Source organism: Schistocerca serialis, chromosome 10, assembly GCF_023864345.2.
Source record: "Schistocerca serialis cubense isolate TAMUIC-IGC-003099 chromosome 10, iqSchSeri2.2, whole genome shotgun sequence".
Taxonomy (NCBI): domain Eukaryota; kingdom Metazoa; phylum Arthropoda; class Insecta; order Orthoptera; family Acrididae; genus Schistocerca; species Schistocerca serialis.
Window position 1 is genome coordinate 177,917,715 of NC_064647.1, and position 130,028 is coordinate 178,047,742.

Here is a 130,028-nt window from a genome sequence, read left to right on the forward strand (position 1 = left end):
TTTTTCGATGTCATCCGTCAGTCCCGCCAGATGCGGATCCGACAACGGGCAGCAATACTCCAGAATAGGGCGGACAAGCGTGGTGTAAGCAGTCTCTTTAATAGACCCGTTGCGCCTTCTACGTGTTCTACCAATAAATCGCAGTCTCTGGTTTGCTCCACCCACAACATTATCTATGTGATCGTTCCAGTTTAGGTTATTTGTGATTGTAATTCCTAAGTATTTAGTTGAATTTACAGCCTTCACATTTGTGTTACTTATCGTATAATCGAAATTTAGCTGATTTCTTTTAGTACTCTCAGGGTCAATTGCCACATTTCGCACCATACAGATATGTTATGTAAATCATTTTACAATTCGTTTTAATTATCTGATGACTTAACAGGATGGTAAATGACAGTATCGTCTGCAAGCATTGTAAGACGGCTTGTCTCCTATGTCATTAATAACGATCAGGAACAATAGAGGGCCTAAAACACTACATTGGGGAACGCCGGAGACTACTTCTGTTTTACTCGATGACTATTCGCCTGTTACTACGAACTGTGACCTTTCTAACAGGAAATCACGAATCCAGTCGCACAACTGAGGCGATATTCCATAGGCACGCAATTTGGTTAGAAGACGCTTGTGAGGAATGGTCTCGAAAGCCTTCTGGAAATCTAAAAATATGGAATCAATTTCTCGTCCCCTGCCGATAGCACTCGTTACTTTATGAGAATAAAGAGCTACTGGTGTTTCGCAAGAACGATATTTTCTGAACCCGTGCTGACAATCTGTCAATAAATAGTTTTCTTCGAGGTCCTTCATAGTGTTCGAATACAGTGCATGTTGCAAAACCCTACTGCAAATCGACGTTAGTGATATGGGGCTGTGATTCAGCGGATTACTCCTACTTCCCTTTTTGGGTATTGTTATGACTTGAGCAATTTTCCAGTCCTTAGCTACGGATATTTCTGTGAGCGAGCGGTTGAATATAATTGTTAAATATGGAGCTATTTTATCAGCATACTCTGAGAGGAACGTGACTGGTATAAAATCAGGACCGGAGACCTTCGCTTTATTAAGTGATTTAAGCTACTTCTATGTTTCTCATCTTGGCAGTTGCTCTTGATTGGAATTCAGGAATATTTACTTCGTCTTCTTTGGTGAAGGAGTTTCGGAAAACCGTGTTTAATAACTCTGCTGGCACTATCATCAGTGACTTCACCATTGTTATCGCGCAGTTTAGGTCAGTCCCGAACGCGTGATCTTATAACCTAAGTGGACAAGATGACCGTTCGCGTAATGCGGTAAATTACTGTTCGAGTCCCGGTCGGGTACAAACTTTCCTATTACATCTCCAACAATTGCACAGTTGAAGTGTAAGCGCATCCGTAACTGGGGATAAATTTCTTCCATAAGGAAGAGCGATTGGTGTCGTTATCACGGTATAAGTGTATATGTATGTATGTGGCCACTTTATCACTGTATATATGGGTTTGTGTGTGGATGTGGGCACTTATCACCGGATCATTATATATTTTTATTTTTATAATTATATAGTTTATGATTTTGGTTGGGGTGGCTTGAAATATTGTGGGCTAGCATGAGGCTTTTAATTAACTTATACCGCGGTAACACTGGTACGGACATTGGCTGCCCCGAAGTACGTACGATATAATATTTTTTAAACACAACGTGCGACTCGCCGCCTTCTAATAAATAGTTTGCGTGAGCGTTTCTATTTAGAAAAGAAAATATGCGTATTTTTACGCAAACTGTAATTATTAATATGGGTCTCAGGGGCTACTGGTTATTTATGTAACAAACTACACAAAGGTTAAATGAGATATTGCGGAATGTAATGATTTTCAATATTTCTTGTTCATAATTTGCAAGGCAAAACTGGAGAGAATCTTATCTGCCGATAAGAGGCCAAAACGAAACATATTGAACTCATTCAGTAGTCTAAATATTAATAAACGAAATCTATTTTTACTCTGTTAACTCTGAGACTATTTTAAGATCAAGGTAGAGGAACCTCTCACATTTACATTTCATATTATGACATGAAATATTAATTAGATAATACAGTCAGCGTAATGGCCGACTAAATCCTGCTAGGGGAGATGAACTCCCAGCACTACGAATTTCTGTAAAAATGTTGTTAATTACAATTAATGGTTGTGAGTATGAGAGGTGGCAACTAAGTCAATAATACACACTTTCTAATACCAATTATAAGTACATTTTACTAAATTACAACCAAACCTACATTAAATATTATCCAGCGCTACAATGGCGGCCTACCTCTAGACGAAACAGAAAAGGGGAGCTCGTTCAATCAAAGCATTGTCTCCGATCTTCTTGGCCTATGTTGCACAGAGATTATACCAAAAGCCTGTGTTTTGTTAATTACATCCATATTTGTGTTTTGATAATAATAACTTACGCTCTTTACTATTTGTAATACATCGTGCAGACGTACTTAGTCTTTGGATAATTTATGATTCACAAGTCGCACAACAAAAACTTTTTTTCCTATCTCCAAACGTCCATTTATGTGACGTACCGTCACATCGTGGCCGGCACGGCAGCTGTAACGTGACTCGAGGCCGTGCCCTGCGTTTGCTTTGCAAGGCTCTGGCTATCAAGAGAGCCGTCCACCGCATCGGGCTATTGTCTCGCTAACTGCCCGCTGGTGGCTGCGAAAATGGACAGCGGCTAGCCGCACGAAGAGTTCTCCTATTGCGGAAAACTCCGTCCTCTCGCCATTACTTCTCGAAATGTTCTTTTCACGCAACGCTCGAGCAGCGGTCGCCACAGCCTCCAACACGATAAAAGTCGCATAAATGCGGCGTACCGAAATTATTGTCCTTTGTTAAAACCGGATAGAGTTTAAGACGCGCACCGGCTTATACCAGTTCTCTGTAAAAAACGCATTCTGGGAGGGCTGTCGTCTTTCATCAGCGCTGTTCAAAATACAGGTTGAAGTATGTACGACAAGCGATCCGTAATACACTACTGGCCGTTAAAATTGCTACAACACGAAGATGACGTGCTACAGACGCGAAATTTAACCGACAGGAAGAAGATGCTGTGATATGTAAATGATTAGCTTTTCAGAGCATTCAAACAAGGATGGCGCCGGTGGCGACACCTACAGCGTGCTGACATGAGGAAAGTTTCCAACATTTCTCTTACACAGCAGTTGGCCGGCGTTGCCTGGTGAAACGTTGTTGTGATGCCTCGTGTAAGGAGGAGAAATGCGTACCATCACGTTTCCGACTTTGATAAAGGTCGGATTGTAGCCTTTCGCGATTGCGGTTTATCGTATCGCGACATTGCTGCTCGCGTTGGTCGAGATCCAATGACTGTTAGCACAATATGGAATCGGTGGGTTCAGGAGGGTAATACGGAAAGCGGTGCTGGATCCCAATGGCCTCGTATCACTAGCAGTCGACATGAAAGGCATCTTATCCGCATGACTGTAACGGATCGTGCAGCCACGTCTCGATCCCTGAGTCAACAGATGGGGACGTTTGCAAGACAATCACCATCTGCACGAACAGTTCGACGACGTTTGGAGCAGCATGGACTATCTGCTCGGAGACCCTGCGGTTACCCTTGACGGTGCAACACAGACAGGAGCGCCTGCGATGGTGTACTCAACGACGAACCTGGGTGCACGAATGGCAAAACGTTATTTTTTTCGGATGAATTCAGGTTCTGTTTACAGCGTCATGATGATCGCATCCGTGTTTCGCGACTCGCGGTGAACGCACATTGGAAGCGTGTATTCGTCATCGCCATACTGGTGTATCACCCGGCTTGATGGTATGGGGTGCCATTGGTTACGTGTCTCGGTCACCTCTTGTTCGCATTGACGGCACTTTGAACAGTGGACGTTACATTTCAGATGTGTTATGACCCGTGGCTCTACCCTTCATTCGATCCCTGAGAAACCCTACATTTCAGCAGGATAATGCACGACCGCATGTTGCAGCCCCTGTACGTCCCTTTCTGGATACAGAAAATGTTCGACTGCTGCCCTGTCCAGCACATTCTCCAGACCTCTCACCAACTGAAAACGTCTGGTCAATGGTGGCCGAGCAACTGGCTCGTCACAATACGCCAGTCACTACTCTTCATGAAGTGTTGAAGTTGCATGGGCAGCTGTACATGTACATGCCATCCAAGCTATGTTTGACTCAATGCCCAGGCGTATCAAGGCCGTTATTACGGCCAGAGGTAGTTGTTCTGGGTACTGATTTCTCAGTATCTATGCACCCAAATTGCGTGAAAATGGAATATATTTGTCCAATGAATATTCGTTTATCATCTGCATTTCTTCTTGGTGTAGCAATTTTAATGGCCAGTAGTGTATATTGAGAACGGAATAAAGGTATCGGTATGCAATTTCCGTTAAGTAAAGGTGGACAAAGTGACGAAATTTTTTACGTGCGAAAGTTATTTTATAGATATATGCTGTAGCTCCAACATTACATAGCGACTTGGCTTTTTATCCCTGTGGAGCTGGAAAGAGCCTTCGAAGGGAGCTTCAGGGGCATCATATGTGTGGGATTCGATTAAATAATATCAAGGTAACATTGCAACAAAGCGGTTGTCAGCAGAAGGAGTCGCACAAGTGACTGCCCTATTATCCGAGATGTAAGGAAACGCGCAGCTCAGGCAAGGTTTGGGTGATTGTATTAATATGATTGTCGTATCACGTACTAAAAATGTTGATCTCAAGCATTTATTATTATTATTTTAGTAGTTGTTTACAGGATTTTAGGCCATTTTCTCACAGCCTCGTATCAGAGTCTCTCGATACTTGTATAAATCTTTCAGATTTCTTATTTTGGACATCCTTCTCCACTTGATTTTTCCATTCTGTGCAGAGTCTGCTGTTGTATGAAGGATCGCAAAAGAATGTTTTTTCGGCCATTGTTTATCTTCTAATCTCATGACATGTTCATATCTTTTTAAGCCTTGCAAGACAAAGTACAAGAAGTGGGGGGAGGGGGGGGGGGATACTTTATGCCTACTTTTTGAAAATAGCGAAGTCTAGTCAGGTACTTTATATTATAAAATTTTGAAAAAAATATTAACTGTTTCTAATGGAGTCTTTTATCAGATACCATAAACATTTTAAATTTTTCAGTTAAATGTAAAATTTGAGTCTTAGAACTAGACACGACTTTTAACAACGAACGTCTCATTCAATGTTTTTGGTTTCAGGGCCCTGCTCATAGATCAATGTCTCTTTAAAAAGTATGTTGTGAGAAAAAGTCAACAACTAACGAAAACGCACACAACTTTTTCTCAGATAATACATTCGGATAACTTAAAGTCTTCTTCTATGTTGTTTTGTCGTTTCCCAGAAGTCCGCTCCGTATAAACAAGTGCTTTATATTATTCGTGTAACATTCTTTATGTCTTTTTATTAAATTCAGCTGACGAAAGGACGAAATTGAGCTTATTGATTGCTTGGTTAGCTTGTGTTGTCCAAAAGGATACGGAACAGAGAAGAAGAACCTGTTTTTCATCTGAACTTATCACAGTGCAGGGCCGAGTTATTAAGCCTTCCACGTCTCTGGTGTTAATAACATTATATAACAGACACTTCGCAGTATTGTGCAAAATTATATTTATTTTGTCACGAATAGGCTTGCGGTTTTTTAGGTCACAGTCAGGTAAGAGCTGCATGTCGCAAACACAGATGAAATGAGGTGCGGATTACACACATGTTATTTATCCAGAAGCTACGCAGAGTCTTTGCATAGGAAAATGTTGCCTTTTTTAGCAACACGCCCAAATAGTTTCACTAACTTAAAAGGGAAATCCAAACAACTGACGAAAAATAAAATTGAAATTTCCATCTAGTATTTGCAACTGAAACTAATTTAACGTAGGAGAAAAAGGAAGCTGTGGTCGGTCATTTAATACTATATCGCATGTTTACTGCTTTTCAGTATTTCCAACAGGTCATCTTTTTGCTTTTCTTAACAGAATGTAAAACTTTGCATTCTACATTTTATAAACAGTTTCCTGTTAAAAAATGATCGTCAAATTTTGAATCTTTCTTTCTTAATCTGCAGCTCGTCGCTGTTGCCACAGCTCTGATTGACTGAGGAAAAGTAGATGTAGGTTAGTTAATCAATTAGGTTATATGAACATGACATGAGTTTCAGATTGAGAAACACAGATTCAAACTCTGGCTGTCATTTTTAACAGAAAACCACTCATATGATGCAGAATGCAAGGTTTTACTGTTAAGAAAAGCAGAAAGATGATCCTACTAGAAACACCGGAAATGAAGAAACCCAAGACAGACGATGCCAGTTTAGTATTCAATGACCAAACGCATTTTCCTATCTCCTCCTCTGTTAAATTAAGTTTTAATAACACAAATACTAGGTGTAAATATAAATTCACTTTCTTCAGCAGTTGTTAAAGTCATATCGACATAAGCTTTCATTCCCTTTTCGTTAATGTAACTGTTTCTGCGGTATATCTTTACTATGCTATCACTCTACATGTCATAATTTTTGGATCTTCTGTATAAATACACTACTGTGCAAAACTTAAAGACGAAAGTAACTGCCAAGGAACATAGTTCGACGAAATGTCTCGGGCCATACAAAGAAAGAACTTTTACAATATAGTATAGAAGGTGACTGAAAGAAATACCGAATCAGACGAACGGAAACGACACTTTTATTCAAAGACAGTAATTACACTGAACATAAATTTTGACAACGAAATCCACGGATGGCATCGACCTGATTCTATATTTAAAAATGAACAGTCGAGATCGCAATAATATTTCTTTATTAACCGGTTTCGGCTTATCTACAAGCCACCTTCAGAATTTTTGGCCCTACAAGGGTAGCAACAGCAAAGTTACGAACTGTACTATTACATATGGCCTTGAAGCACTACACAGAAAAGCTGTAGTAAAAATTACAGACAGTACTATTGCATATGGCGGTAAAAATAGAGAAAGGTTGTAGCGTTTACCCCTATGGCTGGTGCTGGTGGCTTCTCGGATTTTCCGTGATACCACGATAGTAAACCGACTGATGGCTGTGGAGCCACTGGTTAAATAGCGTGCAAGTCGCGCGCCGACACTGGCTTACGTCATCACCAGCCAATGGCAAACGCTTCACAAGAGCTATATCTAGTCTGCAAAGTAAGTTCACTTAGCCACTTACGAGTACGTAAGATGTTAAAACATTATCAAGTAGTCATTTATGTTAAAATAAAATAAACTACCTTACAAAACAACAGAAGAAGCAGTGTAATTTATTGACACCTGTGAAAGACAAACACATCGTTCTTATTAATGTTTTGTCGATAAACGAATGAAGAAGAGAGTGGTAATTATATGCGCATAGATATTACATAAATAGATAATGAGAGGTAGAGATATATTAAAAGATATAATCGTTGAAATATATACATGTCGTGTATATTTAGTAGCCAGTCCCCTCTGATAGAAATTTAAAATGACACCGTTACCTAGACAACGTGAAGGTTGAGATGGCCGCCGTGATATAAAAGTGTGTACTGAAAAAGGACGCCGTTTTCATGGTAATGTATCGGCCGAAGTGGTAGTCGAGAAACCAAAGAAGTACGCCGACTAAGATCAAGGTATCAATTCAGGTCGATATCGTCAAAAACGTTTGCGCCGACGACTCATAAATAAACGCTGTAGAATAGTTAGTATTTTCCAGCGTCGCTATTGAGACCGAGTATGGTGACACATCAAGTACGAGAGCAGCTGCTGTAGTGACAGAGTGGGAGCTCTGCGTGGGCGTTTTCGTGGCATGGGCTTCTAAAAACTTGAATACATATACAGGGTGTTACAAAAAGGTACGGCCAAACTTTGAGGAAACATTCCACACACACAAAGAAAGAAAATATGTTATGTGGACATGTGTCCGGAAACGCTTACTTTCCATGTTAGAGCTCATTTTATTCTCTTCAAATCTCATTAATCATGGAATGAAAACACACAGCAACAGAACGTACCAGCGTGACTTCAAACACTTTGTTACAGGAAATGTTCAAAATGTCCTCCGTTAGCGAGGATACATGCATCCACCCTCCGTCGCATGGAATCCCTGATGCGCTGATGCAGCCTTGGAGAGTGGCGTATTGTATCACAGCCCTCCACAATACGAGCACGAAGAGTCTCTACATTTGGTACCGGGGTTGCGTAGACAAGAGCTTTCAAATGCCCCCATAAATGAAAGTCAAGAGCGTTGAGGTCAGGAGAGCGTGGAGGCCATGCAATTGGTTCGCCTCTACCAATCCATCGTTCACCGTGTCTTTTGTTAGGAAGCGTACGAACACTTCGACTGAAATGCGCAGGAGCTCCATCGTGCAGGAACCACATGTAGTGTCGTACTTGTAAAGGCACATGTTCTAGCAGCACAGGTAGAGTATCCCGTATGAAATCATGATAACGTGCTCCATTGAGCGTAGGTGGAAGAACATGGGGCCCAATCAAGACATCACCAACAATGCCTGCCCAAACGTTCACAGAAAATCTGTGTTGATGACGTGTTTGCACAATTGGGTGCGGATTCTCGTCAGCCCATACATGTTTGTGAAAATTTACAATTTGATCACGATGGAATGAAGCCTCATCCGTAAAGAGAACACCTGCACTGAAATGAGGATTGACACATTGTTGGATGAACCATTCGCATAAGTGTACCCGTGGAGGCCAATCAGCTGCTGATAGTGCCTGCACACGCTGTACATGGTAGGGAAACAACTGGTTCTCCCGTATCACTCTCCATACAGTGACGTGGTCAACGTTACCTTGTACAGCAGCAACTTCTCTGACGCTGACATTAGGGTTATCGTCAACTGCACTAAGAGTTGCCTCGTCCATTGCAGGTGTCCTCGTCGTTCTAGGTCTTCCCCAGTCGCGAGTCATAGGCTGGAATGTTCCGTGCTCCCTAAGACGCCGATCAATTGCTTCGAACGTCTTCCTGTCGGGACACCTTCGTTCTGGAAATCTGTCTCGATACAAACGTACCGCGCCACGGCTATTGCCTCGTGCTAATCCATACATCAAATTGGCATCTGTCAACTCCGTATTTGTAAACACTGCACTGACTGCAAAACCACGTTCGTGATGTACACTAACCTGTTGATGCTACGTACTGATATGCTTGATGCTAGTACTGTAGAGCAATGAGTCGCATGTCAACACAAGCACCGAAGTCAACATTACCTTCCTTCAATTGGGCCAACTGGCGGTGAATCGAGGAAGTACAGTACATACTGACGAAAGTAAAATGAGCTCTAACATGGAAATTTGCGTTTCCGGACACATGTCCACATAACATCTTTTTTTATTTGTGTGTGAGGAATGTTTCCTGAAAGTTTGGCCGTACCTTTTTGTACCACCCTGTATGAGATCGCGTCGTTAGTGATATGATAAAAGGGCGTACAGGTCTTAATCGCTTTAGGATAAATTGATGTTATTCTATTAATTATTTCGATCTCGACTGTTAATTTTTTAATTACACTGAAGTCCACACGGTTCGTGATGCTCCTTTGGGCGTTATAAACGGCGGGGCATGGTTCTTATTGGGTATGTGATCACCGAGGATGGCAATGGATGATCTGGAGCATGCTCCTATGCTGGTCACAAGGTTAGTGATGGCCGTTGGTACACGTGGTAGCGTAGCGATATGTCTCCACACGTGCTCCATGGGAACGGAGAAGCCTGTCCATTCGCCGAATATCTTCTCGTTTCAGCAGCTCCTAGACCTGCGCTGTTCGATGCGATCGTATATTGTCATCCATGAAAGCGAAGTCAGGGCCGGATGAACTACTGAAACGACGCACCTGTGCAAGGACTACAGTATTACAATAACGTTCACCAGTGAGTATTCAACGTTCATTCTGGGAAACAGTCCGACATCTTAGCTGAGTGGACAGCGCGCCGGCTTGTCATGCCGGGGGACCCAGGTTCGATTCCCGGCTGGGTGTTTGTGTCATCTTCATCATCCTCATTTCCTCATCATCGACGCGCAAGTCGCCGAAGTGGCGTCACCTCAAAATACTTGCACCAGGCGATATTTCCTGTCATCATACCACATGGATCACCAAAATTATGGTGTTCGACAATGTTTCTGCAGCATTACGTGTTCCCACCTTGCGCCATACGAGCGTACGTCAAGTATTTTTTGATCAAGTTTCACACATGTTAGGTCGTGAAGGCTCTCTCCGATGGCACAGAAAAAAGTACATAGTTCCATTAAAAAAAACTTCACTATTATAATTCGATCGCTGTAAATCAGTTGCCTCCATCGCAAAAGTCGGAATAATTATTTGATATAACTTAGCGAAAACCGCAGAAAATATTTATACGTTCTGGACAGAAAAGAATGAAGCACATGGTCAGATGTGTTGTAAGTTCATACTTGTGTAAACCATTGGGTGGTATGTAAATGATTAGAGGACCATTTTGCAACGTTTTTTAAAAAGATGAAATAACAAACTTTACGATTACGTTGAATGAAGTATGAACTGTGGAATGGATACAGAACTCGAGTTGTCGTGCTGCGTGTTGTAAGTGTAAATTGTGTACTTACTCTGTGTTATTGTTAGCAAAACTTTACGAATCGATTGAGCAATGCAACTCCCAATTCCAATAAAGAAATACAGTCACTGCAAAATACACTCAGCCTCGTAGGCACTGAATCATCTGGCCCTGTTCACATAACAAAAAAATTGAATTGCTTTACCTGTAAAGGAGCAACGGAGTAACGCGATGTATTCTGGGCTCCCACAAAAAATATGAATGCTAGTTATAGGCCATGATACTTGAAATACACATGAAATTCATTTGGCTGATAAACGAGAACATTTAAGAAAATCCAACTTTTTTGAAAAATATATGACCTGGACTCAGAGGCGGTAATGATTTTGGTGAATTATTAACACTGAGTTTTCTTAGAAAAATTATATTGCAAGTTAATTTCGCCTTTTCAAAAACATCTGAAGCTACATTACTCACAACTGATCCATAAACAATGAGATTTAAACAGCAAGTACTATAACTTCATTAATCCAACATAAATGCCAATCATCAAATTACATACAGCTCTATTCACAAATCTTAAAAACTGTGGTGTCACCGCCAGACACCACATTTGCTAGGTGGTAGCTTTAAATCTGCCGCGGTCCATTAGTAGATGTCGGACCCGCGTGTCGCCACTGTCAGGGATCGCAGACCTAGCGCCACCACAAGGCAGATCTCGAGATACGGACTAGCACTCGCCCCAGTTGTACGGACGACGTAGCTAGCGACTACACTGACGAAGCCTCGCTCCTTTGCCAAGCAGATAGTTAGAATAGCCTTCAGCTAAGTCAATGGCTACGACCTAGCAAGGCGCCATTAGTAACATTGCATGTATCTAAAGAGTCTCACTTGTATCGCCACAATCTCCAGATGTACCAAAAGGATGGATTAAAGTTAAGTATTCCAGAAGCTACGTACTTTTCTTTATAGCATTCATAACGTATCCTGTTTCAGACCTCACGCACCCTGCTTTGGCTTAGCGCATGCCTTTCGGCTTCCTCTCATTGTGTCTAGGCTGTCTTGTCTAGACACAACAAAAACATTACAAAAATGAAATATTTAACTAGTCTTTTTCTCAAGACAGTTTACGTACATTCTGGGGTTACTTAACAGCTACAAATTATCAGCCAACTCATCTACTAACGCGCTGGCAAAAACAGAAATCATAATTATTTAATATTTTTACCTTATTTCCTTTAAGACTTTTGCTCCCATGTTCGACAATATTGACATACCTACATTAATCTAACTGTTGTTGGCTTCACATGTCACAGCACAGAAACTGCCTACTCCCCTCACAGACAGCTACCTACGACTGTTCGTCCAGCGCTCTCTTAGTCCAGCGAAGCAGCACGGTATCTTTGGCTCTGCGGTCGCGCACTGTCAGCGAACCGCATTATCGAGCTTATCAGAGACATCCATCGTTTATAGTATACTACTTTCATTTTAATTTATTAATATTCTTACGGTCGCAGGTTCGAATACTGCCTCGGGCATGGATGTGTGTGATGTCCTTAGGTTACTTAGGTTTAAGTAGTTCTAAGTTGTAGGGGACTGATGACCACAGATGTTAAGTCCCATAGTGCTCAGAGCCATTTATTAATATTCTTCTCTTATTCTGGTGCCACAAACAAGTGTGCCCCAGTACACTTCTTCCAATTTTTTTGTGGCAAGTGGAACGCCACCAGATTGCATTAGTGGTGTAGTGTCTACTGTTGTTACCAGGCACGGTAAGGTATACAAGGGGCATGAAGAGAGTCGGACGTTGAGTGATCACTGTGAATGACACGGAGGTGACATGTACACATGTGAGACAGCGTTATCAGCAGTTGACAGAATTTGAAAGTGGCATCATTGCAGGCCTGCACTTGGTCGAATCGTGCAATCTGCAGATTTGTTGGGCATTGAGTGTTGGACTGCATGGGAAGGTGAGGGCAGGCGATCTCATCGTCAGGATTCCAGTTGATCGCGACTGACCGCCAGAAGGGAGGATCACCGTATTGTGCAACAAAAACATTGTAACCCCTTAACATCTGCGCCTGACATTTGACAACAAGTAAAATATTCTGTGTCATCATCTGCCATTGGTTGGACATTAGCAGAAGCCAGACTGCAGAATTATTCCCATATCTACGCTGCTGTCGACACTACAATGTCTACTGCTGCGTATGGATTTGTACCATGACTGAGACACACGGGCTGCTGATGAATGGCATCACATTGCGTTCTGGGATGGACCGCCGTTTTGCACTGCTCTTGATGAAAACTGTCGGCAAGCATGGAGGCCCCTGGATAGAGGTCCCATTTTTCCACTGTGTAGGAGAGGCACAGCTGTGTTACTCCTGGCGTCTTGGTTTGGGAACCCATCGAGAACGTCTTGAGTTCATAACTGGTAGTGACTCAAAGAACTGTGACGGCAGAAAGGTACGTCACTGATGTCATGCAGGTTCATGTGTTACCACACATGTGACAATACCACAGTGCCAGCTTTGATGCTCGTCCCTACATGGCACGTCACTCCACGAACTTGCTGCATGGTGATGAGGTACCCCTGTGGCGAGCTACCCAGATCTGTCCCCAATACAACACATGTGAGACCAGCTGAGATGTCAACTTTATCCGGGCGCCAGTATCCAGGATATGAAGGACCAATTACAACAATTGTGGACCAGCTTACTCAGGAGACACTGCAATAGCTTAACAACGGCCTTCCCAATCCAATCAGTGCATGCATGTAAGCCAGAGGCAGTGCAGCATCCAACTGATCAGTGGACTCTGTGACGCCTCCTGTTAATATCTGCTGGCACTTCCACCATCAGCGAAAGTGTAGTGTCCTTTTTCTATGCCCAAACAGTATTCTTCATCACGTCGAGACACGTGAAAGCGAGGCGACACAACACTATCTGTTATTGCAGTCAATATTTGTTGATTAATAAGTTTAGATTCAAATTATTACCACCGGCTAGCTGCGTTGTTTAGCTGTTGCCGCCAAAGATGCTCATTAACTGTTACCAGGCGGCAGATTCGCGTTTCAAAATGAAGTAATACCTTTGATTTGCGTAGCACATGCACACCAGTTAATTTCTTCAAAGCCGGCCAGAGTGGCCGAGCGGTTCTAGGTGTTTCAGTCTGGAACCGCGTGGCCGCTACGGTCGCAGGTTCGAATCCTGCCTCGGGCATGGATGTGTGTGATGTCCTTAGGTTAGTTAGGTTTAAGTAGTTCTAAGGTCTAGGGGACTGATAACCGCAGATGTTAAGTCCCATAGTGCTCAGAGCCATTTGAACCAATTCCTTCAAAGATCACAGAGTTCACTTAACGCAGCACGACGTTTCGTCCGTTGAAAATTATTGCCTTTAATATTAATACGGAGTAAACTATTGTTATTATTATTATTGTTATTATTGTTACTGTCCAGAGATAATCCAATACACAGTTCACTTATCGTAATACTCTTTTCGAAAGCGTAGGACACTATAGTTTTTTCTTAACTCGATTTTTATTAACACAGATTCTTTGATGTGATTCACTACTATGAATGGTCACACAAAGCCCGATAGTAAATGTCCGGACTGGGTCTGTAATCTAAAGTCAACTTGCGACGCGATGTTTGTGTTGGGTTGTTTGCGGGAAGAGACCAAACTGCGAGGTCATCGGTCTCGTCGGATCAGGGAAGGACGGGGAAGGAAGTCGGCCGTGCCCTTTCAGAGGAACCATCCCGGCATTTGCCTGGAGCGATTTAGGGAAATCACGGAAAACCTAAATCAGGATGTCCGAATGAGAGTCCAGTGTGCTAACCACTGCGCCACCTCGCCCGGTCGCGATGTTTGAATTGGAACTTAGGCAACAACTGAAGTTCTGAAATTGGAATTAATGGTCGATTGAGATGTTCGCTTAATGTTAGTCCTTACCCCAATTCTCTCAGTCTTCGTATTTTTGACAATAAATTGGACTATCCGAAATTTACTTTTAATTAGCCCGGCTTCCAATGAAGTTATTTCACGAAGCTGTATGAACTTAAAGACGCAAATACTCAGGACTCAAACGCTAAAAGCTGGGACACTATAATCTCAAACACAAAGACTCCCAGATGCTAGAAAATCCCAAACTCCAAAGACTCACAGACGCTAAAGACTCACAGACGCCAAATACGTTAACAATACGTGCGTCGGGTTTATATAGTAGTTGTGAAACGAAAGGGACGTCCACTAGAATCTCTTTGAATAAAGCCCCTTGCTATTTTGTTTATAATACTCTATTCCATTCGCTCTTATCATTCTTTTATTTAATTTTTTCTGCTTTAAAACGGGAATTCGTGATTCTATATGAAATATGAGAATTGCTCATGGCCAGTTCGAAAAAAATTTACAGAAGACCAGATATGTAACGAGGGGTTGCAACTCATAGTGGCAAGTTCTTCGTAAATTTGACTACGTTTAATCACTGCAACAACGACACACATCCTCTCAACCTATCAGTTTAGATTTCATTTCCTATTCCCATTCTGGATGCTTTACTATTTTTGTCAGGCAGTGTATTTTGACACATCAGATGGATCAAGATACATACATTTTCTCTAACACATCTCATACCGTACCCACTTCCATAAAAGAAGGGTAGTCAGGACTTGCACAGAAGTTTTTGCAACAGGATTCTGGTCCAAATAAAATTGGAAGAACATCGAGCACCCTTCACCAGGGGCCAAGCAACAGTAGCCATGAGTTGTCACGGGTGCTCAAAGTTGCTGGTGAATGTGGGGTTCGTTCTATCTCACCATGGGACCACGGAGAAGAAATGGGCATTAGTAATAAAAATCTGGACAGACAAGGACCAATCGAAATATCATACACACAATGAAGACATGTTGTTCTTCTCACTGTAGCCAAGATGAGATGCAACCTCAAGCGTCTGGTGCTCTTTTTACAGCTGGGATGAAGTGGTATGGCACAAGATGTTAGTGTTGTTTTCGCAGGTGCGACAAAGTGTTGCAGTACACAGTGTTTGGTGTTGTTTCTGCAGCTGGTATGAAGTGCTACAGACCACTGTTTTTGATTTTGTTTTTGCAGCTGGCATGAATTGCTACAGTACACAGTGCTTGGCGCTGTTTTTGCAACTGGGGTGAAGTGCTGTAGTCCATGATGTTTGGTGTTGTTTTTGCACCTGGAATGAAGTGCTGCAGTACACAGTGTTTGGTGTTGTTTTCGCAGCTGGGGTGAAGTGCTGCAGTACATGGTGTTTGATATTGTTTTTGGAGCTGGGATTAAGTGCTGCAGTACATGGTGTTTGATGCTGTTTTTGCAGCTGGGGTGAAGTGTTGCAGAACACAGTGCTTGGTGTTGTTTTAGCAGCTGGTTCAAAAATGGTTCAAATGCCTCTGAGCACTATGGGACAACATCTATGGTCATCAGTCCCCTAAAACTTAGAACTACTTAAACCTAACTAACCTAAGGACATCACACAACACCCAGTCATCACGAGGCGGAGAATTTTGCAGCTGGGGTGAAGTGCTGAAGTTCATGGTGTTTGGTGTTGTTTTTGTACCTGGCATGAACTGCTGCAGTACACAGTGTTTGGCACTGTTTTTGCAGCTGGGGTGAAGTGCTGAAGTTCATGGTGTTTGGTGTTGTTTTTGTACCTGGCATGAACTGCTGCAGTACACAGTGTTTGGCACTGTTTTTGCAGCTGGGGTGAAGTGCTGCAGTTCATGGTGTTTGATATTGTTTTTGGAGCTGGGATTAAACGCTGCAGTACACAGTGTTTGGTGCTGTTTTTGTAGCTGGGGTGAATTGCTGCAGTCCATGATGTTTGGTGTTGTTTTTGCTCCTGGAATGAAGTGCTGCAGTACACAGTGTTTGGTGCTGTTTTCGCAGCTGGGGTGAAGTGCTCCAGTACATGGTGTTTGATATTGTTTTTGGAGCTGGGATTAAGTGCTGCAGTACACGGTGTTTGGTGTTGTTTTCGCAGCCACCGAGATGACGTGCTGCAACGGGCACGCGGGCGGCACGCAGCGCTGCTACCGCACCTGCTGCGGTGCCACTAAGCCAGCCGCCGCCTTCCCCCCCGCCTCCGCCGCCCCCGCCGCCGCCAACGTGGACGCAGAGTCCGCCACCAAACCGAGGCCCGCCGCCTACCGCTGGAGGCAGCACATCGCCGCCGTGCTCGGTAAGTCCGCCCACGAGCCTAGGACAATAAAGTATCTTCTGTGTTCTTTCCAATGCGTTTGATAGTGTAGATCATGTCACTCTTCGAAAACACTTACTGTTCATGGAACTGATGACTTGATACACAACTGCTTTCAATCACATTTAACAAACATAAGACGAAGCGTGGCGGAGACCAACTCGAAGGAGAGACAATCTTAGAGATTGGAAAGAAATCACGAAGGGAATCTCACAAGGTTTTATCTTGGATCCATACCTATTCCTCATATACACTCCTGGAAATTGAAATAAGAACACCGTGAATTCATTGTCCCAGGAAGGGGAAACTTTATTGACACATTCCTGGGGTCAGATACATCACATGATCACACTGACAGAACCACAGGCACATAGACACAGGCAACAGAGCATGCACAATGTCGGCACTAGTACAGTGTATATCCACCTTTCGCAGCAATGCAGGCTGCTATTGTCCCATGGAGACGATCGTAGAGATGCTGGATGTAGTCCTGTGGAACGGCTTGCCATGCCATTTCCACCTGGCGCCTCAGTTGGACCAGCGTTCGTGCTGGACGTGCAGACCGCGTGAGACGACGCTTCATCCAGTCCCAAACATGCTCAATGGGGGACAGATCCGGAGATCTTGCTGGCCAGGGTAGTTGACTTACACCTTCTAGAGCACGTTGGGTGGCACGGGATACATGCGGACGTGCATTGTCCTGTTGGAACAGCAAGTTCCCTTGCCGGTCTAGGAATGGTAGAACGATGGGTTCGATGACGGTTTGGATGTACCGTGCACTATTCAGTGTCCCCTCGACGATCACCAGTGGTGTACGGCCAGTGTAGGAGATCGCTCCCCACACCATGATGCCGGGTGTTGGCCCTGTGTGCCTCTGTCGTATGCAGTCCTGATTGTGGCGCTCACCTGCACGGCGCCAAACACGCATACGACCATCATTGGCACCAAGGCAGAAGCGACTCTCATCGCTGAAGACGACACGTCTCCATTCGTCCCTCCATTCACGCCTGTCGCGACACCACTGGAGGCGGGCTGCACGATGTTGGGGCGTGAGCGGAAGACGGCCTAACGGTGTGCGGGACCGTAGCCCAGCTTCATGGAGACGGTTGCGAATGGTCCTCGCCGATACCCCAGGAGCAACAGTGTCCCTAATTTGCTGGGAAGTGGCGGTGCGGTCGCCTACGGCACTGCGTAGGATCCTACGGTCTTGGCGTGCATCCGTGCGTCGCTGCGGTCCGGTCCCAGGTCGACGGGCACGTGCACCTTCCGCCGACCACTGGCGACAACATCGATGTACTGTGGAGACCTCACGCCCCACGTGTTGAGCAATTCGCGGTACGTCCACCCGGCCTCCCGCATGCCCACTATACGCCCTCGCTCAAAGTCCGTCAACTGCACATACGGTTCACGTCCACGCTGTTGCGGCATGCTACCAGTGTTAAAGACTGCGATGGAGCTCCGTATGCCACGGCAAACTTGCTGACACTGACGGCGGCGGTGCACAAATGCTGCGCAGCTAGCGCCATTCGACGGCCAACACCGCGGTTCCTGGTGTGTCCGCTGTGCCGTGCGTGTGATCATTGCTTGTACAGCCCTCTCGCAGTGCCCGGAGCAAGTATGGTGGGTCTGACACACCGGTGTCAATGTGTTCTTTTTTCTACTTCCAGGAGTGTATGTGGATGACGTTCCACTTAATGTTCATCAAGCAGAATTGATACTTTTTGAAAACAATACTAAAGTTACAATAAAGTGTTTATGTGCTCAGTATTGCATGGATATGTATTTTTTTAATTTCTGTTAGACAACCTTCTCCCAGTCCCTCTGCCCAGCGTCTCGTCCCTCTCTCTGTCCATCCCCTCTACCTTTACTAGGCCTATTTCATCCAACCCGTCTCTCTGTCGATCTCTTTTCTCCTGCACATCTGTGTCATGTCCTCCTTCCCTCTCTCTGTCTATCCATCTATTCCTACGTCTTCGCTCTCCGCGTTATCACGTCCACCCCAATATCAGGCTGGTGGTTCTTACCTTCATTGTGATACATTCGAGATAGTAGTATGTGTATCAAGTTTGACTGATAACGATTCAGGAGTTTAGGAGGAGCTTTTTACCCTTGGCTTTGGCCGTATGCGCACATTTCACATACACACATCAAAAAAAAAATAAAATTTGCGCCAACTCGGTTCCGAGAGTTCCGGAACATGTACAGAAAATTGGAACAGGGATCAACATAAACATCATTTCCGCCCTTTTTATTGCTCATGGAAACCACACACTACATGTTGTACCGCCATACAGCGAGACCTTCAGAGGTGGTGGTCCAGGTTGCTGTACACACCGCTACCTCTAGTACCCAGCAGCACTTCCTCTAGCATTCATGCATTTCATTATTCCTCGTGGCATACTATCCACAAGTTCATCAAGGCACTGTTGGTCCAGATCGTCCCATTCCTCAACGGTGATTCAGCGTAGATCCCTCAGAGTGGTTGGTGGGTCACGTCGTCCATAAACAGCCCTTTTCAATCTATCCCAGGTATGTTCGATAGGGCTCATGTCTGGAGGACATGCTGGCCACTCTAGTCGAGCGATGTCGTTATCCTGAAGTAAGTCATTCACAAGATGTGTACGATGGGGGCGCGAATTGTCGTCCATGAAGACGAATGCCTCGCGAATATGCTGGCGATATGGTTGCACTATCGGTCAGAGGATGGCATTCATGTATCGTAAAGCCGTTACGGCGCCTTCCATGACCACCAGCGGCGTACGTCAGCCCCACATAATGCCAGCAGGGAACCTCCACCTTGCTCAACTCGCTGGACAGTCTACGACGATTGTCTGGTTGAAGGCATATGCGACACTCATCAGTGAAGAGAACGTGATGCCAATCGTGAGCGGTCCATTCGGCATGTTGTTGGGCCCATCTGTACCATCTCTACTTCATGTCATTTTCAATTAAAGTTGATCTGATAATAACGTGACGTACAAATGTTACAAATGTGCTTGACAGTGACACGTAGTCAAAATAGCTTATCGCACAATTAAATAAAATTCGCATTACAGCCTACTACGGACCATGTTTACGTTTATTAACTTCATGAATGGCTGCAAATGGTCTCCGAGGAGCTGAACGTAAGCACTTTCTGTCAATGAGCGATTCAGTTGGACCAGAAGACCCTGTCTATTCCATGTAAACACAGCCCACATCACTATAGGGCCACCACCAGCTTCCACAGTGTTTTGTTGACTTTTCTCTATGGCTTCGTTGGGTCAGCGCCACACTCGAAGTCTTAACAACTGAAATCGGGACTCATCCGACCACCCCACGCTTTTCCAGTCGGGTAGGGTCCAACGGATATGGTCACGAGTCGAGGAGAGGCGCTGTAGGCGACGTCGTGCTGTTAACAAAGGCACTAGCTTCAGTCGTCTGCTGCCATAGCCCATTAACGACACATTTCGCCCCACTTCCCTAACGAATACGTTCGTCGTACGTCCCACATTGATTTCTGCACTTATTTCATGCAGTGTCGCTTGTCTGTTAGCGCTGACAACTCTACACAGACACAGCTGCTCTCGGTCGTTAAGTCAAGTACGTCGGCCACTGTGTTGTCCACAGTCAGGCAATGCCTGGAATATGGCATTCTCAGCACACTCCTGACACCTCGGAATATTGAATTCTCTAATGATGTTCTAAATGCAATGTCCCATGCGTCTAGCTCCAACTACCACTCCACGTTCAAAGTCTGTTAATTGACGTCTTGCGGCCATAATCTCGTTGGAAACCTCACATAAATCAGCTGAGTACAAATGACAGCTGTTCCAATGCACTGCCCTTTTGTCCCATCTGTATATGTGCATATCGCTGTCCCATGACTTTCGACCGAGCGAGGTGGTGCAGTTGTTAGCACACTGGACTCGCATTCTCTGGTATGACGGTTCAGACCCGTGTCCGGCCATCGTGATTTAGGTTTTCTTTCCCTAAATCGCTTAAGGCAAATGCTGGGATGGTTCCTTTGAAAGATCAGGGCTGACTTCCTTCCCCATCTTTCCCTAATCCGATGGGACTGATGTTGTTTGGCCCCCTCCCCCAAATCAACCAACCACGACTTACGCCATCTCAATGTCCACAGCTCGTGGTCTAGTGGCTAGGGTTGCTACATCTGGATCACAGGGTCCTGGATTTTCTCTGCCTGGGGAGTGGGTGTTTATGTTGTCCTCATCACTTCATCATCATCATCATCATTCGAGACAGTGGCTAGATTGCACAGCTCGACTGGTGCCAGTTGGCAGCTCGTGGTCTAGTGGCTAGCATTGCTGCTTCTTGATCGTGGGGTTCCGGGTTCAATTCCCAGCCGGGTTGGGGATTTTCTCTGCCCAGGGACTAGGTGTTTGTTTTGTTCTCATCATTTCATCGTCATCACCATCATCATCGTTCATGACTTCGGCTCGACTAGATCGCGTGAAAAATAGGACTGTGTGAAAATTAGGACTTCGTACGGGCGCTGATGACCATGCAGTTGAGCACCCCACAAACCAGACAACATCGTCATCTCAGTGTGTGACATTAAATATTTGTTTTGCTCGTTACAATATGGAACGTCAAGTTCAAGTAGATACTGCAGTTACACAGGCATCAGGAGTGCCAGTGAGCGGTCTTACATGAGGTGTGCTTTCGCAGCGACGACGAGCACGCTGTCGGTGGGCTATGTGGACGGCTGGTCGAGCAACGCGCTGCCCTACCTGCAGTCGGGCAACGCGACGGCGGCGGCCGCGGCCGTGGGGGACTCGCTGGCGGCGCCGGCGCCGCTGGACGCGTACGTGTCGCGCCCGCTGTCGGACGACGAGGCCTCCTGGCTGGGCTCCCTGGTGGCGCTGGGCGCCATGGCGGGCTCGCTGCCCGCCGGGCTTGTGGCCGACGCTCTGGGCCGCAAGCCGACGCTGCTGCTGCTCGTGCTGCCCTACCTCGCCTCCTGGGGCGCCGTGCTCGCCGCCGGCAGATCCGTAAGCACCACACACACTCACCGGCTACTCACTTTATTTGGCAATAAGGTACAGGTGCCGTCCAACAGGGAACTAGTTAGAAGTGGTGATTCACAACGATCGATCTTACTTTTTCTCGCGTATTCCTATGACGTACGAAAGAAGGAGAGTCAGTACGGAAGAGTATGGTAGCAAGCTATCAGGCACTATCCCACTGCAAATTAATTACATGTAGTGTTCCACAAGGATCCATCTTAGGGCCCTTCCTTTCCTCCTGTTCCAAAAGGATCCAACTCAGGGCCCTTCCTTCTTTCTGTTCCACAAGGATCCATCTTAGGGCCCTTTCTTTTCTCCTGATCCATAAGGATCCATCTTAGGGCCCTTTCTTTCCTCCTGTTCCACAAGGATCCATCTTAGGGCCCTTTCTTTTTTACTGTTCCACAAGGATCCATCTTAAGGCCTTTATTCTGTTCCACAAGGATCCATCTTAGGGCCCTTTCTCTTCTCCTGATCCATAAGGATCCATCTTAGGGCCCTTTCTTTCCTCCTGTTCCACAAGGATCCATTTTAGGGCCCTTTCTTTTTTACTGTTCCACAAAGATCCATCTTAGGGCCCTTTCTTTTCGTCTGTTCCACAAGGACCCATCATAGGGCCCTTCCTTTTTTTCTGCTCCACACGGATCCATCTCAGGGCTCTTACTTTTTCTCGTTTATGTGAATGGCGTTTCACCAGAAACATTAGCAAACGCCAAGTTTGTGTAACAGCAAATTTTCCATTAGTGTTGAGATCTTTCTGACAGGAAAGAAGAGGTGTCAATAGGAAAGAGTCCTATATTAAGCTATAGCCGTTATACTAATGCATACTAATTACATACTGTAACCGACAAGGTTTCACCTTATGGCTCTTTCCACAGGATAAGGTTGCATGGAGAGCTACATCCACTCTTTGAAGACCACAACACAACGTGAAAAAAACGCAAATTAGTTACAAACTACGGTTCGCACACACTTTATTTAACATATAAACGCCACTACAGATGTGTATTTTCAACTTTTCTCTCCAGAATGAGTAGTCGATTAAATTTCGGTCATGCAGCCGCGCAAATAAAATTTCTTCCACTAATATTTCAGCCGCGTACCGTCAAATGGCTCTGAGCACTATGGGACTTAACATCTGGGGTCATCAGTCCCCTAGAACTTAGAACTACTTAAACCTAACTAACCTAAGGACATCACACACATCCATGCCCGAGGCAGGATTCGAACCTGCGACCGTAGTGGTCCCGCGGTTCCAGACTGAAGCACCTAGAACCGCTGGGCCACACCGGGCAGCCGCGTACCGTCCGGCCATCCTCAGTCTAGCGACTTACTCTGATGATGGCCGGACGACACGCGGCCGAAATATCAGTGGAAGAAATTTTATTTGAGCAGCTGCATGCCCAAAATTTAATGGACTAGTTACTACAGATATTCGGATTTAGGTTGTGACATATTCGATATGCCTGCCAACATTAGCGTTGATGTGGCGCAGACGAATAACGAAATTCTGCATGAGCCGGTGAAGTGTCGGAACATCGATGCTGTCGATGGTCTACTGAATGGCTGTTTTCAGCTCAGCAATGGGTTTGGAATTATTGCTGTACACAATATCATTCATACACCCCACAAAAGGAGTCGCATGTGTTCACATCCGGAGAATATGACGGCCAATCGAGGTCCATGCCAGTATGCTCTGGGTACCCCAGAGCCAGAATGCGGTCCCCAAAGTGCTCCTCCGGGACATCACTCTCCTGCTTCGATAGAGTCTAGCTCCGTCTTGCATGAAGCGCATCTTGTCGACACCAGGGTCGCTTTTGATAAAGGGGATGGAATAATCTTCAAAAACCTTAACGTATCGTTCGGTAGTCATCGTGCCAACAAGGAATATCGCACCGGTTATTCCGTGACCGCACATTGCACTTCACACAGTCACCTGTCGACGGTGAAGAGACTCCTCCATCGCGAAATGCTGATTCTCCGTCCCCAGAATGCGCCAGTTCTGCTTATTGACGAACCCATCCAAATGAAATTCGGCTTCCTCGCTAAACCAAACCATACAGCTCGTATTAATTCCCATAATGCCCAGCGACCAACCGTGCAATTTGAACGTCCTAACACAAACCGTAGAGAAGTTATGACGATTTTATTTCATATAGTTCAATAATTGTCACCCTGTAATTTGTATTCGACATATCAGTAACGTTTCGTCAGTAACATTTCCAGGAGCCAATTTTACGTAACAGGAAATCCTGCCAAATGCTTCAGATCGTATCTCTCTGACAAGAAACAAACGGTGTCAATAGGAAAGAGTATGGTATTAAGCTGTCAGGCACCGTCCAAATGGGACCTACCACTCACGAACAATGGCCGTCCGCTCAGGTCAAAGAATGGACAGGGATTGGAGCAAAGCCAAAAACGACATTTTCGATATTAGATGGAAAGACTGTACGCTTGAAGAAAGCGTCTGTCATACAAGCTGTGTCTCTGGCTTGCTTATCTCGAATCTGTCGCTTACCACAATCATCAAAATTGGCAGCTAGTAACAAATGGAATTAAACTCCTACGATCAGGTTTAATGCTTGCAGTTCACAGCAGAGCGCTCAGAACGCTCACTGGCTGTCGGAAAAAAGTGTGACATCAGGTGCATAGAAACACCCTGAAGTCGACTACTGTTGTACGTGACTCCAAGTATACTTAACAGGTGGTGATACACGGGGTTTCATGTTATACCCTTCTGTACGCATGTACCTCGCCTATGCGGTCGTCATTAATCCGAATTTTCAGTTTATCTGGATTTTCTTTTCCTTTTCATTAACAAGAATACAGTTCGTATGGTACGGTGTACACCCCCGGAAAAAATCGCAGCACCAAAAATAATTAATCTACAGTAATGATATTTCAGGAATACGTTGGTCTATGTAACATATTTAACAAATTAAACTTGTAAGATCACAGATTAATTTAAACACGAAATAAGCACTCTGTCTTCAGGCCACAAGTGGCCCATCGGGACCATCCGACCGCCGTGTCATTCTCAGTTGAGGATGCGGATAGGAGAGGCGTGTGGCCAGCACACCGCTCTCCCGGTCGTTATGATGGTTTTCTTTGACCGGAGCCGCTACTATTCGGTCGAGTAGCTCCTCAGTTGGCATCACGAGGCTGAGTGCACCCCGAAAAATTGTAACAGCGCATGGAGGCCAGGATGGTCACCCATCCAAGTGCCGACCACACCCGACAGCGCTTAACTTCGGTGATCTCACGGGAACCGATGTATCCACTGCGGCAAGGCCGTTGCCTAAACACGAAATAAGCCATTGCAAAATTAATAACCAGTGTACTCACCAGAACGTTGAATGCAAGCATCCAAGCGAGCTAGCATTAGTACAGGTGCCGGATGTCAGTTTGTGGGATGAAATTCCATGCCTGTTGCACTTGGTCAATACAGGTACGTACAATAACATATACTTGAGAACTCTTCTCTCCACCCCCACCCTCCCCAGTAATTGCCTAAAATATGACGAGAAGCAGATGGAAGAGGCTGATACGGTTAAATTGTTGGGATGACCACCGGGAGGAATATACCAATATTTTAACTGCAGAAGTGGCTAAACAAATCTTTCTTTTTCAGTGCATCTATTGTCAGACATGCATGATGTAATTTGTACACTTTTTCTTTTGGTCATCAGCCTACTGACTGGTTTGATGCGGCCCGCCACGAATTCCTTTCCTGTGCTAACCTCTTCATCTCAGAGTAGCACTTGCAACCTACATCCTCAATTATTTGCTTGACGTATTCCAATCTCTGTCTTCCTCTACAGTTTATGCCCTCTACAGCTCCCTCTAGTACCATGGAAGTCATTCCCTCATGTCTTAGCCGATGTCCTATGTTCTTGTCCCTTCTTCTTATCAGTGTTTTCCACATATTCCTTTCCTCTCCGATTCTGCGTAGAACCTCCTCATTCCTTACCTTATCAGTCCACCTAATTTTCAACATTCGTCTTTAGCACCACAGCTCAAATGCTTCGATTCTCTTCTGTTCCGGTTTTCCCACCGTCCATGTTTCACTACCATACAATGCTGTACTCCAGACGAACATCCTCAGGAATTTCTTCCTCAAATTAAGGCCGGTATTTGATATTAGTAGACTTCTCTTGGCCAGAAATGCCTTTTTTGCCATAGCGAGTCTGCTTTTGATGTCCTCCTTGCTCCGTCCGTCATTGGTTATTTTACTGCCTAGGTAGCAGAATTCCTTAACTTCATTGACTTCGTGACCATCAATCCTGATGTTAAGTTTCTCGCTGTTCTCATTTCTACTACTTCTCATTACCTTCGTCTTTCTCCGATTTACTCTCAAACCATACTGTGTACTCATTAGACTGTTCATTCCGTTCAGCAGATCATTTAATTCTTCTTCACTTTCACTCAGGATAGCAATGTCATCAGCGAATCGTATCATTGATATCCTTTCACCTTGAATTTTAATTCCACCCCTGAACCTTTCTTTTATTTCCATCATTGATTCCTCGATGTACAGATTGAAGAGTAGGGGCGAAAGGCTACAGCCTTGTCTTACACCCTTCTTAATACGAGCACTTCGTTCTTGATCTTCCACTCTTATTATTCCCTCTTGGTTGTTGTACATATTGTATATGACCCGTCTCTCCCTCTAGCTTACTCCTACTTTTTTCAGAATCTCGAACAGCTTGCACCATTTTATATTGTCGAACGCTTTTTGCAGGTCGACAAATCCTATGAAAGTGTCTTGATTTTTCTTTAGCCTTGCTTCCATTATTAGCTGTAACGTCAGAATTGCCTCTCTCGTCCCTTTACTTTTCCTAAAGCCAAACTGATCATCACCTAGCGCGTTCTCATTTTTCTTTTCCATTCTTCTGTATATTATTCTTGTAAGCAGCTTCGATGCATGAGCTGTTAAGCTGATTGTGCGATAATTCTCGCACTTGTCTGCTCTTTCCGTCTTCGCAATTGTGTGGATGATGCTTTTCCGAAAGTCAGATGGTATATCGCCAGACCCATATATTCTACACACCAACGTGAGTAGTCGTTTTGTTACCACTTCCCCCAATGATTTTAGAAATTCTGATGGAATGTTATCTATCCCTTCTGCCTTATTTGACCGTAAGTCCTCCAAAGCTCTTTTAAATTCCGATTCTAATATTGGATCCCCTATCTCTTCTAAATCGACTCCTGTTTCTTCTTCTATCACATCAGACAAATCTTCACCCTCATAGAGGCTTTCAATGTATTCTTTCCACCTATTTGCTCTCTCCTCTGCATTTAACAGTGGAATTCCCGTTGCGCTCTTAATGTTACCACCGTTGCTTTTAATGTCACCAAAGGTTGTTTTGACTTTCCTGTATGCTGAGTCTGTCCTTCCGACAATCATATCTTTTTCGATGTCTTCACATTTTTCCTGCAGCCATTTCGTCTTAGCTTCCCTGCACTTCCTATTTATTTCATTCCTCAGCGACTTGTATTTCTGTATTCCTGATTTTCCCGGAACATGTTTGTACTTCCTCCTTTCATCAATCAACTGAAGTATTTCTTCTGTTACCCATGGTTTCTTCGCAGCTACCTTCTTTGTACCTGTGTTTTCCTTCCCAACTTCTGTGATGGCCCTTTTTAGAGATGTCCATTCCTCTTCAACTGTACTGCCTACTGCGCTATTCCTTATTGCTGTATCTATAGCGTTAGAGAACTTTAAACGTATCTCGTCATTCCTTAGTACACTAAGGTAACAAAAGTCACGGTGTACCTCCTAATATCGTGTCGGACTTCCTTTTCCCGGCAAAATGCAACAACTGGACGTTGCATGGACTCAACAAGTCGTTGGGAGTCCCCTGTAGAAATACTGAGCCATTCCTACTCAATAGCCGTTCATAATTGCGAGAGTGTTGCCAGTGCAGGATTTTGCACACGAACTGACCTCTAGATTACTGCCCATAAGTAATCGATGGGATTCATGTCGGGCCGTTTGGGTGGCCAAAATCTTTGCTCGAACTGTCTAAAATGTTTGTCAAACCAATGACGAACAGTTGTTACCTGGAAACACTGCGCATTGTTGCAGCCGAACGTAACCATTTCTACGATAACGTTGGAAGCTGAAGAAGTGATTTAAAGTTTGTGCTGCGGCCCGGACTCGAACCCGGGGCTTCTTGCTTACTAGGCAGACAGAAGGGAAAATGTGAATTAGAGTTTGTGTTGGGGATAGAGGGGTATGTTTGACTTGAGTAGCTATGTTGACCATACTGCTGTGGTGGTGTAATGGTCAGCATATATGCCTCCTAAGCGAGAATACCCGGGTTCGAGTACCGGCCGCAACACAAATTTTAGTTCACTTCTTTACTTCTTCAGCTTCCAATGTTACCGTAGGTAAATTAGAGACTTAAATGTCTCAGGGAAAATTTAATTGAACAATAACCATTTCAAGTCAGTGATCGGTTCATATGGACCAAAGCACAGCAGACTCCATTATGGAGGCTCCACCAGCTTGCACAATGCCTTGTTGACAACATGAGAACATGGCTTCATGGTCCCACGCCCGGGTTCCCGGGTTCGATTCCCGGCGGGGTCAGGGATTTTCTCTGCCTCGTGATGGCTGGGTGTTGTGTGCTGTCCTTAGGTTAGTTAGGTTTAAGTAGTTCTAAGTTCTAGAGGACTGATGACCATAGATGTTAAGTCCCATAGTGCTCAGAGCCATTTGAACCATTTGGCTTCATGGGGTCTGAGCCACACCTGAACCCTACAATCAGCTCTTACCAACTGAAATGTGACTCATCTGACCAAGCCACGGTTTTCCAGTCGTCTAGGGTCCAGTTCATATGACCACAACTCCAAGAGAGGCGCTGCATGCAATGTCGTGCTGTTAGCAAAGGCACTCGTTTTGGTCGTCTGCTCCCATAGCCCACTGTCGCCACATTTCGCCGCACTTTCCTAAAGGGCACGTTCGTTGTTCATCCCACATTGATGTTCGCGGGTTTTAAATACAGTATTGCTTGTCTGTTAGCACTGAAACTCTGTGAGGGGCAATATCTGAAATTTTGTTTTCTCGACACGCTCTTGACACTATGGATCGCAGAATACAGAATACCCTAACGTTTTCCGAAATGGAATATGCTATGCGTGTAGCTCCAAACTGCCATTCCGCGTTCGAAGTTTGTTAATTCCGGTCGTGCGGTCATAATCATTTTGGAAACGTTTTCACATGAATTCCTTGAGTACAAATGACATCACTGGCAATGCACTGCCATTTTATAGTTCGTGTACGCGATACTACCGCCATCTGTATATGTACACGTCGCTATCCCACGACTTTTGTCAACTCAGTGTATATTGTGTTGTATCAGATAAAGTGGAATTATTACACGTATCTACATTTCACAGCGTTACATAGTGCTTGTGTTTCAACAAACCCAGCAGTCTAAAAGGGTTATTACAAGGCGATCCTCCGCGAACGATACCGGTCTAGCGCAACAGCCATCTAGCGGTAGAACGGGTGGAACTACGAAAATAAGCAGACACATTATCCTGGCACTAGAATAACTGACGTCAATCCGCTCAAGCGCACAACGCACCGATAATTCATGTATGCGCGGAATGGGGTACCGCAGTGCTTTCGGCTTGTTATATGCTTATTGTTAAGTGGCTGGTGGCTAATTTCAGAGTTTGTTTTAGGGTTTCTGCATTTTTTTCAGTAAGTAGGTTTTCATAAATGGAATAGTTTTTTTCTTTGCCAGTAGGCTTTCTTTTACACTATGTGTTTCTGAAAGCACTCTTTCTACTGATTGCTTCGTATTCTAAAAATGGTGTGAAGTAAAGAGGCGTTAAGCGTCTTAATTCAAGCATACAGCGGGGAAAGGTGTATGTATGACCCGCAAGACCCTCTGTATCACAAAAAGTACGTCGGCAATCGTTTATTTCTGAGTAACATGCACATTACGTTACACGGTCATTTTCGATTTGTATCGTAATGCCTTAGATCACGAAAGTTGATGTTTGGTTTGATTCCAACTTTTGCTTTATTTCAACATGCCGGGAAAAAGAAACTGGCAGTGATAGGCGAGAAAGCCCGTGCAGTTATGCCCAATGCGACAGACGATGACTGCAAAACTCTGAGTACCTAAATGTTTAGTTTGACGTTGATACTACATCAGAATATTTTATGATCTGAAGATGGCAGTAGCCGAAACCAGTCATAGTGAAAAGTACACTACTGGCCATTAAAATTGCTACACCACGAAGGTGACGTCCTACAGTCGTGAAATTTAACCAACAGGAAGAAGATGCTGTCGTATGCAAATGATTTGCTTTTCAGAGCATTCACACAAGGTTGGTGCCGGTGGCGACACCTATAACGTGCTGACATGAGGAATGTTTCCAACCGATTTCTCATACACAAACACCAGTTCACCGGCGTTGCCTGGAGAAACGTTGTTGTCATGCCTCGTGTAAGGAGGAGAAATGCGTACCATCACGTTTCCGACATTGATAAAGGTCGGATTGTAGCCTATCGCGATTCCGGTTTATCGCATCGCGACATTGCTGCTCGCGTTAGTCGAGATCCAATGACTCTTAGCAGAATATGGAATCGGTGGGTTCAGGAGGGTAATACGGAACGCCGTGCTGGATCCCAACGGTCTCGTATCACTAGCAGTCGAGATGACAGGCATCTTATGCGCACGAGTGTAACGGATCGTGCAGACACGTCTCGATCCCTGAGTCAACAGATGGGGACGTTTGCAAGACAACAACCATCTGCACGACCAGTTCGACGACGTTTGCAGCAGCATGGACTATCAGCTCGGAGACCATGGTTGCGGTTAACCTTGACGCTGCATCACAAACAGGAGCGCCTGCGATGGTGTACACAACGACGAACCTGCGTGCACGAATGGCAAAACGTCATTTTTTCGGATGAATCCAGGTTCTGTTTACAGCATCATGATGGTCGCATCCGTGTTTGACGACATAGCGGTGAACGCACATTGGAAGCGTGTATTCGTCATCGTCGTACTGCCATATCACCCGGCTTGATGGTATGGGGTGCTATTGGTTACACGTCTCGGTCACCGCTTGTTCGCATTGTCGCACTTTGAACAGTGGACGTCAAATTTCAGATGTGTTACGACTCGTGGCTCTACCCTTCATTCGATCCCTGTGAAACCCTACATTTCAGCAGGATAATGCACGACCGCATGTTGCAGCTCCTGTACGTCCCTTTCTGGATACAGAAAATGTTCGACTGCTGCCATGGCCAGCACATTCTCTAGATCTCTCACCAACTGAAAACGTCTGGTCAATGGTGGCCGAGCAACTGGCTCGTCACAATACGCCAGTCACTACTCTTGATGAACTGTGGTATCGTGTTGAAGCTGCATGGGCAGCTGTACATGTACATGCCATCGAAGCTATGTTTGACTCAATGCCCAGGCGTATCAAGGCCGTTATTACGGCCAGAGGTGGTTGTTCTGGGTACTGATTTCTCAGGGTCTATGCACCCAAATTGCGTGAAAATGTAATCATATGTCAGATCTAGTATAATATATTTGTCCAATGAATACCCATTTATCATCTGCATTTCTTCTTGGTGTAGCAATTTTAATGGCCAGTAGTGTAAAAATTTATGTGATCAACACGGACCTGTAAAGTAAAGTGCCAAAAATATGATCACGGACTCATTTCCAGACTTCACATCTTCAATTGATAAAAAAACACTGAGTGGCACACACACACACACACACACACACACACACACACACACAAACAAACAAACTGGGAAAAATAACACAAGTGTATCTTTAGGTACAGGTTCTTTGAAGTGCATCAAATTGCCAAATTGCAGTGCATACATCCACAGCAACTTTTGAAATGGTGTGCTGTGCTGTTCTCAGGCTCAAACCCAGGAAAATTCCCCAGTTGCCAGAAAACGTAATGTTACAACAAGTCTGCAACATAACAGGACGTGTACCGGCATTTGATCAGTGGCTAGACTGGTATGATAACAAAACGTATAAACACATGATTTAATTCTTACTTTCGAGAAGGCGACGTAGTCTCTCTCATGACTGAGCCACACTTAATAATTCCATCTTCTATTAATGACAGCAGCGACTCCAAACAGGCAATGTCCATCCTCACGAAGCTCCGAAATTCTTGCGGATCTTCGGGCCTGAGTTCTTTCATAAGCAGTTAATATATCCTCCTGCCTTCGTCCCTTCTTTTCAAGTGGGGTCGAACTCAGCAACGTCTGCCTTTTCGTTTTTGTCGTCATTCTGCCCTAATTCGAAGGTGTACTGTCACTGTCAGTGCAATAGCTCCAAAAACAAGTGCGTCCTTCATATGCAAAATGCTGTATGAATGTAAATTTATATACACATTTACCTGTGTAACCAAGTGTCGTAATATAAAACTAATGGCTGAGTTTGTAATTGAGAACGGTAGTAACCTACATGAGAGAATAATAGTTAGGTAATAAATAATAATGAAAAACACAGAAATAATTTGTACGAATGACGTTCGAATATATCACACGTTAGGACGAACGACTTTACCAGAGATCAGACCTATTTCCGTTTAGAGCATTATTAGCGTTTACTGCGCACGTGCGCCAGGTAATCCCGCGCCTATGTCGTAATACACTACTGACCATTAAAATTGCTACACCAAGAATAAATGCAGATGATAAACGGGTATTCATTGGATAAATATATTTTACTACAACTGACATATGATTACATTTTCACGCAATTTGGGTGCATAGATCCTGAGAAATCAGTACCCAGAACAACCACCTCTGGCCGTAGTAACGGCCTTTATACGCCTGGGCATTGAGTCAAACAGAGCTTGGATGGCGTGTACACGTACAGCTGCCCATACAGTTTCAACACGATACCACAGTTCATCAAGAGTAGTGACTGGCGTATTGTGACGAGCCAGTTGCTCGGCCACCATAGACCAGACGTTTCCTGTTGGTGAGAGATCGGGAGAATGTGCTGGCCAGGGCAGCAGTCGAATATTTTGTGTATCCAGGAAGGCCCGTACAGGACCTGCAACATGCGGTCATGCATTATCCTGCTGAAATTTAGGGTTTCGCATGGATCAAATGAAGGGTAGAGCCACAGGTCGTAACACATCTGAAATCTAACGTCCACTGTTAATAGTTGCATGGGGGCTTAATTATTATTAAATTTGAAAATCATTTTTATTTTTCGTGGCTGTATGTCCGATTACGCTGTGTCTCGCAAACGGTTGGCCCTGACTAGTTTTAGTACGCAATCTGACTGTATAGAACAACAACAAAGAATGATAGAAAATTTCCGTTATCACAGTTAATTAATTAATTAAGTCCCCAGCAACTATAAAACCTACGAAGCCAACAAAGCACAAGTGTAGCTGTTCTGTGTGTGGAAGTGTGACTCAATGTACACATCTGGCACGGTTCTTCTTCAACAAGACAAGAAATTTCAAATACCATTTATACTGACGTCATAGAAAAAAATTAGAAATACTATAATTGCGCGAGAAACCCAGAATTACACTGTAATACAAGAACACACGCCAGATGCTTTGTTGACTGAACCTGTGATGACGCATTATTCAGGACACTGAAATAATGAGAGAGAAAAGAAAATTTTTTGTTTTTTTACCTTCGTTTATATTGATGAAAAGCACTCTAAACATTACAATCTCTCCACACCGACTCGCCACTACGACATCTCAGCAAGCACTTCGACTACCACGAGTTCTCAACAAGCACTTTTCACTAGCACATCTAAACAAGCACAGACTAGTACGAGTTCTCCCCAAGCACTGCTTGTGGAGGCGGCTGAATAATACTCTTTGGCGCAATCTCTGGCGCTGTGGCTCAGTGTAGCCACCTTTCATAGTGCCGTCAATGCGAACAAGAGATGATCGAGTCGTGTAACCAATGGCACCTCATTCCATCACGCCGGATGATATGGCAGTATGGCGATGACGAATGCACGCTTCCAATGTGCGTTCACCGCGATGTCGCCGAACACGGATGCGATCATCATGATGCTGTAAACGGAACCTGGATTCATCCGAAAAATGACGATTTGCTATTCGTGCAGCCAGGTCCGTCGCTGAGTACACCATCGCAGGCGCTCCTGTCTGTGATGCAGCGTCGAGGGTAACAGCAGCCACGGTCTCCGAGCTGATAGCCCATGCTGCTGCAAACGTCCCCGAACTATTCGTGCAGATTGTTGTTGTGTTGCAAACGTCCCCATCTGTTGACTCAGGGATCGATACGTGACTGCACGATCCGTTACAGCCATGCGGATAAGATGCCTGTCATCTCGACTGCTAGTGATGCGAGGCCGTTGGGATCCAGCACGTCGTTCCGTATTACCCTCCTGAACCCACCGATTCCATATTCTGCTAACAGTCATTGGATCTCGACCAACGCGAGCAGCAATGTCGCGACACGATAAACCGTAATCGCGATAGGCTACAATACGACCTTTATCAATGTCGGAAACGTAATGGTACGCATTTCTCCTCCTTACACGAGGCATCACAACAACGCATCACAAGGTAACGCCGGTCAACTGTTGTTTGTGTATGAGAAATCGGTTGGAAACTTTCCTCGTATCAGCACGTTGTAGGTGTCGCCACCGGCGCCAACCTGGTGTGAATGCTCTGAAAAGCTAATCATTTGCATATGAGAGCATCTTCTTCCTGTCGGTAAATTTCGCATCTGTAGTACGTCAACTTCGTGGTGTAGCAATTTTAATGGCCAGTATTGTAGGTCGACGTGAACAAGTCTGTAGTTACAGATGTGCACGCTTGGGGCGCTGATGTGCAGGTGTAGGGTTCAGGTGCTTCGTGTAATACGGGCTTAAGGCCCACACCGCAGGTGAGCCCAGTTTTTTTCTGCTGGGCCGGAACTCCCCTACGACAGGAGGCATTGTGTTGTTGTTGGAGCCACCCACACAGGCGGTGTGCGTCACGCAGGTGGCGCTGCTGTACACGGGCCGCCTGCTCGCCGGCTTCGCCATGGGCGCCGCCTGCGTCGTGTCGCCGCTCTACAACGAGGAGATCTCCGAGGTGGCGATCCGCGGCGCGCTCGGCGTCTACCAGAACCTCATGGTCACCGCCGGCGTCCTGCTGGCCTACGTCTCGGGCGCCCTGCTGCCCTACAACGGCACCATATTCATGGGGTGAGTCTCACAGCGAGCGGTCCGCACGCTCATTTCTTTTGTTTTTGTCTTCCCTGGGTTTTGGTGTCGTGAACACATTGTCTTATTTAACTCTAACAGGGGGAGGCCACGCCGTTTAGAACTCGGGTCTACTGCAAACTTCGCACACTCGTAGTACTCCATGAGGAGAACAAAATGTGTAAGCAGTAGCGCGTACTTCTCAAGCGTTATTGAGAAAGTCGCAAGTTAATTTCGGTCGTCAGATATATGCATGTGTGTGGCCACTTTTACCAAGAAGCGGCGGCAGCCGAGTGGTTAGCGTTCAAGTCCATTTCTTATCAGCGCATTATGCATTTGCGAAACAACTCTACACTTACACTTACTTTCACTTGTGAATATGTGTGCGAGCTCCTCTTATTTCCCTCAATTGTCCATTTAGTCTCGCAATTGAGTTTCGATGATTAGCACACTGATTTCATTCTTGCGTCTTACATGTTGTTCTACCAAAAATAAGTCTGATATATAGTTAGCGGCAGGTGGTGAAATAGAATGCAGCCAACATTACATAACTGCCGTGCGGTTTATATATATATATATATATATATATATATATATATATATATATATATATATATATATTAGGGGAAAAAAGGAGAGCCAGAGATAGAGTAACTGAGTAATAGGATGCGGTTCCATTCCACTTGGAGAGTATTAAAAAAAAGAAAAAGAAAAAAAAAATACACCGGTTCTCGTCCGATCACCGTAGTTAAGCAACATCGGGCCCAGTTAGTACTTGGATGGGTGACCGCCTGGGAACACCAGGTGCTGTTGGCTCTCATTTTCTCCTTTTTACGTCGCTACCCCTGCCAGCCCTCTTTTCATACTACTATTACTACTACTACTACTAGTACTACTATTAAAAAAAAAAGCCCCGTAATCTCTGGATCGATGGATCAGTCCCGCTCGTCAGTTTTTTTTAGTTTCTAACACAGTAACTTTCTTTACTATTTAAATTACAATTGATATAACGGGAAAAATTCGTTTAATCGGATGAACTTTCATTAAATTTACAATTTCATTTGGCAGTCTAAAATTTTTACTATCACAAACAATACAATATTCACAACTGTCGCTGGCCAGGGTGGCCGAGCGCTTCTAGGCACTACAGTCTGAAACCGCGCGACCGCTACGGTCGCAGGTTCGAATCCTGCCTCCGGCATGGATGTGTCTGAATACTTAGGTTAGTTAGGTTTAAGTAGTTCTCAGTTCTAGGGGACTGATGACCTCAGAAGTTAAGTCCCATAGTGCTTAGAGCCATTTGAACCATAACTGTCGACTAGCAAACGACCAAAGGCATAAAGTGATACTGAAAATGGGGGCTTGTCCTTGTCTTCAAAATTGTTCGTATTTAATCAAAAGACAACGAGAAATTGCTTCTCGTGAAGACGCAATTAAAATACAGTTGATACTGCATGACCATTATTTAAGGAAATGCTGCGTTATGCATGGTTTGCTTCCAAATCATCGTCTGAAAGAGAGATTTTTGTAAATGTTAACGTCGTTTGTTTTTCCATGGAAAACCTGAAAAGACATTGCGTATGCGGAAACATAGCATTTATTCAGCTGGTGCCGTTTATGTTTTCCATCTTTTTACGAAATACACCAGCCTGCAATTTGTACTCGCCATGTCGAAAGCGACGAATAATTGTCCATCTTCCGAAAGCAGTCTGTGCCAGTTAGAACTTGGCGGTAACAAGTGCCGAGTGGTTCTAGGCTCTACAGTCTGGAACCGCGCGACCGCTACGGTCGCAAGTTCGAATCCTGCCTCGGGCATGGATGTGTGTGATGTCCTTAGGTTAGTTAGGTTTAAGTAGTTCTAAGTTCTAGGGGAATGATGACCTCAGAAGTTAAGTCCCATGGTGCTCAGAGCCATTTAAACCGTTTTTTTGAGGTAACAAGTCGTTTAGGACTCCTTCCAGGTATAAGGGATTTCTCAAATCACAGACAAGCATACATTTTCAGTATCACTTTATGCGTTTGGTCGTTTACTAGTCGATACTTATGAATATTATATTATTTGTGATAATAAAAATTTTGTAGACTGCCAAAGATAATTGTAAATTTAATAAAAGTTCATCCGATTACACGTATTTTTCCCATTATATCAATTGTAATACAAATAGTAAAGAAAATTACTGTGTTAGAAATTTAAAAAACTGACGAGCGGGACTCGATCCATCGATCCAGTGATTACGGGGCTTGAACGCTAACCACTTTTTTTTTCGTTGTTGATCGTTCTGTTTGGTCGTTGCGGACGTCACCTGACATCCGTGCAAGTTCGTTTGTTGATCCTTCCACTCATTTTTTATTATTGCAGAGCCCAAGCAGCTCTCTGACTGAACACGCTGAGCTACCGTGCTGCTTCGTGGTAAAAGTGGCCACGCACACGTATATATCTGACGACCGAAATTATCTTGCGATTTTCTCAATAACGCTTGAGAAGTACGCACTGCTGCTTACACATTTTGTTGTCATCATGGAGTACTAAGTGTGTGCGAAGTTTGCAGTAAATCCGAGTTCCAAACTTCATGGCCTCCCCTTGTAAGGAAAGAAATGGCCATTCTAAGCACGAGGGCTATTCGGAAAGAAAGGAACGATCGGTCGCGAAACGGAAACCACAGTGAAAATCCGATGAAGTTTTGCACAGGTGTATTGGACAGTGTCTCTAGTGAATCCGTCGATCGCGTTACGTCGTTCTTTTTAGTTCTGGGCACACAGGGAGCACATGAAGATACCTAGAGCAGTAGTGTCTCCCGCCGAGTACGAGGGCCTGGTGAGAAATTTCGCCTGAAGCTATGCAGCCAACATTACATAACTGTCGTGCGGTATCTTCGCCAAGGCAATTCTCAGCCGCATTCTGCAGGGGCAATGGAGATGCTCCTGCATCGTTTTCAATTGGAAATGTTTGGTTACCCACAATACAGTCCGTAATTGTCTCCCTCTGAGTTTCATCTCTGCTCACATCAACCGCTGGCTATGAAGACGACATTTTTGGCACAGACAACGAGCTGCAGGCCAGCGTTGAGAATTGGCGGAAAGCACTGGCGGCTGCCTTCTATAACGAGGGTATCGGAAAGTTGGTACAACGCTACGACAAACGTCTAAGTCGGATCAGCGACTAAGGAGGTAAGTAGCTGGAGGTTGTAGCTAACTGTTGCAAATAAAATAGTTTTGATTTTCACTGTGGTTTCCATTTCGCGACCTATCGTTCCTTACTTTCCGAATAGCCCTCGTAGCTAACGAAGTTTCGATGTATGAGGAGCTCTCAATAAGTAATCCAACACATATTTTTCCCGGCGAATTTCGGTTAAAAAAAAAAAAGCGAAATTTGTTGAATGACATCGTGGAATACTCCCGCTGCAGCCCCTACAGTTGGAGCGACTGTTTGGCGGCGTGCACAAGGGAGTCATCATCTTCAAACCTTGTTCCACAAAGAGAGTCTTTCAGTTTCCCAAAGAGATGATAGTCACATGGAGCCAGGTCAGGACTGTAAGGCGGGTGTTTCAGTGTTGTCCATCCGAGTTTTGTGATCGCTTTCATGGTTTTTTGACTGACATGTGGCCGTGCGTTGTCGTGCACCAGCAAAACATCCTGCTTTTGCCGATGTGGTCGAACACGACTCAGTCGAGCTTGAAGTTTCTTCATTGTCGTCACATATGCATCAGAATTTATGCTGGTTCCACTTGGCATGATTTCCACAAGCAAGAGTCCTTCGGAATCGAAAAACACCGTAGCCACAACTTTTCCAGCAGAAGGTGTGGTTTTGAATTTTTTTTCTTGGGTGAATTTGCAATATGCCACTCCATTGATTGCCTCTTCGTCTCTGGTAAAAAATGATGGAGCCATGTTTCATCATCTGTCACAATTCTTCCAAGAAATTCATCTCCACCATTCTCGTACTGTTCCAAAAGTTCGCTGCATAACGCTTTTTTTTTTTTTTTTTTTTTTTTTTTTTGTTTCTTTGTGAGCCACTGTCAACATCCTGGGAACCCACTTGGCACAAACCTTTCTTAACGCCAACACTTTCAGTATTCTGCAAACACTTCCTTCCCCTATCCCAACGTAGCGTGACAATTCGTTCACTGTGAAGCGTCTGTCAGCAGTCACCAATTCGTTAACTCCCTGCACATTGTCTGGAGTGTGTGCAGTACGAAGCCTGCCACTGCGAGGACAATCCTCAATATTGCCGTGCCCGCTTTCATCAAGTAACCTGCTTGCCCACCGACTAACTGTACTGCGATCGACAGCAGCATCTCCATACACCATTTTCAACCTCTTGTGGATGTTTCCCACTGTCTCGTTTTCACAGCACAGTGAAACCTTCCCGTCTCCTCTATATCTCAGTTTGTTACGCAATCTTCGCTTTTACAATAACCTATGAAACCTTCCCTTAGGATTTATACCTCTTGCTTAATAATAACAAATGACATCTTCCCTTTGAAATTAGTTCTCTTTCTCAATTTTAGCATAGAAATTTAAATTCTGCTTATTAAAAGTTATTTTCTGATTATTTCGATGAAACATAGAATGTGTCGTCGTCGTGTGGCCCTCAGTCGTTACCTGCAATAACCCAAAACTATTCTTTACCTTTTTTACTGTTACTGGATCGCCATCTGACTGCTACATCAAACTGCGACATGAATATACTTACTCTATATTAGCTGCTGGTGGGCTTTCATAATAAGTGGCTGTATTTATTACCAAAGCTGACGTTATTCTTTAATTAATTTGACTGAAATTACGTAATTCATAGTTAAACTTTTTCTTGACAACAATCAAATTTTGCAAAGTTTTACGTTGATGATTTTTGAGATGGATTATAATCAGTAATGCAATATTGCTGGCAAAAATTAATTATATTCTGAATGAAATGATTTTACAAACGTTCAGATGGGACTTACTTTTTACAATAATCTTACAACTAGCAATGCGCAAACATTCCTTCAGCAATCTTGAGTTTCTCAATAAATTAATTCAATAATATTAGTTCCTCTTATGATAATAGTTAGCTGATGTCTCTGTACATCCGTTTATAATCTCTTGTAAATCACAGCTGGTGGCTGGCAGGCACACCGCTCCTCGCAACCTCTCGCTTCAGACCTGCTACCGACTCGCTTCACATCTCGCTTACTACTGACTTCCTACGAACGCTAAAGTGCGGTCTCTCCTGCCAACAATGCTTTGTGATGCAGACAATCCCTGCTACCATTGCAAAACGTAGCAATGCGCGGCCTTTCCGCTCTTTTCTTAAAATGTATCCATATGCTGTCTCTCCCGCCCTTTTTAAAATTATATCACTGTGCGGTCTCTCTTGCCAACAATACTTTGGTGCAGACATTCTCTGCTACCACAATTATTTCCAACATGACAAATATTAATTATTCCTGCTTAATCCTATTAATAAAATATAAACATCTTTCATAAATTGTGGTTTGACGATAGAAATATACACCTCTTACAATAGGAATTCTATGACAGCACGTTGCTTCTGACGAGCGTCAAGTGTAGAGGTGATCCTGAAGACGTGCTGTGACGGCGCCACTCACGGGAACAGGTTGAACTAAGTTTGAAAACAAGCGGGAAGGATGTATCTACACACTGTAAAACTTTCACACATGCATAATGAAAACTATATTTTTACGAAAATTTTATTGGTAGGTTTTGGTAAAGTTTTCAGGTGGAGATAATCTTTCGACCTACCAAGAAAATTAGTGAAAGTTTAAGATCGGTGAAAGACGCACGACACCCCTTAACTACCCCAGGTGTGTATAAAATTCCGTGTAGCTGTGGCATGGTTTATATTGGAACAACTAAAAGCAGTGTTAATACCCGCCTAACGGAACACAAAAGGAACTGTAGACTGGGACAGATTGAGAAATCTGCTGTAGCGGAACGCGTTTTCAAAGACGGTGATCACGAAATAAAATTTAGTGAGACAAACGTGATAGCTAGGACCTCACATTATTATACTCGCATGTATAGAGAAGCTATAGAGATCTACAAGCACGGAAATAATTTTAATAGAAAAGAAGAAGGGTTAAAACTAGACAAGATATGGCGTTCGACTTTGTACCAACGAAGTGACAATCGATTACCTGTAATCGAGAGAGATGGCACTAGCCAGGGATAGTTTTAAAGTCGAAAGCACGTGACGAGTGGTGGCGCCATCTAAGCGCTCTATAGAAGTGGGACCACCAGCGCCCGGCAGCCAGTCGCCGGCTCACCTCAGAGGATGTTGCCCGCAGCCGGCAACGAAACGTCAGGAAGGAGAAGTAGTTTTATATATGGACCACGGCAATTCAGCCCGGAAGTTTTAATTAATGAATGGATTCTACCTTAGCTACCGATTTCTGATCGAAGTCTATATTTATTAATAGTATCATTCCATTTACTGTGTGGAACTGTATATAGTGTGTTTTGTGAAAGTTTAATGAGAGCCCATTTGCAGAGAACCACTTAATACGAGGTGCATTCAAGTTCTAAGGCCCCGATTTTTTTTCTCCGGACTGGAAAGAGATAGAAACATGCGCATTGTTTTAAAATGAGGCCGCGTTCGTTGTCAATACGTCGCAGAGATGGCAGCACCGTACGGCAGATGGAATTTTACCGCCAGCGGCGAGAATTAGAACTGTTTTAAATACTTAAAATGGCGATGCTTTCCTTACTTGAAGAGCGTGCAATCAACGTTTTCTGAATTTGCATGGTGTGAAACGAATTGAAATTCATCGACAGTTGAAGGAGACATGTGGTGATGGAGTTATGGATGTGTCGAAAGTGCGTTCGTGGGTGCGTCAGTTTAATGAAGGCAGAACACCATGTGACAACAAACCGAAACAACCTCGGGCTCGCACAAGCCGGTCTGACGACATGGTCGAGAAAGTGGAGAGAATTGTTTTGGGGGATCGCCAAATGACTGTTGAACAGATCGCCTCCAGAGTTGGCATTTTTGTGGGTTCTGTGCACACATTCCTGCATGACGACCTGAAAATGCGAAAAGTGTCATCCAGGTGGGTGCCACGAATGCTGACTGACTACCACATGGCTGCCCGTGTGGCATGTTGCCGAGCAATGTTGACGCGCAACGACAGCACGAATGGGACTTTCTTTTCGTCGGTTGTGACAATGGATGAAACGTGGATGCCATTTTTCAATCCATAAACAAAGCGCCAGTCAGCTCAATGGAAGCACACAGATTCACCGCCACCAAAAAAATTTCGGGTAACCGCCAGTGCTGAAAAAATGATGGTGTCCATGTTCTGGGACAGCGAGGGCGTAATCCTTACCCATTGCGTTCCAAAGGGCACTACGGTAACAGGTGCATCCTACGAAAATGTTTTGAAGAACAAATTCCTTCTTGCACTGCAACAAAAACGTCCGGGAAGGGCTGCGCGTGTGCTGTTTCACCAAGACAATGCACCCGCACATCGAGCTAACGTTACGCAACAGTTTCTTCGTGATAAAAACTTTGAAGTGATTCCTCATGCTCCCTACTCACCTGACCTGGCTCCTAGTGACTTTTGGCTTTTTCCAACAATGAAAGACACCCTCCGTGGCCGCACATTCACCAGCCATGCTGCTATTGCCTCAGCGATTTTCCAGTGGTCAAAACAGACTCCTAAAAAAGCCTTCGCCGCTGCCATGGAATCATGGCGTCAGCGTTGTGAAAAATGTGTACGTCTGCAGGGTGATTACGTCGAGAAGTAACGCCAGTTTCATCGATTTCGGGTGAGTAGTTAATTAGGAAAAAAAATCGGAGGCTTTAGAACTTGAATGCACCTCGTAATTTTCTGAAAAACATCGTTTACAATTTGACCAGTTAAAGGTCAGAATCGGAGTTTACTGTGGCAGCCTCAGAAGCGAGCAAACAGGCGCGGTCCGCTTGCCGGCTGGCAGAGTGTGACGGCGGTGTGTGTCGGTGTGCGGCAGGTGCGTGCCGCCGCTGCTGCTGCTGACGCTGTTCGTGTGGGCGCCCGAGTCGCCGGTGCTGCTGCTGGCCAAGGGCAAGGAGCTGGAGGCGCGCCGGGCGCTGCGCTGGCTGCGCGGCCCGCACGCCGACGTGGACGGCGAGGTGGCCAAGATCAAGGTGCGTAGCTCAGCGCCGCCGACACCGACTCACAGGAAGGCCTCGCCGCTTGTTCGTGACGTCACGCCAGCTAGCAACGGCGGTGGTGGTGTCTCCCTCTCTGACACAGGAAAATGTGAAACTACGGGGGCAGTTCAATAAGTAATGCAACACATTTTTTTTTTCTGAAACAGGGGTTGTTTTATTCAGCATTGAAATACACCAGGTTATTCCCCAATCTTTTAGCTACACAACACTATTTTTCAACGTAATCTCCATTCAATGCTACGGCCTTACGCCACCTTGAAATGAGGGCCTGTATGCCTGCACGGTACCATTCCACTGGTCGATGTCGGAGCCAACGTCGTACTGCATCAATAACTTCTTCATCATCCGCGTAGTGCCTCCCACGGATTGCGTCCTTCATTGGGCCAAACATATGGAAATCCGACGGTGCGAGATCGGGGCTGTAGGGTGCATGAGGAAGAACAGTCCACTGAAGTTTTGTGAGCTCCTCTCGGGTGCGAAGACTTCTGTGAGGTCTTGCGTTGTCATGAAGAAGGAGAAGTTCGTTCAGATTTTTGTGCCTACGAACACGCTGAAGTCGTTTCTTCAATTTCTGAAGAGTAGCACAATACACTTCAGAGTTGATCGTTTGACCATGGGGAAGGACATCGAACAGAATAGCCCCTTCAGCGTCCCAGAAGACTGTAACCATGACTTTACCGGTTGAGGATATGGCTTTAAACTTTTTCTTGGTAGGGGAGTGGGTGTGGCGCCACTCCATTGATTGCCGTTTTGTTTCAGGTTCGAAGTAATGAACCCATGTTTCATCGCCTGTAACAATCTTTGACAAGAAATTGTCACCCTCAGCCTCATGACGAGCAAGCAATTCCGCACAGATGGTTCTCCTTTGCTCTTTATGGTGTTCGGTTAGACAACGAGAGACCCAGCGGGAACAAACCTTTGAATATCCCAACTGGTGAACAATTGTGACAGCACTACCAACAGAGATGTCAAGTTGAGCACTGAGTTGTTTGATGGTGATCCGTCGATCATCTCGAACGAGTGTGTTCGCACGCTCCGCCATTGCAGGAGTCACAGCTGTGCACGGCCGGCCCCCACGCGGGAGATCAGACAGTCTTGCTTGACCTTGCGGCGATGATGACACACGCTTTGCCCAACGACTCACCGTGCTTTTGTCCACTGCCAGATCACCATAGACATTCTGCAAGCGCCTATGAATATCTGAGATGCCCCGGTTTTCCGCCAAAAGAAACTCGATCACTGCCCGTTGTTTGCAACGCACATCCGTTACAGACGCCATTTTAACAGCTCTGTACAGCGCTGCCACCTGTCGGAAGTCAATGAAACTATACGAGACGAAGCGGGAATGTTTGAAAATATTCCACAAGAAATTTTCGGTTTTTTCAACCAAAATTGGTCGAGAAAAAAAATGTGTTGCATTACTTATTGAACTGCCCTCGTATTGGCGGTAGTTGACCAACACACATTGTTCTGACAGATTTCTTGTGGTGTGCGTACTGTAAGACCTTCCGCACACACACCATCAGATTATTTGACTTGTCTCTCTGACGAAGTAGGCGAGTGTCAGCAGTATGTCTCGTGGTCTTATCGTGGCGTGTTTATCTTCTGCCGTTAGGTCAGACGATAGAAATGCCACTTGCACGCTTAGAGTAGCAGACTGACGGTGACCAACTTTAAACAGAACTTGATTAATTTTCACACACATTTATTAAAATAATAACAAGCATAAACATTACGTAACTTGATTCTGGATGCTGTTTACATTTGACAGTCTGAAGTTCCTTTGGTCTTGGTATGTTAATCTTATTCTCACTTATCTCTGATACTTGACAAAGTGTCTGTTCATTTATCTTCGTGGCTATGTACAGGAATATGATAATCTTATTAGGTGCAGATTGAAACTTGACTATAGACTGGTACAGACTAATGCAGACTGGCTAATCGGAGGTTTGTACACTCGTTATAATACCTCGCGCGTTCAGGTATCACTGCGTGAGTGTGAGAGTGTGATCCGTGAGGAGAAAAGGCTCTACGTTAGCAGCAGTCTCATTGGCTGTGTTACATATTAATACGCGGATCGGCGGAAGCAGAATTTGGTCCGTCTCTAAGACAGCGCCATCTCGTAGTGCGGAGAGGGACGAGCGCTGTGCCTGCGCTGTTCTACTTAGTGGGGCGCGCTCTAGTGGGAAAGTTGTGTACGCGATGACTATGCGGAACTATGTACACAACAAAAAATGGCTCTGAGCACTATGCGACTCAACTTCTGAGGTCATCTGTCACCTAGAACTTAGAACTAATTAAACCTAACTAACCTAAGGACGTCACACACATCCATGCCCGAAGCAGGATTCGAACCTGCGACTGTAGCGGTCGCTCGGTTCCAGACTGTAGCGCCCAGAACCGCACGGCCTATGTACACAACATTTCTGCAATCAATTAATAGTGCAATTCATTACACTTCTTAACAAATAGTATACTCCTGAACTTAAATTTCCACCTGTTTTAAGGATTGACATACGAAAACAACTTCATAGTCCAGCAGCAACAGAATTCGTGCTTCTTTACCTTATTTTTAAATCTGTGGAAGCTACGTTTGTACTGGGTTGCTTTTACAAGAAACTGTGAACATATTGGTGGTCTTCTTTAGGTATCTTGGTTGACTACGGGGTGAGGAGCACAGAATGTCAATGAAATATCTTGCGATTGTACACGTTGGGGGAGGGAGTCGGGGACAGAAGAAGAGGCAAAAGAGAGATACTTGTTTTATCAAATTAAATTTTTTTAGCTTATAAAGTTTCTCCTTTCAGTTGCAAGAGGGAAAATATTTATCTTTTCTAATGTGCATGTTTAAAAAAGTTTAAGCTCAGCAGTGTTTTCGATGTATGAAGCTATTTTGTTTCCTGTTTAGAATTCCTTTCGTTGAAAACGACTGTAATATAATGACTGGTAACAGTTGGACATTTAAACATGTAAATTAGTTTACCTTTCCAGTGACGATTTCAAACGAAAATAAATAAATAAATAAAAGAAACGAGTTCATTGTAAGGGGGTTGTGGTAAGTTTCGATAGCAAAAGGGATCAAGTAAATATAGTTACTTGAATGTAAAATTTCCAAAGCTTGCAATGGGGCAAAGCATCTCCTCATATTGATCTACGTTTGTTTCCACAGGATTCAGTAATACAGAACTATGATCTTCATTTGTAGCTTTACGATAGTAAGAAAATCTTTTATCTAAATAAAACTGCAGAATCCAAAACAACACCAAACATTTTGTCCAAAAATAAGAGATTTATAGTGATAAGCACGCACAGGCGTTTCTGCCTGCAACAGACCTGGCGTTCGCCGTTGCTAGCTGACGTGACGTCACGAACAAGCGCCGAGGCCTTCCTTTGAGTCGGTGTTGGCGCTGCCGCAGTCTGGCACCCCTTCCCGCTCGGGAAGCAGCACGTTACATCGCACGGCTAGCCAGGCCACAGGGTGTTCAAAAAGGCTTTCCGCAGTGCCGTATGATTGTTAGCCGCGCGTGACGCATTATTGTTCGCCTTTCTGGGTTACTTCCCTCCAAGTGGACTCTCCCATTCCACTGTCTCATTTATCTCAGCCAGTGGCAGTAGTATCGTTGCTGTGTGTCGTTACGTCTTGACGTGGACGTTTGAGTTTAGTTCCTTTGTCCGTTTGTTTCGTTTTTGTCACTGTTAAAATGCTAACCACTTATCTTAGAAAATAGATTAAGGAAAGGCAAACCTACGTTTCTAGCTTTCGTAGACTTAGAGAAAGCTTTTGACAATGTTGACTGGAATATTCTCTTTCAAATTCTGAAGGTGGCAGGGGTAAAATACAGGGCTCGAAAGGCTATTTACAATTTGTACAGAAACCAGATGGTAGTTATAAGAGTCGAGGGGCAGGAAAGGGAAGCAGTGGTTGGGAAGGGAGTGAGACAGGGTTGTAGCCTATCCCCAATGCTACTCAATCTGTATATTGAGCAAGCCGTAAAGGAGACAAAAGAACAATTCGGAGTAGGTATTAAAATCCATGGAGAAGAAATTAAAACTTTGAGGTTCGCCGATGACATTGTAATTCTGTCAGAGACAGCAAAGGACCTGGAAGAGTAGATGAACAGAATGGACAGTGTCTTGAAAGGAGGATATAAAATGAACAACAACAAAAGCCAAACGAGGATAATGGAATGTAGTCGAATTAAATCAGGTGATGCTGAGGGTATTAGATTAGGAAATGAGACACTCAAGGTAGTAAGGGAATTTTGCTATTTGGGGAGCAAAATAACTGATTATGGTCGAAGTAGAGAGGATATAAAATGAAGACTGGCAATGGCAAGGAAAGCATTTCTGAAGAAGAAAAATTTGTTAACATCGAGTATAGATTTAAATGTCAGGAAGTCGTTTCTGAAAGTATTTGTATGGAGTGTAGCCATGTATGGTAGTGAACATGGACGATAAATAGCTTAGACAAGAACAGAATAGAAGCTTTCTAAATGTGGTGTTACAAAAGAATGCTGAAGATTAGATGGGTAGATCACATAACTAATGAGGAGGTATTGAATAGGATTGGAGAGAAGAGGAGTTTGTGGCACAACTTGACTAGAAGAAGTGATCGGTTGGTAGGGCATTTTCTGAGACATCAAGGGGTCACCAATTTAGTATTGGAGGGCAGCGTGGAGGGTAAAAATCGTAGAGGGAGACCAAGAGATGAATACACTAAACAGAGTCAGAAGGATGTAGGTTGCAGTAGGTACTGGAAGACAAAGAACCTTGCACAGGATAGAGTAGCATGGAAAGCTGCATCAAACCAGTCTCTGGACTGAAGACCATAACAACAACAACAACAAAATACTAACCATAGAAGAACGTGTGTTTTTAATCGAACAAGTCATGCTGGCGGTAAATACATAGCTTCAGTTCGTCAAACATTTAATTCAGTTTTCCCGGAGACAACAATTCCATATCGCGATACTGTACGAGATTTGATAAACAAATTTCGAAGTACGGGTTCAGTGACAGATGCACCGAGAAGCGGTCGTCCTAGCGTTTTGTCTGAGGGTGAACTACTCGATATTTCCGATAAAATGTCCATGAGTCCGAACAAGTCAGTAAGAAAACTCGCCCAGGAAATCGATGTTAGTGTCGGAACGACCCGCACAGCTTTAAGGAAAAATTAGAACTTTTCCCATACAACGTGACAATCGTGCAAGAACTGAAAAATACTGTTCATGGCAAGAGACTGCATTATTGTCAGTGGTTCAAAAATTTAGTTCAACAAAATGGAAGGGATATACTTAAGAAAACGTTTTTCACTCATGAGGCGTGGTTTCATTTATCCGGGTACATGAACGGAAGAAATATTGAATTTAATTGATGAAAGGAGGAAACATGAAAACGCAGTAAATGAAGCAGGCAAAAAGGAATACAAACGTCTCAAAAATGAGATCGACAGGATGGCTAAGCAGGGATGGCTAGAGGCCAAATGTAAGGATGTAGAGGCCTATCTCACTAGGGGTAAGATAGATACTGCCTACAGGAAAATTCAAGAGACCTTTGAAGATAAGAGAACCACTTGCATGAACATCAAGAGCTCAGATGGAAACCCAGTTCTAAGCAAAGAAGGGAAAGCAGAAAGGTGGAAGAAGTATACAGAGGGTCTATACAGGGGCGATGTACTTGAGGACAATATTATGGAAATGGAAGAGGATGTAGATGAAGATGAAATGGGAGATACGTTACTGCGTGAAGAGTTTGACCGAGTACTGAAAGACCTGAGTCGAAACAAGGCCCCCGGAGTAGACAATATTCCATTGGAACTACTAACGGCCTTGGGAGAGCCAGTCCTGACAAAACTCTACCATCTGGTGAGCAAGATGTATGAGACAGGCGAAATACCCTCAGACTTCAAGAAGAATGTAATAATTCCAATCCCAAAGAAAGCAGGTGTTGACAGATGTGAAAATTGCAGAACTATCAGTTTAATAAGTCACAGCTGCAAAATACTGACGCGAATTCTTTACAGACGAATGGCAAAACTGGTAGAAGCCGACCTCGGGGAAGATCAGTTTGGATTCCGTAGAAATATTGGAACACGTGAGGCAATACTGACCCTAAGACTTATCTTATAAGAAAGATTAAGGAAAGGCAAACCTACGTTTCTAGTATTTGTGGACTTAGAGAAAGCATTTGACAATGTCGACTAGAATACTCTCTTTCAAATTCTAAAGGTGGCAGGGATAAAATACAGGGAGCGAAAGGCTATTTACAATTTGTACAGAAACCAGATGGCAGTTATAAGAGTCGAGGGGCATGAAAGGGAAGCAGTGGTTGGGAAGGGAGTGAGACAGGGTTGTAGCCTCTCGCCTATGTTATTCAATCTGTATATTGAGCAAACAGTAAAGGAAACAAAAGAAAAATTCGGAGTAGGTATTAAAATTCATGGACAAGAAGTAAAAACTTTGAGGTTCGCCGATGACATTGTAATTCTGTCAGAGACAGCAAAGGACTTGGAAGAGCAGTTGAATGGAATGGATAGCGTCTTGAAAGGAGGATATAAGAAGAACATCAACAAAAGCAAAACGAGGATAATGGAATGTAGTCGAATAAAGTCGGGTGATGCTGAGGGAATTAAATTAGGAAATGAGACACTTAAAGTAGTAAAGGAGTTTTGCTATTTGGGGAGCAAAATAACTGATGATGGTCGAAGTAGAGAAGATATAAAATGTAGACTGGCAATGGCAAGGAAAGCGTTTGTGAAGAAGAGAAATTTGTTAACATCGAGTATAGATTTAAGTGTCAGGAAGTTGTTTCTGAAAATATTTGTATGGAGTATAGCCATGTATGGAAGTGAAACATGGACAATAAATAGCTTGGACAGGAAGAGAATAGAAGCTTTCGAAATGTGGTGCTACAGAAGAATGCTGAAGATTAGACTGGTAGATCACATAACTAATGAGGAGGTATTGAATATAATTGGGGAGGAGTTTGTGGCACAACTTGACGAGAAGAAGGGACCGGTTGGTAGGACATGTTCTGAGGCATCAAGGGATCACTAATTTAGCATTGGAGGGCAGCGTGGAGGGTAAAAATCGTATAGGGAGACAAAGAGGAATACACTAAGCAGATTCAGAAGGATGTAGGTTGCAGTAGGTACTGGGAGATGAAGAAACTTGCACAGGATAGGGTAGGATGGAGAGCTGCATCAAACCAGTCTCAGGACTGAAGACCACAACAACAACAACACATGAACTTGCAAAATTCTCGTATGCGGAGTACTGCAAATCCATTGTGTATTCATGAGGAACCACTTCATTCTGTCAAAATAGGAGTTTGGATTGCAATTGCTAGACGTCGGATTGTGGGTCCCATATTTTTCAACGAAACAATAAACGCAAAACGATACTGCAGTGATATTCTGTACCCATTCGTAGATTTTCAACAAGATGGTGCAACCGCGCATACAGCTCGCGTTTCAATGTCACTGCTTGCTGATGTTTTTGGTGATCTCATAATTTCATCGAGACTTTGACCTCCGCGATCGCCTGACCTAACACCACCTGACATTTTCTTTTGGGATGCAGCGAAAGCAACTGTCTACAAAAACCGTCCAAAATCCATCGATGAATTGAAAACTGTAATTTCCACTTTCACTGCTCCTGTTACAGAAGAAATGTCACAGCTCGTGTTTGGAAACATGATTAGGTGAATTGAATTCTGTATTCAACAACAGGTGGGACACTTTCAACATTTAATGTGAAAATTTGTAAGTAAAAATGAATATTCAATAAACTAATAACTCGTATTTCATTGAGTTTCTTTTCGGTATATTCACTGTGGCATACGGAACGCGCGGCTAACAATCATACGGCACTGCGGAGAGACTTTTTGAACACCCCGTAGTAGAGTCTACTTTACTTACGTTTTTCGGTAACAGGATAAGAAGTGACAGCCAAAACATATTTTTACGTTTTCTGCTGCACTCATTCATGAAAAAAAACGGATTTGCAATAAATACGATAAGCGATTTGCACAACCTGCTTGTCCATTATTACTTTCATATCTCTTTATTAACCATCCTGCGTTTTATAGACAAGTGAAATATCTGTAGTATTTTTTCTCCATCTCATCGGAAAAGTAAAACCATACATTGTGCATACAAAATAAAAAAAAAAAAAACAGATTAATGGTCGAATTTTGGGATAGTAAAAGAAGTGACACGCAGCAATTTTTTTAGGTTTTCTATTACATTGAATCATATTGTCAAATTTGATATAAGTAATTACATTATAATAACAATGTATAGCAAACAGTATCACGCACAAATACTTAGATACATACCTGCACAATTTGGAGAAATTAACCAGACCGTCGTGTATAAATTTTATCTTTATATAAACGTAGCACAAATATGTATACACTAACTGCCAGTATATTCAGACACACTTTCAAGTTTATCTAGCACTTGTTTCGTAAACACATGGCTATAAAATCGCAAAAATTACTTCTATAATACAAGGCTTTACAATACCGTGTTCTCGACATTATTCTACGTATAAAGTGCTTCATATCAATATGAGATTTACATTTATATATTTATTGTGCAATCCTATGAAAAGCAGCTGGTGTTCGTTTCACATACTTTTATTTACCGGATGTAGAAGTATGAAATCGGAATTTGGTTGCAATAATTACGTGTCTGTTGTTTGAAACTGATAAACAATATTTTACTCAAAATAATCTCCATTGCTATTTATACATTTCTCCCACCTCTCCAGCAGGGTATTATGCCACGCCAAAAACAACAGTTCTTCTTTTAAAGCAAACCAGTCAGCGAGACATTTTCTTACATTTTCATACGAACTGAAACGTTGTTCAGCGAGAGCGTGTCCCAGTGATGCAAACAGATGATAACCGGACGGACCCAAGTCTGGAGAATAAGCCTCATGCCCTAGTATGTCCTAACTGAACGCCTCGATAGTTTTCTTGGCCAGTTTCCCTGTGTGTGATGGGGCGTTATCATGGAGCAATACGACCTTGTGTTGCTTTTTTCCATATTCCGGTCGTTTTCCACATAATGCTCGATTTAAATCGACCACTTGCTGTTGGTAGCGATTATTGTTAACGGTTTCACCAGGTTTTAGCACCTCATAATAGATGACACCCTTCTGATTCCACCAAACACAGATCTTGCATAGGATGTCGATGATTTGAGTGGATTCACACATGATTTACGACGCTTAGGATTGTCAAAATATATCCATTCTTCATCACCTGTCACTATTGGATGGCGAAACTACTTCCTTTTTTATCTGGTTAGCAGCATTTCGCAAGTGGTCTTTCGAATTGCTTGCTGTCTTTCATTCAGTTCGTGAGGAACATATTTTCCAACTTTCTGCACCTTTCCCATAGCTTTTAACCGCGGAGAAACGGCTTTCTGTGTCACATTCATTTTATTTATTGATTATTCCGTCGCTTCTTGATAGAACAATTCCATATTCAGGGTTGAATAACAAGCAGATTTTTGTTTTACTGATTTTTATTTGTATGAACTAGTTTTCGGCTTATTAGGCCAACTTCAGATAACTACTGGCTATTGTTTACAACAAGAAAGCTACTTCTAAACAATAGCCAGTACTTATCTGAAGATGGCCTAATAAGCCGAAAACTACACTACTGGCCATTAAAATTGCTACACATAGAAGAAATGCAGATGATAAACGGGTATTCATTGGACAAATATATTATACTAGAACTGACATGTGATTACATTTTTACGCAATTTGAGTCATAGATCCTGACAAATCAGTACCCAGAACAACCACCTCCGGTCGTAATAACGGCACTGATACGCCTGGGCATTGAGTCAAACAGAGCTTGTATGGCGTGTACAGGTACAGCTGCCCATTCAGCTTCAACACGATACCACAGTTCATCAAGAGTAGTGACCGGCGTTTTGTGATGAGCCAGTTGCTCGGCCACCATTGACCAGAAGTTCTCAGTTGGTGAGAGATCTGCAGAATGTGCTGTCCAGGGCAGCAGTCGAACATTTTCTGTATCCAGAAAGGCCCGTACAGGACCTGCAACATGCGGTCGTGCATTATCCTGCTGAAATGTACAGTTTCGCAGGGATCGAATGAATGTTAGAGCCACGGGTCGTAACACATCTGAAATGTAACGTGCACTGTTCAAAGTGCCGTCAATGTGAACAAGAGGTGACCGAGACGTGTAACCAATCGCACCCAATACCATCATGATGGGTGATACACCAGTATGGCCATGACAAATACACGCTTACAATGTGCGTTCACTGCGATGTCGCCAAACACCGATGCGACCATCATGATGCGGTAAACAGAACCTGGATTCATCCAAAAAAATGACGTTTTGCCATTCGTGCACCGGAGTTCGTCGTTGAGTACACCATCGCAGGCGTTCCTGTCTGTGATGCAGCGTCAAGGATAACCGCAGCCACGGTCTCGAACTGATAGTCCACGCTGCTGCAAACGTCGTGGAACTGTACGTGCAGATCGTTGTTGTCTTGCAAACGTTCCCATTTGTTGACTCAGGGATCGAGACGTGTCTGTACGATCCGTTACAGCCATGCGGATATGATGCCTGTCATCCCGGCTGCTAGTGATACGAGGCCGTTGGGAGCCAGCACGGCGTTCCGTATTACACTCCTAAACCCACCGATTCCATATTCTGCTAACAATTGGATATCGACCAACGCGAGCAGCAATATCGCTATACGATTAACCCCAATCGCGATAGGCTACAATCCGACCTTTATCAAAGTCGGAAGCGTGATGGTACGCATTTCTCCACCTTATACGAGGCACCACAACAACGTTTCACCAGGCAACGCCGGTCAGCTGCTGTTTGTGTATGAGAAATCGGTTGGAAACTTTCCTCATGTCAGCACGTTGTAGGTGTCGCCACCGGCGCCAACCTGGTGTGAATGCTCTGAAGAGCTAATCATTTTCATATCACAGCATCTTCTTCCTGCCGGCTAAGTTTCGCGTCTGTAGCACGTCATCTTCGTGGTGTAGTAATTTTAATGGCCAGTAGTGTAGTTCATCAAATAAAAATCAGTAGAACAAAAAACCGTCTTATTCAACTCACAGTCATTTGTTCCGTGAGTTCCTGTTGAGTCTGAGTATCATCTTTATCCGACAAGGCCGGCAGTTCGTTGTCTTCGAACGTTTTGGGTAGTTTCCTGCTCTCGTCGTTTCTCACGTCAAAATCACCACTTTTGAATTTTTTGAACCGCTCGCAACACTGCGTTTTTCCAAGAGCATGTTCGCCGAAAGCTTCGACAAGCATTCTATGCGATTCTGCAGCAGCTTTCTTCAAATGATAATGCGATTCTGCAGCAGCTTTCTTCAAATGATAACAGAAAACAAATGATGTCTCCAAATCGTAGCTCGTAGGCACAAAATTCGATATGTTTCCAGGTTTGAAACAGATACCGACGACTGGAATTTGGGTAAGTGTGTGTTGACGTTCGTCGTCAGCCGTTACAGGAAACAGATGGCGCTGCAGGCGCGGTCTGACGGACGCTACACTGCCGGCTGGCACCATCTATAGTACATCCGCAGCAACAATAACGCTCCATACCCGTTGCTAAAGCTCCAACGTGCAGAGACGTGCCATATAAAACAAGGCGAATACAAGTAAAATCAAAGTTACGCTATTAGCACAAATTATAGACCAGCAGCGTTGTCCCAAAATCAGGTGACTAACCTGGTTAGAAGACGTGCTGTACACTACGCTCACTCCACAGATACACACTACTGGCCATTAAAATTGTTACACCACTAAGATGACGTGCTACAGACGACAGGTAGAAGATGCTGTGATACGCAAATGATAAGCTTTTCAGAGCATTCACACAAGGTTTGCGCCGGTGCCGACACCTACAACATGCTGACATGAGGGAAGTTTCCAACCGATTTCTCATACACAAACAGCAGTTGACCGGCGTTGCCTGGTGAAACGTTGTGGTGATGCCTCGTGTAAGGAGGAGAAATGCGTACCATCACGTTTCCGACTTTGATAAAGGTCGGATTGTAGCCTATGGCGATTGCGGTTTATCGTATCGCTACATTGCTGCTCGCGTTGGTCGAGATCCAACGACTGTTAGCAGAATATGGAATCGGTGGGTTCGGGAGGGTAATACGGAACGCCGTGCTGGATCGTATCACTAGCATTCGGGGTGACAGGCATCTTATCCGCATGGCTGTAACGGGTCGTGCAGCCACGTCTCGATCCCTGAGATGGGGTCGTTTGCAAGACAACAACCATCTTTACGAACAGTTCGACGACGTTTGTAGCAGCATGGACTATCAGCTCGGAGACCATGGCTGCGGTTACCCTTGACGCTGCATCACAGACAGGAGCGCCTGCGACGGTGTACTAGACGACGAACCTGGGTGCACGAATGGAAAAACGTCATTTTTTCGGATGAATCCAGGCTCTGTTGACAGCATCATTATGGTCGCATTCGAGTTTGGCGACATCGCTGTGAACGCACATTGGATGCGTGTATTCGTCATCGCTACACTGCCGTATCACCCCGCGTGATGGTATGGGGTACCATTGGTTACGCGTCTCGGTCACCTCTTGTTAGCATTGGCGGCACTTTGAACAGTGGACGTTACATTTCAGATGTGTTACGACCCGTGGCTCTACGCTTCATTCGATCCCTGCGAAACCCTACATTTCAGCAGGATAATGCACGACCGCTTGTTGCAGTTCCTGTACGTGCCTTTCTGGATACAGAAAATGTTCGACTGCTGCCCTGGCCAGCACGTTCTCCAGATCTCTCACCAACTGGAAACATCTGGTCAATGGTGGCCGAGCAAGTGGTTCGTTACAATACTCTTGAAGAACTGTGGTATCGTCTTGAAGCTGCATGGGCAGCTGTATATGTACGCTCCATCCAATCTCTGTTTGGCTCAACGCCCAGGCGCATCAAGGCCGTTATTACGGCCAGAGGTGGTTGTTCTGGGTACTGATTTCTCAGGATCTATGCAGACAAAATGCCTGAAAACGTAATCACATGTCAGTTCTAGTATAATATATTTGTCCAATGAATACCCGTTTATCATCTGCATTTCTTCTTGATGTAGCAATTTTAATGGCCAGTAGTGTACATGTTCCATGGGGTGTGCGAATACTTTTAATCAGGCTGTGTACCTCATATTCGCGACTGAACGATAACCAGAAAGCCTTTTTTGTTTTCTGCGCCAGAATTCTTTTCAGTTTTCGCCCAGGCTGGGAATCACTGTGCGATTGTCCGTGCACAGCGAGTGATGTGAAACGTGAATGACCGGCAGGAGCTGGTGGCGGAGTCGGCCTCGCGGGACGGCCACCAGGGGTCTCTGCTGTCGTCGGCCAAGGCGCTGCTGCGGCGCATGGCGGAAGCCCGGCGCGACGTGCGCGCTCTCGCCATCGTCTTCGGCCTGATGTGCTTCCGCCAGGTGATCGGCATCAACGCCGTCGTCTTCTACACCGTCGACATCTTCGCCGTCGCCGACGCCGACCTGTCACCCTCCGCCGAGACCATCATCGTCGGCATGGTGCAGGTCTGTGTCCCATCTTTACTCCCAGAAGCCACTAGGCCACGGGCCAATAAACCTACCGACCCGTACTGCAAGCCAGCTTTGACAGAACACTGGCAATGTCTAATTTGCTTATATCATTTTTGAGCATATGTTTGAACCGTTTTTGTTTTCATGTTGTTATTCCGGTTGCTATGGATTTTTTTTATCGATTGTCACTTTTTATTTTTAATTCACTGTCGCCATTTGAGATGACAATTACCATTTTCTCAACCAGAGATAGTGAATGGAGCTGTGCATTCTAGATAATGGAGTGCCAAGTGGAGTTACAGGAACGTTTCCAACTTATTCTTCTGTTTTGAGTTCAGTAGAGGGGTGACAGCAGCGAAGGTAGCTAGGAACATTTGCGTCATGAATGCGGATTATGCCATTGGATGGAGCACAGTAAGAAAATGGTTTTCTCGTTGCAACAGGATGACCGGAGCGGGTGACATGGTCAGGGTTGTAGGGTGTGGCTGGGCAGAAGGAGCAATCTTCCTCTTTATTGTTGGTTCTCCCAATACATTTTCTCGTAGCTCAGCCCCACTACTCGTGTCGTGGTGGAGACAAGCTGATGCACGCAGTCCGGGGAACGCGACGCCGCACTCGGTCAGTGGCTGCGCAGGCAGTAGGAGATTAGCAGCACGAGGCCCAGCCCAGGTCACGGACATGGCGGCTCGTGACGACAGCGGGAGTCGCCGGTGCGGCAGCGGGCAACGCCCTCCGGCGGCGGTCCTCAGGGACAGCGTCACTGATGACGACGACGTAACAGCAACCGAACGCCAAATCGGTCGAACTGAACGCCGGCGCCCACCTCTGATGCTCTTAAATAGTGCAGACTGCTGCTGAACCCGCCGGTTACGCAGCGCTGTGGGTAATAGAAGGTTCTCGATGAGTTGGCTAACGCAACTGTGCCACACACGACCCTCGCCTGCGTAATTCTGCTAATGCTGCTGTGCACGTACACACATACCGACGCTCGTTGCAAAACTGTCACCTGCATAACGCGCCGGCCAGCCTTCGTCCGCCGTCTGCCGTGAGGCTGGCACTTCGCTCACTGAAACACACTAAATCACAATTTCGCACCATATCTCGTAAAAATAACCCCTTGTCCTCTACATCGTTTTAAGAAGGATCGTTTTGACGTTAGTGACTTTCCATCTGCAGGAAGACATTTGGATTTCGTAAGATCGTTTAAACGCATTAATTCACAATGACCCACATCAGCTTACTCGAGAACTGACAAATGTGATGAACTGTGATCATTGCACCATCGCGCAACATTTCCATGCAGTGGGGAAGGTTCAAAAATCGGGTGTATAGATAGCGCATGCTCCAAATGGAATCACAAAAAACCGCGGGTGGCCAAATGTACATCTCTGCTTGCTCGTCATCAACAGGCTTGTGGGCCACACCAACCATTCCTGTCTTTATGCTAACGTAAGGAAAAGAAAGAAATGGCTGAGCCCAAACAAAGAAACTCCCTGTACAAAGACCTGCAGATATCCATAAGAGATGTTATGCATCTGGTGGAACAGCGATTGCCTGCCGCTGTGACCGAGCGGTTCTAGGCGCTTCAGTCCGGAGCCACGCGGTTGCTATGGTCGCAAGTTCGAATCCTGCCTCGGGCATGGATGTGTGTGATGTCCTCAGGTTAGTTAGGTTTTAGTTCTAAGCTCTAGGGGACTGATGACCTCAGATATTAAGTCCCATAGTGCTCAGAGCCATTTTGAACCATACAGGGGAGACGTTTAAATTGAATGTAGCTTGCCTAGTATCAGTGGGTAAATGCGATATTGCAGGGCCTGTGTTGTTCAGAGTCGCGATGGCAAGTTTCTTTGGGTATGCATGTTTATCCGTGTGTCCACGCGCCTTCTGTTGGGACAGATAAATAGCCGGGAGGGAGTGGACTAGTTGCTTGGCTGGTTGGTTTTGGGAAAGGGGCCAAACAGCGAGGTCATCGATGCCATCGGGTTAGAGCAGGACTGGGAAGGAAGTTGACCATGCTCTTTCAAAGGAACCATCCCAGCATTTGCCTGAAGTGATTCAGAGAAATCGCGGAAAACGTGAAATCGTGGGTATGAACCGTCGTCCTCCAGAATGCGAGTCCAGTGTGCTAACCACTGCGTCACCTCGCTCGGTTCAGCACATCCGAAAGAACTTTGCATCGTACTTCTGAACAACACAGCCACTATCATATCGCACGTATTGAATACTCTGAATTGTCGAAGCACACAGTATCGTGTTTCCACTTTTGAGATCGCTGTATAGGCATATACCGAAATCCAACAATTAAAAAAAAATAGCTGTCAGTGGTTCGGAAAGGAGTCCAGTATACGACGAAAAATATCATTTGCGTAAAATGTTTACATAAAACGTATGGCAAGTAACACAGCACATTTTAAAATTAACCTTAAATTACGTCTTGGACAAGTCCTCCTATTCCATGCAAAAATTTCTGTTTAAAAACCGGTAACGCTAATCATGTAAACTGACTCATTCCACATGGTTTCGATGAAAGAATCGTTCAAACATGTACTGTCAAACATAAACTGTCTAGGTAACTAACTGATTATAATGTGGGTGTAAGCGTAGTCTTCCGCAGCAGTTATCAGACTCAATAAAATTCTTCAAGGTATCTGACTGCATTGTCAATTTGTACAGGGTGACACAAATGGACTAATTCACGGAGTAATGCAGGTAGAGAGATAAAACTTGACACACATGCCTGAAATATCAGGAGTTTTACTGGAACCTTGTGGAGATCATCTCTGCGCGGTGAAGTCAGCGCAAGTCGCACTAGTATTTCACGGACTACTGTTTGGAGAGCACTAAGGAGTATCCTTCAGTGCTGTCCGTACAAAATCCAGCGTCATCATTAACTGTTATCTTTGCTTCTGTATCATATGAGGCGCCTTCTCTAGGCCATTTTGTACTCTTTTTTTATTGTTTCAACAAATCCCCATGTCATTTCAAACATGTGTTTCAATTTTTGCCTATCTACTATATTATGCAGTGAAGTGTTGAATTTTCGAATGTTCAAGGATTTTTGGGTTATCTTGTACACTGAGGTTCAAAAATGTTCAAATGTGTGTGAAATCTTATGGAACTTAACTGATAAGATCATCAGTCCCTAAGCTTACACACTACTCAACCTAAATGATCCTAAGGACAAACACACACATCCATGCCCGAGGGAGGACTCGAACCTCTGCCGGGACCAATCACACAGTCCATATCCGAAGCGCCTCAGACCGCTCGGCTAATCCCGCGCGGCTACACTGAGGTGACGAAAGTCGTGGAATAGGGATACACATAGATACAGATGGTGGTAGTGTCACGTACACAAGGTATGAAAGGACGGTGCATTGGCGGAGCTGCACTCTTATTGCTCAAACCTAACAAACCCCCCTTTCGTCACCTCTTCCTATCGTCCCATCTGCCTCACCTCCATCTTCAGTATCCATCAGCACCTTAATCAACACCACGTCCTCCCCCTTACTCAGTGGGCTTCCAGCCCTCCCTCCCTGCCGAAGACCACCTCCTTAACTTCGTCCACTCCCATCGCTCCGCCATTTTTATTTCCCTCACCCTGCCTATCAGTTTCGTCCATGTGGTCGCTTCCTTTCTCTCACGCCGTACTTCCTATGTCACCCTCCACAACACCAACTCCTGTATCTTTTATCCCACTGCTGGCATCCCCCAGGGCTCCGTCCTCTCCCCTCTCCTCTGTCTCCTGTACACTGCTGATATGCCCAAGCCACCCCCACCTGTCCACCTTTTCCACTATGCTGATGACACCGCCATCCTGGCTCTCTATCCTACCCTTCAGCGGTCCCAATGCACCCTCTAAACCCACCTTCACCAGTTCACCACTTGATGTAACCAGTGGTTCCTTCATCTCAACCCCTCCAAAACACATGCAATCAATATAGGCTGCACTACTGCACCACCCGCTCCTTCCACGACTTCTATATCACCCTTTATGGTTGTTCCATCCAGCTCACCCCCACCCTGAGATACCTTGGCCTCATCTTTGACCGCCACCCCACCTGAACCCCTCACCTCCTGACATTCGGCAGGAAGCCCATTCATGCCTCCACCTCCTGAAACTCCTCTCTGGCCAGACATGGGGATTACATCCTTCTACCATCCTCCACACCTCCAGATCCCTCATCCATCCCATCCTCTGTTATGCCGGCATTGCCTGGATCTCTGCACCCACCCACTTTTACAAGGCCCTCCAAATCATCGAACGACATGCACTCTGCCTTGCCTTCTGTATCCACCTTCCTTCCCTCACATGGCTCCTGTACGAACTCATCCCCTTCCCTCACCTCCTCCTTTTTCTCCAACATCTTCACATCCTTGACACTGTCCTCGGGCTTGATCCTCCCCACCCCCTGGTTTCCTCCTTCCTCTCTACTCCCCACCTGTTGCTGTGCCTCTATCGCTGCATCCCTCCCTCTCTCCACCTCCACACCTCCTTCATCAGGGCAATTTCCAGCACCTCCGCCTCCTGGACCTTGAACTTTCCCATGACATCTACCCTTCCATCCAACTGTAACATGGCCTTGTTCGCCCCCCCCCCCAACCCCAGGGCTCCCTTTTCCCTCTCCCCTCCTTTTCCTGGAGTGGATTTTCCTCCTCCCCTCCCTGAGTCCCTGCACCCCCTCCTCGGCTGTTTTCCTCACCCATCTCTTCCCTCCCAGGCCTTCAGCGCCCCCCCCCCCACGTCATCCCCCTTTCTCTCCCTTCCTCCTCGCCTCCTTTTTCCCTTTTCCCTTTTCCCTTGTCCCCCCCTCCCCGGCAGATCCTCCTATGTTTTTATATGTTATCAGTGTGGTGCGTTAGTGTTGTGTTTTGGTGCCATTATACAGTGTCTTGTAGTGACATGGTTTTAATTGTGTGCTCCACCTGTTTTTCATCCATGACTATTCCATGCTACACTGTCCATCCCGTGGATGTTTTCATCGTTCTACAACTTTTATGTTCTGGCCATAATTTGCTTGGTGCCTTTTAATCTGGTGTGTGTTTTTTGTGTAACATTTCTTTTTTAGATTTTTATCTCCGATTTAGAGTCACTGCTTTGTATGCTTTCTTTACTTCTGTTCCGCCTTTTTTGTTTTTATATTTCGCAATGTTTTCTTATTTATATTGCTTTACATGTCTTCCTGTGTGTTTATGTCTCTTGGCTGAAGAGCAGTGCTTTTCCTGCTACCAGCCCACCCATGATGGGGAATGGAAATTACAATAAATGGAAAAAAAGCAGAGCTGCGATTTGTACTCAGGTGATCCATGTGAAAAATTGTCCGATGTGATTATGGCCGCATGACAGGAACCATCAGACTTCAAACGCGGAATGGTACTTGGAGCTAGATGCATGGTACATTCCCTTTCGTAAATCGTTAGGGACTTCAGTATTCCGAGATTGACAGTGTCAAGATAGTGCCGAGAATTACCTCTCACCACGGACAACGCATTGACCAACAGCCTTCACTTAACGACCGAGAGCACCTGCTTTTGCGTGGAATTGTCAGTGCTAACACGCAAGGAACACTGCGTGAAATAGTCGCAAATATCGATGAGGGACGTACAACGAACATGTCCTTTAAGATAGTGCGGTGATATCTGGCATTAATGGGCTGTGACAGCAGACAAACGCCGCGAATCCCATTGCTAAAAGTATATCGCCAGCTGCGCCTCTCTTGGGCTGGTAACCATATCGGTTGGTCCCTAGACGACTGGAAAACTGTGGCCTGATAAGATGCGTCCCACTTTCAGTTGGTAAGACCTGATGGTAGGATCCGAATGTGGCGTACACCTAAAGAAGCCATGGACTCAAGTTGCCAAGAAAACACTGTGCAAACTGGTGATGGGCTGTATTTACAGAGAATGTGCTGCGGCCTCTGGCCCAACTGAACCGATCATGGACTGGAAAGGGTTATGTTCGGCTACTTGGAGACCATTTGCAGAAATTCATGGACTTTATATTCCCAAGGAACGATGGAATTTTTAGTGGTGATAGTGCACCATGTCAATGCGCCAAAGTTATTCGCGAGTGGTTTGAAGAGGACTGTTGACATTTCGAGCGAGTGGTTTGTCCGCCTACACCGCCCGACATGAATCCCATTGAAAATTTACAGGCATAATCGAGAGGTCAGTTCGTACAGAAAGTCCTCCAAAGCTTTCGTACCGAGCGAGGTGGCGCAGTGGTTAGACACTGGACTCGCATTCGGGAGGACGACGGTTCAATCCTGCGTCCGGCCATCCTGATTTAGGTTTTCCGTGATTTCCCTAAATCGCTCCAGGCAAATGCTGGGATGGTTCCTCTGAAAGGGCACGGCCGACTTCCTTCCCCATCCTTCCCTAATCCGATGAGACCGATGACGACGCTGTCTGGTCTCCTTCCTCAAAACAACCAACCAACTAAGCTTTCGTAATTAGGGACGGCAGTAGAGGTAGCATGGCTCAGTATTTCTGCAGGGGAATTCAAACTACTTATTCAGTCCATGCCACGTCTAGTTGTTGCACTACGCCGGGCAAATGGAGGTCCGACACGTGCTAGGAGGTGTTCCATGACTTTTGCCATCTCAGTGTTCACTGACAAGACGGTCACATAACCTGAATAATGTTACTTACCGATTATACTGTAATTTATTCTACTGATTATTGATTTGACAATACTGAAATGATTAGAAGTAGAGAATGGTACATGCCATTTGACTGTGAGAATTCAGTAGGGTGTGAAGTTATCGTACATGCTGCAATCAAAGCTTCTAGACATGGTGACATGGAAGCAAAGAGGGCCTGGATATGTTGCAGTCGAACACAGTGTCACGCAGCTTGTATACGCGTCCACAAAGCGCGACGATGGTTTCAGGAAGATCAGAAAGAACAAGTTGCTGACCGACCAAAGCCCAGAGATGTTCGACTGGCGCCATATGAGGCGAACATAGAGACAGCGGAGATGTTGTACCCGTCGTTTTCCCAAGAAGGCTTTCACATTCCTCACCACCTGCGGCCGGGCGTTGTCCTGCTGAAACATGGCATGTGGAATGGCTGCAAGAAGGACGGTGCCTCGGGCTGTAAGACCTCTCTGGCATAATAGTTGCTGTTCAGATTGCCATCAATACGTAGGATCGTCAGTGGTAGCCCAGATCATCACATTTTCCTTTTGTCCGCTATGTCGCTCAACAATGAAGTCTGTCGCATTGAGTTCACCACGGCAGTGGTTGAAGTGGTATTCGTCTGAAAACACTACATTCAGCAACTCATCACGCTAGTGACAGCATTCACGTGCCCACTGCATTCTGAAGCGTTGGTGGTTTCTAGTGAATTACAGTCGATGCAGCGGCATGCATTCCACCAGTCCACCGCTGAGCAGTTCTCCAACGTCGTGCCACCATTGCAGATGATGCAGTTCTGTTCGTTGCCGGCAGGCGTACGAGATGGCGGTCATCTTGCTGTGTGGTTACACTGTGAGGTCCAGTACCCACTCGCCACTGCGTTCGACCCTCCTTTACGGAATGGTGCCACACACGCAGCACTACCGAAGCAGCGTGCCCGTACAAGCCGCAATGTCACGACAGCGCAGATTCGTTTCCCAGAGTCCAATCACTCTGCTCCGTGTGAACTCACCACACGCTATTATTGCATCCTTTGACGTCGACAAGGCATATCAGCACTTGCAGGTTTCCACTTGCTCCGACGGCAGTGCAGCGTCTGAGTGTGCGCAACAATGGCCTTTTCGGTCACACAACAGAGGGCGCTGCTAGGCCCACTGCACGCCATCTCTCTGCAGTTTTAATCAGTTTCTTTGGTTCCATTGTTCTACATATCCTCTGATCTCAGAGTTATTCCAACCGCTCCATCTTCGACTTGCAATTTTCACAAACAGTAGTTTAATTTTCGGAATGTTGGTTGTAGTGGCAGTGTTATCTAAAGGTACATCGATGTCTAGGTTAGGTTTAAATATGAATGTGGACTTGTAAGATGGCGAAACCAGTCAATGAGATGTGGTTTAACAAGAATTACTATAATTATTGTTGTGGCATTAAATATTTTATATCTACACTACTGGCCATTAAAATTTGCTACACCAAGAAGAAATGCAGATGATAAACGGGCATTCATTGGACAAATATATTATACTAGAACTGACATGTGATTACATTTTCACGCAATTTGGGTGCGTACATCCTGAGAACTCAGTACCCAGAAAAACCACCTCTGCCCGTAATAACGGCCTTGATACGCCTGGGCATTGTGTCAAACATAGCTTGGATGGCGAGTACAGGTACAGCTGCCCATACAGCTTCAACACGATACCACAGTTCATCAAGAGTAGTGACTGGCGTATTGTGACGAGACAGTTGCTCGGCCATCATTAACCAGACGTTTTCAATTAGTGAGAGATCTGGTGAATGTGCTGCCCAGGGCAGCAGTCGAACATTTTCTGTATCCAGAAAGGCCCGCACAGGACCTGCAACATGCGGTCGTGCATTCTCCTGCTGAAATGTAGTGTTTCGCAGGGATCGAATGAAGGGTAGAGCCACGGGTCGTAACACATCTGAAATGTAATGTCAACTGTTCAAAGTGCCGTCAATGCGAACAAGAGGTGACCTAGACGTGTAACCAATGCCGCCTACCCATACCGTCACGATGGGTGATACGCCAGTATGGCGATGACGAATACACGCTTCCAATGTGCGTTCACCGCGATATCGCCAAACTCGAATGCGACCATCATGATGCTCTAAACAGAACCTGGATTCAGAAAAAATGACGTTTTGACATTCGTGTACCCAGGTTCTTCGTTGAGTACACCATCGCAGGCGCTCCTGTCTGTGATGCAGCGTCAAGGGTAACCGCAGCCACGGTCTCCGAGCTGATAGTCCATGCTGCTGCAAACGTCGTCGAACTGTTCGTGCAGATGGTTCTTATCTTGCAGACGTCCCCATCTGTTGACTCAGGGATCGAGACGTGGCTGCACGATCCGTTACAGCCATGCGGATAAGATGCCTGCCATCTTGAGTGCTAATGATACGAGGCCGTTCGTATCCAGCACAGCGTTCCGCATTACCATCCTGAACCCACCGATTCCATATTCTGCTAACAGCAATGTCGCGATACGATAAACCGCAATCGCGATAGCTACAATCCGTCCTTTATCAAAGTCGGAAACGTGATGGTACGCATTTCTCCTTCTTACACGAGGCATCACAACAACGTTTCACCAAACACCGCCGGTCAACTGCTGTTTGTGTATGAGAAATCGGCTGGAAACTTTCCTCATGTCAGCAAGTTGTAGGTGTCGCCACCGGCGCCAACCTTGTGTGAATGCTCTGAAAAGCTAATCATTTGCATATCACAGCATCTTCTTCCTGTCGGTTAAATTTAGCGTCTGTACCACGTCATCTTCGTGGTGTAGCAATTTTAATGGCCAGTAGTGTACTATTTCGATTATACTGCGGGACAAAGCAGGAGGATGGATAGATAGATTCAATTGTTATTCAACTTCTGTATGTTAATGCACAAATTCTTCTACAGTCATGAAGGATCTCCTTCATGCTAAAATTTACGTACCGAAATGGGTGAACGAATTATCGAATAAAAAAGGCTGTACTTCCCTTGTAAACAATCAGTGCAAAACAAGGCGACAGAGGAAGACCCAATGGAGGAATAACTGTCCACATAAAACCGCAATCAACGACAGAAACTGCAACTATCAAACAGGAATATACAATTCTGACAGATACGAAAGACATTACAATAATATCAGCATACTTCCAACCGAAAAAAAGCAGCGATTGATATAACAGATGAAATAGACCAGCTAATCACTCCGAGTAAACATAATAAACCACTAATTATTGCTGGAGACTTAAACTGCAGAATGGATATACAAAACTGCAAAGCAAAAGTAATAGTGGAAAAGTTGCAGCAAGAAGGCTTTGTCCGATTAAACAGTCCCAATATACCTACATATATGTCCCACAATGGCAAAAGTACAATATGGATTGTATTCATAAGGGGAGGAACCAGGGGTAATATATCACCTCTCTGGACTGCAGACAACACACCACTTCGGAAACGTATACCTCTGGAAATAAATATCCAAGGAGCATGGCGGAAAGCGCAAGAAAAAGAGGGAGAAGCACTTTCGAGAACGACAGACATACCGTAGGGAAAGTGGAAGCAAACTCAGGCGTGATAAAACACGTCGAATGCTAATGGACAATTCGCGACCAGAAAAAGCTACCGGAGCGATAGGAGAACTCCTAAGACAACCCGCCAATCCCAGGTACAAAATTGTTCGACACAGAGTGTTACAGTGTAAGAAAAGATATACTCCAAAGCCCACATCAACTAAAACAGTGCCCAGAGAACCCTGTACTCCTCAGGAGTTACGCCAGAAAACGAAATATCTATAAATATTGAACATGGAAGGACTAAGCGGGAAACAGAGGGCAGAGTGGATACAATACCACAAACAACCATGGAATGGTTCCCATTGGCCACAGAAGAGATCAAAGATGCCATTAACAGCAGCAAGAACAAATATATGCAGGCACTGACTGACTTTACAGCGAATATTTTAAAGACACTGTCGAAATGCTAACGCCAACGTGGACAAAATTCAACAGTAAGTGCACAGGAACAGCCTCCGTTCCAGAACAGTGGAGACAGTCAATAGTAAAAGTGCTATATTTAATTGAAAGCAGACTCAAGGACAATAGCAAATACAGACTTATAGCCGTAGAAGGCTTACCTTTCGAAGTGTTCACAAAAACAATAATAGAAAGAATAAAGAAAACAATAGACGATCACCTCCCCTAAAGCCAAATGGGATCCAAGAGGGGAAGATCAACTCTGACTGCAATTGAACTTTCGCTAAAGAGCGTATGGGCAGCCCTTGAAGACAGAGAAAAATGTTATGTGTGCTTATATTCACAAAAGCCTTTGACTTCATAAACAGAAAATTAATGACTAAAAAACTAGTGGAAACCCTAGGAGAAAACAATATATGGACACAAATCATAAGCGCAATACTGCGATGGAACGAAATAAGGATCTCAGACAACCTCTCACTATCGGAGCCGACACTCAAACGGAGTAGTACAGGGAGACCCAGTGAGTCCTCTGTTATTTATCCTTGCTGCGGGAAAAATTGTAAAAATACCCCAAAGGGAGGGTGTAATCTCATACGCAAATGGAGACGGTTTTGTAATAGGCGCAAAGGACATTGCAACGTTACAAGAAGCGATAAACAATATGGAAGATTGGTGTGTCCACACGACTTCGAAATAAATGTGGTGAAAACAGACATGATGGTACTCAAAAATGGATGAAGAGCACCTGCATCGGCTGAGATCTTCGTACGGGAGAGAAAACTAAAAATTGTACCAGACTTAAAGTACCTAGGGGTTAAAATACAAACAAGTGCAAAATTTTTCACAAAACGTGTAACAAAGCAATGCAAGTAATACTGGCAATCCATGAAATACTGGGGCTATTCGGAAAGTAAGTTCCGACTGATCACGAAATGAAAGCCACTGTGAAAATCAGAAATATTTTATCTGCAACAGTTAGCTACAGCTTCCAGCCACTGCTCTACATAGTCACCATTCCGACTTAGACATGTGTCGTAGCATTGTCCCAACTTTCCAATACCCTCGTCATAGAAGACAGCCGCTTGTACTTGCCGCCAATTCTCTACGCTGATCTATAGCTCGTTGTTTGTGCGAAAATGTTGTCTTCATAACCAGTAGTTAATGTGAGCAGAGATGAAACACAGAGGGAGCCAATTACGGGCTGTAGGGCGGGTGATCAAACATTTACCAGCGAAAACGCTGCAGGAGCGTTTTCATTGCCGCTGCAGATTGCGTCCGAGGATTGTCACCCGTATGACAGTTCTGTAATGTGGGCTACATAACATTAGGCGAAATCTCTCACCAGGACCTCATCCTTGGCGGGAGACACTATTTTCTACGCATCTTCATGTGCTCACCATGCGCTCAGAACTGAAAAGATCGAAGTGATGCAACCGACAGGCATACTGTAGACACTGTCGAACACATATGTGGAAAGCTTTATTAGATTTTCACAGTGCTTTCCATTTCTTGACCGATCGGAACTTACTCTCCGAATATCCCTCGTACAATACATCACATCCCTTAGCTTAGGAGTAGCACTATTCAGAGCCAAAATCTTTCCGGCCTAGAAATTATCGAACGTCATCTTATAGTGAAAAACCTAACGACACTAGAAAGAGTGAAGGCGATTTATATAAACAAAGCAATAAGAGTGTGCTAAGCAACATGATCCAGACTTGTATACCTACTGGCAAGGAAACCCTTCCTCGTTGAAGACCTACGTACAAATCTGATGCTACCCAACAGCAGCGCTTTGGAAAGACTACTTATAACTTGAAGTAAAAAATAGAAGACGTACCTCCAGAATTCTACAGCACAGGCGCCATGATTGACCGAACATGGACAAAGGAAAACTTCGAAATGAGACACGTGACCACCAGAATGGCAGTCTATGGTTTCTAGCATCTTATCTGCAATAACACGTCTTATCATGAACCAAATGCAATGCGTGAGTGTAAACTGTGTCATCAAATATGCAACTGTTATCATATAGAACTCTGTACCAAAAGGACACGGTCAGTAAGTGACTATCCAAATCACAATATGTAAAATTTCTAATTTCGTTTATTATTATCGTTGTGGGCAACGGCCTTGCCACAGTGGATACACCGGTTCTCGTGATATCACCGCAGTTAAGCGTGCTTGGCACTTGGATGGGTGACCATCCAGGCCACCATGCACTGTTGCCATTTTTCGGGATGCAGTCAGCCTCGTGATGCCAATTGAGGAGCTACTCGACTGCATAGTACTTGCTTCGCCAAGAATACCATCATAACGACCGGGAGAGCGGTGTGCTGACCCCATGGCCATCCTATCTGCATCATCCTCGGAGGATGACACGGTGGTCAGATGGGCCCGATGGCCACTTGTGGCCTGTAGACAGAATGGTTTTTTATTATCATTGTGCTTTGAATTTGAAGGGCTATTTGGCTGCAATAACCTTATTATATCGTGGTGGTAGAGGGTATTCGTAGTCAGAGCACTTGAAGGCGTGGCTCAGCAAGCACGCATCATTGGATCCGCAGGGTCCCCGCGCAACCACTGTCGGCGTTCATCAGAAACGTGCGTTTCCATTGCCAACTATGTGTTGCCGGTGAGGGTGGTATTGATCTACGACTCCACAGGTTTTTGATCTAGAGTTAGTCCCAGGTATTTTAGTGGGGCCCAATGGTATATTTGGGGACAGGAAGGTGGGCTATGGGACTGAATACTTTGGTGGTATCGTTTGGGCTGGGGTGGGGGACTGGGGTGCAGACGCCCCCGTGTTGACGGCCGGCCGCGCCGCCTGCCCGCAGATGGTGTCGACGTGCGCGTCGTCGCGGCTGGCGGACCGCGCGGGCCGTCGCACGCTGCTGCTGGTGTCGGCGGCGGGCACTGCCGCCTGCCACGCCGTGCTCACCGCCTTCTTCGCGCTGCACCGCTCGCTCGACCACGACGTGTCGGCGCTCAGCTGGCTGCCGCTGGTGGCGCTCGCGCTCTTCATGGTGCTGTTCGCGGCCGGCTTCGGCCCGCTGCCCTGGCTCATGATCGCCGAGCTGCTGCCCTCTCAGCACAAGCGCTGGGCCGCGGGGGTCAGTACACGGTCCACTACTTTTCACTACAACTCTCTTTCCAACATGTGTCCAACTCGTGGCTCTCATTATCCTGTAACCTAACGATTCTTCTGCGCCAGCCGGTGTGGCCGAGCGGTTCTAGGCACTACAGTCTGGAACCGCGCGACGACTACGGTCGCAGGTTCGAATCCTGTCTCAGGCATGGATGTGTGTGATGTACTTAGGTTTAAGTAGTTATAAGTTCGAGGGGACTTATGACAGAAGTTAAGTCCCACAGTGCTCAGAGCCATTTGAACCATTTTTTTGATTCTTCTGCTTCTTCTTCTCGAATGGGGCAACTAAGCACAACACGCCATTTCCATTTATGTTTCGTTGTTCTTTCCTTTTCTTCCAGTAATCCTTCATCTTCGAAAAGGATAGAAGCTCAAGCAATGAATTAAATTTGTGCTGCAGCTGCGACTCGAGCCTGGGTCTTCTGCCTACGCCAGATGCGGTAACCACTACACCAAAATAACACTATGGGGATCACACCTGCGCAGACAGACCAATGCCCTGTCTAACACAAACTTCACACCTTCAGCCCATTTTCCCCTCTTTGATATTGGAACAGCATCTCAGCTTTGCACATAATGGGGAAATCCTGTCTGTACCTCTGGCATTGACCTGATGAAATTACATTTTCCTGGAGACATACGAGTCTCAACTTTGACAAGGGTGAAAGCTGAAGCAATGAATTAAAATTTGTGCTATGGGCAGGACTTGAACCGAGGTCTCCTACATATTAGGCAGATGTGCAAACCACTACACCACCATAGCACTGTGACAACACTGCCGTGGCACAAATTTCATTGCTTCAACTTGTAACCTCCCAACAGAAAAAATATAACATTCATATTCAGTGTAACCTCCCAGCAGTTTATTTCCGGAACCTCGCTATAAAAGTGTGACTAACCTCTCAATAAAAATGTGGCTAACATATAACATTTCAATAATTAACTGTGAATTTAAATTTGTAAATTTTGGACGTCAGCAGTGCTGCATCATGGTCCTGAAAGATCATTATGAATAAATTGAAAATTCTTACCTCAATGAAGTCGCCATATAACGCGTATATATCTGCTCCTATAAGAAATTTTTCTGGCACAGCCCAGTGCATCCTGGCCACTACATTTGTCATGCATAAAAAGAAACAACTGATTTTTCTTTACGATAATCGGGATGACCATGGATATAACAATAGTACAAAATCAGTTGTTACATATGCGCGCGGCTGCTTTTACCTTATACTATATCGCTCAGGCACGACCAGCCCAACCGCCCGACTGCTAGCTACTACCACTACTACTGCAGCCGATACTGCTCTCTGGTCTGCGATTCTATTCTAGATTACATATCGCAGGCAGCGCGTGAGCAGTCCATCTAAATTACATCTGCTCGAGTGCGCTAGCAATAAATTGCTTAGTCATGGACCTCTTACAAACTTCTATCCTCATCGAAGATAGTCATATGTCTCCAGAAAAATGTAATGCCATCAGATCAATAGATCACCTACGCCTGAAGTACAGGCAGGATGTCCACTTATGTACAAACCTGACGGGCTATTCCAATGTCAGAGAGCCTCGCCAATACTGACACTTCAAGAAGGGGAAAATGGGATGAAGTTGTGAATTGAAGTTGGTGTCAGGGGAGGCATTGGATTAGGGAGGACTGCACGGTGGTGGTAGCAATAGTGTGTGATGTAGTCTGCCTGTAAACAGGTGACCCGTGTTAAAACTCTCGCACAACTTTTAATTCATTGCTTCAGCATCTCTCCTTATCAACCATAATTTTTCCTGCAGACATAATGAGTCTAAACTTTAATTGCATCAGCTCAATCTTTCATCTCTTCCATTTGTTCTTTCTTCCTGTTTTCTGATCACTTTGGGCCATTGTTTTTTACCCTCATATCTTGTAATCCTTCTGTATTCAGTACTTTTTGTCTAAACACTTCTCTTTCAGTTGTTTTATTTTTTTCTGAATTATATTTTACTTCACGGATCCAACTATTTTGTTAATTTTCAATCAGTCTGCCTTTAGCAGTGGAGTAACTCGAGGAAGAGGTGTTTACACCAGTGGTACTCCTGTGTGTTACTTGTTGAAACTATAGCAATGGCACATGCGTCTCGAAAAACCACATTAACAGTTTACGTTCTTTAGTGAGTACACAGGAGCGAAAGCACTCAAAACTGAGCGTTTATTGAGGGATGAGGTGCATATTAATTACACGAAGCTCATTGAAATGCATTTATCAATCGTGCACAGTACTGTTCGTGTCAAGACGGTCGACGACGCAGCATGAGATCCGTGAGGATTCCAGCTTCGATACTCTGATGGTCATATTGGCGACTTGTTAGTAGTGCCTCATATGGGTCTTGGTGTGCGCACGATTCGATTCTTCGCCCTGCCCTTTGAGGTACCTGAATCTCTCATAACTGAGTCACTTCATCCATACAGTAGAGTAATTATTCATACAGCCAAACGTTTGGCAAGTTTTAGCATGTAACCAGTGCTCAACAGTGTTCGTTAGGTGCGAATCGCCTTACAAACCATATGCTCTCCTATTCAAATATATGCGATTGTAGAGCCACTGTCATCTAGATGGCCAGCCCTGGACGTGCTCTGGATGTGGTGGTGAAGGACATCTTCGATTTGAGTGCATGAACAGGAGAGTCGTGCAACTACACAGTGGAGACTGACCAAAGCAGGCGACCCCCCACATCACTACCAGTGAAACACATGTCAGTGCTCAGCGGCGAGCTGATGCCGAGGTCGGAGCATATACTCGAACCAACACTGCATATGACAGAGGGGCCATCAGGCGACAGCGATGCTGGGATGGCTCATACGTCACCCCAGCCACAGACCTTGCACGTGACAGACCACGTGGACGACCACACAACAAAAGGCATGGCAGCTGAAGTGGAAAGCTCCATGGGTACTGTGTCAACGGTGACGCAACAGAAATTACAGGGTTCATCACCACTGGAAGTCGAGATCAGGTTGCATAAACAACACTCGCCGAAGTGTTGCAAGAAGGGCCACCTCTTCTCTGGAGGACCGGTCTCACCTCATCCTGAGACACCTGGCAATATGGACCTCGTGGTGCCGACTGGGCTGAGCAGGATGAAGATATCAATGATGTGACTCCTCCCCTTGGTGGAGAGTAACATCCCTTTTGCACAACTGAAACAATTAATGTCGCTGGAAGACTTGGAACTGGTAACCTTCTGAGGACGTGCAGTGACTCTACCGAGTTTATAGATTTTCGCCAGTTCCGCCTTGTGCAAAGATGATGCGTACTCCAACCCAGCCATACAAAACAGGGACTCTTAACGTTAATACTATTAGATCGCTTGCATGGGACGTGCTGTATGCCTCAGATGTAGACGTACTGATGGTGCAGGAAATCTGTATCACCGCATTCCGTGAAGTACAAGGCTACATCTCCTTCATCGCGCCGGACTCAGACAGCGGCAGTGGAACGGTGATGTTGGTCCAAAAGGGGATCCCAGTTCGCAACCTGGCCTTATACCTTCAGCACAGGGACTGGCGATAACAGTTCATAGGATCCGTGCTGTCAATGTTTACGCCCCATCCGGCTCAGAAAACAGAGGAGCACGTGTGAAATGTTATTTGGAAGAGATCGTACCCTTATTTCCTGGTGGATTCGATCATTTACTGCTGGGTGGAGACTTCAACTGTGTATTAACCCCAAACGATCAAACACCGCATTGCAATACCTCTCCTGAACTACAAGCAATATGCCAGGAAATTGATTTATCCGACAAATGGAACAAAATCCATGGGAATCGCGAGGAATATATGTTTTTTACTAGCTGCTTGGCGAGCCGACTTCGTGGATATATGTTTCTGTTGGCCTACGAGATAAGATCGTCGATGCTGACCGATGGCCCATTACCTTTACCGAACATCTATATTACCTGTGTACCATACCCCTTCCTCAACAAAATGTGGAGAAGCCGCAGCACATTATCGTAAGCGAGTCGAATATATATGGGCGACGTATCAACGCCGCATTCCAGCTTATGCTGCAGTCGTCGTTAGTACGAGGGTTGGAACTTTAATAGTGGCAAATATTTATTTACTGCTCATACAAAATAGATACGTGTTTCAAAGTTTTACTGACCTTCAAAGTAGTCACCAGCATTGTGTATAACTCCTAGTACGAGGGTTGGAACTTTAATAGTGGCAAATATTTATTTACTGCTCATACAAAATAGATACGTGTTTCAAAGTTTTACTGACCTTCAAAGTAGTCACCAGCATTGTGTATAACTCCTAGTACGAGGGTTGGAACTTTAATAGTGGCAAATATTTATTTACTGCTCATACAAAATAGATACGTGTTTCAAAGTTTTACTGACCTTCAAAGTAGTCACCAGCGTTGTGTATAACTCCTAGTACGAGGGTTGGAACTTTAATAGTGGCAAATATTTATTTACTGCTCATACAAAATAGATACGTGTTTCAAAGTTTTACTGACCTTCAGAGTAGTCACCAGCGTTGTGTATAACTCCTAGTACGAGGGTTGGAACTTTAATAGTGGCAAATATTTATTTACTTCTCATACAAAATAGATACGTGTTTCAAAGTTTTACTGACCTTCAAAGTAGTCACCAGCATTGTGTATAACTCCTAGTACGAGGGTTGGAACTTTAATAGTGGCAAATATTTATTTACTGCTCATACAAAATAGATACGTGTTTCAAAGTTTTACTGACCTTCAAAGTAGTCACCAGCATTGTGTATAACTCCTAGTACGAGGGTTGGAACTTTAATAGTGGCAAATATTTATTTACTGCTCATACAAAATAGATACGTGTTTCAAAGTTTTACTGACCTTCAAAGTAGTCACCAGCGTTGTGTATAACTCCTAGTACGAGGGTTGGAACTTTAATAGTGGCAAATATTTATTTACTGCTCATACAAAATAGATACGTGTTTCAAAGTTTTACTGACCTTCAAAGTAGTCACCAGCGTTGTGTATAACTCCTAGTACGAGGGTTGGAACTTTAATAGTGGCAAATATTTATTTACTTCTCATACAAAATAGATACGTGTTTCAAAGTTTTACTGACCTTCAAAGTAGTCACCAGCATTGTGTATAACTCCTAGTACGAGGGTTGGAACTTTAATAGTGGCAAATATTTATTTACTGCTCATACAAAATAGATACGTGTTTCAAAGTTTTACTGACCTTCAAAGTAGTCACCAGCATTGTGTATAACTCCTAGTACGAGGGTTGGAACTTTAATAGTGGCAAATATTTATTTACTGCTCATACAAAATAGATACGTGTTTCAAAGTTTTACTGACCTTCAAAGTAGTCACCAGCATTGTGTATAACTCCTAGTACGAGGGTTGGAACTTTAATAGTGGCAAATATTTATTTACTGCTCATACAAAATAGATACGTGTTTCAAAGTTTTACTGACCTTCAAAGTAGTCACCAGCATTGTGTATAACTCCTAGTACGAGGGTTGGAACTTTAATAGTGGCAAATATTTATTTACTGCTCATACAAAATAGATACGTGTTTCAAAGTTTTACTGACCTTCAAAGTAGTCACCAGCGTTGTGTATAACTCCTAGTACGAGGGTTGGAACTTTAATAGTGGCAAATATTTATTTACTGCTCATACAAAATAGATACGTGTTTCAAAGTTTTACTGACCTTCAAAGTAGTCACCAGCGTTGTGTATAACTCCTAGTACGAGGGTTGGAACTTTAATAGTGGCAAATATTTATTTACTGCTCATACAAAATAGATACGTGTTTCAAAGTTTTACTGACCTTCAAAGTAGTCACCAGCGTTGTGTATAACTCCTAGTACGAGGGTTGGAACTTTAATAGTGGCAAATATTTATTTACTGCTCATACAAAATAGATACGTGTTTCAAAGTTTTACTGACCTTCAAAGTAGTCACCAGCGTTGTGTATAACTCCTAGTACGAGGGTTGGAACTTTAATAGTGGCAAATATTTATTTACTTCTCATACAAAATAGATACGTGTTTCAAAGTTTTACTGACCTTCAAAGTAGTCACCAGCATTGTGTATAACTCCTAGTACGAGGGTTGGAACTTTAATAGTGGCAAATATTTATTTACTGCTCATACAAAATAGATACGTGTTTCAAAGTTTTACTGACCTTCAAAGTAGTCACCAGCATTGTGTATAACTCCTAGTACGAGGGTTGGAACTTTAATAGTGGCAAATATTTATTTACTGCTCATACAAAATAGATACGTGTTTCAAAGTTTTACTGACCTTCAAAGTAGTCACCAGCATTGTGTATAACTCCTAGTACGAGGGTTGGAACTTGAATAGTGGCAAATATTTATTTACTGCTCATACAAAATAGATACGTGTTTCAAAGTTTTACTGACCTTCAAGGTAGTCACCAGCATTGTGTATAACCCGTTGTCAGCGACGTGAAAGTCGTAGGATACTCTTAGAAGTGGGAGTTGTGCACTCTATTGCCCGACGAATTTGTAGCAGTTCTGAAGCGAATGCCGTGAAGTGGTTCCTAGTCTAGAAATCGAGTTGAACTCACGAGGGCTTAAGTCAGGGGAGTGCAGTAGATGGTATAGAAATTAGCAGCCCCATCAGCCAAACAAATCAGTAACAGCTTGCGCTGTATGTTCTTGAGTATTGTCCTGCAAAATGATGGTCAGGTCCTGTAGAAAGTGTCATCACTTCTGCCTCTAAGCTGGTCGTAGGTTCTGTTCCAAAAATGACCAGCTTAGAGACAGAAGTGATGACACTTTCTGCAGGACCAGACCATCATTTTGCAGGACAATGCTCAAGCACGTACAGTACAAGCTGTTACTGATTTGTTCGACTGATGGGGCTGCTAAGTGCTATACCACCTACTGCACTCCCCTGACTTAAGCCACCGTGAGTTCAACTTGATTTCCAAACTGAAGGAAACACTTCACGGCATTCGCTTCAGAACTGCTACAAATTCGTCGGGCAATAGACCGCGCCGCTCGAACTGTCAACACAACTGGCACTGCTAAGAGTATTCTAGGACTTCCACATCGCTAGCATCGGGTTATACACAATGCTGGTGACTACTTTGAAGGTCAGTAAAACTTTCAAACACGTATCTATTTTGTACGAGCTGTAAACAAATAGTTGCCACTCTTAAAGTTCCAACCCTCGTATGTGCTAAACCGATGATATGAAGAGATCTTGTACAATACGATCGGGACAAGACGCGCTGGATAAGGGACACTCTTGATTATTATTATACGTTACTTTGTGAGTTGTCAGTTAAGGATCCGACTATAGAACATAAAGCAGAAGTTCACCGTATCAAATGGCTCTGAGCACTATGGGACTTAACTGCTATGGTCATCAGTCCCCTAGAACTTAGAACTACTTAAACCTAACTAACCTAAGGACATCACACACATTCATGCCCGAGGCAGGATTCGAACCTGCGACCGTAGCGGTCGCGCGGTTCCAGACTGTAGCGCTTAGAACCGCTCGACCACTCCGGCCGGCGTTCACCGTATCAAGGCACGTTTCCTGTCGATCACGCGACATCGACTGGGAGGCATTCTGATCCTGGCAAAGTGTCTAGACAACATCACTGTAGAACGCACCTCGATGCATCATGTGTCGCAAGCACACAAACGTTACTGCCGATCGTTAGTCACAGTTCCCCATGACTCAGGGGTGGTCAACTGATGACACAAGAGGACATTGCTGCTGGATTTTTGAACCATTCCCTCTACTTCTTCGCCGGCACGCCGACGGAGACCGGGTGGAGAGAACATATTGCAGCAATTGCCAACGAGACTGGTTTAGATGGATAAGGCTGCACTAATTGAGCCACTCACAGAAGAGGAAATGATGGGAGCACTCAACAAAGAAGTGGCACATAAATCCCCAGGGTCGGATAGGACAATGTTAGAATTCCGTCAGGAATTCGCGGAAATGTTGATGCCCTAATGGGTGTCGATGTACAGTGAGCAGATGCGGCCTGACATGCGCGTGCCGCCTGATTTTGTGACGTTTTATTTTTCCCATTCCAAAATCGGAGGCAAGTCGCAGTGCGAATCAGCATCGGCCCCTCACCATGCTAAACAATGTCTACAAAATCTTTGCACTACTGCCACCGCCTCGTTTTAAATTGGCGATGTTGAGGGTTCCGAAGTAAGAGTGATTTCAGGTGTGCCGCAGGGGAGTGTCGTAGGACCGTTGCTATTCACAATATATATAAATGACCTTGTGGATAACATCGGAAGTTCGCTGAGGCTTTTTGCGGATGATGCTGTAGTATATCGAGAGGTTGTAACAACGGAAAATTGTACTGAAATACAGTAGGATCTGCAACGACTTGACGCATGGTTCAGGGAATGGCAATTGAATCTTAATGTAGACAAGTGTAATGTGCTGCGAATACATAGAAAGAAAGATCCTTTATCATTTAGGTACAATATAGCAGGTCAGCAACTGGAAGCAGTTAATTACATAAATTATCTGGGAGTAGGCAGATAAATGGAATGACCAAATAAAATTAATCGTCGGTAAAGCAGATGCCACACTGAGATTCATTGGAAGAATCCTAAGGAAATGCAGTCCGAAAACAAAGGAAGTAGGTTACAGTACACTTGTTCGCCCACTGCTTGAATACTGCTCACTGGTGTGGGATCCGTACCAGATAGGGTTGATTGGAGAGATAGAGAAAATCCAACGGAGAGCAGCGCGCTTCGTTACAAGATCATTTAGTAACCGCGAAAGCGTCACGGAGATGATAGATAAACTCCAGTGGAAGACTGTGCAAGAGAGACGCTCGGTGACTCGGTACGGGCTTTTGTTAAAGTTTCGAGAACATACCTTCACATAGTCAAGCAGTATATTGCTCCCTCCTACGTATATCTCTCGAAGAGACCATGAGGATAAAATCGGAGAGATTAGAGCCCACACACAGGCATGCCGACAATCTTTCTTTCCACGAACAATACGAGACTGGAATAGAAGGGAGATCCGATAGAGATACTCAAGGTACCCTCCGCCACACACCTTCAGGTGGCTTGCGGAGTATGGATGTAGATGTAGATGTTACGTCCCCTGATCAGGCACTTGTTTTCTAAATTTCGATACATTTTCCCATTGCTTCGTAATTTCCAGTCTTTCGTACCTTTTCGTGGGCGTAATATTTTCCTAATGATTCACCTTTCTTGCATTTCTAATGTATCTGAGTTATAGTTTTTATGCTAGACATTAGCTTGCATATAGACGTTCTGTCTAACTACTGTTCTGCAATATCTTATTTTGCTTTTTTAGACAGACGTTTGTTATTGTAAAGGTCTTTTCTTATTCCACATGCCCTTCCCATTTTATATATCCTTCCTTCTATAGCAGAGTTTTTCAAATCATTTTCTTGAATTGTCTTCCCAAGATATTTAATTTTTTATATCTACTTCATGTGGCCAATCTCTTCTTTCAGATATTTCAGCGTATTTTTTATGTTTGTTAAAAGATTGTTTTTTTCCTGCAGAAATTCTTAAGCCAGTTGTTGTGATCTTTGTTCTAAAAAATTATTTTGTGTTACAGCCAAAGTCACATTTTCAGAAAGTTTAGCAACGTCATCTGCAAATATGAGACAGGTCATACCAATATTTTTGTTTACTCTTCCCAACCTCATTGATGAAATCTTAGATCCATTCAGTTTTTCATTCGTAATTCTCGTGGTTTCTTCTAGACTGCAGTTAAAAAGAATGTGTTTAAGGCCATCAACTCGCCATACAGGTTTGCTTATGTCGAAAGGCTAAGTTATTTCTCCAACACATTTTGTTTTAGATGCAATGTCTCTAAGTGTTTCATGAATTAGATTTGCTAATTTGACTTTACATCATATGCTCGGATTATTTTATCTACAATTTCTTTGTGTACAGAAACAAAGGTTTTTTTAAAAATCAACAACTATTACTACAGTGTACTTTGAACTCAGTACTCCGTGGCCTATGGTAGACTTCAGGTGCATTATTTACTCAGAACATGATCTGCCCTTCCCTATACCACCTTGATATTCATGTAAATTACTGTCTAGTGTTTTTTATCCTGTTTAGTAGAATCTTGGAAAATATTTTAATGCTACTTGTAGCAAAGAAATTCTTATCTAGTTCTAACGTCTTGTTTATTGCTTTTCTCAGGTAGTGGATGTCTCAAGGCTACATTTCACGCTCCTGGGATATTTTCTCTTCTAGATTAATTTTAACTCTTTTCTTATTTTTCTTGGAGACCATTTCAAAAGTCTTCTTTTCCATCTTAATGGTTTTTAAGATTTTAATTACTTCTTCAATTATTATTGTTATTTTAAAATTTAACTTTTAACATGTTTAGCATCCAAGACAGTTAATTAAAATATAGGCCGTTTCATACACTTATAAGTGGACCATTGGTATAAGCACTACATTTGGCGTTAATAGCGAGTCATCTACCAGCCGTCAAGAGGTAGCGGATTTTGACTACTAACGAAAACGTCCTACTTCCTGGGTTCAAAAACGGCAGCTGCTCACATTCTGAATAAAAATTGTTAGCACTATCGGCCGAAGAGTTCCGAGATAAGAAGTCACCCTCGTTTGTCAACTGCCTTGTTAAACATGGTGGAGGAGGGACACAGATTCGCGACACTCTCTTGCCCTTAAGGTGGGAATCTGGTTATAAAAGGCGGAAGAATCAGCAATGATCAACGGCATCAGTATGGAGAAGGTAGTGGAAACCACTGCATTAAGGAGACATACAGGACATGTGGCATGTAATTGTAAAAAATGCCTGATGAGCTCACTATTGGCAAAAATTCCGAACTAGACCATCTCGAGATAATATCAACAGCAGCAGAAAACGGTAAAACGGAAGTAGGATTCTTCATGAAAAGGAAGGTAGGACAGATACCATATTTCTAGATTCCCTATCTGCAGTAAATACTTCGACTTTGAAATAGCCAACTTAAAACATTATACTACAAGGTACGTTTTAAATGCTTGGCTTGTGATGTATTCCTTGCAGAACATGCTGCTGATCGTCTACATTGCAATGTTATTAAGGCAACTACTTCCCTTTCGAGCAACTTCATTCAACATACTAATCAAAACAAAAAGACACTGTTTGTCAGTGATTTAATGTAACGATCCTTCGGTTTGAATTTAAAAAATGAGACACTTTGCAAGTTAATGACGAGGATTCTTTTTCATTCCTCCAACATTTTAACGAATCCCAAAATGTAAGCACCTACGGCCGTCTGCTGAATTTCATACATCTTGTCACTCAAATCAGTACGTGGTATTAAAATAATTTCATTACAATAAACCTGAATACATTACATGAATTTGGTAAATTCTTCGTATTACAAGTTACTTTGTAATTTTCCATGTCTACATTAGTGTTAGAACTCATTATGAAGATTTTAATTTTCTGTCTTTAACTGACTATTTCTCATTAGTCTAGTTGTCAGTTTTTTACGTGCATTTTGACACTGGTATTGAACTCCAACACCCGCTGACATTTCTGTATCATTTTTTCGAATAGTGGTATTTATTTGTACGTCTGTTTTCGAAATATTGAACTACTCCTTACACAAAACATATAAATTAACATTATTAAACAATGTTCTGTGCGTTATTACTATACCGTAATCTTACTTCATAGAATATGAAAAATAAGATTTTAGATTTCAAATCGGACTGTTAAGCAAATTGTCTGGTAATTATTATTCCCTGACGTAATGTTATACATTTTGTTCACACAAAAAATCAGAGAAAACAATGTTTACGTAACACATCTACAGATATGATTCACTTCATATATAATCACAATGGACAGTTCATTCATTTCAAACACATCAGTTACATCTTATACAGAAGAATTTTTGTGTGTGTAATAGTATGGTGTGTTTGTGCTTGTAGACAATCAAATAACGGGCAGAATGCTATTGTATCATAGCGAGAGATCACAATGATGATATCTGGAGTATGCACTTAACTAAACTAAACTTTGCCTCCACTTCTCTTATGGCTCCAGCCAAACACCTGTCATACAAATCCCACTAACCATCAACAATACCTGCAATTAAATAACTGGAACTTTTCTTCAGACTAATAAGTTCTCCCATATAGTCTGCTCACCCGTATATGGTACATCTACAGTGACGAGTAACCCTTCGCCCAGTGTGCTAAAGTGCACACTGTCGCCTTGACAGACGGGCACTATGTCCTAAACGTACTCCACAGAGAGAGCACACGTGCCCGAATGCCCCGACCACCACCAGGATGCGGCTGTAAATGAGGGACCATGCTCACAATCCTAGAACGGAACAACTCAGCAACATCCTTCGACTATTTATCATCATCATTAGAAAAGAGGAACATTCTACCACAGTTCTTCTCATGGCTCCTAAAGTAAAATCTCTTCCACTCCATTAGCTGGCTGGTACAGCAGCTGCTACAAGTTATTTCAATAGTAAAAGTCTTTATTGAAAAAATATTATGTATTATTCTGTAAATGAGCATTTGTTAAAAAAAACTTGCGGGATAGGCAGACGCAGACGTAGACGCGCTTTCAAATCTGTACAAACGTAGCGACGTTCGTACACAAAGCGGTAGTTTCCTCAAAACACTCCGCCTCTTCCCCAGTTTACGCAATACTCTGTCTCAGTGGATCCTTACGCTACACCTACTCCCAAACCTTTCCCACATCGGTTATATCCCTGTGGAGATCTGAGACAGAAGGTCGGTCTGGTACACCCAGCACATCTTACAACAGTCCCGTCACAGGCTTGTCCTACACTATCAGGGGCAGGACTACGTCTGAAAACAGTCATATATACAGTAACATCTATTGGTGGACATTAATGTAGGGTGTAGCCATTCTTCGCTTTTATGACGATTTAAACTCTGCCCGACGTGGGACTTAGGGAAATCAGGAAAGGTGTGGGTGGGGCCTAATCAGTTACCGTTGGTTGCACAGAAAAGACATACACTTTATTATAAAAAATAACTCTCAACAATCTTTTGAAAGATTTTACTACACTGACGGCCGAAGGACTTACTAAGAAGGAACTCAAATTTTTCTCGGCTGATGGCCACACGCAACTTCAGTATACACAACGGCTGAAGGCCTGAATTACCAATTGTAGAAGGCAGTTACGCATTAACAAATACTAAGATATTTTCATCTTAAACAATCAAAACTGTAACAAACTATTGTAATGGCTGAAGGCCGTATTAAGAAGGAATTGTAAATTATTGCTCGGCTGAAAGCCACAAGCAATTTCAGAATACCCAACGGCTGAAGGCCTGAATTGCTAGTGGAGAAGGCAGTTACACATTAAAACATTAGGGTACATTTTAAACAATTATGACAACTTGCCCAAATAAGACAGAATGATCCACAGACAGTGCTCCCTGGATCCACCTGAGGAAGGCGACTACAGCTGTCTAAGCGGTGAGACAGGCAGCCAAGAGAAATGTTGACCTAAGGATGGCAGCTCAAACTAGGGGCAGCTTAAGCTGCAACCGACCGACTAACCAATACACCTAACATCCGATCACCTGTACAACGATGGAATCTTTTCACGCAAGGGCGAAGAGACAGACAGCACTACGTCTTCAGAAAACACCAACGCCGAAGGGAACTGTAGAACCAAGGTAGACTTCTTCACTCAGACGTTCAGGGTTCGGTGTGCAACTAGGCCGTCGCTCTCGCAGCTAGCCCTCCTCGATCCGGCAGCGGCAGCACGCCGCCAGAGTTGCCGGCTTGCCCACGCACTGCACACACCTACTCGCTGCTGCGCCCCAACTGAACTGATGTCTGAAACTTACTGGCAGATTAAAACTGTGTGTCGGACCGAGACTCGAACTCGGGACCTTTGCCTTTCGCGGGCGAGTGCTCTACCAGCTGAGCTACCCAAGCACGACTCACACCCCGTCCTCACAGCTGTGCCAGTACCTCGTCTCCTGCCTTCCAAACTTAACAGAAGCTTCTTTCAGGAGGGCTAGTTCTGCAAGGTTCGCAGGAGAGCTTCTGTTAAGTTTGGAAGGTAGGAGACGAGGTACTGGCACAAGTAAAGCTGTGAGGACGGGGCGTGAGTCGTGCTTGGGTAGCTCAGATGGTAGAGCACTTGCCCGCGAAAGGCAAAGGTCCCGAGTTCGAGTCTCGGTCCGGCACACAGTTTTAATCTGCCAGGAAGTTTCATATCAGCGCGCACTCCGCTGCAGAGTGAAAATCTCATTCTGTATTGATGTCTGTTCGCAGCTCCCTCCAAATCCAGTACGCAGACAGCATTAAAATAACTGCTCATTCAAAACCACAAAAATGGATCCTGGAAAACAATTCCACCAACCACTCACAATACTAAAACCAGTCACTGTGAAACGACACGGACGAATTACAAGTCGCCACAAAGAGAGAGGAGCCAGAAGCGTTCGGAAGACCAAATGCACGTCGTCCGCTGCGACGACCAACCGAACGACCAACCGACGGTCGTCGCCATTCAAGTCAGGCACGGGAAAGATCCCAGTATAAATCGTCGACTGACAGCTTATTGCCATGAGGCCATTTCGACGGGCGGACACACACACGCGCAGGTGAAAATTGCACTACACGAACATCACAGTCCATTCAAATAAAACCCGTTGAATCCGATCTTTGACGTGGTCGTGCACTCTCGCGACCTCGTGCTTTCGTCGGACAGTGCATGTGTGTGTCCCAGAGGTCGGGCGAGTACTGGCTGTCCGGACCTCACTGTTGCTCCGTCCCAACTCAACTCTCCGGACACACGGCGACCCGGAAATACTAGAGGCCGCTCCAAAGATGGCGCCACAGTACGCGCTATCGATAGCGCTGCTGCTGCCACTCACGGACAGACAAGGCGAGCAAAGGTACTGGTGCCAATGAATACACTAAGAAAACAAGACACCACTATCGCTGTTACAAGATGCCAAGCTATGAACGGCACCAACGTGAGCCGCACACGGTTCACTCTGCTAGAGGCACTTTCAATGTACACTCCTGGAAATTGAAATAAGAACACCGTGAATTCATTGTCCCAGGAAGGGGAAACTTTATTGACACATTCCTGGGGTCAGATACATCACATGATCACACTGACAGAACCACAGGCACATAGACACAGGCAACAGAGCATGCACAATGTCGGCACTAGTACAGTGTATATCCACCTTTCGCAGCAATGCAGGCTGCTATTCTCCCATGGAGACGATCTTAGAGATGCTGGATGTAGTCCTGTGGAACGGCTCGCCATGCCATTTCCACCTGGCGCCTCAGTTGGACCAGCGTTCGTGCTGGACGTGCAGACCGCGTGAGACGACGCTTCATCCAGTCCCAAACATGCTCAATGGGGGACAGATCCGGAGATCTTGCTGGCCAGGGTAGTTGACGTACACCTTCTAGAGCACGTTGGGTGGCACGGGATACATGCGGCCGTGCATTGTCCTGTTGGAACAGCAAGTTCCCTTGCCGGTCTAGGAATGGTAGAACGATGGGTTCGATGACGGTTTGGATGTACCGTGCACTATTCAGTGTCCCCTCGACGATCACCAGTGGTGTACGGCCAGTGTAGGAGATCGCTCCCCACACCATGATGCCGGGTGTTGGCCCTGTGTGCCTCGGTCGTATGCAGTCCTGATTGTGGCGCTCACCTGCACGGCGCCAAACACGCATACGACCATCATTGGCACCAAGGCAGAAGCGACTCTCATTGCTGAAGACGACACGTCTCCATTCGTCTCTCCATTCACGCCTGTCGCGACACCACTGGAGGCGGGCTGCACGATGTTGTGGCGTGAGCGGAAGACGGCCTAACGGTGTGCGGGGCCGTAGCCCAGCTTCATGGAGACGGTTGCGAATGGTCCTCGCCGATACCCCAGGAGCAACAGTGTCCCTAATTTGCTGGGAAGTGGCGGTGCGGTCCCCTACGGCACTGCGTAGGATCCTACGGTCTTGGCGTGCATCCGTGCGTCGCTGCGGTCCGGTCCCAGGTCGACGGGCACGTGCACCTTCCGCCGATCACTGGCGACAACATCGATGTGCTGTGGAGACCTCACGCCCCACGAGCAATTCGGCGGTACGTCCACCCGGCCTCCCGCATGCCCACTATACGCCCTCGCTCAAAGTCCGTCAACTGCACATACGGTTCACGTCCACGCTGTCGCGGCATGCTACCAGTGTTAAAGACTGCGATGGAGCTCCGTATGCCACGGCAAACTGGCTGACACTGACGGCGGCGGTGCACAAATGCTGCGCAGCTAGCGCCATTCGACGGCCAACACCGCGGTTCCTGGTGTGTCCGCTGTGCCGTGCGTGTGATCATTGCTTGTACAGCCCTCTCGCAGTGTCCGGAGCAAGTATGGTGGGTCTGACACACCGGTGTCAATGTGTTCTTTTTTCCATTTCCAGGAGTGTAGTTTCTGAATGTCTGTGGCGGAATAACAGGCCATTCTTCCTGAATACCCGAAACGTTAGTGATGCTGGAGAAGGGATGTAGAACGAAGTCCGCGTTCTAACTCATCACAAATTTATTCGTTGTGTTCAAGTCGGGCCTATGGGTAGGCCAGTCCATCTTAGGGATGTTATTGTCCACAAACCATTGCCTCACATATGCTGCTCTATGGCAGAGTGTTTTGTCATGTTGATACAAAGAATCATAGTCTCTGAACGGTTCTTCTACTTCGTACAGTACGCATTGCTGTAAGATGTGTTTATATCCTTATTCATTTAGCGTTTTGTTAAGGGGGGTAGGACGTCAAACGGGCCGACTTGGGGCAGGAGAGGCGCCACAGGGCGTCTTAATTTCCACTGCCTGTAATTTTACAAATAAATTCATAAAACTTTGTCAGGATGACCAGAAGGGATTCAGAATTCGCACTCATAGCAGTGGAAGTTCAGACACATAACAAAATAGTTTTCTTTACATATGAAATTTCATGATTTTTTCACATACTATTGGCTGCATTTGTTGCTATAGGTACACTTTTCTTAATATGTAAGAGAGATTATTCGATGAATTTTGTACAGCATACAAACCATACTTACAGGTGTGTGAAACTAGAATTTATTTAATTTATGAAAAAATGAATGAACTGTTAGATTTTAAACTTCATGTTTGGAAAAAAAGCCAAATTTTATAGTCAATTATCTTAATTTTTACCACACTTTGTAAGAGATTTGGAAAATTCTAGAGTTTTGCATTAAGAAGTTTTTGTTAAATAAGCATACCAAGTTTGAAAGTAATAGGATATTTTAGAATGTTACATGTAACTAAGGACAGAAATTTGTGTTTTCCGGAAAATGGCCGTTAAAGTTTGTGCTTGCATTTAGCATTCTTTTAGAACTGTCCAGCACCATAACCAGGTTCTTTTTCATTTTCTAAATCTGTTTCCTTCATTTAACATTCATATGATGCACTCTTCTTCATTTTATCACATCCGAAAATGATTTATCTGCTTTCACTACACGCTCTCTATCTATTGCATACAAAGCTTTGATGCAGTTCACTCCGGGCTTAATTCCCATTTTCTCTACAACATATTGTCTGCTTTGCACACCATCATTAGAACATGAAACTACATCACAAACACCAATAGCAAGTGCATTTCTTCCCACAAAAATGGTTTTTCGCAATCTTTCCCATACACATTGGTTAAAACTTTTATTTGGGTTTTGATCACCACGCCGGCCGCGGTGGTCGAGCGGCTCTAGGCGCTGCAGTCCGGAACCGTGCTGCTGCTACGGTCGCAGGTTCGAGGTCATCAGTCCCCTAGAACTTAGAACTACTTAAACCTAACTAACCTAAGGACATCACACGCATCCATGCCCGAGGCAGGATTCGAACCTGCGACCGTAGCAGTCGTTCGGTTCCGGACTGAAGCGCCTAGAAGCGCTCGGCCACCGCGGCCGGCCCAACACATATCGCTGCAGAGATTCCTACTGGTGCTGTCTACAACGTCATGTACAAAATAAACAGCAAGGCCCCAACACACTTCCCTGTAGAACACCTGAAGTTACTTCTATATCTGTCGAAGACTCTCCATGCAAGATAACATTCTACCGAGAAATCTTCAGTCAGGTCACGTATTTCCCTTGATATCCTATACTGTCGTACTTTTGATAATAAGCACAGGAGTCGTTCTGAGTCTAATGCTTTCCGGAGATCGAGATATAGTGGATGCACGGCTTTCAGGGTGTCATGTGAGGGTAGTGCGAGTTGCGTTCCACATGATCGATGTTTTCGGAATCCATGCTGGTTGCCGTGGAGCAGTTCATTCTGTTCGAGATACCTTATCATGTTGGAGGTCGGAACATGTTCCAAGATCCTGTAACAAACGGTTGTCAAGGATATCGGACGCTAGTCTGGTGGATGACTTCAGCTACCATTCTTGTAGACCGCTAGGAGATCTTAGCACAAAAAATTCCAGTAATTGACTTTTTAGGGTTTCGTACTTCAATTGGTAAAAAACTCTTTTTTCTCAGCAATTGGTAGACGTATCAAGTTGAAATTTATCTCACTAAGGTCTATGTCCCTTGAACCTCTAAGTCACTGCAGTCAAAAGATACGGCCCATTGCGTCACATATTTCGACACCTACTAACTCACTCGTCAAAATCTATAGGGTATTTCCCTTTGGCCTATAAACATGAAACTTGCTAAGAAGGAAGTTTTTACAGCAGAAGCAAAGAAAAAGATAAAAAAAAATTGTTTACTGGCAGCTGTACCACTGGAAAAAACTATTCTTTTGACATTTGTTATCCTACTTCAACTTGAAATTAAAACTACGGTAATGATGGAAGCCGAAGAAATGAATTAAAATTTGTGCCACGGCCGCGACTTGAACCCAGGCCTCCTTTCTTGGGAGTCAAGACTGCTAACCACTTTTCTTATTTTTTTATTATTCCACAAAAACAGTAACAAAAGATGGTTAGCTTACAGTGAAATGACATAAATAAGGTGGCAGATCATTGGTGTCATAAATTACAGCATTCAAAGAACGCAGTATTTAGCAGTAGCTCACATTTAGCGCCTCCACTATCACCTTCAAGTGGTGGCAGTTCAGCACGCACATTCTCTTCTTCTGCTGCCTGAGGTTCATCATCATCATTTCCCAGACCCAAATTACTCATTCAGTAAATCCTTGATGTGTGTTCCTTCCAGGGTAAATTACCTGGACAGACGAGCAGTCTCGAACAGCGACATCGCAAAAACCTTCACTGCCTTGTTATTTTTGTCAGTTCCAGCCTTCTAAATGCATCCTTAAGGGCGTTCAAGATCTTCCTTTATATCACACACCAGATGTTTGCCGTCATATTCTTGTATTCTGCTGTACTACTGATTTATTTTTCATGTGTGACTTGCAAGTGAGGTTAGGGTTGGGAACGTGACACAACCCATCCCCTCTCCCCAAGGAATCCAGTTCCTAACCTATACCCGTTCTGTTGAAAACAATTCGGGGCACGATACCTAGCGTTGCTGTACAGAATACGTAAGCCAAATCCCTCCGGAAAACAAACTTCAATTAGTATCCAGAATGAGATTTTCACTCTGCAGCGGAGTGTGCGCTTATATGAAACTTCCTGGCAGATTAAAACTGTGTGCCGGACCGAGACTCGAACTCGGGACCTTTGCCTTTCGCGGGCAAGTGCTCTACCAGGAGAGCTTCTGTTAAGTTTGGAAGGTAAGAGACGAGGTACTGACAAAGTGGAGCTGTGAGGACGGGACGTGAGTCGTGCTTGGGTAGCTCAGTTGGTAGAGCACTTGCCCGCAAAAGGCAAAGGTCCCATGTTCTAGTCTCAGTCCGGCACACAGTTTTAATTCAATTAGTATCTTGAGCTATACTACAAAGAAGGAGACTCAGGTCCCGACCGTGGCACAGAAGTTTTAATACACCTCTTCGGCTTCCATCATTACCGTAGATGAAGATGAGATTTAAATGTCTTGGGAAAAATTTCATTATAAGATCCATGAAATTAAAGCATTCTCAAAAATTTTTGAACCCCTGGGACCGATGTTTTGCCGCTATCAATACAGATAACAGGCAAAAATGGTCAAGGTTCTCGATTCTCAGAATGGTTGGATATGTCCTACTCGCACCTAGCCACATTTTTTTTTTTTTACTGAATCTGAGTGCGGAGGTGAGTTCTTACGCGTGGTGTGCCGTGACAGGTGGCGGGCCTGCTGAACTGGGTGATGATGTTCACGGTGACGCGCTCCTTCGGGCTGATGCTGTCGCGCGTGGGCGCCGCCGCCTGCTTCGGCGGCTTCCTGGCGTCGTCGCTCACCGCCGCCGCCTTCGTCTTCTTCCTGGTGCCCGAGACGGCGGGCAAGACCCTGCAGGAGATCCAGGCGGACCTGCGCGCGGGCCGCCCCCGCGGCTCCGCCCCCGCTCCGTCCGCCCCCGAGGAGCTGCCGCTGCCGCAGCTGGTCGCCGGCTCCACCTCCGGGGCCTCCAAGGCGGTGGCCGCCGACTTCTTCCCCGCGGGCAGCTTCCGCTTCCTGTCCCCCGGCGAGATCCACATCTGACGCTCTGCAGACGCACACCCCACTACAAATGCGCAGCACGTCTCAGCTGTCGTGACCGTGTGATATTCTCGACACCCGCCATACAAATGTGTAGCCACTGTAGGCCGTCAACAATCAAACAAAACTGCTTCTAACACGATAACGGTACCTATATTTGGATTAAAATAATTTTGTAATTGAAATTTCTGTGAGTCGAGTGGTAGGCGCCAGGTGTCAACCAATCGCAGCTGTTCCTCGCCCTCTACGTGTCACTGTGTTGCCTTTCTGCAAGCACGAGCAGCGCTGCCTCGCGGGCTGACACAAGCAGTGACAGCTTGATGCCTTGGGCGTGTCAATCACAACGTTATTTGCTGCATCAAATAGGAGTCAAAATTCGAGCTTTCGAAAATTATCATCATGTATTTCGTCACATGAGTGACTGCAGGGTGGGAAGAGGGAGTCGTGGAGTCTGGTCGTCATCCAATCACAGCTGTCTCTCGGGCACCACATGATTGCTGTGTTGCCTATTCTGCAGGCGTTGGCAGGCAACGCAAGCACCGAGAGTAGAGTGTCATTCCATGAGCATGTGTCATGTTGCATGTGACCTGGCAACTCTGTTCTGCAACACAGACACCTGCCAGCCGCACAGTTATTGACCATGTTCATTCGGTGTTGAAACTCGAGCTCCCGAAGATTGATACCATCTTCTTTCTCAGGAGATGCCTATCTGCCAGGAGCGAAGTCTGCTTTCCTTTATAGTGCCGTTCGAACTTATCACTGGTCAGGCAATTCCAACTTCTATCGAAGTCTAACAAAGGCAGTCGACAAGAACAAAACCTTTCATGAGAGGGAAATCTGAACTGCTGACACATACATGTGTCATTTATATAGAAAATATCTCATGGAATATTACATACATGAGGTGTTATCCAGAAGTTTCCGAAATACAGTAATCTGAAATATTTTGTATCACATGCTGCTTATTTTCCACCATCGCCCACAGAAGGCAATACACCGGCACCAACTTTTCTGCCACACGTCCAGGTGGTCTTTCTTCATTAGGCTGTTTGGTACCCTTTGCGATTCCGCGTAAATCTCCTCCACTGTATCAGAGTCCACAGCTCGTGGTCTTGCGGTCGCGTTCTCGCTCCCCGAGCCCGGGTTCCCGGGTTCGATTCCCGGCGGGGTCAGGGATTTTCACCTGCCTCGAGATGACCGGGTGTTTGTGTTGTCGTCATCATTCATCATCATTCATGAAAGTGGCGAAAGTAAACAGAGCAAAGGTTGGTAATTTGTACAGGTGCTGATAACCACGTAGTTGAGTGCCCCACAAAAAAAAAAAAAAAACTACTGTATCAGTCCTTAGACTCTCTTCATTTCCATTCTGGTGGGTACAGCGCTTGAGGAAGAAATTTCGTCTTGTTTGGAGCAAAAGATTCCAGAACGATGTAGGCCGCCTGAGGTGGTACGTTATCACGGCGGAGAACTCAGTCGTTCATAGGGCACTTCTGCTGACTTATCTCGTTATACCCTCCCTCAGACTTACGAACATCACTATAGAACTCCTTATTGACAGTCAGGGCATGCGGGACAAACTCGTTATGAACAATGCCGTGAATGTATTTTTAAAATAATTGACCCACAAGTACTTATTGTTACTCTTGCCTTGTCCTCCCACTGGAGCGAATGCTGCTTAGTTTCACGATCATGGACATAAACCCAACTTCCGACGCTTTGAAAACCATCAAAAGAAACTTTGGGTCATCCTGCATGAATTACATGACTTTCTTGAGGACTTCAACGCAGTTTTGGTTTTTGTCGTCTTGAAGCGTTAGTGTCTCAAACTAGTGTCAGTTCATCAGCCACAATGCGTTAACATTTACTATCACTTATCCGCAAGGTGCTGCAGCGGTCTTGAACGGTCTAGCGAAAACTGTTGCATAAACGCACCAGATGTTGAAGCAAGATTTTGGAAGTAAAGCCTGATGTCATACACATAGTTACGGCTGGTAAAAGCGCTGAGATAATGTTTAGAAAATGATTTATATGATTCAGCATGTTTAAAACAAAGCTTTAGACATGCTGCTGTTTCAGATTAAACATCGAAGAATCACAGACTCACAGGTACACGTTAATGGAAATACGCTCATCCACAACTAATCGAACTACGCGACTCACAGCCATTTGCCTCACTAATTCAACAAGGATTTGTGGGGATACACCTAACAGTATTTCTTTGCACTCTTGATCGTCTAGGTGCAGAGTTCAAATTTCGGAAACTTTTAGATACCACTTCATAGATGTTTCTGAGCACACTGTGAAGGAGGTACAGTCTTGAATTCACTCTGTCTTCCACATCACATCCTGCGTTTGGTGGAACAGAAATCTGAGTTGCAAAAAAGACTTCCAGTGTTGGATCAAGTAACTTTTATTGCCTTCTTTTTTTTAAGTCAAGACTCTACAAGAGAGTCATCTGTGGCTGAACTGTTCTTTATCTCATAACTGAAGAGTCAGTTAAACTTTCAAGTATAGAAACAAATGTGGAAAAACTATTACATGAGATTGTATGTGAGTTAAAACCACGTCTGTGAAAAGTGTCGTGACCAAAATGTGTGACTAATAAAATGAGAACAATGCTGAAGTACATTCCACAGACAGATTGGAGACATTTCAGAATAATTGTAATGGACCAAGTGTGTTGTATTGTGGTTCTATTGTTATGTGAGAATTAAGTGCTCTATCAAGAATGTAAGAGACATTTCTGTATTTCCTTGCCCAAATACTGTTTTATGAAGACTAAAATGTGATTTCAAGATTTTTTAATAATCTTATCACAATAATGATTTAGTGCAAAATGTTGCCCACAATAAATATGGGAGGTAATACAGTTTTCCCGAAACAAGCTTTACCATTTTGAAAGAAATTCAGTACTTGATGTAAGTATTGTTCTGTTTGTGAATGTTTTATATAAGTGGGACAAGGACAAGCATATATCCATATTAGTTGTTCATGTGCTATATTACTCTGAATGACCTTAACACTACAGGTACTAGTACTTCAAAAAATAACATTATATCTATTGTTCAGTAAATTTATATTGGAGTACGCAGTTCATTTTTGTTACTGAATTTGTGATACATTAAAGACATATCATCAGTTTTAATTACCTCAAAAAATACGTTTCTCGCCATTTACATTATAAATCTACCCGAAAATGCTGTTCTGCTGCCGAAATTCACATCCTATTTCATATCAACACAGTCTTTTTTTATATACATTGCTGGACTTCAGTTAAGCTTTGTTGTCATTGTCTACATACAAATCTAACAGACAACCATTGGTCAAGCTAAACAGGCGGAGTATCTGGACTCAAAAAACAGAGGGAGAGGGAGGCACGTGAGTGGATAAAAGGTAGTGAGAGAGTGTGTATGTACAGAAGAGAAAGAGGTGGGGGTCGCATAAGAGTGGAATCTGTAGTTCCACTATGAGGATGCTAATCAGGTTTGTTTTAAATACACGCTGTAATAGACGTTACCTTTGAGACTGGACGAAGTGAACCGATGTTAGTCAAGAATGCCTTTGAGATGACGAAGACGCCATTATCAATTGCTAACTGAGTTTGAACGAGGTCGTGTAATTTGGCTACGAGGTGCTCGATGTGCCTTCTGGGGTGCTCCAGAAAGACTTGGCAGGAATGTAGCCACTGTACATTCGCGGGCAAGTGCTCTACCGACTGAGCTACCCAAGCACGACTCACGCCCCATCCTCACAACTTTACTTCTGCCAGTACCTCGTCTCCAGCCTTCCAAACTTTACAGAAACTCTCCTGCGAACCTTGCAGAACTAGCACTCCTGAAAGAAAGGATATTGCGGAGACATGGCTTAGCCACAGCCTGGGGGATGTTTCCAGAATGAGATTTTCACTCTGCAGCGGAGTGTGCGCTGATATGAAACTTCCAGGCAGCTCAGTTGGTAGAGCACTTGCCCGCGAAAGGCAAAGGTCCCGTGTTGGAGTCTCGGTCCGGCACACAGTTTTAATCTGCCAGGAGGGTCCATCCTTTTGTTTGGAGTCGTGGGGACCACGGCCGTTCGCTATTTTAAGAAAATGAAAAGCCTGCAGCCGTCCTTATGATTTTATTTATTGTGTAGCTACCAGTTTCTGGGCTTCAGTGCGCCATCTTCAGGTCTCAGTTGATGCTGAATGGGTTACAACGAACCACATATATGCAGCATCAGTGGCCAACGTAACTGGTTTATGCAGACCATCTGTGACCGTGATGTCAGTACACCAACCATCAACTGACTGCTACACAATAAATAAGATCACAAGGACGGCAGTAAGCGTTTCATTTTCTTACTCTCGTGGTTATCCCACGCACTCTGTCTGTAAATGTGTACGTCAATCTGGTGATTCGACCTGTTGTACTGCCACTCAAGAGCAACATTCTAGAGGGTGTTTTCCAACAGGATAACACCCGCCCACTTACCGTTGTTTCAACCGAACAGGCTTTACAGAGTGTCGATATGTTGCCTTGGTTTGCTCGAACATCATATCTGTCACCAATCGAGCACATATGCGACTTGATCGATGACAATTCCAGCGTCATCCATATCCGGCATTAACCAGTCCTGTATTGACCGTCCAATCATTTTTTTTTTTTTTGAGTCATCTGTCTTATCACTGGTTTTATGTCATCCGCCACGAATTCCTCTCCTGTGCTCCTGTGCTAACCTCTTCATCTCAGAGTAGCACTTGCAACCTACGTCCTCAGTTATTTGCTGGATGTATTTTGGAAATTTGTGGTAAGTTCCTAAGGGACCAAACTGCTAAGGTCATCGGATCCTAGGCTTACACACTACTTAATCTAACTTAAACTAACTTACGCTAAGGACAACACACACACCCATGCCCGATGGAGGACTCAAACCTCTGACGGGGGCAGCCGCGCGACCTGTGGCAAGGCGCCTAATACCGCACGGCTACCCTGCGCCGCTGGATGTATTACAATCTCTGTCTTCCTCTACAGCTTTTGCACTCTACAGCTCCCTCTAGTAACGCGTAAGTCATTCCTTTATGTCTTAACATATGTCCTGTCACCTTGTCCCTTCTCGTCGTCAGCGTTTTCCACATATTCCTTTCCTCTCCCATTCTGCGCAGAATCTTCTCAATCCTTATCTTATCGGTCCAACTACTTTTCAATATTGGTCTGTACCACCAGATCTCACATGCTTCGATACTCTTCTGTTCTGGTTTTCCACAATCCATGTGCAACAAGGACGAAACCCCATCCCACAAACGGACATCCCTCACCTGTACAACACCATGTGGCACGTTTGCATGCTTGCATTCTACATTCTGGTGGTTACACCGCTAGTCTACGTAACTAATGTACTAGCATTTGGCATTCGCAAAAGCTTTTCTCGCGCTTACATTAACCTGTGATCTTGCTACGTTAAACACGCGAAGTATGTTACCTAGTTACGTACATTCCGAAAATTTCATCACTCTGTATTAATTATTTCTTGGTGTTGGTATTTTATTTCAGCTTGTGCATCTTTAAAATTACTTAAGGCTGGAAACAGACTTAAAGTAAGATTATCTTTTAATCCTTCTCTGTTTCTTCCTCTTTAGCGTTCAAGAAGAATCCTCTGTTATAAATGATTAACACACGTGTAAACACGACGTCGATTTTGATTCGATGACGGCATATGCTCCCTGGAGGACAGTAGATGTACTGATAATGGTTTCAACGTCGTCCTCTAACAGACAGCGTAATGAAATACTACCAGAGTACCATCTATGTCTTCCCTTTGATAGGGAAGACCCACAGCCAGAAGGGTCAGTGTGGTGGAAACGTGTGAAGGCACCCATGCCACGGAGAAGCACTCGTGCTTCCTGCAGCCAACTCAGCGAGTTTGAAAGGAGTCAAATTGTGACATTCCGTATGGAGATATGCTCCTTTCACAGAACTACCGCACAAGATGGACATTCTGCATCTGTTGTGCAACGATGCTGGTATCGGCGGTCACGAGAGATTTCTCATACCCGTAGACGAGATTCTGGACGTTGCGAATCGGTTATTAAAAGTGGGACTACCGGCACACACACACCTGTAGTCCGTCTTCCATTCGCGCGACGGCATCCACGTGCACGGTTCGAATGGCCCCATCAGAGGACCACGTAGAAGGTGTTGTAAGGGGTTCACCTCGATGTATTGCCCAGTTGCTAGAACGACAGTTCACAGGCACTGCCTGAGACATAAAATATCTTCACCCCCGTCAGAAGAGAGCTGCAATAGAGTCGCAGGTGAGAGCAGTCTCTGCCGCGGTTGCAGTCGCTCGCTGCCACAGTGTAGTTGTACTCTGTGTCTGGTACAGCGCAGTTTGCAGTTAGTAGTTGTTAAAGCCACAGTGCAGAACAAATTGCAAAATTTTGTTATATGCAACTGAATAATAATTGTGATCAGCAGCAGAGCTTAATGATACCATGGAATGAGATGATGATGAACAAATGAATAATTGTTAATATAATGAAAAATCAACAGTGTAATAAAGTCAACCATATATTGTAAGGTAAATTTTATTATTTTTATTGGCATGCGCGTAGTTAAGTCACTTGTTTCAGATGTTAATATGAATTTGTTTCAATCTTTTCTTTTATGATTCGTCAGCACCAGTTGACACAGATTTGTAATATATTCACTTTTCCCGTGTAATGGATTGTAGATGTTTATCAATAAAGTAAAAAAGTTTCAGAATATAATTGTTTTTACCGGTCAAAAAAAGAAAAAAAACGTAACCTTCCCGTATAAATAAAAAAACATATAAATTCATGAAATTTGGATAATTAAATTCTGAAGTATGAAAACTGATAAATCTTAAATCATGGAATACTGATAAATTTTGACGTAAGCCAGCGCTACGCCCTGGCCCTGTGAAATCAATCTGAATCCGTCCGTGAGAAATAAACTGAAATATTCATACCTTGTGATGGTATCGCCGGATAACGCTGTCTTTATATCTGCCCGTAAGTGGTACAGCTTAGTGCAATGCTGGCCTACCTACTAATACTGGATAACATTTGTCTGAGATCTGAATTACGAGAAAAGTTGACTTTACTTAGTGACACATCTGCACAGATTACTAAAGAGCACATGACTATGATCTGAAAAAAATTCTGGAATATTTTAATTTGGATAAATGACTGGATCGGGACTGGCAGTGACTTAAGGGGAAATTATACTTTTATAGTTGACTGGTAAAAAAATTATATTCTGAAAATTTTTTACGTTATTGCTAAAGATCTTCAATCCATTACACAGGAAAATTGAATATGTTACAAATCTGGGTCAAACGATGCTGACGAATCACAAAAGAAAAAATTGAAACAAATTCATATTAACATCTCAGACAAGTGACTTAACTAGTTAAGTCACTACACGCATGCCAATAAAAATAATAAAATTTACCTTACAGTAGATGGTTCACTTAACTACACTGTTGGTTTTTCATTATATTAACAATTATTCATTTCCAGAATGAGATTTTCACTCTGCAGCGGAGTGTGCGCTGATATGAAACTTCCTGGCAGATTAAAACTGTGTGCCCGACCGAGACCGAGTCGGGCACACAGTTTTAATCTGCCAGGAAGTTTCATATCAGCGCACACTCCGCTGCAGAGTGAAAATCTCATTCTGGAAACATCCCCCAGGCTGTGGCTAAGCCATGTCTCCGCAATATCCTTTCTTTCAGGAGTGCCAGTTCTGCAAGGTTCGCAGGAGAGCTTCTGTAAAGTTTGGAAGGTAGGAGACGAGGTACTGGCAGAAGTAAAGCTGTGAGTACCGGGCGTGAGTCGTGCTTCGGTAGCTCAGTTGGTAGAGCACTTGCCCGCGAAAGGCAAAGGTCCCGAGTTCGAGTCTCGGTCGGGCTCACAGTTTTAATCTGCCAGGAAGTTTCATATCAGCGCACACTCCGCTGCAGAGTGAAAATCCCATTCTGGAAACATCCCCCAGGCTGTGGCTAAGCCATGTCTCCGCAATATCCTTTCTTTCAGGAGTGCTAGTTCTGCAAGGTTCGCAGGAGAGCTTCTGTAAAGTTTGGAAGGTAGGAGACCAAGTACTGGCAGAAGTAAAGCTGTGAGTACCGGCCGTGAGTCGTGCTTCGGTAGCTCAGTTGGTAGAGCACTTGCCCGCGAAAGGCAAAGGTCCCGAGTTCGAGTCTCGGTCGGGCACACAGTTTTAATCTGCCAGGAAGTTTCAATTATTCATTTGTTCATAATCATCTCATTCCACGGTATCATTTAGCTCTGCGACTGATCACAATTATTATTGAGTTCCTTATAATAACATTTTACGATTTGTCCTGCACTGTGACTGCTAACCTTAAACTGCGCTGCACCAGCGACAGACTACAGCTGCACTGTAGCAGAGAGCTACTGCAACTGCGGCAGAAACTGCTCTCACCTGCGACACTATTGCAGCTCTGTTTTCACAGGGGCAAAGACAGAGTGGACGCTAACCAGCGATCGGTACGTGCAGCCTGTTGTTAGACCCTTTCTTCTGCCATTCTTGCAGTAGGACGGTGGTGTGTTCAAACAGCATAATACGCGCCCACAGACTGTCCGTGAAATTCAAAATGCTCTGCAATACGTGCGGCAACTTGTCTGGCCAGCACGATCGCTAGACTTGGCTCCAACCGAGCGCGTGTGAGATATGATGGGACAAAAAAAGACTCATACGATTCCTCAGCCAACGTTCCTATGTGAACACGTCAAGCAGAATACAGTTCCCCGCAGTCGTTTAATGAACGAAGTAAGAGCATATGGACTCTCAGACCAATTGTGTGATCGGATTGAAGAGTTCCTATATAACAGAACGCAGCATGTAATTCTCAATGGAGAGAAGTCTTCCGAAGTAAGAGTGATTTCAGGTGTGCCACAGGGGAATGTCGTAGGACCGTTGCTATTCACAATATATATAAATAACCTTGTGGACAACATCGGAAGTTCACTGAGGCTTTTTGCGGATGATGCTGTAGTATATCGAGAGGTCGTAACAATGGAAAATTGTACTGAAATGCAGGAGGATCTGCAACGAATTGACGCTTGGTGCAGGGAATGATAATTGAATCTCAATGGAGACAAGTGTAATGTGCTGCGAATGCATAGAAAGAAAGGTCATTTATCATTTAGCTACAATATAGCAGGTCAGCAATTGGAAACAGTTAATTCCATAAATTATCTGGGAGTGGGCATTAGGAGTGATTTAAAACGGAATGACAATATAAAATTAATCGTCGGTAAAGCAGATTCCAGACTGAGATTCATTGGAAAAATCCTAAGGAAATGCAGTCCGAAAACAAAGGAAATAGGTTACAGGACACTTGTTCGCCCACTGCTTGAATACTGCTCACCGGTGTGGGATCCGAACCAGATAGGGTTGATAGAAGAGATAGAGAAGATCCAATGGAGAGCAGCGCGCTTCGTTACAGGATCATTTAGTAATCGCGAAAGCGTTACGGAGATGATAGATAAACTCCGGTGGAAGACTCTGCAGGAGAGACGCTCAGTAGCTCGGTACGCGCTTTTGTTGAAGTTTAGAGAACATACCTTCACTGAGGAGTCAAGCAGTATATTGCTCCCTCCCTCTTATATCTCATGAAGAGGCCATGAGGATAAAATCAGAGAGATTAGAGCCCACACAGAGGCATACCGACAATCTCTTTCCACGAACAATGCGAGACTGGAATAGAGGGGAGAACTGATAGAGGTACTCAAGGTACCCTCCGCCACACACCCTCAGATGGCTTGCGGAGTATGGATGTAGATGTAGAGATGTAGAAGCAGGCGTGGCATAACGTATCCCAGGACAGTATTCACCAAGTGTACGATCGACTGGATGCCAGGATAAGTGCCTACATTTTCGCCCGTGGTGGCTACACCACGTACCAATATGGGTATTTCAGGATGGGTCGATACCTGGTACCTCAGAACCACTCGTGCCACTGATCTGTAAACGTAATCATATCATGTACTCCATATACACTGTTGCAACAAAAAATCTTGAACGAACTTTATACCTCTAACATGTAATTTGTTTTGTCCTTCACACTAAACTGTTTTATGTCTATGTTTACTTACACATCAACGAGCTACAGCAAAATTACATCACACAATGAAGTGCTGTTTAGCCTGGCTCCGTCGCTGAGTGGTCAGTACGGCTGACTGTCATTTGGAAGGTCGGGGTTTCGATTCCCGGTACTGTCAGGCATTTTCATCGGTGGGAGTACTGTAAAGGAGTGAACTCAGCCTCGTGATGCCAGTTGAGAACCTGCTTGACTAAGCAGTAGCTGCTTCTCGGCCAAGGAAGCCGTCAGTGGCCGGGAGAGCAACGAGCTTAGCCCAAAACACCGTTGTTGGAGGATGACACGGCGGCCGGTGGTTACCGGTGGACCTGCCAGGGCCTGTGGATGGAGTTTCACCAAGAAGATGATGATGAGGTCACATACTCCGAGGATCATAGGGGTCGATGCGGCAGACCCGCACCGCTGTAATAGGCAAGGTCCTAGTGGAGGTGGTTTGCCATTGCTTTCCTCCGACCGTAATGGGGATGAATGATGAACACGACACAACAACACCCAATCATCACGAGGCAGAAAAAAAATGCTGACCCCGGGAATCAAAACCGGGACCCCGCGTGTGGGAAGCGAGAACGCTACCGCAGGACCACGAGTTGCAGACTCAGCACGAAGGCCTTAGCCAATGTAAACTGTTCGTTGGACATCAGCGCGCATACGTGTGGAGATGTTCACGTGGAACTGTTTGAAGAGTTGGCGTTACATGGCCAAAATTATTTTACCCTTAGAAATACATGACACTCATATTATTACTGAGGTGACACGTCATGGGGTAGAGACATGCACATTTACAGATGGCGGTAACATCGCGTACAGGAAGTATAAAAGCACAGTACGTTGGCGGAGCGGTCATTTGTTCTCAGATGATTCCCGTGAAAAGATTTCCGACGTGATTATGGCTGCACGATGGGAATTAACAGACTTTGAAAGCAGAATTGTAGTTCGAGCTAGACACATGGGGCATTCCAGTTTGTTAAGCGTTAGGAAATTCCATATTTCTAGATACACAGTGTCAAGAACGTGCCGAGGACAAATTTCGGGCATTACCTCTCACCACGGACAAAGCAGTGGCCGACGGCCTTCACTTGACGACCGAGAGCAACGGCGTTTGTGTAGCATTGCCAGTGCTAACAGACAAGCATGAAACAACCGCAGAAATCAGTGTGGGATGTACGACGAACGTATCCGTCCGGCAGTGCGGTGGAATCTGATGTGACTGGGCTGCGGCAGCAGACGACTGGCGTGAGTGCCATTGCTAACAGCGCCTCTCCTGGGCTGGTAACCATATGACCTAGACGACTGGAAATCCGTGGCCTCGTCTCTCAAATTCAGATTTCAGTTGGAAAGACCTTATGGTAGGAAGGAAAACATAGGTACAAAGAAGGTAGCTGCGAAGAAACCATGGGTAACAGAAGAAATACTTCAGTTGATTGATGAAAGGAGGAAGTACAAACATGTTCCGGGAAAATCAGGAATACAGAAATACAAGTCGCTGAGGAATGAAATAAATAGGAAGTGCAGGGAAGCTAAGACGAAATGGCTGCAGGAAAAATGTGAAGACATCGAAAAAGATATGATTGTCGGAAGGACAGACTCAGCATACAGGAAAGTCAAAACAACCTTTGGTGACATTAAAAACAACGGTGGTAACATTAAGAGTGCAACGGAAATTCCACTGTTAAATGCAGAGGAGAGAGCAGATAGGTGGAAAGAATACATTAAAAGCCTCTATGAGGGTGATGATTTGTCTGATGTGATAGAAGAAGAAACAGGAGTCAATTTAGAAGAGATAGGGGATTCAGTATTAGAATCGGAATTTAAAAGACCTTTGGAGGACTTACGGTCAAATAAGGCAGAAGGGATAGATAACATTCCATCAGAATTTCTAAAATCATTGGGGGAAGTGGCAACAAAACGACTATTCACGTTGGTGTGCAGAATATATGAGTGTGGCCATATACCATCTGACTTTCAGAGCCGGCCGTGGTGGCCAAGCGGTTAAAGGCGCTACAGTCGCCGGTTCGAATCCTGCCTCGGGCATGGATGTGTGTGATGTCCTTAGGTTAGTTAGGTTTAAGTAGTTCTAAGTTCTAGGGGACTGATTACCTTAGAAGTTAAGTCCCATAGTGCTCAGAGCCATTTGAACCATTTTGACTTTCAGAAAAGCATCATCCACACAATTCCGAAGACGGCAAGAGCTGACAAGTGCGAGAATTATCGCACAATCAGATTAACAGCTCATGCATCGAAGCTGCTTACAAGAATAATATACAGAAGAATGGAGAATGAAATTGAGACTGTGCTAGGTGATGATCAGTTTGGCTTTAGGAAAAGTAAAGGGACGAGAGAGGCAATTCTGACGTTACGGCTGATAATGGAAGCAAGGCTAAAGAAAAATCAAGACACTTTCATAGGATTTGTCGACCTGGAAAAAGCGTTCGACAATATAAAATGATGCAAGCTGTTCGAGATTCTGAAAAAAGTAGGGGTAAGCTATAGGGAGAGACGGGTCATATACAATATGTACAACAACCAAGAGGGAATAATAAGAGTGGACGATCAAGAACGAAGTGCTCGTATCAAGAAGGGTGTAAGACAAGGCTGTAGCCTTTCGCCCCTACTCTTCAATCTGTACATCGAGGAATCAATGATGGAAATAAAAGTAAGGTTCAGGAGTGGAATTAAAATACAAGGTGAAACGATATCAATGATACGATTCGCTGATGACATTGCTATCCTGAGTGAAAGTGAAGAAGAATTAAACGATCTGCTGAACGGAATGAACAGTCTAATGAGTACACAGTATGGTTTGAGAGTAAATCGGAGAAAGACGAAGGTAATGAGAAGTAGTAGAAATGAGAACAGCGAGAAACTTAACATCGGGATTGATGGTCACGAAGTCAATGAAGTTAAGGAATTCTGCTACCTAGGCAGTAAAATAACCAATGACGGACGGAGCAAGGAGGACATCAAAAGCAGACTCGCTATGGCAAAAAAGGCGTTTCTGACCAAGAGAAGTCTGCTAATATCAAATACCGGCCTTAATTTGAGGAAGAAATTTCTGAGGATGTACGTCTGGAGTACAGCATTGTATGGTAGTGAAACATGGACTGTGGGAAAACTGGAACAGATGAGAATCGAAGCATTTGAGATGTGGTGCTATAGACGACGAATGTTGAAAATTAGGTGGCCTGATAAGGTAAGGAATGAGGAGGTTCTACGCAGAATCGGAGAGGAAAGGACTATGTGGGAAACACTGATAAGGAGAAGGGACAGGATGATAGGACATCTGCTAAGACATGAGGGAATGACTTCCATGGTACTAGAGGGAGCTGTAGAGGGCAAAAACTGTAGAGGAAGACAGAGATTGGAATACGTCAAGCAAATAATTGAGGAAGTAGGTTGCAAGTGCTACTCTGACATGAAGAGGTTAGCACAGGAAAGGAATTCGTGGAGGGCCGCACCAAACCAGTCAGTAGAATGATGACCAAAAAGAAAAGGTAGGATTTGAGTGTGGCACGGACCCCAGGTTGTCAACAAGGTATTGTGCAGCTGGTGGTGGCTCCATAATGGTGTAGACTGTGTTTACTTGAGAATGCTGGGTCCTCTGGTCCAACCGAACCGATCATTGACAGGAAACTATTATGTTTGGCTCGTTGGAGAATATTTGCAATCATTCGTGGACGCCGTGTTTCCAAACAACGATGGAATTTTTGTGGATGACAACGCGTCATGGTACCTGGCCATAACTCTTTCCGATTGGTTTGTAGAACACCCTGGACGATTCTAACCATCGATTTGGCCACCCAGATCGTCAGACGTGAATCCCATCGAATATCTATGGGACATAATCGAGAGAGTTCGTACACAAAATCCTGCACCACAAACATGGACGTATAGAGAAGCACCATGGCTCACCATTTCTTCAGCTTTCAACGACTTGTTGGGGCCATGCCATGGCGAGCTGCTGCACAAAAGGAGGTCCGACACGATATTAGGAGGTATCCTCTGACCTTTGTGACCCCACTTTATAAAAACAGAGCATATGCATAAATTTGATGATTTCCTTTACACAAATATGGATAAATTACACTTTTGGCTTCAAAAAAACAACAAACACCGTCCGGACAGGCCTTGAAGGCCCATCGGTACTGACCGGCCGCCGTGTCATCCTCACCCCTTAGGCGTCACCGGATGCGGATATGGAGGGGCATGTGGTCAGCACACTGCTCTCCCTGCCGTATGTCAGTTTCCGTGATCAGTGCCGGTACTTTTCAATGAAGTAGCTCCTCTACTGACCTGACAAGAGCTCAGTGGAACATTCCAACAGCACTCGGCTGACCCAGACGGTGACCCACTCTAGTGTCCGACAGCGCTTAACTTCGGTGATTTGACGGGAACCAGTGTTACCACTGCAGCGATGTCATCTTATCGTTGCTCTGTTCTGTTGTTGTTGTTGTGGTCTTCACTCCTGAAACTGGTTTGATGCAGCTCTCCATGCTACTGTATCCTGTGCAAGCTTCTTCATCTCCCAGTACCTACTGCAGCCTACATCCTTCTGAATCTGCTCAGTGTATTCATCTCTTGTTCTCCCTCTACGATTTTTACCCTCCACGCTGCCCTGCAGTTCTAAATTGGTGATCCCTTGATGTCTCAGAATATGTCCTACCAACCCATCCCTTCTTATAGTCAAGTTGTGCCACAAACTTCTCTTCTCCCAAATCCTATTCAATACCTCCTCATTAGTTACGTAATCTACCCATCTAATCAGCTCTGTTCTATGGAGTATAATTTTTTATGGAACTTGTTTCTCAAGTTAGTGTTTTATTATATTAGATACAATAGAAACGTCTGTTAGAAAATGAAAAGAAGAATCACCTAGACAAATAAGTATGGAAGCAAGAATTTTTACATAAGAATCAAATAAATCAAACACGCAGTATTCAAAAGTGTAAAAACTTCGACATATTTATTTTAATCTCTTTTGCGTGACTTAAAATACATATGTGGTAAGATCCGATAAACAAACAAGGGCAAATGTTAATATTCAAAGTGAAATACAACAAAACAATGGGCATCAACATGTACTCTACACTTAGAACTCTGCTTCAACGTACTTTGCTTACAAAAATATCGTTCACCAATTTGTCAGTAGTTCGCTCCGTGGCTGGCTCTCCACCTGAGGCCATTCGTGTTGTATGCACCTGGAGTTAAGGCAAAGTAGCTAAGGTGCTGATAAATCGACTGTAGCTTGTGTGGACGCTCATGACATCTGTTGAACTTATGGCGAACCAGTTATATCTATATCTGTATATCCATTCATGAAAAGCAGCCTCGACGATTTCTCGGATTTTAATTTCCATATAGGCCCAAAGCACAAAGCCCAATTTTACTGTCTGTGTTGTCAACATAATTTGCTGTCTACATCATATAGCAGTACAAGAACCACACTTCGTAATCGGAGGTACATCCGCAGTTTGATCTTAGCCGCACGCTAAGGAATGTGCTAAATGAAAATGATGATAGTGACGGCAATGAAGTGTTAGAATAGGTCATAATTGTGTATGTGGTGCATTTAGTATCTGTTCTTTGTGTTCTGATTCTAGTTTCTCATTGATTACAAACTTCACAACTGTGAAAAAACGCAGTTGTCACTAGCCTACTCACTGAAAGTTTATGAACTATTATTAATGACAAAGATAATCCTAAGTAACATTTAATATTAAATAACAGAAAGTGGGTACGTTATTTTTTCGTAGGAGATATAGGAAGGTGAGACTTGGTTATAAAACGATTCACGCCTATGAGACTGGTTATTTGTCTACAAGTTTTATTTTCACAAACACGTATTTTTCTCAAACTTTTCTGTCTGTACTTTGGGGCGTTATGGTTTACAGGACCTCAATTGTTCTAGTGAAGGCTAGAAAATCAAGAGTATTTTCCCTGACGGTGATCTCAGTCTGTGTAACTGCCAATCGTTGTGAACAGAACAATTGACTGGAAACAGGAACAATTAGCAGTGGCATTTCCTTAGCCTCATCTTGGTCCTTGTTTCTCCAATGCTATCGTCCATTCAATCTCTTCCTTCCATGTATGTATCATATTGCATGATTGCAGTGGCTTGTTCTGTCGCATTTCTTTACCATCTTTCACGCGTCCGAATTACTGCTCGGACAGTTATATATAGTCAATACAATTAGGTGCAACAGCAAGCAAATTGTTGTTATCGTAAAGTATCAGTCTGCTATCAGACGCAATATCTGTAATTTGATGAAATGGGCCTTTCGTTTGTTTTCCAAGTTCTTTGGGATTTAGAAGTAGATATATATGACGGTAGTATCTGTTCCCGAAAGAACAGTTACCGTTGTTGACCATGCAGATTTGCTAGAAATGAAATGATAATTAATGGACACCATAGCTGCAAAGAGGCGTTGATATACTTCATTGGGGACATGTTGAAAATGTGTGCCCCGACCGGGTCTCGAACCCGGGATCTCCTGCTTACATGGCAGACGCTCTATCCATCTGAGCCACGGAGGGCACAGAGGATAGTGCGCCTGCAGGGACTTATCCCTTGCACACTCCCCGTGAGACAGACGTTCCCAACATGTCCAAACCATTACATTCTGTGCCCTCGGTGCCTCAGCTGGATAAAGCGTCCGCCCTGTAAGCAGGAGACCCCGACTTCGAGTCCCGGTTGGGGCACACATTTTCAACATGTCCCAAATGAAGTATATCAACGCCTCTTTGCAGATAGGGTGTCCATTTAATTATCATTTCCTTTAGAAGTATAGCATTATCCAAGACGATCTTTCTACTTCAGTCGTCAATAAGTTTCAGAAACGTAAAGTAACTGTTAAAGGGCATGTCATAGTGTCCCGCCGTTTCTGGAATGAGGGCTAGCACTTCTGAGGCAGCTACAGCCACGGGGGCGCACGTTGATAAGAAATTTTAATACTTGTATGTTTCTGGAAACTGAAACTGAAACGTTATTCAGAGCAGTTTCCTGCTCTCAATACATTCGTCGCTTGAGTACCACTTATCAAAAGTAATGGTAGCACTAATTTTAGCTCCTGTAGTGCAATGCTGAAATTGACGTCTCCTTCTTGCCGAGTATAAAGTATACTTTTGTCAGTAATTAACTGAATACTTCGTCATCGAGAAAGAGCTCGGAAAGCTGAATAAGAGACATGCCATCAAGCAGGAACTGAGGACGACCAAAGAGCTTAAGGGAGAGGTAACAACATGTGGCTCCTTTCGAAACTGACTGTCTGTTGCTTTAAGTGACACTTCAGGGCATACACCTGTCGTTTTGGTAAAAGATATTTTGCCACACTCTGTCTGGAGTGAACTAGCTGGCGCCTCATGAAGGTTTACTTCTTCATTTCGTATTACGATTTCTTCGCCTTGCATTCAACGGAAGTGTACTTGCAACTGCCTCTGCCGCAGCTCTAAGCTGATTTCCAGACACAGGATCAACGTTGGTTTGTTGGCCATCTTCATCGCTACTCTTATTTCCAGCGAAATATGGGCCTTGAGGTGGGACAGTGTGGAATGTTGCTAACCTAAGATCTCACTTCTCTTCCCAAATCATAGCTGTGTCTTATGAATAAAAAAATGAAGCATACACACTCAGACTGCACGGTCTCTCTTGTGACCACTACTCCCAAACCAGAACATTACAAAAACGGTTTGGAAATAATTTACTCCTATAGTATTTGCAGGTATTGCACTTAATAGAAAACCAGCAACTCGTAAATGAATGCCGTCCGGTGTGGCCGAGCGGTTCTAGGCGCTTCAGTCTGGAAACGCGCGACCACTACGGTAGCAGGTTCGAATCCTGCCTCGGGCATGGATGTTTGTGATGTGCTTAGGTTAGTTAGGTTTAAGTAGTTCGAAGTTCTAGGGGACTGATGACCTCAGATGTTAAGTCCCATAGTGCTGAGAGCCATTTTGAACCTAAATGAATGACACATTCCATAGTCATGAGACATTATGCTTCATTGTTGCAAACCTAACCTTTTCACCTACTCAGTTTCTCAGCAAACAGTTACAACCCCCTTCAGAATGCCGTTGTTGTATTTGAGTACGTGGTTATTAACAGGTCTTCAACTCAAGTCAACAATGTAAAAACTGTCTAACAGAGGTACTAAAACAAGTACTGATGGTACAAAGAACCCATGCCAATATTGCAAATATTTTTTCTGTAGTTTTCCGTAGCGGTCCACTTTTGGAACAGCGGGTACTAATTGGTTAAAGTGCACAAATGTGAATTAGTTTTATTCCGGCACGTTTCGTTGGTCATGTAGTATTTGTTTGCCAGTTTTGTGAAATCCTGGATTGAATACTAATAATTTAATGAGGCAAGATAACAACAAAGTGTCCAATGGGGGCAATGAACGCTGGATGAGAATATGAACAGAACCGTGAACACAGGATGCATTAAACATATTCGCAGTTGCGAATAGGAACAACCATCACCTTTATAATGGAATGACGGCAATGAATATTTGTGCCGGACCGGATCTCGAACCGGTATTTCCTGCTTATCGTGAGCGGTCGCCTCATCATTAGGCTGTCCGAGCGCACTTCATGGTCAGATTCGAACTTCCATATGTCGTCAACGATGTGTCTACAACGTGCACTCATTCATCCATTATGTACACTACTGGCCATTATAATTGCTACACCAAGAAGGAATGCGGACGATAAACGGGTATTCATTGACAAATATATTATACCAGAACTGACATGTGATTACATTTACACGCAATTTGGGTGCATAGATCCTGAGAAATCAGTACCCAGAACAACCAACTCTGGTCGTAATAACGTCCTTGATACGCCTGGGCATTGAGTCAAACAGAGCTTGGATGGCGTGTACAGGTACAGCTGCCCATGCTGCTTCAACACGATACCACAGTTCATCAAGAGTAGTGACTGGCGTATTGTGACGAGCCAGTTGCTCGGCCACCATTGACCAGACGTTTTCAGTTGGTGGGAGATCTGGAGAATGTGCTGGCCAGGGCAGTAGTCGAACATTTTCTGTATCCAGAAAGGCCCGTACAGGATCTGCAACATGCGGTCGTGCATTATCCTGCAGAAATGTAGGGTTTCGGAGGGATCGAATGAATGGTAGAGCCACGGGTCGTAACACATCTGAAATGTAACGTCCACTGTTCAAAGTGACGTCAGTGCGAACAAGATGTGACCGAGACGTGTAACCAATGGCACCCCAACCATCACGACAGGTGATATGGCAGTATGGCGATGACGAATACACGCTTCCAATGTGCGTTGCTAGTCGTGCACCCAGGTTCGTCGTTGAGTACACCATCGCAAGCGTTCCTGTCTGTGAAGCAGCGTCAAGGGTAACCGCAGCCATGGTATCCGAGCTGATAGTCCATGATGCTGCAAACGTCGTCGAGCTGTTAGTGCATATGGTTGTTGTCTTGCAAACATCCCCATCTGTAGACTGAGGAATCGAGACGTGGCTGCACGATCCGTTACATCCGTGCGGATAAGATGCCTGTCGTCTTGACTGCTAGTGATACGAGGCCGTTGGGATCCAGCACGGCGTTCCGTATTACCCTCCTGAACCCACCAATTCCATATTCTGCTAACAGTCATTGGATCTCGACCAACGCGAGCCGCAATGTCGCGATACGATAAACCGCAATCGCGATAGGCTATAATCTGACCTTTATCAAAGTCGGAAACGTGATGGTACGCATTTTCCTCCTTACAAGAGGCATCACAACAACTTTTCACCAGGCAACGCCGGCCTACTGCTGTTTGTGTATGAGAAATCGCTTGGAAGCTTTCCTCATGTCAGCACGTTGTAGGTGTCGCCACCGGCGCCAACCTTGTGTGAATGCTTTGAAAAGCTAACCAGTTGCATATCACAGCATCTTCTTTCTGTCGGTTAAATTTCGCGTCTGTAGCACGTCATCTTCATGGTGTAGCAATTTTAATGGCCAGTAGTGTAATTAGAATGTCTTCCCTGGGCGAGACACACATAGGCAACCCGCACAACCGCGCGCGGCAATACAGCTCCGTTATGCGCTACGCCGTTCAGTTGCGACTCTCAGAGATACCCAGGGTACCTCACACACAGAGCATCCCAGTGTGAATCACTGTTTTAATATATCTATTTTTCCTGCTATACGCAGGAGTACCCAATCGTATTTTTGTTTCATGTGATTGCAATAGTTTGCATATACGCATCTTAATGTACAGGGCTATTACAAATGATTGATGCGATTTCATAAATTCACTGTAGCTCCATTCATTGACATATGGTCACGACACACTACAGATACGTAGAAAAACTCATAAAGTTTTGTTCGGCTGAAGCCGCACTTCAGGTTTCTGCCGGCAGAGCGCTCGAGAGCGCAGTGAGACAAAATGGCGACAGGAGCCGAGAAAGCGTATGTCGTGTTTGAAATGCACTCACATCAGTCAGTCGTAACAGTGCAACGACACTTCAGGACGAAGTTCAACAAAGATCCACCAACTGATAACTCCATTCGGCGATGGTATGCGCAGTTTAAAGCTTCTGGATGCCTCTGTAAGGGGAAATCAACGGGTCGGCCTGCAGTGAGCGAAGAAACGGTTGAACGCGTGCGGGCAAGTTTCACGCGTAGCCCGCGGAAGTCGACGAATAAAGCAAGCAGGGAGCTAAACGTACCACAACCGACGGTTTGGAAAATCTTACAGAAAAGGCTAAAGCAGAAGCCTTACCGTTTACAATTGCTACAAGCCCTGACACCCAATGACAAAATCAAACGCTTTGAATTTTCGGCGCGGTTGCAGCAGCTCATGGAAGAGGATGCGTTCAGTGCGAAACTTATTTTCAGTGATGAAGCAACATTTGTTCTTAATGGTGAAGTGAACAGACACAATGTGCCAATCTAGGCGGTAGAGAATCCTCACGCATTCGTGCAGCAAATTCGCAGTTCACCAAAAGTTAACGTGTTTTGTGCAATCTCACGGTTTAAAGTTTACGGCCCCTTTTTCTTCTGCGAAAAAAACGTTACATGACACGTGTATCTGGACATGCTGGAAAATTGGCTCATGCCACAACTGGAGTCCGACGGCGCCGACTTCATCTTTCAACAGGATGGTGCTCCACCGCACTTCCATCATGATGTTCGGCATTTCTTAAACAGGAGATTGGAAAACCGATGGATCGGTCGTGGTGGAGATCATGATCAGCAATTCATGTCATGGCCTCCACGGTCTCCCGACTTAACCCCATGCGATTTCTTTCTGTGGGGTTATGTGAAAGATTCAGTGTTTAAACCTCCTCTACCAAGAAACGTGCCAGAACTACGAGCTCGCATCAACGATGCTTTCGAACTCATTGATGGGGACATGCTGCGCCGAATGTGGGAGGAACTTGATTATTGGCTTGATGTCTGCCGAATCACTAAAGGGGCACATATCGAACATTTGTGAATGCCTAAGAAAACTTTTTGAGTATTTTTATGTGTGTGCAAAGCATTGTGAAAATATCTCAAATAATAAAGTTATTGTAGAGCTGTGAAATCGCTTCAATCATTTGTAACAACCCTGTATTTGTTTTACGCAGTTTTCGTGTTTCGTAAATGTGCCTTACGCCGGTCACGCACGCCACCTGGCATCTCTCGCCGCACTATGCGCTGTGTCTGTATCTTGGTCTGTCCCAGTAATACTTCTGCGCGCGCCAAAGCGACATTGTGCTGTGTACGGCTCCTACCGCGTTTATTTTGTAACAGTGGCCCTACTCTGTGCTGCTATGGCGGAGTCAGCTGGGGTGGTTCAAGCAACTTGCGATAACAGTTGCAATTTTTCCTCCACCTTCTTCTATTTTCTCAATTTTATAGTGGCTGTTTTCTTTTCTGCTAACTAGCTCCACTTTCCGTTTTCATGTTTTTTGACGGATGGGTTACATGTCCATTTACTTTTGCGTTCGTTTTCCATTTAATGTGGTTTTGTGACCAACTTCTTTTGATGATTTACACGTGCTGGGGTGTGATGTTCATCGCAAAAACAGGGGAAGTATCTCTTTTCTTGGCATCTTGCACAAGTTTTCAACTACCTGGTGTTTTTAAACTTTACATTCATAAAATCTTATCTCCAGTTCCACAATGTGGAAGCAAACAACATGTAACACATCATTGCGCCAAATATTGCGGGAGGAATGTTTTTTTGATGCAGTCTTCTCGAGAGTGATCTCTTTCTCTTCCTCGATGAGATAAGAGCAGTACTGAAGGTTTTTGATCAATTTCTTCACCTAACGATATAAATATCCATGCAATAACGAGTGCATTTGCGGGGGCAATCACTTTAACACTGCATGATGCCAACCCTTCATCTTGAAAAGTGTCGCCGTGGTTTTGTTTGGCGTCACCACAAATCATGCCCGGATTTAGGGTGGCCAGGGGGAGGGGGGGCGTAGGGGTGGTTGGGAAAACCGGGGTATCTACCCAGGGCGGCCATTTTAAAGGCGCCAAATTCATAATATTGAAGAAAAAACTTTGCTTCACAAAGTGCCTAGCATCCAGCGTACGTTGATCTATCGACTATTTATATGATTTTGAAACACATCCCTGCTGGTTTTTGAACATCACTCAACACATTCGAAGTTAATTTCCGAGCGAATCATAAGTTTATCTTTGAATGTGTGCATACTGTACGTGATGTCTCTGCGAGGAGAATCTCCATCACATCAAGAAATAAAAAACTTTTCGACAGACAAAATGGAACGGGGCTGTATGAGCTGAGCCGAATAAACCCGAATGGGTGAATATCGATCGCTATTTGTTTGTGTTGTTGACTGGGTGTGCGAATGATAGACGTTGTTATCATTATTAGCGAAATCCATACGTTCAAACTACCAGAGTGGAAATAAACAACTAACAGGAATAACAGGTAAGAGAGGTTACATATTATCTTCTCTGTACATCCAAGAAAATGAAATTCTGACAAAAAATCTTTTGCCAGATCGCTACACCAGTAAGGGTCAGATCTACAGTCCCCGGTAGCATATGCCTAGTTCCATTCTCGGAATACTGAGAAAACGCGTTGTACGAACACGTAATAACGCCTAACTGGAGATTAAACGCGGGATAACTAAACTGGTGATTCTAGCAGGGTTACTGACGTTAACCGGAGAATAAGTTTTGACAATGGCGGGAAAAGCTACAGAATTAATTATGACAAGATTGTTAGAGTGGGTAAGGAAAAGAAACGGGGTCATCACACAAATTATATTGAAGAATATGACGAATCCAAATGTATATAAGACTTTCGTACTAATGCTACTTTTCGATCTCGTGCTTGAGAAACTGGACCATATGAACGTCATGTGAAACTGCTTCCTAATATAAAACTTTTTTTGATTTTAATAGCGCTAATAGGCATTTGATGTTGGTTCTTCGTGAATTATATTTTGTCGTGTTATTCATGTGAATGTATTTGTGCCAAAATAGTCCTGCTTATTTGGCGTGTATTACAATTGCTGTGATATTAGAAAAAACTATTTCGGTATGTCTTGCAGACAGTGACAAACGTAATCAAACCCAGAAACGGCACCCGTCTTGGGTACTATTCGTATTAACAGCTTTTTCAGTGTTAGACAACGACATTTTGATTTTTCATACATCAAAGCGTTTGACGAACTTTGGTGAGGTAACAGATTCTTTCGCAGAATGGAAAGCATGCTGTGCAAAGCTGTAGCCAGACTAAAGAGAAAAAAGGGCTGGGACTTAAGGATTGAAGACATGTGTACTGTCTTGCTTGTCTCTTGTCTTTACTCGGTTTACGTTACCCATATTAGGTATTAGCTAATAGGCAATAAGGACCGCAAATTTTCAGATTTCTTATTCTCCCTGTCACAAATAATCCTACCCATGTTAATTGTGAGTTTTTACTTAAAATGGTGGGGGATGTGGGAGGGTACGATGTCAAAATGGCTGACTGGGAGCAGGAGAATCATCACAGGACATTTTAATTTCCACTGTCCTGAATATAGGCTTGATGGCTTCTATTACAAAATATACACGTCCAAATTCTACAGAGCGAAGTACGGTGACCCACGATAGAAGAATACTGTGTGAAGAGGCGTGACACTGCATTTTTGGCACACTTAGGACCAAATAATATGTCTCACATTTTCCCGAACATACGTGCTTTATACATCAATATCTTTAAAAAGATTTGCGTTATAAAATGTACATACACACACATCACCCCGGTTCCCAGGACTCCTGAAGATAGACGTTGTGGATATTGTATCACAGACACAGTCCCTTTGACTGTTCGGAGATGTCATCAAACTCGCCCAAAGGTGTAAAAAAAAAAAAAACAATCATGAGCAGCGCCTATTAGACAGAGGGAGTCCGATAGCCGATCACTTCCTGTCATTCCACCAGGAAGGAGGTACACGGCTCGTGTTGTCTTTAGTTCAATACTGAGACGGTCAATACTGAGGTTCGATCACTTCCGCACTGTTACTTTGTTCCAGGAAGGGATCTCAACAAGGTTGCTGTCCAGGCGTCTCGGAGTGAACCAAAGCGATGTTGTTCGGACATGGAGGAGATACAGAAAGACAGGGCCGCAGCTCGTGGTCGTGCGGTAGCGTTCTCGCTTCCCACGCCCGGGTTCCCGGGTTCGATTCCCGGCGGGGTCAGGGATTTTCTCTACCTCGTGATGCCTGGGTGTTGTGTGATGTCCTTAGGTTAGTTAGGTTTAAGTAGTTCTAAGTTCTAGGGGACTGATGACCATAGCTGTTAAGTCCCATAGTGCTCAGAGCCATTTGAACCATTTTGAACAGAGAGACAGGAACTGTCGATGACATGCCTCAATCAGGCCGCCGAAGGGCTACTACTGCAGTGGATGACTGATACCTACACGAAATGTGTGGTTTCAATGACCAATAAAAGGTCGGAAACGATGTTTATGTTGATCTCTATTCCAGTTTTCTGTACAGGTTCCGGAATTCTTGGAACCGAGGTGATCCAAAACCTTTTTTGATGCGTGTATTTTTGAAAAATCGACTTTTTTAATTTTTGACGTCCTATCACAAACTCTTAGGTGAGAAGGGGGGCGGGGGGGGGGGGCAGATATCGTAGAAAATCAATTAACAGAAATAAACACTTAAGGCTTCATCCTATCAGCCAAATGTTTTTGTATAAGGCTGTTATAAGTTTCCCAGATTTTGATGAAGTAATGATGCCTACTGTTGACACCTAATTTTCCTTTGCTTTTCCTTTCCGTGCCCTTCATGAAAATATTAGAAAATGCAATATATTGACCATTATTTCTGTTTATGTGAAATCTGCGAATAAAAAAGTTTCTGCAGAAGAATTCGAATTAGTGTTCAGTACTGTTTCCGCTGCCCTTAAGGTACGTCAACATAAAATGCTCAAACCTCACATGATCATCATCAAAAAAGCTATTTTTCTAAACGGTTGGCCGTCTGGAGTTCGAGCTTCTGTCACTTTCATTTCTGGTGAAGCCTTACAATAAATTTGGACGCAGTCGGTGACAATTAGACGTGCTCTCCTAGTGTGATACGGGAGAACGACGGTTGGAATCTTCTAGCCTGGCTTACCATGGTTTCCCAAGTCGTCTAAAGAGGATTCTGCTTCACTTCCTTTGAAACCCTCACGACTGTTTCATTTCGCCATCATTTTCCAATCCGAGCTTGTGTAGAACAGTAATGACTTTATTCTCAACAGATTTTTTTTTTAATTTGTTTTCCTTCTTCCATTCAATCATTCATTTATTTATCATATGACATAGATCCCTATCACTGGGGATACAGGCGTCGTCAGGAGTGTCCCAGCGACGTGTGGTAGGATCATTCTCTACATACATAAATGATTTGACAGACAGGATGAGCAGCAATTAGCTGCTATAATGTTCAACATAATTAAAAGGTAACTTGTTTGAAACCCTGTAATTATCTCCCTCTTCGACGAACGAATTTGAGAACTGACTCAAAGATGTGTACAACCATCCTGTGTAATGGTGCAAAAGTGTGGCAACATGTGACGTTACCTCGGGTTGGGCGATCATTCAAGAAAAAAAGGCCATAGCTCGAAAATAAGTTCATGTGAGGTGTAAGGTGAGTGGATGATGTGAGATTCGCACCAAATTTCACGACCAAAGCTGTCTACGCTTCTGCTCTTGGTCCTGTTAGCAGACACTCGTAATCAGAGGGAATATCAGCGGGGTGCCTGCCTGCACACGCCAAGGAGTTCATTGCGACCTGTCTGTGTACAGGTACATTTTAAAGTGCTGAATGAAGACAGGCGGCTGGCATCGAGGTTTAGCCGAAGTGGATGATCTTAGAGGGACTCTTTGGCGTTCTATTCATGTACACTCTTTGACATAAAACTTGACCGGCGGCCGGCCGCTTCAGAGGCTAAGTCCGCGCCGATCGCGACATGGGACAATAAAACTGGCCAACTCGCTAATTCTCTAAGTCCGGTCATCTGCACAATCTGGCAACACTGCAGACTGCGGCACTTCCTGGAGGAAAACTTGTCCCATGATGGAGATACTGTACCTGTGGTCTAGCGGTAGCGTGCGTTGTTTCTGTTCATAATGTCAGTGGATCGAGAGCAACTGGCATAAAATATTTTTATAGCCTCTTCTGCCTGAATACTGAACACGTGAATGTAATAGTAGCGCAGATTCAATCTATTTCGCTTTCTGACACACCGATATCAAAATTTTGTCCAGTAACCATTTTGCGGCAGATTTCCTGCAGACTGTCCTCCTCTGGACGCCGTAATCGGCAAAGCTCCGGGATCCATTTGCTGGCTACTGGCTGCGGCCGTGGCGACAGCAGCGGCGCTGCACTCCCCCGTTCTTTATCGAAAGCGCCTGCTACCGCTCATCGCTTTTGATGATTTAAAACGCTTTATTATTAAATGTTGCTCCACAGAAAATTTCTACGATTTCCATTCACGCTCAAAAGCAACGGAGACAGACGCCCTGATTAGTAGGCGGGTATTATATTACATTAATCGGCAAGAGCTGAGTATGGCCCGAAATTAATTTTATAGACTGGGACGAAATTAAACCACCTCACTACATTCGATGAATTTATAAATTCTTCATACCTCGTTTCTTTTCCTTTCAAACTCAATTATTTGTGCAACTTTTGGTCAATGTTTGGATGTTTTCGTCAAGCCAGAGTGAGCGTCTGTGGTGTAAAGTGTATTACAGTCTTGTTTCATTTCTTATGGTAATTCTATGCGATGAACTGTGTGAATACCTTGCAATGCATGCTCTGTAGCAGTGCAGGAACACTGCACATTTGGAGTTCCATGTAAGGGTTCATGAAGTATTTATTGTTGATCGGAAGTGATAGTTAAAGTCATCAGATTTAAACCAGAAAAATTTGTCGTTTTGAAGGTTTCAGAGAACTGAAAGGAATTGCTAACGCCGGTGTTAGAAAACGTCTACAGTTAAATGCTATTGCAAAAATTTAGAAGAAGGGAACTATATTAATGAACATGTGCACTTCATAAACAACCTTCTGACATGTTAGACCTATATGACGAACAAAGCTCAAATTTATATCGTTGAAAGTCGGTTTGAATCTTTTCAGGACCTATTTTACAGTGAAGCACCTTGGAATTTGCAAAGCAGAAGTCCATGATATTAACTTAATTTACTAAGTCGAAATCGGACGAAGGTTCATGTTTAAAGGCATTCTTCAGATTTCGCATAAGAAATTTTTACTAGCAGTTTGCAACTCCATTAATTAAAATGGAAAGTAAAAGGTTGTCGTCAGCGGCTTCTACCGTGATTCGAACTGCTATGTCTTATAGTACAAGCACTGCAAAGCACAAGGGAACCTCTGAACTAACGACACACTGGCGGCCAGAGGCGGACTATAGTCACTGCGATGTTGCCTGAGCCTCAAAACGCAACCTTAAACACACAGAGGAGGTGGAGATTACTGTTTTAACGTCCCGTCGACAACGATGTCATTAGAGACGGAGCACAAGCTCGGATTAGGGAAGGATGGGGAAGGAAATCGGCCGTGCCCTTCCTAAGGAACCATCCCGGCATTTGCCTGAAGCGATTTAGGGAAATAATTGAAAACCTAAATCAGGATGGCCGGGTGCGGGATTGCACCGTCGTCCTCCCGAATGCACACACAAACAGGTGTTACTTATGTGAAGAACGCCGTTCTTGGAGTCCAGAAATTAAATATACTTTCTAATTGTGTCATCTTGCAGTGGATTATATCGTACGAGTCTTCGATGTGGGAAACGAATGTCAAGTGAATTTAGCGAGGTAACGCCGACCTACACCCGGAAGTAAATGCACTATCAGAGTGTTGACAAATACTTGCTACGATGCTGCCATTTCTCGGCTCTCTGACGAGGCAGCTCTTCAGCGAAATGCTTGCCGTGATTCTCCGATACGGTTCTTCAGAGTGGAGACGCGCGCGCACGTTTGGTTTTTATGCGGCGTTCTCCCCTGATGGTTTCTGACGTCGCCTTGTGGGCTATGGATACATATGAGACACTCAATTATCATTAATCCAGAATGATACAAGTTTCAGCTTCCGGCGTGGAAGAAGGCTGTTGACGCCGACATTATATCATTTCAACGTAGGGAAAGCAAAACGGATCATTCAATGTTTCTCATTCAACATAAAGCATGTGAGATAAATTTTCGTAACGTTCATAATCATCTAAAAATACAAACGAAGTAAAAATACACCGGAAGCTTATTCGAATTGAATATAATGTAAGATACCAAACGCTTTGCACCTCGATGTCGAATTTGTCCACTTGCAAGCTTTTGCAGCATACACATAGAATGTCATGATTACCACGAGAATGAAGAAATATGTTGTAAGGATGGAAGCAAGAAAGGACGCAGTCAACAAATATTCTATTCCTCATGGCATAAATTTCATTTGACACGTAAGAAGAGGTAAAGCGGGAATTTACTTTCGTTAACACGAAAGACATACCGCACATATTGATAACGAGGAAGTCTGCGTCTTCATACGTTTCCTTAGCAAATATCAACTTTAAATTGCATAACGCAAACATTTTTAACAGACGCGAATTCCTACCCAGCATCTATTGTCCCTGTTAACGAACGACGAGAGATGTTAAATATTGCTTCTTCACAAGTAACTTACTTGAAATGCCGTGAGGTAAAGCTGTGTGTTGGACACGGATTCGAACCCGGAACCTAATCGGATTGCTATCGAAGCACAGTCAAATGTGACATATCGGAATTTTGCGGCAGTAGCTAGATGTTTTAACTGAAATGACGAGACGAAACATTAATTTTTTCCTTCCCAGGACTCCAACCCGGCACCTATCGCTGTTATATTCTAGAGAAAACGAACGTTAAATATAGGTTCGTTGCACCAACAGTGACATGTGAGCATGTTTGAATTGAAATAATATGACGAAGAGTTCAGCGCTCACTGGGAATAGAGCCCCACACATATCGTTGTTGACTACACACAAAGAGAAGTCAGCTACCGAATTGTTCTCCACCAGCTGCTCAGAATAGCATCTTGAACGTACAGTCATCTCACAAATAGTTCTGTGTCTCACTGGGAGTTAAAAACGTCAGATATCGTTAGTGTTGACAGCGAATGAAAATACATTAAAAATCAAAATTATTATCCACCAGCAGATAGGTGTTCTCATGATAGAGCTTGATAATACATAATTAAATCTTTAGTGCCGGGCCAGGATTCGATCCCATTAACGCGTAATATGTGAAGGTGTTGAGGAATCTGCAGTTTTGGACAAACAACAAATTGTAGCCGAGCTGTATTGCCACGAAGGGATCAAATTCCGCGTTAAGGGCGGTCTGAGTTGCATTCCCAGTTCAGAACCAATTTTATCGACATACAGAAGCTCAAATAAAAGATGGAATAAGTGTCCTGTGACCATACATAGCGTTTGTGTCGTCACTTGAAATAAATAACTAGTATAAGAAAGGTTACTGGTGATGGAGTTTCTACATGTCGCCACTCCAGACTTTATTGTGGTTCAACCTACCGTCTACTTGGTAAAGAAGGAATATCATCTTTAATGTGAATTTTCAGACCACGCAGCCATTATATCGCCTTCACTTGGTGTAGCCAGGAGAGAATGGAATCTGTCTCTCCCTATCTAAAATCATTGACAGAAGTGGGAATCGAACCCAGACCATAGGTATAACAACCTACCATCCGTCCAACAGACCACGAAATCCCCTTCTCTGCGAGTCATTTTTCTATCGTAACGCAGTTGCGCCACACTGGATGAGAATTCTGACACACAGGCTCCCTGTAGTAATTTGCAGCATGTTCAGTAAATTCATTTACCTGGTTGACCGAATCACCATGAACTAGCTGCCTCGGCTACCCAGTGCATACATTCGACTATTTTGTAATCACAGAAATAAAATCACGTAACTGCCACCTACACACAACTGCCAACAGTGTAGGATGCAGAAGTTTAAATAGGAAGTGTTCCTTTCCACTTGAGCTATTCTATTGCGCTATCTGTTACTAGAAAACGTCGCTCAGTCCAAAAGAAAAGCTGTAACTGTTTGTCTCTCAGAAGTCAAGACCTGGCCATATGCATAATCTCACAGTGCTGTGGAATCCAAAAGTTCTGGAGGAATAGTTGCCGAGCTCTGGAGCTGTTGTAGCTACGTGTCAGCTTGTAGCATAGATAAGATGTCGCGAGTTCGAATACATTCAGTGCCACATTTAATAAAACGCAATTCTGCTCTCTGCTGAAGTTATCAATCTAATGGAACTTTGAACTTAATTCCCTTCACTTTTCAACCCGAAGTAGTCGCATGTGGAAAAAGGACTAACTACTGTGACATTTTGTTCTGTTCAGGTTTAATAGACAGCAGGCAGCAGATGCATCTCGAAGATGTGTAGGGAGAGCGCATCGTGCCATAATATGTCAGAAAAGTATTTTCTACATTAGCTGTCGTGTGGTAGTGATATTTTATTCTTCTTCAAACTTTGACAGCTTTAACTCAGAACAAGTTTTCTACATGCATGTAATCAATAAACTGCATGTGCATTGTCAGACTGTCATAGGTAACATCAGAGAATTCGCATATATCGTTGATGATTAATTTCTCTCTCATGTTTACTATTGTTTTAACAACACTAAAGGAAACCTTACGAAAATTGTGCACTGTATTATAAGAAATGAAATAAAACTAACCATGATAACCTTACGACGAAAGTATCTGTACACAAGCATGCCTCTATCGACACGAATTAGTAAAATACTACTCACTTAGATTTTGATTGGGTCTGTGTTTAATTGGTATGCTGTGTCATACTCAAGAGGTATGCAAATGTGGCATTTCATAAATATAGTTACGTATTCCTAGAAACCCAAAATTCGCTTGTCAGCAGCGGAAAGAGGCGTTACCTGTTGTGCAGCATTGTAAGTTTTTCAACATTGCACTATGAGCTGAAAGCGTTTTCTTGCGATTTCCTTATTGATGTTTGATCTGACTGCTTGTAGCTCTTTCACAGAAGGGATAAAAACGTTACAGTCAGTGAGACTTTTTTTTTCATTTATTTATTTTGAATTTTTTTTATTTTATTTTTTTTCATTTTTTTTAATTTTTTTTAACAGTAAGGAACTGAAAACTGGTAAGTGCACTCTTTGCGTCGAGTTGGGGACGCACATAACTAAAACCATGCTAATAGTTGTAGAAAAAGGCATAAAGAAAGAGAGCAAAGTGCGGGGCGAAGGAAATCATGAAACAAAACTGAAGGGTGGAATCCATACCACCATTAACCAGTGCTACATCTTGCACCGGATGGGGAAACTAAAACTGCGAAGACCTTTTCGCACCGGGGACAAAAAGAGGAAATGGGGCAAATACTGCTACAGAGTGTGAGGGTTCACAACGAAACTCTCCATCTGCTGTATCATCCAGGTATGACTTCTCGTAATGATGAAAGTAGATCCCACGTCGTACCGTGTAGTGTTCTATCATCGTATTGTAATTTTAGCTTCTCTTACCCGTGATGTTCCAGCTACGTGGAGGGTCGTGGAACGCACTCCACAAAAAATTGGAAAAATATTGTCGATACTTAGGGTTACGGAGGATCTTGCAATGTCTTTCCTGCAAATAGTTCCAAAAGTCTAAAGTGTCCTTAGTGCCGTCTTGAAACAAATAATGCACTGCATGTCCACGAAGCCACGTCATTGCATTAGTTTTAGTGCGTGGGTAATACGTTTCATCCGGGAATAAGATAGTCTTGGGGTCGATATGATTCAGCGTTACCCGAAGGAAGTATGCTGATATTTGCCTCACTAAGTGCCACACTGCCGCAGACTCGCCACAGCTAAGACGGTGTTCATCGTTGTCTTGAACGCCACAGCTCGTGCACGTGGGTGAGTCTGCCATGTGGATCGCATGTAGCCTTGATCTGGTCACCTGCTTACCGTTGGCAGTGATACACCACATCACCGTGACGTCAGTGTCCAGTGTTACGTGGTGAATTGTCCTCCACACTACTCGCCAGTTGACGTTCGGGTGCTTACTCTCCACGACGTTATCGGGTCGTCCACGTTGCAGGACCCTATAAACCGTCTTTGCCGTCGCCAGTTGAGTCGCTGGTAAGGCAAGTCGAACGTAACTGAGTTCGAGGTAAAAGACACCGATGTAGAAGAGCGAGGAGGGGACGTGGTGTATCGGCACAGGCGGCAACAGGGAGGGCGGTGCTAGTTCTTCTATCAACAAACTGGTCAGTCTGTCCGGACGGCGGTGCCATAGTTTGACTAATGTGCTCACAAATAGGGCGACCGCTCTGTCATAAACGTGATAAAGGCCAAGCCCTCCCCGATCCGGGGGAAGGGTGAGAGTCTCATATTTGATCTTGAAAAGCATTCCTGAACTCACGAAGGACCCAAAAGCCGCAAGTATACGGCGAGCTAACATCACCGGTATAGGTAATATCTGGGCGATGTGCGGAATGCGTGACGCTAAATGTGTGTTAACATACTGGGTCCGTTGGACGATGTCCAGGGCTCGCAGGCGGTTGTTGGCAATTCCAGTCCGAACATTCCGTAAAAGCCGTCGAAAGTTGTGAGCAGCGGTCCGTCGTATATCGTCTGTAAAATCAATGACGAGACATTTCAAACTATCTTTGAGCTGTAAGGGGGTGACACTGTTCTCAGACAATCCGACCCCGATGTTCATCGCCACAGATTTTGCGACGTTGATACGACTACCAGTGGCCATGCCATATTTCGTTATCCAATTTAGTGCGCTAGCGGTGTCGTCACCGTTGCGGATGACAATCACCAGGTCGTCAGCGTACGCTTTACACCGGAAAGTGCGGCCTCGTAACGTCATACCCGTTAGTCGTTGGCGCAGGCCGCAGAGGAGAGGTTCCATGGCCACAGCGTAAAGTAAAGTGGACAGAGGGCAGCCTTGGCGTATCGATCGAGAAATGGTGCAGGGCTGAGAAGGTCGGCCGTTGACGATCACCTTGGAAGTCGCGCCACGGAGTAGTCGCATGACGACAGTGACGAATGGCTGTGGGTACCGCATGTGTTGGAGGACCGCTTCCAAATAGTCGTGGTCCACTCGGTCGAAAGCTTGACTAAAATCGATTGCCGTCAGTGCACCCTTCAGACGACATGCCCTAGCCAGTGAGATCAAGTCACGATATTCACTGAGTGCTGTTTGAATATTATTGTCGCCTCCTAATGACGTTTGATCGGGTGAGATGACATTTCGTAGGGTCTGGCGTATCCGCGCCGCCAACAGCAGAGAAAAGATCTTAAAGTCGCAGTTCAATAGCGTCAACGGGCGGTAGTCCTGCAGTCGTGAGCCACCGGACAGTTTGTGAATAGGAATAATCATCCCTTCCACAAGGGCCGCAGGGATAAGAGTTCGCGACAGATGTCCGTCCATCGGGAGGCTAATAAATATTGAAAAGTCCGGTAAAATTCCAAGGGGAGGCCATCAGGACCCGGAGACTTGTTGACAGCTCCTTTTCTAATGGCGTCGATCACTTCTTCTTCTGTAATTTCTTCCATCAAGGCCGCTTCCATTGCCGGGGTGACGGTGCCGTAAATCGTCTGAGAGACGTCCTCCAGTGCTGTCGGATCAGGGCTCTGAGTGGAATAGGGAATAATGATTGTAGAACGCTGTGCTTATGTCTTGTTGCGTGGTGAGGCGATGACCGTCCTCCGTGTCGATGAAGCGTATCAGCGCTCGTTGGCGTCGTTTACGTTCACGGACGTGGAACATTGACGGGTGTTCGCTAGGTATCCGATCCTGCGTCCTCGTGCGGATGACCGCCCCCTCTAGGTGGCGTCGCATATGAGCGAGGATCTGAGCCTTAGCACGGTGGACCACCGTTAGTCGTTCCGGAGACGGTGCCATAGCATCGCAGTCGCGCAGGACCCGGAAGTAAAAGTCGAGTGTATGTCTTCGCCAAGTAGCGTGTTCACGACCGTAGGTTATCAACGTTCGCCTCAGTGCCGGTTTGGCGCAGTCCAACCACCAGCGGATCGTTGTGGGATATGCACGGAAGCGATTTTCACACGAATGCCACGTATCCTCAACGGCTTGGCGGAAATCCGGGTACGAGCGATGTTTAATTTCCACGGGCTGCGGCTTCTCCACACTTGTTGCCGCCACAGGGTGACGGCACAAACGTAAGCTGAGTGGTCCGAGAATGCTGCAGGCCACAGTTCCGCATCCTGTGTTCCAGCGGCGAGAGAGCGTGAGACATAAATCCGATCGATACGACTGGAAGAGTGACTTGTGAAGTGCGTGAATCCCGGTCGGTGGCCGTGAAAATGTTCCCAAGTGTCCACCATCTGCAGGTCTCGAATTAGCGTCCCGAGTTCCGGGCACGGATTATGTCGTGGGAGTTGATCTCTGGGCGCCAGTACGCAATTGTAGTCACCTCCAAACACCAGATGGTCGTGGCGGCCTTGGAAGAGCGGGGCGACGTCTTCCGCAAAGAATCGTGAACGTTCGCGACGTTTCTCCGTCCCGGAAGGTGCGTAGATATTGATAAGGCGGACACCCAGTACCGTGAGTGCCATTCCTCTTGCCCCAGGCAGAAACAGGATATCGTCCGCCACTATCCCTTCCCGAAGAAGTACAGTGACACCGCTGCCTGTTGGGGAAGCTGGAGAGACGCAAGCATCGTAACCGTACATGCCTGGGAAGTCGTCGACGTACACTTCCTGGAGAAGGGCTATGTCGATGGAAGCAGAGTTCAACATATCCTGAAGCAAGGATAACTTCGCGCGCGTCCGTATAGTGTTAATGTTTATAGTTGCAACGCGATAAGTTTGAGGTCTATCCACAGCATCCGTGTTGGCCATCAATACCCTGGTAAGGCTGTCTCGTCACTGTAACTGACGGCGGGAAAGGATCAACACTGGTGGGGTAAATTTCCCCCCGTGTCGTCCGACACGATGGGCGAGGAGTGTTCCTCACAGTCGTCCGCCCGGTCGCCATGAAACACCATCGGCTGTTGGTGGCTGTTAGTGGCTGCTGCAGCACTCGGCGCTCACTCCATCGGCTCTGCTGGCTGGGAATCGGCAGCGGATGTCTGCTTGTGATCCTGCTGTGCTGTGGGGTCTGGGGCTGAAGCCGTCACCACGGCGATCTGTTGAGTTTGAAGTTACAGCGGCCTCTGTACCGCCGGTACCGTCGTCGGAATTTCCATAGTCCATGTCAGACGATCGCTGCAAACACTCGTCCGATGGAGCACGCCGCCGTCTCTTGTGTTTTCGCGGGGAACGCTGTTTACGGACGTGTGTTTCAGTATCTGAATGTGGGTGGATTTCGTCAGCTGCTCCGGTGTCTGGAAGAAAAGCCGCTGTCGGCACAACCCGTGGGTCAAAGTCCATTCTGGCATCCACGCCTTCTTGCAAGGCCGATCGGTGATTATCTTCAGGTGGGGGCGCCGTTGTAGAGGCCGGATCCTGTACTGCAGAAGCCATTTTGGTCTCTCCATCGGGGGCGGCTATCGGACTACTGTCGTCAGCATCGGAAAGAGTTGCTGCCCGTGTAACTTCGGCGTAATTGAGAGGAAGGGTCGTCACCGTAGAAGGAGTCATAGATTCACTTGTCGGGATTTGAGTAAGCCGTCGTCGGAGACAATCCGACCGGACGTGCCCTACTTGGCCACAACCAGAGCAAGTGCGTGGCTGACCGTCATACATAATGAGCGCCCTACATCCGCCGATGACAAGATATGACGGAACATGTTTGGTCAGTTCAATTTTAACCTGTCGTACCCCGTTAAGAACGGGGTACGTTGTAAAGGTGGCCCATTTTTCGGCCATATGGCTGATCACTCTGCCGTAGGGCTGGAAAGCCGCGGTGACTACGTCCGGTGGTACTTCGAAAGGGAGTTCGAAGACGCGTATCGTACGGAGGCCAAGCCCCGCGTGATCGATAGAGACCGCCCCAATATGGCCATCAGAATGTTTGAATTTAAGATCGTTCGCATGTGCGCTCACGATTCTGTTGCACACCTCGTCACTTACTAGCTTGACGTAGACAACACTGCTCGTGATAGAGAGATGGATACCAATTATGTCTCGCGGGTCAATTTTAACGTCGTCACGTAGAAAACGTTCCACTTAAAAAGCTCGCGGTCGTGCATGATCGGCTTGAAAACTGATCTTGATGGTGGTTTGTCTGTATGAATGTGCCATGTTGCGTCGGTAGTGATGGACTCTAAACTAGCGGCGACGAAGTAGTAAACAACTACGGGCACTCGCGACCGCGCTGACGGGACGTAAACAAGACGTCCTCGCCGCAGCGCTGCGGAAAGCAGACTGTGTTTTTATATTTCTTTCGTAAGTGTACTCAAAACTAAGAAAGTCATTCACAGGCGTTTTCGTGCCTCGCCGATAGTCGAGCACAACAAACAAATAATAAAAAAAAAGAATGTGTGTGTGTGTGTGTGTGTGTGTGTTTGTGTGTGCGTGTGTGTGTGTGTGTGTGTGTGTGGAGAGAGAGAGAGAGAGAGAGAGAGAGAGAGAGAGAGAGAGAGAGAGAGAGAGGGAGGGAGGGAAATAAAAAGCAATGAGAGAGAGTGTAAAAAATTGTTGTAAAGAAATTGAATCATGGTATTTAAAGAACTTTTTCATTAAAATGACACGTTCCACATCATTACGAAATGTCGTATTCATGATCTATTGAACAAGAGGTAATCTAATCTAATCTAATCTAATCTAATCTAATCACATCATATTGATGATTAGCCATGAAGAGTCATGAATTACCGAAAGTTTTGCCAATACCAGTAACCAAATCTAAACTTGAAAATAAAAGACGACAATTTTTGTAATAAACCGTGACTCCTATCAAGACCCTTTCGTCCCTGTTATCTAACCACGAAAGATGTCTGGTATACCTCCATTCTGAAGTAACAAAGTGTGCATGCATTTAAAGATGAAGTGCATGATGTGAAGTTCTGTGATGGAGATACGAACCCAACACGTAATCCGATTGTTAACTAAGAAAAATCAAATGTTACGTATCGGTTTTTCTTACGAGCCGCTAGGTGTCTGAATCTAAAATAAGGATACAAACTTTTGTGCCTAAGCGACAATCGAACTGCACACCTATCGTGCATCCACGAATATAGCGTAAGTATCAGTTGCTTACTCATGAACAGTAAAATGTGTGCGTGTTTGACCAGAAATAACGACACCTGTTGCGATTGTTGGCAACACATGAACAGACATTGAAATTGCGCGTTAATTTTCACTAGCAGGTCGGTGGGCACTTGATAAAGCTAGAAATGAAATTATGAATATTTTTGTACTGGATCAGGTTTCAGACCCACATACTTGCCTTTGGAGGAGACCTAGAGAAGATTGCAGTCTTGGGAAAAGGAACGAAATGACTGAACTATACTGTTCCGAGAGATTCAGATCCTCGAAAGAGGAGATACGAATTCGAATCACAGTCCAGCACCAAATTTTTAAACGTCTCTAGTTCAATCAAGTACAAGTAAAATAAGAGCCCTGTCCCTTTAAATGGCTATCGGTTCATTAAATAAAATAAAATTTGCTAATGTAAGTAAGCTTACTGGCGACTGTATTTCTGTTTACCATGACTTCCGCTGTGTCATTTCCCAACGTAAACCGGCTCTGCCCAGTCGGTAATGAAGGAACATGATGTTTAATGCGGATTCTGGATTATAACGTCTTTCTCTTGATGTTACCAGAGGTAAAATAAATATGTTTGTGCCTCTTAAAAGTAAATGCCTGAACCCACGCATTGCACCTGTGATAGCTCGTTCCACCAGACCATTGTGGTCACATTACCCAGCCCCAGGAGTGTGCTGTAACGGATGATGTGCTTAGCTTACAAAATTAGTCACGGTGGAAAAAATGCGAGTCTATTAAATGGTCAAGTAGAAGCAAGCCTCTGACGCAGAGATTATGCTATTCTCATGTCAGCAGGATGTAAAGACTCTTCTAGGCATCATAGGCAGGATGTGAAGCCATTTTGATTTTTCACAAATTCAGCAAATTTCTTATTTCGCGAAAATCCACTGTGAAGTGTGAAGTTGCCGGATAATTCGATTATTACTGTTATTATTAATATCATTTTAATTATACCGCTGCTGGAACTCAAGTGCTTGAACATCATTTAATGCCTTTGGTCACTATAGAAGTAGTTTCCCATGAACAGTTTCTTTCCCTGTCTACGGAATCCTTTTCATGTTAATATCAAACACCAGCAATTAGTAGTAGATTACATTAAAACTAAAGTAATTGACGAAGACGTTACGTGGTAACAAAATCGCACTGCCTTTCTTCATTTACTTTCGCCTAGAAATGGCTATCGAGT

The 130,028-nt window shown here is 44.5% G+C and overlaps 1 protein-coding gene across 1 annotated transcript; it reads left to right on the forward strand.

Moving 5' to 3' along the window:
* Nucleotides 1–16,567: 16,567 nt before the first annotated feature.
* On the forward strand, nt 16,568–91,052 carry LOC126424645 (facilitated trehalose transporter Tret1-2 homolog). The gene is made up of 9 exons (XM_050087377.1): nt 16,568–16,757; nt 21,447–21,513; nt 21,556–21,769; nt 34,751–34,986; nt 42,952–43,108; nt 56,473–56,721; nt 70,190–70,465; nt 90,696–90,908; nt 90,951–91,052. Exons 1-9 carry the CDS (start codon nt 16,568–16,570, stop codon nt 91,050–91,052), a joined length of 1,704 nt encoding a protein of 567 aa, XP_049943334.1.
* The last annotated feature ends 38,976 nt before the right edge of the window (nt 91,053–130,028 follow it).

What these genes read in the sequence shown, in the direction of transcription:
- LOC126424645 (XM_050087377.1), top strand. Translation starts at nt 16,568, where the DNA reads ATGACGTGCTGCAACGGGCACGCGGGCGGCACGCAGCGCTGCTACCGC. An exon ending in GCACATCGCCGCCGTGCTCG is followed by an intron (nt 16,758 to 21,446) that starts GTAAGTCCGCCC and finishes GTGCTTTCGCAG; the next exon opens with CGACGACGAGCACGCTGTCG. An exon ending in GCGAGGTGGCCAAGATCAAG is followed by an intron (nt 43,109 to 56,472) that starts GTGCGTAGCTCA and finishes AATGACCGGCAG; the next exon opens with GAGCTGGTGGCGGAGTCGGC.